Source organism: Moschus berezovskii, chromosome 20 (assembly GCF_049115385.1).
Source record: "Moschus berezovskii isolate FMDL1 chromosome 20, NW_MosBer_1.0, whole genome shotgun sequence".
NCBI lineage: Eukaryota > Metazoa > Chordata > Mammalia > Artiodactyla > Moschidae > Moschus > Moschus berezovskii.
Genome location: NC_142479.1, coordinates 39,311,082 through 39,446,256, shown reverse-complemented (window position 1 = coordinate 39,446,256; position 135,175 = coordinate 39,311,082). Strand labels below are relative to the sequence as shown.

Here is a 135,175-nt window from a genome sequence, read left to right as displayed (position 1 = left end):
CCATGTAACTCAGACTCGGTCTTGAACGTACTGTCCTAATTAAAATGACTCACCTGGTGTCTGGACTTAGTGAGGATCAAGATCTTTGTGTCTCAGTGCAGAAAGAATTTAGTGAGAAATAAAGTGATATATAAGAAATGGATTTATTTAAAAAGAAATACACTCCACAGAGTATAGGCCATCTCAGAGGTGAGAGGCCCCAAAATATGGGGTGGCTACGTTTTATGGCATTGCCTTTGGGATTGGAATGAAAACTGACCTTTTCCAGTCCTGTGGCCACTGCTGAGTTTCCAAATTTGCTGGCATATTGAGTGCAGCACTTTCACAGCATCATTTTTTAGGATTTTAAATAGCTCAGCTGGAATTCCATCACCTCCACTAGCTTTGCTCATAGTGATGCTTCCTAAGGCCCACTTGACTTCGTATTCCAGGATGTCTGGCTCTATATGAGTGATCAAACCATCATGGCTATTTGGGTCATGAATATCCTTGTATAGTTCTTCTGTGTATTCTTGCCAACTGTTAATATCTTCTGCTTCTGTTAAGTTCATACCATTTTTGTCCTTTATTGTGCTCATCTTTGCATGAAATGTTCCCTTGGTACATCTAATTTTCTTGAAGAGATATCTAGTCTTTCCCATTCTATTGTTTTCCTCCATTTCTTTGCACTGATCACTGAGGAAGGCCAGAGGAACCAGAGATCAAATTGCCAACATCTGTTGGATCATTGAAAAAGCAAGAGAGTTCCAGAAAAAAACATCTGCTTCTGCTTTATTGACTACGCAAAAGCCTTTGACTGTGTGGATCACAACAAACTAGAAAATTCTTAAACAGATGGGAATACGAGACCATCTGACCTGCCTCCTGAGAAATCTGTATGCAGGTCAAGAAGCAACAGTTAGAACTGGACATGAAACAACAGACTGGTTCCAAATTGGGAAAGAAGTACGTCAAAACTGTATATTGTCACCCTGCTCATTTAACTTATATGCAGAGTACATCATGAGAAACGCTGGGCTGGATGAAGCACAAGCTGGAATCAAGATTGCCAGGAGAAATATCAGTAACCTCAGATATGCAGATAACATCACCCTTATGGCAGAAAGCGAAGAACTAAAGAGCCTCTTGATGAAAGTGAAAGAGGAAACTCAGCATTCAGAAAACTAAGATCATAGCATCCGGTCCCATCAATTCAGTTCAGTTCAGTCACTCAGTCGTGTCCGACTCTTTGTGACCCCATGGACCACAACATACCAGGCCTCCCAGTCTATCACCAACTCCCAGAGTTTACTCAAACTTGTGTCCATTGAGTCGGTGATGCCATCCAACCATCTTATCCTCTGTCATCCCCTTCTCCTCCTGCCCTCAATCTTTCCCAGCATCAGGGTCTTTTCAAATGAGTCAGCTCTTCATATCAGGTGACCAAAGTATTGGAGTTTCAGCTTCAGCATCAGTCCTTCCAATGGAAACTCAGGACTGATCTCCTTTAGGATGGACTGGTTGGGTCTCCTTGCAGTCCACGGGACTCTCAAGAGTCTTCTCCAACACCACATTCAAAAGCATCAATTCTTCGGTGCTCAGCTTTCTTCACAGTCCAACTCTCACATCCATACATGACTACTGGAAAAACCATAGCCTTGACTAGATGGACCTTTGCTGGCAAAGTAATGTCTCTGTTTTTCATATGCGGTCTAGGTTGGTCATAACTTTCCTTCCAAGGAGTGAGCGTCTTTTAATTTCATGGCTGCACTCATCATCTGCAGTGATTTTAGAGCCCAAAAAAAATAGTTTGCCACTGTTTTCCCATCTTATTTTCCATGAAGTGATGGGACCAGATGCCATGACCTTTGTTTTCTGAATGTTGAATCTTAAGCCAACTTTTTCACTCTCCTCTTTCACTTTCCTCAAGAGGCCTTTTAGTTCCTCTTCACTTTCTGCCATAAGGGTGGTGTCATCTGCATATCTGAGGTTATTGATTATTTCTCCCAGCAATCTTGATTCCAGCTTGTGCTTCATCCAGCCCAGCGTTTCTCATTATGTACTCTATATATAAGTTAAATAAGCAGGGTGACAATATACAGCCTTCACTTACTCCTTTCCCAATTTGGAACCAGTCTGTTTTTCCATGTCCAGTCTAACTGTAGCTTCCTGACTTGCATACAGATTTCTCAAGAGGCAGGTCAGCTGGTCAGGTATTCCCAAATCTTGAAGAATTTTCCACAGTTTATTATGATCCATACAGTCAACAGCTTTGGCATAGTCAATAAAGCAGAAATAGATGTTTTTCTTGAACTCTTTTGCTTTTTCCATGATCCAGCGGATGTTGGCAATTTGATCTCTGGTTCCTCTGCCTCTTCTAAAACCAGCTTGAACATCTGGAAGTTCACGGTTCACGTATTGCTGAAGCCTGGCTTGGAGAATTTTGCACATTACTTTACTAGCATGTGAGATGAGTGCAATTGTGCAGTAGTTTGAGCATTATTTGGCATTGCCTTTCTTTGGGATTGGAATGAAAACTGACCTTTTCCAATCCCGTGGCCCCTGCTGAATTTTCCAAATTTAACGGCATATTGAGTGCAGCACTTTCACAGCATCATCTTTCCGGATTTGAAATAGCTCAACTGGAATTCCATCACCTTCACAAGCCTTGTTCATAGTGATGCTTTCTAAGGCCCACTTGACTTCACATTCCAGGATGTCTGGCTCTAGGTGAGTGATCACACCATCATGATTATCTGGGTCATGAAGATCATTTTTGTACAGTTCTGTGTATTCTTGCCACCTCTTCTTAATATCTTCTGCTTCTGTTAAGTCCATACCATTTCTGTCCTTTATTGAGTCCATCTTTGCATGAAATGTTCCCTTTGTATCTCTAATTTTCTTGAAGAGATCTCTACTTCATGGGAGACAGATGGGGAAACAATGGAAACAGTGAGAGACTTTATTTTCTTGGGCTCCAAAATCACTGCGGATGGTGACTGCAGCCTTGAAATTAAAAGACACTTGCTCCTTGAAAGAAAAGTTATGACCAACATAGACAGCATATTAAAAAGCAGAGACATTACTTTGCCAACAAGGTCTGTCTAGTCAAGGCTATGGTTTTTCCAGTAGTCATGTATGGATGTGAGAGTTGGACTGTGAAGAAAGCTGAGCACCGAAGAATTGATGCTTTTGAATGTGGTGTTGGAGAAGACTCTTGAGAGTCCCTTGGACTGCAAGGAGATCCAACCAGTCCATCCTGAAGGAAATCAGTCCTGAATATGCATTGGAAGGACTGATGCTGAAGCTGAAACTCCAATACTTTGGCCACCTGATATGAAGAAATGACTCATTTGAAAAGACTCTAAGGCTGGGAAAGATTGAAGGCAGGAGAAGGGAATGACAGAGGATGAGGTGGTTGGATTGCATCACTGACTCAATGGACAGGAGTCTGAGTAAACTCCAGGAGTTGGTGATGGACAGGGAAGCCTGGCATGCTGCAGTCATGGGGTCACAAAGCATTGGACACAGCTGAACGACTGAACTGAACTGACTGATGCTTTGTGGGCTGGGCAATTTAGTAGGCTAATGAGTGGGAGGATTATTCTATTTCAGGGGAAGGGGTGGCGGTTTCCAGGAACTGGGCCACTGCCACTTTTTAATCTTTGATGGTTGTCCTCAGAAAGGTCATGGCACTGGTAGGTGTGTCACTTACCTTGCTGATGTGTTACAGTGAGCATATACTGATGCTCTTTGCTGGTAGTTCAACAGTAAAGAATCCTCCTGCAATGCAAGAGACCCAGGTTCGACCCCTGGGTTGGGACGATCCCTTGAGGACGGAAATGGCTACCCACTCCAGTATTCTTGCCTAGTGAATTCCATGGACATTAGAGCCTGGAGGACTACGTCCATGGGATCACAAAGAGTTGGACACGACTGAGACTAACACTTTCATTCTGAGGCTCAAGGTCTAGTGGAAGTCAGCCATCTTGGACTTATTTTGTTATAATTAAGTTACATCATGTCCTTGGACTATGTCATTCTTTTAAACTGTGTGTCCTGCCCGCTTCCCTTCTATTTCAAAGGCCCAGGCTCAGAATTGCCTTGTGCTTGGTCTTGTGCTCTGTGGCCACCATCTTGGATATCTTAATAATTTTACCTTTGAACTTGTACTTTGCCCAGTGGGACAATGGACCATATGTGTGAGTAGAGGAGTTAAGCCTGACATGCCATTTGGGATGTTCCATGAACACAGAGGGCTTCCCTTGTGGCTCAGCTGGTAAAGAATTCGCCTGCAATGCGGGAGACCTGGGTTTGATCCCCGGTTTGGGAAGATTCCCTGGAGAAAAATGGCTACCCACTCTGGTATTCTGTCCTGGAGAATTCCATGGACTTTATAGTCCATGGGGTCGCAAAGAGTCGGCACAGAACTCTGATGGACCCAACATGCATGGGAGTTCAGCGAGACTCAAAGTGAGTACAAGATAAGCATGTCATGTCTACACCTGAATAAGTGTAGGGGCTGACAGCTGAGAGACTAACAGAACTTGCTTTGAATACAGAAAGAAGGCAATGGTCTTCTAGGAGACATGGATGATGGGAGGCGTCCTATCATATCCATTCCCAGTCACATTAATTCACTGCTTTAGCCAACCACTTCTGCTGGCAATGATGACAGAGCGGAAAATTGGGGCAACCCACAATTCTGTTTTCCTTTCAGTCATCAGTAAGCTGAAGGTTAAAAAATGCTGTTTTCTTTATTTAAAATAACATTAAATAAATTAAAAACACCATGAAAAGTCATGAGAAAAACTGTGGAAGAAAGGAACGCATTTTATATTTTAGTACCTTGTGAAAAATGAAAGTGTTAGTGACTCAGTCATGTCTGACTCTTTTAAACCCCATTGACTATAGCCTGCCAAGCTCCTCTGTCTATGGAATTTCCAGTTTACTAAATGGAACACCAGTTTTTTCCAGCCTTTTTTCAAAAATATTTATTTATTTGACTGTGCCGGGTCTCAGTTGTGGCACTTGGGATTCTTATCAGGAGTTCCTTGGAGGCGGCATGTAGAACCTATACTTGTGGCATGTGGGATCTGATTCTCTGACAAGGGATGGAACCCAGGCCCCCTGCACAGTGAGTGTAGTGTCTTAGCCACTGGACCACCAGGGAAGTCCTTTCCCCTTTTTGAATAAGGGATTCCACGTTTTCATTTTGCATTGGGTCCTATAAATTAGGTAGCTGGTCTTACTTCAATCCTTTCTGCAGCAGACTCTGGATTAATTTTCTCAAAAGATAGTTTTAATTAGGCCACCCCTCAGCCCAAAAGGCTTCAAATGGTTTCCTGTGACCTTGCAGGATGCAGTTCTGATTCCTAGTCTAACTTTCAGGGTGCTTCACAATCTAGACACAGTCTGTGTCCCCAGCTTCCTTTGCCTCTAGGCTCCAACTAGCCCTCCGCTGAAGCTGAGCTGCCCATTCCTGGGACAGGCTGTGCTTACTCCTGACATTATACCTTTGTCCATTTTCTTTCCGAGTCCTGGAAGACTGCCCACTCTTCACAGTCCAGCCCAACTCCCATTCATTCATTCAATGCGTATCTAATGAGCATTTGTTTAGAGCCAGGCGCTGTTCTCGTCCCTATGTTCCTGGGGCTCCCATTCTAATAAACAGTAAAAACAAACAAACAAATTAAATGTTGGAGGGAGGAAGGAAAAACTGAGAGATTGGGATTGACATGTACATACTACTATTTATAAGAATAGATAGCTAATAAGGACCTACTTATAAGCACAGGGAACTCTACTCAGTATTCTGTAATGACCTATATGGGAAAAGAATCTAAAAAAGAGTATAACTGATTCACTTTGTTGTACAGCAGAAACTAACGCAACATGGTAAATCAACTATACTCCAGTAAAAATTCATTAAAAAAAATCAGCAGTGGGACAATTCCTAAAAGATGTTCACCCTTTGAGAGTAGGAATAAAATAAGTATTTTCAATAAAAATATTGAAACCAGGGATTCCCTGGTGGTTCAGGGGTAGAGAATCCGCCTGCCACTGCAGGAGACATGGGTTTGATCCCTGGTCTTGGAAGATCCCACATGCCAAGGAGCGACTAAGCCCATGTACCACAACTATTGAGCCTGTGCTCAAGAGCCCGAGAGCCACAATGACTGAGCCTATGAGCCGCAACTACTGAAGCTCATGTGCCCTAGAGCCCATGCTCCACAAGAGAAGCCACCACAATGAGAAGCCTGCATATTGCGACGAAGAGTAACTCCTGCTCACCACAACTAGAGAGAAGCCCACGCAGCAGTGAAGACCCAGCACAGCCAAGAATAAATAAACACATTAATTGAATTAAAATTAAATAATGTTAATATTATGCAGAAAAAGAGTAAGATAGTGTGATGTGCCAGAGAGTGCCTGAGTGTTCAGGGAAGGTCTTACTGAGGAGGTAACTTTTAATGACCCAAAGTAACGCAAAGGAGCCATGGGGACCTGTAGGGGAAGAGCATTCTAGGAGGAGGAAGGGGTGAGTGCAAAGGCTGGACTCCCGTGAGGGAAAAAGGCAAGACTGGGACAGCAAGAAATCTGAGAGGTAGGCAAAGGCCAAATCGTAAAGGTCCTTGTAAGTCAAAGGGAGCAGTTTGGATTTTAATCCAACCATCACAGAAACAATTCTAGGATTTTAAGCAGGGAGTCGACACGGTTAAATGTAATGAAAATCACCATGGCCACTATGTGAGAGCTCACCATGGGAAGAAAGGAGACCAGGGAGCAAGGCTTTGTAGCGGTCCAGGTGGGAAATATAGATGGCCTGGCCCCAGCCAGCAGCTTTACAGGTGGAGACAGAAGTTCAGGATCTGTCATGAGCAATGGAGGTGACAGAGAGAGGGATCATGGCTAGTTGCCTAGGTTTTTGTCTTTAGCAACTATGCTGAAAACTCTTTTATCTTTGCAACCAGGCTGTAAGTTCTTTCAGAACAGGCCTTTGCTTTAGACCTTGTTTTTGGGGTTTTTTAAATATTTATTTGGCTGCGCCGGGTCTGAGTTGCAGCATGCAAGGTCTTTTTAGTTGCCACATCTGGGATCCTGAGTTGGGGCCTGCAAACTCTTAGTTGCAGCATGTTCCAGTTCCCTGAGCAGGGACCAAACCCAGGCCCTCTGCATTGGGAGCATGAAGTGTTAGCTGCTGGATGACCAGGAAAGTCCCTGTTTTACAGTTTGTGTAATATCCCCCATATCCAAGCAACCCACAGAGCTACCCAAGATAAAGCCTGGTTGCTGCCCCACCCTCCAAGGTATTTTCCTGACTCAGCAATTGAACCCGAGTTTGCTGCATTGCAGCAAGATGCTTTACCACTGAGCCACCAGGGAAGCCTCTTGGTTGCTGAACTGGGCTTAAACAAGGAATAGCTCTTTCTATGTAAAACCCTAGTGAAACAACTTGCCTTTTCCTTCATCTGACAGTGCTGAAAGTGTTATTCGCTCAGTCATGTCCGACTCTTTGCGACCCCATGGACAGTAGCCCGCCAGGCTCCTCTGTCCATGGAATTCTCCAGGCAAGAATACTGGAGTAGGTTGCCATTCCCTTCTTGAGGGGATCTTCCTGACCCAGGGATCAAACCTGGGTCTCCAGCATTGCAGGCAGATTCGTTATCTTCTGATCAACAGGGAAGCCCCATTCATCAGATAAGGAGCAGAGTAATGGGCCAGCCTCAATCTAGAGAGAGGAGCCTGGATCTTACCCTCAACACACACAGCTTGGCAAACACAGGCCCAGGGTTGGCTTCAAGACTGTTGGTTCAGTTTCTGCCTTACCTGAACCCCAAGGTCACTTGAAGAAGAAAGAACAAGTGTCTTCTATACGTTTAGATAACGTTGTTCCCTTCCACACCTTCTCGTCAAGGTGAGGGTCAGCATGAGGAGGGCTGGGAGTTGGGTGGGGGGGGAGAACCCTCAACTCCATGCAGCACTAGTGCTCTCAGGGAAACAAGCTGAGGAGGGGTGTGGGGGCAAAGAGTCACTACAACCTCCAACCTCTCCCTGGAATGCAGGCCTCCCTCCAGCATCCCCAGAAAGGAGGAAGGAATTAAGAGCTCCCATCTCCCCCCACCCCTACCCAGAGACTGTCCTGAGGTCTGTGCCCAGTGATTTCCTTCCTAGGGACTCAGTTGTTTGGGTTCCCAACAAGATGGGTCTTTGTAGAGACAAGAACAAGGAAAGAAGGGGGAGGGGAGCAGGGAGTTATTATTTAGTGGGTACAGAGTTTCGATTTTACAAGAAGAGTTCTGGAGCTGGATGATTCCACAACACTGTGAAGTCTACTGTCACTAAACAGGACACTTAGAAATGGTTAAGATGGGGACTTCCCTGGTGGCCCAGTGGTTAAGAGTCTGCCTGCTAACACAGGGGACATGGGTTCGATCCCTACTCCAGGAAGATCCTACATGCTCTGGGGCAACTAAGCCCCTGCACAGAAACTACTGAAGCCCACACAAATAGAGCCCGAACTCTGAAACAAGAGAAGCCAGCACAATGAGAAGCCTGTGCATTGAAACTAAGGAGTAGTTCCTGCTTGCTAGAACTAGAGAAAGCCCTTGCATTACATTGAAGACTCCGCACGACCCAAAGTAAAAAAATAATAAATCTTAAAAAAAGAAATGGTTAGGATGGGAGACTTCCATGGTGGTTCAATGGTTAAGACAGGTTTGATCTCTGATCAGGGAACTAACATTCTACAAGCTATGTGGTGAGGCAAAGAAAACATTTAAGATGGTAAATTTTGTTATGTGTATTTTATCACAATCAAACAAACAAACAGGAAAGAAACACAGAAGTTCCTCTGCTACCCGTATCAAGCTCCAACTCCCCAGGAGGACGTACAAGGCCTCTCACCCCATGGCAAAAGGAGCCTCCCCAGTCCGCCCTCATTCCATCTCAGCCTGCCCCCAGTTCAGTCACATCACACCCTCTTCCTTGTCTTCCATACCCAGAAGGCTGAGACTTCTATTTCCAGAATCACACACAAGGCTAATGACACCAACAAAAGCAACATCTCTGGTACCTGGAGCACTTTCTATATCCCACACATCCAACCTATCTGATTCCATCAAACCCTCCCAGCAGCCCTGAGCAGGGTAACCTGCCCATTTTGCAGATGGGGAAACTGAAATGTAAAGAGGACTAGTCATTTGTTCGAGTTCCTTGTACTTCCTAGGAGACCCCTATGAAAGCATTTTACATGTCTGTTTCTCTCTCCAGACCACTACTCTCCAGGACAGGACCAAGTCTTATTTATTTTTGGAGTCCCTGTAGACTGCCTAACACAGTGTTTGGCATACTGTTGTGTGTGTGTTTGTGTGTAGTCACTAAGTCGTGTCCAGCTTTCTTGTGACACCATGGACTGTAGCCCATCAGGCTCCTCTGTCCATGGGATTTCCCAGGCAAGAATACCGGAGTGGGTATTTCCTTCTCCAGGTAATCTTCCAAACCCAGGAATTGAACCCAAGTCTCTTGCATTGTAGGCAGATTCTTTACTGCTGAGCCACCAGGGAAGCCCCTTGGCATACTGTCAGGGGCCAATAAATGTTAGTTGAAAGAAAGAGAGAGAAGGAAAGAGAGAAGGGGAGAGAGAGGTAACACATATGGTGGAGTGAGAGGATAGCATAGGTTTGGAGGCTAGATCCAGAAAGGTTTTTAGGGGTATGAGAGAGGCAAGGGACACTGGACTGGCACTGTAGGTGCCCTTGGTGGGAGCCTGGCAGAGTCTGTGTCAAAGCAGAATCAGTCTTAATGAAAGAGTGTAGACAGCTCTGGATGGTAATCAGGAATCTTGGAATCTAGGGCAGGCTGAAGAGAGAGAGGTTGGGGGCACAGTGTCCTGGACAGGATGGGATGGAGGGAGGAGAGAAAAGCCAGCCCTCAGGAGATTCCTCAGGGACCTAGGGCCAAGAAGTCGCCACTCAGAACAACCCCTTTGGTGGGAACCCAGGTGTGTTCAGGCCCTTTAGCCTCTTGCCCCCACTGGCTTGCTCATACCTGAGGCACCCCACAGGACTGGTTTCATTATTCAGGTCTCTGCTGAAGTGACACTGCCTCAGAAAGACCTTCCTTGACCACTTGGTTAATGCTGCCTCTCTCCTACCACCTCTAATTGACTACAAGATTTTACTCTTTATTGAGATAATCACTACCTGAAATGACCTTGCTTATTTGTTTCGGTTTATGGGTTGTCTGACCATCCCCTCTCTCTTCTTTTTTTGGGGGTCTCATTTGCAGTATGCAGGATAATCTTCATCAAGGCATGCGGGATCTTCCTCGCGGGGCACAGGATCTTCAGTTGTTGTATGTGGGCTCTAGTTCTTTGACTAGGAATTGAACCCATGCCCTCTGCTTTGGGAGCACAGAGTCTTAACTGGACCACCAGGGAGGACCCCATGTCTATTCATCAAGGCATTCTCAGGGTCTAGAACAGAGCCTGGTACACAATAGGTGCTCTATAAATATCAGTTGAACGGTCTTATCCCAGTGGCCCAGGCTGACCCTGAACATTGCCCAGGGACCAGAGTTGAATCTGGACTCCCTGGCCATGCTGAGTACATTCCTGTAAAACACTCTGACTGGATGGAGACAGTGTAGACCTTGCAAACTTGAGACCGTAAGGGTTCAAGGAAGGACCTAGGATGTGTCTTCCAACCCAGAGACTCTCTGGAAGCTTTCTTACACTGGGGTCACTCAGGTCCTGGCTAATCCTTGTAGAAGAGGAACAGCAGGTCCAATGAGTGACTCACCCTGTTGCCTGGGTTACTGGTAGGCAGATCCTCGTAACCTAGGAAGCTGGGACACTGGGATCCCCATGGGATCTGGAGATGGGGGATGGGAATGAAGTTTCCCAGGGAGCTGGGGACTGAGGCAGGAGAGTACCCCAAGGAGGAGACGGGGCACCAGGAATCCCCAGGGGTCTGGGGGCTGAGGGCTAGGTCTCCATATATTCTTTGAAGGCAGAGATACTCCTGAATCTGTCTGTTCTTTCCAGGTGGGACCAGCACAAGCCAGTTCTTGTTTAATGGAGTAAAGACAAATTCTTCTGGGAACGAAGCTAGTGGGCCGAGACGAGGAGAGATAGAGGCGTCTTTCTCCCTCTGCTCACCCCCCCAACCCCCGCTTTTTCTTTTTCCTTGCTGCCTCCACCCCTTGTCCCAGAAGGGTGACCCACTCTCTGTGACCCACTCACGCCCCCTGCTGCTCCTGTCTGGGACAGCAGCGGCCTGACTAAAGGACAAGAAAAATCCCATGTCTTAGCTTCCCTCCTGATTTCTGGGAACCAGCCTCAGAGCAACAAAGTTCAAGTCCCAAGGCAGCGGCTGCTGGAGAGGGAGGTGGGCTCCTGGCTCCCAGAAGGTGACTGGTATTTGGGTGTGTGTCTGTGGTGCTGTTACTGGGGTCTCAGCCTAGAAAGTCATCACTTCCTCAGGAAGCCCTCCCTGATCCCCAGTGTAGGTCAAGGCCACTGGCCCTTGAGCTTTCTCAGGTCTCTGACTGCTCCTTTATGGTACTTATCAGAGTTTCCAATTATCTACTCACTTGTTAGTCTTTGATGGATGTCTGCCTCCCCCAGGGAACCACAGCACCGAGAGGACAGGAAGCAGGGTTAGTTTTGCTCCTCCATAAGACTCAGTGCTCAGCACAGTGCCTGGCACATTGCAGATACTTCATTTATTCGCTGAATAAATGAAAGAGTGACATTCAAAGGAGGTTCTTAGGTGGGGATTTAATGGGTGGTGTCACTGCCATTGCCTGGGTTCTGGGGACAGCTGTGAGTCCAGATGTTCAGGCTTCTGCTCTGGGCCCGGTCCATGTCCAGACTCTGGCCTTGTGCCCAAAGGCCATCCAAGCAAAAGGAGGCAGAAGCAGCTTCTCCTAGAGGGAGGGAGCATGGAGGGGATATTGGGGGTGGGGGGACCTGGATCCAGAAGCTCCTCCCCACTTTTTCAGTTCTCCAACCTAAATATTTGGAAGCACTTCCTCCCACTACCCCCTTATCCTCTCTCTTTTCCTCTTCCCTCCCAGAGGTTTCTTTCCCCTAAAAATGTGCCCCTTCCCGCTTCTCCCCCTGCCCTTAGCCATTTCCCATGGTGTGCTGAGAATCTTCAACATCACTCGTTCTTACCTGGCAAAGCACCTAGGAAGAGACGCCCCTGCGGCTGGACCCAGAGATCAAGGAGGGAGCCAGGGCCCGTGGGAGGCAGGGCAAGGATCTCCTTCTTTGTCCCCTGGCTCAAAATCACCCCGGACACCGTCAACTTCAGCTGAAGAGGGAGCCCCAAGATGAGGGGCAGATCCAGCCCTGGCCCCGACCCAGAAGACAACACCACTTTCTGCAGAGTGTGTGGGAAGGGACATAAGTGGGGGAGGGGAGAATGAACTGCACCTACTCCTCGTAGCCCCATCCCTGGCTGCCTGGATTCTTCCTCTCAGTCACACTATCTATGTCTATCCAGTCTATCTATCTCTGGCCATTCCCACCACCCCAGTCCTGCCTCAGCTCTCCTGTCTCGGCCTTCTATAAAACCATACCCACTCCCAAGAAAATATATAATCTAAGTAAAGGTCATCTACTTGCTGTGGGCAGCTTTAATATGTGTCTCTGCACTCCCCCCACCTCCCGAAGCCTTCATACTGTTGACATTTTGGAATTCCCTTTTCTCCCATTGTTCCTAGGCTCCACTGAGTACAGGCAACATCCCCTGCCTTACTTGATCTTGAAGGTGGATGCTGAGCCAAGAAGGGTTTTCTGGTGTCCCAAGAGCAAGGAGGCGGCCTGAACCTGCTGCCAGCTGGAGTGCCAGGTCCAAGGAGAAGGCCCAGGGCTCTGCATGAGGCCGGGGAATTTCTGGGGGTAGAAACAATCCTCCTGAGGTCTTAAGGCTAGGGATTCATAGAGAGAAGGGGCTAGTGGTGGAGGGAGATGGACACAGAGCTGGTCATGGAGGGAAAAATAGATTTTACCTTGGAGACCAAATTCTGCGCCAGTCCCTGGAGGGAAGAATATTCCAGGTTGAGACTCTACAGCACAGCTTCTGACACTAGTAGGGACAGACGCCGAGGTCTGGGCCTGTTGGTCCAGCCAGTTATCCTGGCGCAGGCAGGCATCCAGGGCAGGGACCAGCTGGAGCCCATGGCAGGAGGGAAAATGGAGAGGATGTTGGAATCAGGATATCTGAGCCCCAGTCTCAGCCTCCCCACCCTGTTTATTCCCCTCTAAGACCCAAGTATTTGCCCTCCCCCATGCATCTTTCACCCCATCCCCTCTCCTTGAAATGTGTAGATGCAGATCCCTATGGCCACCCAGTCAGCAATGCTTTATCAGCTTTGGTCACGGTTCCTAACCCTGGGATGCAGTTACCGGCAACCGGAGGTCGGACGCAGGGAACAACAGTCCACCCAGTGCAATCCTCATGATGAGCTGGGAATCGTTGGCCAGTTGTCCAAAGACCTGTCTCAGACGCAGCACCTCACCCCCATCCACCCTGAGTAGCAAGGAATCCCCATGGATCTTCACTTCCACCTGCGAGAAGGAAAAGAGAAGAGGAATCAGAGGTCCCTGGAGCCTGCCTCTACCACTTTATTCAGAGGTGATCTAGAATATACCATACTGAATACGGCAGAGTGGAAAGACTCGAGCTCACCTCCTATCACGATAATCCCAAATCACAACTAACTGCTGAACAACCATCAACCAAAACCAAACCAAACCAAACCTGGAACCTAAGAGAGGTAGTCTAGTCTGGCAGAAAGAATATGTACTTGAAGGGTGAGCTGGTACCCCAAGCTCACTCTGGACCTATCACTTACAAACTGACTAAGCCTCAAAATTCCCTTCTGAAAAAAATGCGGACAAGAATAGCAACTTCATAGGACTTCAGTGTGGATTCAATGTGGTGATAGTGGTAGAGGGATGCCTAATAACTTGGTTCCGTTCCCTTCCTCAGACCAGCTTGAGATATCCCTTCTTCAGGACCAAATCTGGCTTACCTGGTGCCACCTCCCATCGTCCAGCCGGGGTCCAGCACTCACTGTAAGCTGAGCCCAGTGATTATGAAGCTGGATCTCAGGCCTGCCATCCCGAAGTCCCAGCATAAACCAGTCATTCTTTGGGTTGGTATCACCATAAAAAATCACTCCCTCTGGATCCCAAGTCCGAAACTCAAAAGAGGAGGAGATTCTGGAAGGACATGAAAGGAAGGACTGCGTGCGCTTTGAGTGCAGACTTGAAGTTGAGGGAGGAGGAGTTCAGGTAGAGAGAAGGACAGAGAGATAGGGAAAAGAGAGGGACTGATGCACTGTTTACAATAGCCAGGACTTGGAAGCAACCTAAAGGTCCATCAACAGAGGAATGGATAAAGAAGACATGGTATATACACATACATCCACATACATACATTATATATATATATATATATACATGGTATACACACACACACACACACAATGGAATATATTCAGCCATAAAAAGAACGAAACAATGCAACGTGGATGGACCTAGAGATTATCATACTAAATGAAGTAAAGTAGACAGAGAAAGACAAACACCATATGCTATCACTTACATGTGGAATTTACAAACTGATACAAACGAAGTTATTTGCAAAACCAAGTCACAGTCACAGAAAACAAATTCACAGCTGCCAAAGGGCGAAAGTTGGGGGGATAAATTGGGAGTGTGGGATCAACAGACACAAGCTATTATATATAAAATAGATAGTCGACAGTCATACTGTATAACACAGGAAACTATATTCAATATCTTATAATAAGCCATAATACAAAATAACCTGAAAAAGAATATATATATACAACATGTTTTATAAATATATATAATTGAATCATTTTGCTGTACCCCAGAAATGCAACACTGTATATCAACTATACTTCAATTAAATAAAGCAAAAAAAAAGAGGAGCTGATGGAGAGAGGGTGATGTCAGGAGACGTGGTCAAAGAATTAGGTCAATCTCATACTTTGTGATCTTGGTGAGGTTAAAGGTCATAATGGTAACAGGTTCTTGTCCAGGGCCATTGCTGAGGTGCAGAGCAGGAGAGGCTTCAGTTGTCTGTTGAAGAGAAAAGTAAGCCGAAATAAGGACATGCCTGAGACAGATGGAGGGAGAGGCATTGCTACCAGGCCAGAGGAGGAAAGCAAAGAAGAGGGCAAAGCCCCAACGTAGCCCACTGAAACACATGCAGGGCAGAGCACCCTGTCCCACTCCTGCACCTGGCTGGGGAGAGTAGGTCTCAGGGCCGGTCCTCCGTGGCTGGGAAGCAGTAGCAACAGCAGCAGCAGTAGCCCATGCCAAATGGCCAATGGACCTCTGCTCACCATAATCAGCTGCAGTCCTCTTTTAGCCTCCAATGACTCTGGGGCAAATGCGTGGGGGAAGGCAGCCTTCCACATGGCTGTTGGAGGGTTAAAGGTTGCCCTGGGGGAAGAAGGGGGGCAGGAGACAGGGCCACTGACCCTCTGAGGACAAACGGAGTGAGAGACAGAGTTTCTCCCCTGCCCTCCCCCACTGCTGGGCAACTTTATGAGCTGGGAGCGGACACCTCACTTGCACACTCCTGCCTGGGTCCTCCAAGCCTACCTGCAGAGGCTGCCTTGATGACACACACGAGATCTAGAAACACTCCTGCCGGGCTCCCCAAGTAGCATCTTCTATAAGGTCTAGAGCTGAGACATGGAATCCCAAACACCAGCTGGATGGCTGTGGACAAGTCACCCTACCAGTGTGCTTTAGTGTCCTGTCTGCAAAATGTGAAAAGTAATACCTACTTCCTGGGGTCAATGTGAAGGAGGATGAATGGAGATAATGCAGATTCAAAGCCTGGTATCTGTTGTGAGCTCCTCCCTCGGTGTTTTCCCAGGCCTCTGGGGCTTGCCTGCTAGGGAGGGATTGTCTCCGAGTGTGATTCAGTGGATACTAGGAGTTCTGCCTCCCACCCCCAGTTATCTTCTCCGTTTACCACAACGCCTAACCATTTACCAATAGAAATTCATCCCTCTTTCCCTAACCCATTTTAAAATATAAATGCCCCCAGAAGAAGTCACACTTTGAGCCAGTAGGAAAGAGCTGGAGGTCTTGGGGCTCACCCCGAGTCTGGAGTCTGGGTGGGCTGGAATGGGTGAGTTTGAGCGAAGGGAAGAGCAGATAATCACTGCACTCTTCAGTTAAAGAAAGAGGTAACTTTGAAGCCGTGGGGTTTCTCCACTGGAGGCTGGAACACCCAGATAACTCGGACGAGAAAGCCGCTGCAGTACAGCCTTGACCCCCGCCCACGGGCGCGGTCACGGGACTAGGCCACGGTGGGGCAGAGTCGGGGGGGGGGCGGGGGTGGGGACAAACCCGTTCTGCAAGCTGATTGGCTGGCAGGTGCGCGCTGGCGGGGGCGAAATTAGGGGCGCCCAGACAGTGAGGACCACTTAGTCCTACTTCTCCCTCCGCAGTAGCCAGAATCGGGCTTCAGCTTCCCAGCCCCCGGAGCCCCCACCGCCTCGCTCCCCACCATTCCCACGGCTTTCGGGGATCCGCTCCCCACCATTCCCACGGCTTTCGGGGATCCGAATTTGTAGGCCCCTTAAAGGGTCCGAGTTGCTCGTCTCCCCTCCCTGCAGAACGGAAGTGGGGATCCTGGACTTCGGTCCCTGACGTTGGGGAACAGGATGGCTTTCGTGATGATCCGAGAAGCCAAAGAGGGAGATTGTGGAAATATCCTGAGGCTGATTCGGGTGAGGACTGCCCGCTGGAAACCAGGGTCCCAAAAGGGAGGGTCAGAGTGGCTGGGGTGGGGGGCGTGGAGGAGGAGGAAGTGGGCGCAGAGGGAGGAGCGCACCCTGAGGTCTTGCTGAGGGAGCAGCGAGGCCCTCCTGCCTTCATCTAGCCTCTATCCCCACGCTGTAGGAACTCGCTGAGTACGAGAAACTCTCAGACCAGGTGAAGATCAGTGAAGAAGGTAGGGACCCAACTCCTGAGTCCTGATGGAGGCTGGGGAGGAAATGAAGGATGGGCTCCCCAGGCAATAACTGCAGGCTGGGCACACACCCAATCCTTCTTTCTCTCTTTATCCCAAACCCGATCTCTGCAGCCCTGAGAGCAGATGGCTTTGGAGAGACTCCTTTCTATCATTGTTTGGTGGCAGAGATTCTTTCTGCACCGGGGGAGCCACAGGGTAAAAATACCCCAACTTTGGAGGTGCCCTCTCCAGTCAGCCTCAAAGGTCTCTCCCCCAGGTGCCCAGAGGCCTGATCCTTCTTTTTCTCTCTGGCAGGGCCCTGTGTGGTGGGCTATGGGCTCTATTACTTCAGCTACAGCACATGGAAGGGAAGAAATATTTATCTAGAAGACATCTATGTGAAGCCAGAATATCGAGGTACTGGGAAGAGGCCAGGATGGGAGAAAAGCAACCCGTGAAGGGACCACCATTCCTTGTCTCTTAATCCTAGCTTATGACCTTTGCTGCTCCTCTTCAACTCAGACAATCCTTCTTTTTTCTCCCCACATCAGGTCAGGGGATTGGTTCCAAAATAATCAAAAAAGTGGCTGAGGTGAGGAGAGGGATGGCACTAGGAGTTGGGCCCTGGCAAAGCTGAGCTGTATGGGAGGCACCTGGGTTGAATGGAGGGTGAGAAAGTCTTTTCCTTTTTGACCCCAGGAAAGTAAGCAGTGTCTTCTCTCACAGGTGGCTTTGGATAAGGGCTGCTCCCAGTTACGCCTGGCAGTCCTGGACTGGAACAAGAGGGCTATGGACTTGTACAAGGCCCTCGGAGCCCAAGATCTGACAGAAGCTGAAGGCTGGCACTGCTTTCGCTTTGAAGGCGAGGCGATGAGGGAGTTGGCAGGAAAGTGATGCCACCCCTGGGGGATCTCTGTTTCAGCTGCTCCATCCCCACAAACTGAACACTCCTTAGAGACTGCCTCCCTGAAGGAAGGGAAGGAGGGTCGGAGGTGAATATTCCCAGATAGAAAGAGCAGAAGTGAGGAAGAGGCAGGCCTTCCCACCTCCTTGTTAAGCATGAAAAATAAATGAGAATTCCTCCTGTATGTTGATGTGGTGTTGGGTAGAAGAAATTGAGGATTCCATAAGCTTCATTCATCTCCCCTGCCTCAGCATTCTGGTCAGTGGATGTTGCTCCTGGGGGTAAAAGTGGGCCTAAGATGACTTCTGGTCTTCCCTGATGGCTCAGTGGTAAAGAACTCGCCTGCCAATACAGGAGAGCATGTTCAATCCCTGGGTGGGGAAGATCCCCTGGAGGAGGAAGTGGCCACCCACTCCAGCATTCTTGCCTGGCAAATCTCATGGACTGAAGAGAATCCATGGATTCACAAAAGAGTCGGACACAACTCAGTGACTAAACAACAAGATGACTTTTACCCTCAATAGACTAGAGTACTGACTCTGGCCTGTGGTACATAGAAAAAGAAGAGAAGGAATCAGCTTGCGCGTCAGGCTTGTTGGTCAGGTTTGGGATCTAGACAAAGGCCTGCCACATCTAGCCTGGGTTTATGGAATTTAAGACTGAGCCAGGCCCACCAACTCAATAAATGGAGCAGGCTGCCACCTGGTGGCCGCATTTCAGGGACACTAGGAAGGACCACTCACCCCAATTTAAAAAAAAATCCACGAAGCTAGGGAGTGCTTTTTCTTTTTCAAAAGTCACAAAGTCTTTATTTTCAGTTTAGTAGAACTAAAATAAACCTTTAGGATCCATGGAGACAAGAAGGGAAACAGACTCATTTCCCACTTTCATACTATTTTATTACAAGTCATGCAGGTTTGTTGTAGAAAAGTTAGAAGGGACAAATAAAAATAGAGAAGCAAAAGGCAAAGGAGAAAAGGAAAGATATACCCATTTGAATGCAGAGTTCCAAAGAATAGCAAGAAGAGATAAGAAAGCCTTCCTCAGTGATCAATGCAAAGCAATAGAGGAAAACAATAGAATGGGAAAGACTAGAGATCTCTTCAAGAAAATTAGAAATACCAAGGGAACTTTTCATGCAAAGATGGGCACAACAAAGGACAGAAATGGTATGGACCTAACAGAAGCAGAAGATATTAAGAAGAGGTGGCAAGAATACACAGAAAAAATATACAAAAAAAGTATACTTTTGTATACTTACTTTTTTGTAAGTAAGTATAATCATGATGGTGTGATCACTCACCTAGAGCCAGACATCCTGGAATGCCAAGTCAAGTGAGCCTTAGGAAGCATCACTACGAACAAAGCCAATGGAGGTGATGGAATTCCAGTGGAGCTATTTCAAATCTTGAAAGATGATGCTGTGAAAGTGCTGCACTCAATATGCCATTAAATTTGGAAAACTCAGCAGGGGCCACAGGACTGGAAAAGGTCAGTTTTCATTCCAATCCCAAAGAAAGGCAATGCCAAAGAAAGTTCAAACTACTGCACAATTGCACTCATCTCACATGCTAGGAAAGGAATGCTCAAAATTCTCCAAGCCACACTTCAACAGTACATGAACCATGAACTTCCAGATGTTCAAGCTGGTTTTAGAAAAGGCAGAGGAACCAGAGATCAAATTGCCAACATCCACTGGATCATTGAAAAAGCAAGACAATTCCAGAAAAGTATCTATTTCTGCTTTATCGACTATGCCAAAGCCTTTGACTGTGTGGATCACAATAAATTGTGGAAAATTCTTAAAGAGATGGAAATACCATCTGACTTGTCTCTTGAGAAACCTGTACGCAGGTCAGGAAGCAACAGTTAGAACTGGACATGGAACAACAGACTGGTTCCAAATAGGAAAAGGAGTATGTCAAGGCTGTATATTGTCACCTTGCTTATTTAACTTATAGGCAGAGTACATCATGAGGAACACTGGGCTGGAAGAAGCAGGAGCTGGAATCAAGATTGCTGGGAGAAATATCAATAACCTCAGATATGCAGATGACACCACCCTTATGGCAGAAAGTGAAGAGGAACTCAAAAGCCTCTTGATGAAAGTGAAAGAGGAGAGTGAAAAGGTTGGCTTGAAGCTCAACATTCAGAAAACAAAGATCATGGCATCTGGTCCCATCACTTCATGGGGAAAAGATGGGGTAACTGTGGAAACAGTGTCAGACTTTATTTTTGGGGGCTCCAAAATCACTGCGGATGCTGATTGCAGCCATGAAATTAAAAGACTCTTACTCCTTGGAAGAAAAGTTATGACCAACCTAGATAGTATATTAAAAAGCAGAGACATTACTTTGCCAACCAAGGTCCGTCTAGTCAAGGCTATGGTTTTTCCAGTGGTCATGTATGGATGTGAGCATTGGACTGTGAAGAAAGCTGATCGCTGAAGAATTGATGCTTTTGAACTGTGGTGCAGGAGAAGACTCTTGAGAGTCCCTTGGACTGCAAGGAGATCCAACCAGTCCATTCTAAAGGAGATCAATCCTGGGTGTTCATTGGAAGGACTGATACTAAAGCTGAAACTCCAATACTTTGGCCACCTCATGCAACGAGCTGACTCACTGGAAAAGAGTCTGATGCTGGGAAGGATTGGGGGCAGGAGGAGAAGGGGATGACAGAGAATGAGATGGCTGGATGGCATTACCGACTTGATGGACATGAGTTTGAGTGAACTCCGGGATTTGGTGATGGACAGGGAGGCCTGGCGTGCTGTGATTCATGGGGTCGCAAAGAGTCAGACATGACTGAGCGACTGAACTGAACTGAACTGAAGTGGTCATGATTTAGACACTGGACAAGGACAAGCAGGTGACATAAATGTGTAAATTGTAAGAAACAGGATGTATGGCATCTAGAGAGTTGAAGTGCTGTGCTGCACTAAATCACTTCAGTTGTGTCCGATTCTTTGCGACCCTATGGACTGTAGCCCACCAGGCTCCTCTGTCCATGGCATTCTCCAAGCAAGAATACTGGAGTGGGTTGCCACTTCCTTCACCAGGGGATCTTCCCAACCAAGGGATCAAACTCAAGTCTCCTTCATTGGCAGGTAGATTCTTCACCACTGAGCCACCAGGGAAACTCCATATGTAACACGCAGTAGTGTTAATTATATTTATCATTACCGTATATTACATGCCTCCTATTGAATTTTTATTTTTGCTTTTATGTTTTTAATTTCTAAGAGCTCTCTTTTGTTCTCTGCATTTTAAGAATGTTCTGTTCTTGTTTCATGGATAAATGTTCTTTTCTTGTCTGAGAATATTCATAGATTTTTAAAATAGTGTTTTCCTTCTCTCATAGTCTTTATTTCCTCTATGCTTTTTTTTTCCCTTTCTCTATTTGTTTAGACTTTGTCTTTCATTTAAAGACTGTCCTCAAATGTCTGGTAATCCTCAGCTGTCTGCTCATATTTAAGATCTGTACACTGAGGTACTGATCGGCAACTGTGATTGTGTCTGTATAGGAGGTAGAGAGGCATGTGGACTGCGAACTTTTACTATAGAGTGATTCATGAGGCCGTTTCCTTGAGGAACCCCTGATGTCAGAACCCTTAGGTCTTTTTCCTTGTTTGATCAGATTTCCCAGAAGAGATGCTTCCAAACTACTGCCTGGAGGGTATAAATCTGGTTGTACACAGAGCTGGGTGAAGAGGGAGTCTGGGGCAAGTCTCAACATTCAATCTGTAAACTTTCATTTAATCCCCATTTTTCATATCTCTCTAGCTATCTATCAGTCTATACATCTTTCTATCTTCCTCCCAAACTCTCTAAGTATTTAGAAGTCCTAAGGCAGGACTTCCCTGGCAGTCCAGTGGTTAAGACTCCATGCTTCCACTTCAGGGGCAGCGGGTTCAATCCCTGGCTAGGAACTAAGATCCTACATACTACATGGTGTAGCAAAAAAAAAAAAAAATCCTAAGGCACGCTGTGGCATTCTGGTGACATGTCTTGCACATCTTGTACAGTCCAGCTAAAATAATATCACCTAAAGGCAAATCTGCTGAAAATCCAGTCACAGTTCCCACTGCTCTCAGCACAAAGTCCAAACCTCTTGCCAGTCCCTCCAGGCTCTGGCCCAAACCTCCATCATCTGAAACATTATTCCAGCCTTGTGTCCTCTTCAAGTCAGTTCTGTCCATATTAGACTCCTTCCAGTCCCTCACATGCACTGTACTCTCCCCTCTGGGCCTTCTGCAATGCCATTCCCCCTTCTGAAATGCTGTCCCCTGTTTTCCCACTCTCATCCTTGGCCATTCTGAACAATGACAGGAGCAGATGAAAAAGAGTACAGGTCAAATCTGAGAGGACTGATGCTGCCAGATGCTTGGAAGTTATGATGGTGCCATTTCCAAAACAAAATTCTGCCACTCCTGTGGCTTCAGGATCCAAAACCAAACTTTTTAGTCTGACAGCCAGCCCTCCTGATAATCTGTCCCACTTAATTTCTCTGATTCTTCCTCTCTACTCCTTATCAGAATCACTGTGCTATGTGCTAGGTCACTCAGCCATGTCCGACTTTGCGACCTGGGAACCATAACCGACCAGGCTCTTCTGTCCATTGGGATTCTCCTGGCAAGAATACTGGAGTAGGTTGCCATTTCCTCCTCCAGGGGATCTTCCCAACCCAGGGATGGAACCTGTGTCTGTAAAGTCTCCTACATTAGCAGGCAGGCTCTTTACCACTAGTGCCACCTGGGAAGCCCCATCAGAATCACTGCTGATAGTCTAATCACTTTAGCATTTCTGCCACCTTAGTTACTGATGTTTTGTCTCAGGCACTCTTGAATGCACCTTTTCTTTTGCCAGCCCTTCATTTACTTTTTTATTTTATAATTTTTGGCTGCACTGAGTGGCACATAGCATCTTAATTCCCCGACCAGGGATTTAACTGGTGCCCCCTTAGGACTTCCCTGGTTGTCCAATGGTTAAGATACTGCACTTACAGAAATGCAGGGAACACAAGTTTGACCCTTGGTCTGCTGTGTGGTGCAGCCCCCAAAATAAGTAACTGGTGCCCCCTGCAGTGGAAGTGCAGAGTCCTAACCACTGTACCACCAGGGAATTCCCTACCAGTTCTTTAAATACTGTTGTAGTTGAGAGTTCTAGCATGGACCCAATTCATTTCTAAGTCACTTTTCTCTAGATATCTAATTTTATCTCATAGTTTTCACTATATCTAATGTGCTGGTGGAATGCCCTTGTAGTTCAGTCGGTTAAGAATCTGCCTGCAATGCAGGAGACCCAGGTTCAATTCCTGGGTGGGAAAGATCCCCTGAAGAAGGAAATGGCAACCCACTCCAGTATTCTTGCCTGGAGAATCCCATGGACTGAGGAGCCTGGTGGGCTACAGTCCATGGGATCGCAAGAGTCAGACACAACTACTAAACCATCAATATGATGATAATTCTCACATTTACCTCTCTAGCTCAGACCTGTTTTGGGCTATGTCCGTTGACCTACAGAACATTGGTTCCTTTGGTTATTACTTGCTATGCCAGGAACTGTGCTAAGTATACAATAACTGTGCTAACTGGGTATACAATACTGGGGACAAACAGACATGTGGAACCCAGTCTCTGATCTCACAGGGTTTACTTATAGTGTGACGGCAGAAGACAAACACTGGAGAAATGATGAAAATTACAACTATGATGAGTACCATAAAAGAGTATACGATGTTTTAGCAGCATGAGGTAGAAGACCTAACCTAATGTGAGCATAATGGAAGGCTAAAGAAATCATTTTTAATTGTCATACTGAGTGAAGTAAGTCAGACAAAGAAGGAGAAATATTGTATGACATCCCTTATATGTGGAATCTAAAAAAATGATACAAATGAAGTTACAAAAGAGAGACTCAGAGAACGAACTTACGGTTGCAGGGGTAAGGATGTGGGGAAGGGATAGTTAGGGAGTTGGGGGTGGACATGGATGACATGTGCTTTATGCTCAGTTGTGTCTGACTCTCTGTGACCCTATGGACTGTAGCCCACCAGGCTCCTCTGTCCATGGGATTCTCCAGGCAAGAATACTGGAGTGGGCTGTCATTCCCATCTCCAGGGGATCTTCCCGATCCAGGGATTGAACCGGAGTCTTTTGCGGCTCCTGCATTGCAGGCAGACCCTTTACCGCTGAATCACTGCACTTACACTACTGCTTAAAATCGTTCAGTGACTCTCGAGTATTAATAAAGTGAAGGCCATTATCCTTAACCTGATTTATAAGTGCTTCACAGTTTAGCTTCCCTGCTGCTGCTGCTAAGTCGCTTCAGTCGTGTCCGACTCTGTGCGACGCCAGAGACAGCAGCCTACCAGGCTTCCCCATCCCTGGGATTCTCCAGGCAAGAACACTGGAGTGGGTTGCCATTTCCTTCTCCAGTGTATGAAAGTGAAAAGTCAAAGTGAAGTCACTTCAGTCGTGTCCGACTCTTAGCAACTCCGTGGACTGCAGCCCACCAGGCTCCTCCATCCATGGGATTTTCCAGGCAAGAGTACTGGAGTGGGGTGCCATTCCTTCTCCGTTAGCTTCCCTACTTCAAGCCAAATGCTATTTGAACTAGTTGTGGTTCCCCAAAGGACATGTTTTGTTTTGTTTTTTCTGTTCCTCTGCACTGTTTATTCCTTGTTCTCTCAAAAATAGTTTTACTGCATTTTTTCTCTAGCAAACGCCTACTTATCCCTCAAATCTTCAGTATGCATCACTTCCCCTGCAGGGGTCTTTCCCTTTCATGCTGAAGGGCAACTGACCATTGTTTGTGTCTTTGGGATTCCCTCTATCCTAGTCCTCATCTTCAATACATCTTCAGATGAACTCTAATCAGTTTATTTACTTAAATGTGATGGCGCCGTTTCCAATATATTATAAAATCCTTGTTTTGGGTAATTGGAACACAGTGAGGGCTAAATAAATATTTACTAAATGATTAGCTGCACACACATTATCCTAATTTCTTGTCTATTTTATTCACTTCTACTTAAATTTCTTAATTAGTTTATGAATCCTAAGTTTCCCCTCTACTATCCTTTCTCAGTAACAATTTTTCCCATTTTGAAATCGCTCAGCATTTAGATATCAATCTTGTGCCAAATTCCATTTGCCTTTTGGTAGTGTCTTGAAATTTTTCTTTAACCTTTCATCATATGCAGGATCAGAATCTTCTCAAGGCAAGAAGGTGACTCCTAATTTAAATCTCAACGCGCAGAAACAGAAACACTCAAGAGTCCATACCGGCTTGTGGACTGTAAGGCCCAGCGCACTCGCGCTAGGCCCATTTTGCTTTTCGACTCCTCCTTTTTTTTTTTCCGGAGCGTGCGCACCAAAAAAGACAAAGGTGGAGAAAGTGACCAAGCAATCATTCAGGCGCATGCCCGTCCCTAACTTCTCCAAGCCTGGTGGAGCGCAGAGCGGTGAAGTGGGTGTGGTCTGACTAAGGAGCATCAGAAGCCCAATCCGATTGAGTGAGCTTGGCCCCTCCCTCCCCATGATTGGTTAGCTCTCTGTGTTGTGGGGCGGGGAAAGGAAGAGAGGGGGCGGTGGAACGGTGGGGTGGCGAAGAAAGAGAATCAGTTTGGTTCTGCGCAAGCGTAAATCAGCGACCAGGAGGGGGCGTGAGAGAGGCAAGAGGAGTGTGGAAGCCCTGATGCGCTGGCCAGCGAGAGCTGGGTCGCCAGCCTTGACGCGTGCGCCGTGGCCCTCAGGGCCAGCGCGCAGCGGGCGGGTGCCCGGTGCGCCTGCGCAGTAGGTGGCGGCGGCGGCGGCGGCAGAGGGAGGAGGAGGCCGTGGAGCGGCAGCGGCAGCAGTGGGTCCCGGGACTGAGGCTGCAGCGGGGGCGGCGGCGGGCGGAAGCTGAGGTGACGAAGGCAGCGGCGGCGGCGGCCGTTTTCCTCACGGTGGCGGAGACCAAGGCGGCGGCGGCGGACGGGGAGCGGCCCGGCCCTGGCCCCCTGCTCGTTGGCTGTGGCAGGGCCGCCGTGGGGCCGGCCCGGCTCCCGCCCCCCGCGGCTCCCCCTCCGGCTCCTCCTCCGGGGAGACGCCGGGGACCTGGCCCGGCCCGTAGTCAGAGCGCTACTGCAGCCGCCGCCGGGGGAGTCGGAGGCGGTGGCGGCGCCATGGGCGGCCTGGCTTCGGGGGGGGATGTGGAGCCGGGACTGCCCGTCGAGGTGCGCGGCTCCAACGGGGCCTTCTACAAGGTGAGGCGGCGCGCCGGCCAGGGACGCGGTCTTCAGCCCCCTCCCTCCAGCCAGAGCGGGGAAGAGTGGGGCGGGATCGAGGTTCTGGAGCTAGCCCTGACCCTTAGAACCTTGGACCTACGATCCCACCCGCGGCCCTCCTTGGGGGAGACCTCTGGAAGTTAACCCCTTCTTATTTTTGGCCCCTCTGTTACACCTGCTTTTACCCGCATCTCTGGGAAAGAACATCAGGGCATTATTGTGCTTGGATCGGCGCCCCCGCAGCCCCCAGGAGAGACCCCATTTACCCCAGCGTCTCATTGACTTTTCCTGTCTCTTAATAGAAGGCATACCTTGGATCTTAATCACCTCTTCCCCACAGTCAAGCACGTGGAGAATTCTCTTTATTCTCCCCTATTACCCCCTTGGGAAGGCCGTCCCATATTAGATCTTTCCTCTTCCTCGGAGAGGCCTCTGCCTACTGGCTCTGGAAGACTCACTCCACTTTCATCTTATATTTCTGTTCCCACCCCAAGGAGAAACGGTCAGAAGCTGTTTATGACATTTAGTATCTTTGACCTCAGGAACTCTGGGCTGTATCAGTCTAGTTGTCTCCTAGCCATAAGGAGTCTCTCACAAGTCTCTTTCACAAGTCTCTCTCACCCCACCCCTTTATTTCCAAGTCTAGTTGGTCTGCTCTTCTGCCGGAGGAAGGTTTTGTATCTGTCATCTCACTTTGACCTCATCCATTTAGATCATTCATATAGTTTCTTCATTTTGAGGAGTGTAAGCTTCATACTCCTACTCTATCTAAAACGAGATCTCCTGAGGATTCCTTCTGTTTATCTTTTTCTTAAGGATTTCCACTTCTAGAAGACTTTTGGTCAACTTGCCCAATTCGGAAACCCAATAGTCTATTTATTCTTTTTTTTTTTTAAGAAGAAGAGGACTGTCTTTACATTTTTAATATTTATTTATTTGGCTGTGCAGCATTCAGGATTTTAGTTCCTCAACCAGGGATCAAACACATGCCCCCTGCATTGGGAATGCAGAGTCTTACCCACTGAACTGCCAGGGAATTCCCCTGAATCTATTTTTTAGGACACTTTTTTCCCCCTTCATTTATATTAAGCTAGAGGGAGACCCCTCTTGCCTCTCAGGAAGTTTTCTTTATGCCACTGTTGTTATGTTATTTTGAACCTCTCTGTGCCTTATGCCTGGGATTGTCTCAGAGACTTTCCTGCTTCCTGTCTTGTTCTCTCATTTTGCCCTGAAGAGCAGGAACAGTTACCTTCTCATCCGTTATTTGTGAGGACAAGAGCCCCCTTACCTCCACTTACCCTCAAGCCTTTCCTCCGTAGTAGACCTCTCCACCTTCGTACCCTTGGAAATGACTTTTTCCAACTCCTTCCCTGTGAAGTCATATCTTGCTATAACTGGAAAGGGTCTCATATTAGCCTTTGGAGTAGGTTTCTGCCCCAGCTTCAATTGATAAGTTCAGTGTAGTCATTTTTGACCTACTATAAATGCCTATTCATTCCTGCCTGACTTCCCTTCACCAGATTTCTTTATGTTCTTCAGTGCCTGTGGGTACCCACATCTGTCTTAATTTCTCAATGTAAGTCTGTGACTTTTTATTCTAGTATTTCTGCATAATCCCCCAAAACTACCTATTCCACGACCCAGCTAACATGGAAGAAGGAAGCTCCCAACTTATCCCTTCTTTCATTCTTTTTCTACATACTTTCCTAACTCATGGGACTTTTTTCTCTAGCGTGCCTCCATAGCATTTGTTTTCTTTGGCAAAGTCTCTTTAATTCCTTTCTGATTCTGATAGAGTACAGTTGTCTCTTATATCCTTTCCCCTCAAGCTTGCATTACCTTTGTTGAAATACCCTTTCTCATAAGATTTTAACCTCATTTCCCACAGTATCCTGTCCTTCATCAGGGTCCTTCCTAGCCCCAAGAAAGTGCTTCTTAAGTTGAGTCTGAGATCAAGATATAATGTTTGCTTTTGTTCCAGGAAGCATGGAAAAGATCGGTATCCAGTTCAAATTAACTGTGAGACTGCTGGGAAGGGGCATGTTTCCCTTTCCACATATAAGTGTCCAGTAGAAAGTCTGTCTCTGAATCTTTCTCTTTTCTCCTGTGGCAGTGATAGACTTGATTCAGTGAATTAAAGATAGAATCAGAGAATAGAATTTGGAGTTCAACTAAAAGCCAGGTAATATGGAGTTTGTATTTTGGCCACTTTAGCATTTTCTGCTCCTTGTCTCATTTGAACAACAAAAACATCCTTAAATTCAGTAATCTTTCTTCAACTTTCAGTGCCATATACTTACCGAATCTGACCTTGCTGCTGATTTAATATTCATGACTCAGCAGACTTCATTGTGGTTCAAGGAGTATTTACATTGCTTCTAGAACTCTAAATCTGGGGAGGTTCCTTTCATCCCTCTCAGAATTGGGTCCTGTTGTTTTTCTTCTTACAGGCTAGAACTGAAAATATCAGAAGTTATCTTGTAGCTATCCCATCAACTCTTCCTTTTCTGTCAGAACTTAATGTACATTACTCCTTAAGGTGTACTCTCCCAAGTGAAATATCTGTTCATCTTCCAGGGCACAGCCATCCAACTTTCCAGACCTTACTTGGATATCCTAATACCTACTCCTTTATAGGTGGATATAGCGTCCACCTATAAGCCAAAGCCCATTTGCCATGACTGTTGAATTGAATTGAGTCATCCTTTGGATCTAGGTAGCCTTCTAGAGATTCACTCAACTGCTCTTGCCCTCCCTTGCTTATCTTCTCAGTGAGCGTGGACTGAGCAGAATGAGGAACTCACTTTCTACTACTGGTATCTATGAAGGAAAAAACTGGGATAATATGAGTGGAATTAAGGAGCAGAGAGTGAATTGGAATATGAAATTGAGGAGAAAGCTTGTTTTGGAGAATCTTTGACAAAAAAAGACCTTAGAAGTATAAGAACGAGTGATATTTTGTTGAATTGCTGAGTAATGTGAGGGAAAAGTGCATTTTTTGTGAGTGATTATATCTAGGAGTGGGGAATCTCTTCACAAAAAAGGCAGGCAAGTGATTCTCTTCTATCTTTTCCACAGTGTTTTATCTCATCCCAGAAATGTTTTGAAAATAGCTAACTCTCTCTTTATTAACTGTTTCTAAAGCTTAGAGATAAACATTTTGGATAAAATCAGCTGCAGAGGCTAGATGAAATTTTTAGAGAAATCCAGACAGACCCTTATAAAGGAAGAAAAGAGAGGAAACAGATACAATAGTCATTGTGGGAGGAGGGGAGGAGGACACTTAAAAAAGGAGCTAAGGAAAAAAGAAACGGGGGGTTGAGGGGAAAGGAGTTAAAGGGAAGAACCCAAAAGAGGAGAAGAACTTGGGCAAACAGTGAAAAGTAAAAGTGCCTCAGTTGTGAGTGGAGAAGAGGAGGAGTGAACATTGATGAAGCTGAATTAAGAGTGGGAAAAACATTTCCGAGGAAGGGAATGGCAGAGAAAGCTAAAGCATCGGTATGTAAGGCTAGGCAGGACCAGGAGTCCTGGGCAGTAGTAAGACTCCATAGTGAGATCCTTTCTCAAAAGAAGAGGAAGATGGCTCATATCAAGAGGGAAATTTTAGGTTTAGATTTAAGGAAAGAACAGTGAATTAAGTGTTTATGATTGACCAGTTCTCCCTGAGGTGGGAGTGACACAAGTGTGCATTTTTGGTGTTTTCTTTCCTAAGCTCATATTTTGTTTCTATCTGCAAAGCTTAGGAATAGTTCTTACATATATATGCTTTTTGAAACCCCTAATTTTTTTTAATGCTTTAATGAGGCATAATTGACATACAATGAAGCGTATATATTTAAAGCATAGAATTTGTTTTGACATGTATATAAAATGAACCATCACCACAATTTCTATCATTCCCAAAAGTCTTCCACCAATGTGGTTTCTGTCATTATACATTAGTTTGAATTTTCTGATTTTTGACAGACATGAAAAGGCAGTTACTGGGAAAAGTACAGTCTTTCAACAAATGGTGCTTAAAGAACTGCACATCCATAGGTTAAAAATGAACTTTAATCGTATCTGGCACCATATTAAAAATTTTAACTCAAAATGGATCATAGACCTAAATGTAAAATAAAAACTGTAAAACTTCTAGACAAGGACATAGGAGGAAACTTCTATGGTCTTGGATTAGGTGAAGATTTCATAGATATGAAACCAAAAGAGCAAATTGATAAATTGGACTTTATCAAAATTAGCAAGCCCTAATTTTGAGTATTTGAAAAATAGAAAAGGTAGGAAAACTGGGAACACAGGATTGAACTCATAGCTTTGCCTTCCTCTGTGAAGACAGAGAAAATAGAAGTAGGGAATTCCTTGGCAGTCCAGCGGTTTAGACTTAGTGCTTTCACTGCCTTAGCCAAAAAAAAAGAGAGAAAATAGGTAGACCAGCTATTCAGTCATTCCTGTTGCTGTTCGTTGTCCAGATCTCAAGTATGGGGTCTTCTACATATTTTATTACCCTTTTCAAATTCTTAGCAGTGTCATAGTCTAGCATTAAAAAATCTTACATGTTTGTTTATTTGGCCATACCATGTGACTTGTAGGATTGTAGTTCCCTACCAGGGATTGAACCCTGGTCCACAGCTGTGAAAGTCCTAACCACTGGACCGCCAGGGAATTCCCTCACATCTTTTAAATCCTAATTTTTCTTTCTGTAGGTTGTTTTTGGATTTTGAACTTCTCCAGTGTTCTGACTATTTTCGTATGGCCCAGGCATCAAAGCAGCAAGTTTGCTCAGGTCTCTTGCTGCGTTAGGAGCTAGACCCTTTCTTGGCAGATCCTGATGTCCTCTAGGTGTTCCAGGACAGCCTCACACTGTCTCATGGGATATTCTTAGCTTTGCTGAATGTTGTTGGTATTTTAATTGAACTCTGGCAAGCTGCTCAGTACAGGAGGAGGCAGACAGATAGGGAGGGCCCTGTGGGAGCCATAGGAGACCACTAGTTTCCAGGCTGTTCTGATACAGGTGATGTTTTTCTCTTCTACTTAATTTCTGTCTCATCTTATTTCTGGATTTTGTAACATCTCTGCCCATGCCAGTATTATTTCTTTTCTTGCTGCCTCACCATTTGTATTCTTTCCCCAGTGCAGCTTTCCCTAGCCCGGTTTTTAGATTGCTTGTGTTCCCATCTAAAACTAGTTTTACAAAAAGAAAATAAAAAGGGGAGTGGTTTCTTTGTGGCTCAGTGGTTAGGATTTGGGCTTTCACTGCCATGGCCTTGGGTTCAATCCTTGATTGGGGAACTGTTTCACCAGCCGTGTGATGTGGCCAGAAAAAGAGACCCCAGTTTTGTTGTTTAGTTGCTGACTTGGGTCTGACTGTTTGCAACCCCATGGAGTGTATGTAGCCCCCAGGCTCTGTCCATGGCATTTCCCAAGCAAGAATATTGGAGTGGGTTGCTATTTCCTCCTCATAGGGATCTTCCCCACCCAGGGATTGAACCCACATCTCCTGCTTGGCACGCAGATTCTCTACCACTGAGCCACCAGGGACGCCCAACCACTAGTATAAGATGCTGCAAAGGTGTCTGTCCCTCTAATGGCTGAGGTGGTGGTTAATTGTCTTTTTTTTTTTCTTTTCACTTGGTTCTAAAATCCATTCTAGGGCTTTGTGAAGGATGTCCATGAAGACTCTGTCACCATCTTCTTTGAAAACAAGTAAGACCTTGGGAATAGAAAATCCAGCATACTGGGTCCTAGGAGAGTGGAGAAGGGGCGACTGAGTCCCATGAGGCATGTAATAGGTGGGCAAGAGCCAGGGGTTTGGGTGGATGACTTGTATGGATCCTGGGAGAGGAAATGGTGCTGGTGGGGGTATCTGACTCAGTATTTAGGTTCTAGCAAGAGATGGAAGCCACTGGTATGGAGCAGAGCCTGGAATTTAGCTTCTAATCACAGGGAAGGTGGAAAATGTCCAGTGGAGGAAGTTACCTTTTTCTGAAGAAACAGGCAACCACAGTAGCCTGAATAGCTATCGTATCACATTTTCCCTTGCAGCTGGCAGAGTGAGAGACAGATTCCTTTTGGGGATGTCCGGCTACCACCTCCAGCTGACTATAACAAGGAGATCACAGAAGGGGATGAAGTGGAGGTAAGAGCCTGAAGTCCACTTTTTCTAAACATCACTTTTCCCAGGATTCTGCATCTCCCTTACCCTGATACAGGTATCATAGGCTTCTTACTGCTTGTTTCACTCTCCTTCCTCCATCCAGCTAGGCAGTCTGTGGAGGAGTGAAGTGCAGCAGTTTTCTGTCCATCACCATTGTGATCAATCAAGCCTTTAGGGAGCTTCCCAGTTTCAGGGGATCCACTTTTCTTCCATTTACGATAACAGCATCTGAACTCCAGTGTCTTCTGATTTTAACTAGCAGCTTCTTCCTCTAGTTTCCTTCATCTTGGCCTAGGATGCCTCCCAAGTGTCTTAATGCGCATTCTATTCTTGATGTTTTTAGATGGGCTTCAAGATCTCTTTATTTTCAACTTCTCTTCAGGTTTATTCTCGAGCCAATGAGCAAGAGCCTTGTGGCTGGTGGCTGGCCCGGGTGCGGATGATGAAGGGAGATGTGAGTGACTGATTGTCAAGGTCTTTGGGGAACTGCTGAAACATTTTTGTCAGAGAAAGGTGGGAGATAGAAGCTCATGTTATCCACATCTTATTCTTTCTTTCCTTCTGCCAGTTCTATGTTATTGAATATGCTGCCTGCGATGCCACTTACAATGAGATTGTCACCCTGGAACGGCTTCGGCCAGTTAATCCCAATCCCCTTGCAACCAAAGGCAGCTTCTTCAAGGTTACCATGGCTGTGCCTGAGGATCTGAGAGAGGCGTGAGTGTTTGGGATGTTGGGTGTGGGGGACCCCCTTTATGGTCCTCATCTCTGCACATGTTTGTCCCAGGCCCTGCTCCCAGTGTGATTTGTGTTCCCTTGGCCCTCTAGAGTCCTCTCTACTCCCAGTTCTGTTTCCTCATCTCTGTTCTTTAACTGCAGTCCTTATTTTTCTCAGTTCCTCTCTCTCCCCTGAATGTTCAGCTATACTCTACACTCTGCCCTCTGAGCACTGTTCTTTTTTCTCTGCAGCTGCTCCAATGAAAACGTCCATAAAGAGTTTAAGAAAGCATTGGGAGCAAACTGCATCTTTCTCAACATCACAAATAGTGAGCTCTTCATCCTGGTGAGTTTATTTTGCCTGAACTTCACCTAAGCCCTTCTCCCCTTTTAACTCTTTTGCAAGAAGGGAAGAGCTAAAGTGTGCTTATATTTATTTGTCAGAGAGGACTTTATTGCTCCTGACTCCTGTGGACCCAGGTTAGCCCTACCATTCCTTAGTCTTTCTCATGTATGACCTTAATTTTTTTTCAACCTGAACATCATATTGCAGTTTGGGTCAAGCACCCTTCTTGCATATTTGGACTCTCAGAAACAGTATGATTCTCACTTGTGCTTGCCATGTAAAATCAGTTCCCGTAGGCACCCAGATAGTAGGCCCTTGTGAGACCGATAATGATTTTCTCTTCCTCAACTTTGTTTCTTAAAATCCTGCCCTTTTCCAGAGACTCAGGTGTCCTGATTCCCAGATCCTGACTCTCCTCTAAAACATAGGCAGTTTTTGGTGACTTTTCTGTTGGTTTCTTTTCAGTCAACCATGGAAGCCCCTGTGAAGCGAGCATCCCTGCTGGGTGATATGCATTTTCGAAGCCTGCGCACCAAACTGCTGCTCATGTCGCGCAATGAAGAAGCTACCAAGCACCTCGAGGTAAGTTTGGGCTCCACTTTTTACTGCTAGATGGTATTGTTCTCTTCCCTCCCACCTCATCCTCCACTCATACTCTGTTTACAGAACAGAGGTTAAGGTCTTTCTGGGCCATTAAACCTGGGTCTGCTATTTTATCTCAGACTCCTCTGGATGGCAGAGTTCCATCATGTTTTTAGTGTGAAGGTTTTTTTTTTAAAGCTCTGAGATCCTGTGACCAAGTGAAATTTTACTTGAAAGCACAATGCATAAGACAGATGAATCAGAACAAGTCTGTCTAAAAGTGGAAGAGGGTGTGGGTCTTACCTCCACTGAGTGCCCCCAAATTACTTCTGAGAACCAGACCACTTTGTGAGAGCCATTTGTACACTGGAAAAGATCCCTGGTCTTAGAATCAATCCTGTCTTGCTTTGTCAAATAATTGACCTTTGGCAAATAATTTGATTCCAGTGAGTTTTCTCTTCCTTATCTGTGACAATGAGGTAGTTGAAGGAGAGTGTTTATACAAGGTCTTTTTGAATCCTGACATCTTATGATGGTCAGATTCCCTTAGGAATTATACTGTCCTAAATGAGGTGCACATGTGTATGTATTATTTAACATCCATTTCCTTTTAATCAAGTGAACTGATCTTTATGGGAGCCTGTGCAAATTCTGGCCCATGGTAATATGTACTTCTCCAGGGATGCTCCTCAGGGTGCTACCAGAGCCTTTCCCTTTGCCTGCCCTTGCTCAGGCCTCCCTCTGAGGACTGGTTGAGAAACGAAGTGGTAGCATGGTGTGTCATAGCCTCTTTTTATGCTTTTCTTAAACTCTTGCTTTCTTCTCAACTTTTTGGGTTTTATTTTGGGAGTTTGTATTGGTTTGGTTAAGGTAAATATTCCTTACACTTGCATTTACCATGTGAAAAGTCCTTTTTTTTTTTTAGTATTTATATACAATGCAACATTGTTTATTTATTTATTTTTTGCTATGGGGGCAGCTTTTTTTTTTTTTACTGGAGGCTAATTATTTTACAATATTATATTGGTTGGTTTTGCCATACATTGACATGAATCTGCCCCGGGGAAAAGTCCTTTCTTAAACACCAGTCTTATTTAATCCTCTTGTTAGTCTGGGAATGGGGCAGGTCAGGTGTAATCATTTAGTGGATAACAACAGAGGCACAGAGAGTATGTTTTGTTTGGGATCATACAACCGGATAGTGTTAGAGCCAAATCCAGAACTTTGATGGCTCCTAGCCCAAACCCTGCCATCATTACCTTCCCTGCCCACCAAGTCATTGGTACTAAGAAGGTAGGAATGGAATGAAGCATTCTTAAATTCTCCACACAGGTCCTGGTGGTCAGTGGACTTCCAGATAGTTCTGGCTTTCTTTCACAGTCTTTTCTTATTGAAGTTATGCAAAGTGTCAGATTCCTGGGACAGGTATCTGAAATTTCACCATGATTCCTATAGGTCAGTGTCTTTTTTTCTTTCAGACAAGTAAGCAGCTGGCGGCAGCTTTCCAAGAGGAGTTCACAGTGCGAGAGGACCTGATGGGACTAGCAATTGGGACTCATGGTGCCAACATCCAGCAGGCCCGAAAAGTACCTGGGGTGACTGCCATTGAATTGGGTGAAGAGACCTGCACTTTCCGCATCTATGGGGAGGTCAGCAAAAGATACCTGTCATCTAAGTCCCTTCGGGGATAGAGAGAAGAGTGTGTGAAATATAAAGGAAGTCTGTTATGTTCACCTCCCTCCCCCTTTTTATTTTTTTAATGTGTGTACCTTTTTTTTTTTTTTAAACTGGAGTATAGTTGCTTCCTCCCTCCCAGACTTTGGTGGCAGCACATTTTCCCAAAGACAGAGAGTGGCAGGAAGATCACTGTTTGAGATCCAGGTCCTCTGTTTTATTAATAACTCCCCATTCTCTTAGACTCCTGAAGCATGCCGACAGGCCCGGAGCTATCTTGAGTTTTCTGAGGACTCCGTGCAAGTGCCCAGGAACCTGGTTGGTGAGTTGAGGTTGTGTATGTATATAAGAGAACATGTTGGGAGCCAGATGTGAGATGCTCTAAAGTGATTCTGCCTTCGTACCTCCTGATGAACTTCATTTCACGAGGACAGACCAAACAGTCTGTAGTTGGAGTGACAAAAATGGGAGAACTAATTTCTAGGGATTGTGGTATTTTGTCCTGTGAAAACACACTAGAAGCCTAGAAGCAGGAGATTCATTAAACAAAATTCTTTCATAGAAGCTGGAAAACTGTTTTTGCTCTTTTTTCTTTCCTTAAAAAAAAAAAAAAAGCCTAACTCCTCCTTTACCTATTCAGGCAAAGTGATTGGAAAGAACGGGAAAGTGATCCAGGAGATTGTGGATAAATCTGGTGTGGTGAGGGTTCGAGTTGAAGGTGATAATGACAAGAAGAACCCCAGGGAAGAGGTATGTGACAACTACACCTAGAGATTGGTTTCAGAGTAGATGTGATTGTTCTCCAAGCCATTCTCTTGAGGGCTGGGATATCTAGGGGATGGGGCATGGGAACTTTGGTTTTTCCTAGTAAATGGAGAGCCCAGAAAGATTCCTTTTGGGTAGGCTTCTCTAGAAGACAAGGTGGACTTAATATTTGATTTGAGTCTGTTTTTAATCCATGTGTCCTTTGCTCTCCAGGGCATGGTTCCTTTCATATTTGTTGGCACCCGAGAAAACATCAGTAATGCTCAGGCTCTGCTGGAGTACCACCTCTCCTACCTACAGGTACCCGAGCCAGGAGCCTGGGAGAGGAAAGACCCATGTGTACAGGGGACTGAGGAGCATGCTGGATGGAGTTAAAAGTGGTGGTTTCCAGTTTGTTCTCTGAGTAGAATAGAAACTGTTAGGTGGAAAATTGGGGCTGTGGAGTTGGAACCCATCATTTTCCCTGTTTTAAGCCTTGTTGTGTTCCTGAGAGTTCAGGTCCCTAGGGACAGTTGGGGCAGAGAAGCGTGAAGAGAGACTATTGATCTTACACTCACTTCTCCTTCCTTGTTTTTCTCCATCTTCTACCCAACCAGGAGGTGGAGCAGCTCCGCTTGGAGAGGCTGCAGATTGATGAGCAGCTTCGGCAGATTGGGCTGGGCTTTCGGCCTCCTGGAAGTGGGCGGGGCAGTGGCAGCAGTGACAAGGCTGGATATACCACTGATGAGAGCTCCTCCTCTTCCCTTCATACCACACGAACCTATGGGGGCAGCTATGGGGGCCGGGGCCGGGGCCGGAGGACAGGCGGTCCTGCCTATGGTGAGACAGCTATGGGAGTAGAGGGTGAGCAGTGGTGGGATGTGGGAGGCAGAGGTCTGGGTGGAAGCTTGAGGAAAGGGTGATTGAGAAGATGAAGTGATTGGCTGAGGGACTAAGGAGTGAGAGGGAGAATTTTCCAGCTTGGGGGTGGGGATGGATCCTGGGATAGGGTGAGAGATCCTGTTTGAACACCACTATGTTCTTCAGGCCCCAACTCAGACCTATCCACAGCTTCTGAGACGGAGTCAGAGAAGAGGGAGGAGCCCACCCGAGCTGGGCCTGGAGACCGGGATCCCCCGACCCGGGGGGAAGAAAGCCGGAGGCGTCCGATAGGAGGCCGGGGTAGGGGACCCCCACCTGCCCCCCGGCCCACCTCAAGATACAACTCTTCGTCGATTAGCTCAGGTACCAGAAGCAGACAGCTGGGCTCATGAATATGGGCCAAAAAGAAAGATGGTGGACACCTGACTCCCAACTCCTTCTTCCTCCAACCAGTGCTGAAGGACCCAGACAGTAATCCCTACAGCCTACTGGACACATCCGAACCAGAGCCCCCAGTTGATTCAGAGCCTGGGGAACCACCCCCAGCAAGTGCCAGACGCCGCCGCTCCCGCCGCCGCCGCACCGATGAAGATAGGACTGTCATGGATGGAGGCCTAGAATCTGACGGGCCCAGCATGACAGAGAATGGCCTGGGTAAGGGGTGTATGAGGGTTTGAAAACTTACAACTGGGCAAGAATTGAGGGGGTGGGAGATTGATACACAGTTCTCATTTTCCCCTGCCCCACAGAAGATGAGTCAAGACCCCAGCGTCGTAATCGAAGCCGCCGCCGCCGTAACCGTGGTAACCGGACTGATGGATCTATCAGTGGAGATCGTCAGCCAGGTGAGCTAACACTGGATTCCAGCAGACTGCCTCAGAGAACAGGATGCCTCCTATTCTGTGGAAACTAGGGGTTTGGGTTCAGTGGGTGTCTAGGGGCTGGATACCTGGGTTCCTTCTGAAACTTGATCCTCTGTCTTCCCCAGTGACTGTGGCTGACTATATCTCCCGAGCAAAGTCTCAGAGCCGCCAGCGGCCACCCCTGGAACGCACTAAACCTTCAGAGGATTCTCTTTCAGGGCAGAAGGTAGGCAAGGAAGAAATAGTTTACCCCACTCACTTTTGTGTTGTTCTGGAGTAGGGGACACATGAAAATTCACTAAGAAATCTCTTGTGAAATTGCAGGGAAGGCAGCTGGAGTTTAGGCTGCATGTAGAGTAGTTTGTATAGAAGAGAAAGGGCTGTTTGGTTCATATTTTCTGGATCCCAGTAAAAGTGACTACTGGCAACCAATCCCTGGGTTCCACCGATGCCTGGAGCTCTTAGGTGGTAGAGAATGGCATTACCTGAATTTCTACTGACCTCCTTTCCTTCCTCTCCATTTTGTTTCCCACTCTCCCTTCAGGGTGACTCTGTCAGCAAGCTTCCTAAGGGCCCCTCAGAGAATGGGGAGCTCTCCGCCCCCCTGGAGTTGGGTAGTTTGGTGAATGGGGTTTCATAAACCCTCCAGCCCGCATCCCTCCCTTCTCCATCTCGCTTGCTGCCCAACACCAATGGCCCTCACAGGCCCGACTGACCTGCGCTGGAGCTGCTCTTATCTAGGGGGGAGGGGGGTGGCACAGCAGCTTGGGTCCCCCCCAGCCTCCAGGAGCTAGTGGAGGGGTGTGTAACAGGGTCCTACCCCCTCCCTCTTGTCCACCCTACCCCCCGGATGAGGGGAGCCTCTCTCCTTCCCCATCAGACTGGATGTGCCTTTATCCTCTAATGCCCCAATCTCTCTCTGAACACCCCCATTCTCCGCCTGTTGGTGCGGGGTGCTCCTTGACCCACCCAGATTTGACAGTTCAGGGGGGCTCCCCTGCTATCCCTCCTCCCATCCTGTACCCCCCATTTCTGGGGCCTCATCACTGTGGAAGACGGGGATAGTAAGGGTATAAGTGGGTGGGAGGCATGGGGAAGGTTTTGGAGTAGAACCAGGGGTGTGTATGAAGGGGGGTGACAAGGTCCCCCAGGGGAGGGGGGGACCAACCTTGTCTGGTGGATGAGAAGGCGTATTTATTTTTCACTGTACAGTATTTAAAAAGAGAATAAAAAAATCCAAATGGCTCTCTGGTTCCTGTACCTTCCTTGTGCCCAGTTTGGTCCATCTGTTTCTATAGGAGTGACCTGCCCTGGCCCTTGTTTCCTGTATCACCACACCTGGCTTCTCTAGCATTCCAGAGATGGTCTACGTCTGGGAATTTCTGACATTCCTGAATTCCCCAGGCCCAGGTACCCTCCTGGTCTAGAGAAAAGCAGCTGGTACCTTACTGCTTCTCCCCTCCCCCAGGTTTGCTGGTAGAGGGAGTTAGGCCACTCCTATACCCTGAGTCACAGCGGGCTAGGTAGGGCTGCTCAGAGCTGGAGCTGTTCCTGCTAAAAGCTGAGAGCCAAGGCAGGCTGCTTAATCCGATTACTTGAGGCCTGGGGCTTGGGCTGGGCCTTGGGGAGCAGGGTTCCCTCAAGACAGCCCCTGGAACCTAGGTGTCGAGCCCTCATTCCTGCTGGTACTCTGCTCTGGATCCAGGCTTCCTCTCCAGCATCCATATCACTGATCTCTCAGCCTTGGTTCTTCCTGGGCTTCCTTGCTCCCTGCCTCCCAACTCTGAAGTTGAGAGAGAAAACATGTGGAGAAATCTAGGTTTGGGGGCGATAGTGGTGAGTGTTTAAATTTCTCACCTGGCAAGGGGTTGTATCACCACCCAAGCACCTGCTGGGATGACTCAGGAAACAAAAATTGCCTGCCTGCCTCCTGAGTGCCTGACTTTTCTGCCCCCGGGCTGGTCAGGGGTTCGAGTTGTAGGCACCAGAAAAAGGTTTGGGTTAGTGGGTTGGGTGTTCCCACCTTCTTCCCAGCACAACTCTGACCCTGAGGGCTCTTGATCCCATTGTGCAAAGATATTGACTTTAAATCGCTGTGCTTAAGAAGGGAGGGGTAGAAGTTCAGGCTATTGGGGCTGGAAGGTCTGACTTCTGGGTCTTGGGTGGAGAGGGGGTGTGGTCCCCTGGGGGGAGTGTTGGGGGCTGGGAAGTACGGGACACCTGGGTTGGCCTAAGGGAGGGGGATGTTGGCGCCCTTAAGGAGGCGCGGTCGGCTGGGAGGGAGTGGGGAGGAGCCAGTCATTAAAAGCTGTTCCCCAGCCTGGCCCACCCGCCAGCCACAGACGCTGAGACCAGGTGAGAGAGGGCCGTGGCACCTGGGCTACGCCGCCTGACCGCTGCGAGACCCCCGATCGCAGAGGTTTACCGCCTTCACTGAAGCCGGGCCCTTGGCGGGCAGCGGGCAAGGGGAGCCAGACTGGGTCGCCGGGAACCTCGCAGCCACAAGGAAAGAGCACAGCCTGTACAGGAGCGGGTACCAGGCAGCGGTTTTTGCGCAGGACTCCCCAGAAGTGCCGGATTGGTTGGAAGTACGGGCTCCATTATAAGGACTCTGAACTTGGGGACGGTTTATACCTTTAAAGCACACGAGTTTCTCTGTAACGACTCCGGATTAGAAAGACACTTAGGATACCGGGTTTGGGGATCAACGTTTCACTTTGGAGGGGAGGGCGTTTCTACACGCCCTCTGAAGGCTTCCCTTCGCCCCCCCCCCCAATGGCGGTACCGGGCTCCTCACACGACCAGGCCTGGAACCTGAACCCTCCCATTCCCACGGCCCATACCTCCTCGTCCTTGGGTCCCCAGGAGCGGGAGGGCGCCGGGAGCCCAGTTGTCTCCAGGGGGCTTCCCTTGGAGAAGGTCAAACGGCCCATGAACGCGTTCATGGTGTGGAGCTCCGCCCAGCGCCGCCAGATGGCGCAGCAGAACCCGAAGATGCACAACTCGGAGATCTCCAAGCGCCTGGGCGCGCAGTGGAAGCTGCTGGGCGAGGATGAGAAGCGGCCCTTCGTGGAGGAAGCTAAGCGGCTCCGAGCCCGGCACCTGCGCGACTACCCAGACTACAAGTACAGGCCCCGGCGCAAGACCAAGAGCGCGGGCGCCGGGTCGCCCCACTTCAGCCAGGGAAGCGGCGGCGTGGCTGGCGGCGGGCCAGTCTGGGGGCCTGGATATGCAGCCAACCAGGGGAGCAGAGGCTTTGGGTACCAGCCCCCCAACTATTCGACAGCCTACCTTCCTGGCAGTTATGGGTGAGTACCCGGGGAACAGGATGACAGAAACGTGTGCCCCTGTCCTAGAGCCTGGGTTGGGGCAGATATCAGAGAGCCTGGCTGGCAGGGGTCCTAAGCCCACCCAAGTGGGGACACTCATGGAGGAGTTTCGAGGGTGCCCGATGAAGGGTGGGAGACTTAGGGGGAGCCAGGGTCTTTATCCCATCAGAGTCTGTTGGTGGTGACACCACAGGAGCAGCAACCTGGATGTGACTCTGTTCTAGTTACCTGAACTTCCCGTCCTTCCCCACCCCCACCCCGCCCGGGCCCCCGCTTCTGGCCCTCGTGTGACCCAGCTTCCTCTCCCAGCCCCGGGGCAAGGACAGGCCAAGCCCAACTCTACCCCTTCCTGGCCCGCCGCCCCAAAAGAGGAAAACAGGCGCGCAGCACGCAAGCTCGCACTTGAGCGTGCCCCAACATGGTTGCGGCGGTGGTGCAGCTCTAAGCCATCCTGGGGTTCCCTTCCCTACCATTGGTACTCTGGGGGGTCCGGATAGCCAAGGATGGATGGGCGGGTGATTAGTTTTGTCTGTGCAGAACTGGTCAGAACTACCCCCACATGCAAGTCGGGGACCCTACTCAGCACCTCCAACCCAGGGAGCAAATGCCTTCTAACCACAGTGTTTTTCTTTGCAGCTCTTCCCACTGTAAACCGGAGGGCCCCTTGCCGTGCTCTCTCCCTCAGAGTAACCCAAGGCTCCAGGGGGAGCTACTCCCTGCTTACAGCCCCTACCCACCCCCAGGCTCTCCCCCTCTGTACAACCCACCCCTCTCAGGGACCCCCTTGCCCCTAACCCACCTCTAACCCTCACAGACGTGGACCACCCAGAAAGGTTTCCAGTCTCCTTTTCTACGTTTCTACCCAGAACGCCACCACCCCTACTCCCAGGCTGCAAATCCTTTAGAATTGTGTTGGACCACAGTTCAGAGATAAGCAGTACTCCTCAAACCCCAGAAAGCTAGGGGGAACAACACCTACAGATTTTTTTTGTAGGCTGAATAGAGTTTTGTACAATTAAACTATGTCTCTGAGTCTTTATTGTTCCATCTCTGTTCCCCTTTACTGCAGCACGAACCAGCAGTCTCCACTCCCTTCCGCCTGGACCTGCCAGAGCAGGAACCTCCTCACCCCACCCTGGGGCCCTGCCTGAGTCATTCTTCTGTCCCCCTCCCCCCCCACCAAGCACTGGGGTCCAGGAGACAGTCTGAGCCAGGCTGGGGGAGGAAGGAAACCATTAGCACCTGGTCCCTTCCACTGTCCCTTCAGGGTCAGAAGGGAAGTGGGGAAATGGGGAGGAGAGGGTAAGACTTTTGCCCAGAATAGATTAACTAGCTAGAAACTTCTGCTCAAGGAAGAATTTCAGCCAAATGTTGACATGAATCCAGAGCATATACACAGGACAGCACACAATGTTAAAATGTCAGCCTGAAAAATCTACCCCATCCTTTCTAAGGATCTGGGCCAATCAAAGTTGCAACTGCAGAAGAATGGGGCATGGTTAAAAGTCACACCAGCAAACTGATCCAGATGGGAAGGACCCACGGTGGGGTGGATGAATGGAAACATGGAATGGACTCAGAGAGTTGACTCAACTCTACTGCTTTTTCTTCTTGTGGGGAGCCTTGGCATTCCAGTAGAACAGGACCTGGGCAGCGATGAGGCCATTGCAGAGAGAAGAGACTACAAAGGTTCCAGCCATGAGGGGGTCTCCAGTTTCCTGGGTGAGAGACACAGGGTCACTTAAGCATAGTGAGAAAGCGTTCCAAAAGAGGCAGCTTGAAGTCCTCGGGCAGGTAGAGGTAAGGTGAAGTTATGGTGCCCTCTAGAGGGGAGGAGGTGCACTCACCTGAATGGAGGTGAAAATTCTGGCCAGGGACCCTCCAAAGAGCAGAAACACTGTGATGGCTGAGAGCTGGCCTGTGTGCCCATTGCGGTAGTTGGTGGCTGCCTGGAGCAGCTAAGGGAAGAGTTGAGACATCCTTTGTCCTGTTATCTAACTCATTCCATGTTTCCATGTCATTTCTCTATTCTCAGTCCCACCCACTGCAAACTGTGGGTTTCTCCTCCACTCTTTACCCTGCCCCCTTCCCAACATCCTCTCCCTTGTTCCCAGCACCCACCCTTCCCACCACCACAGAAGGCATATTGGAGGCCTGGAGCAGGATGACTACAGCCTGGGGCGTCAGTGGTGAAAGCAGCACCAGCAGGACCAGGGCGTAGCAAGCTAGGAGAGCAACACCTGGGAGACAGGGAAATAAGGAATCCTTGTCAACTTCTGAGTTCCCTGGCTTCCCCAAGCCTGCCTTCCCAGCAAGGCTCCTGAGAGCTGGCAGCCAGCTTGTGGGTCAATCCTCATCACCTTTCACAGTCTGTCCTCTGTAGTGCAGGACCAAGAAGGCGATGGTGATTGTCTGGAGCATCAGGAACAGGGCTTCACCCCAAGAGCTGCAGAGTCAAGAGTTGGGAGGAAGAAAGGCGGGCCTGGAAGAGGCAGGGAAAGCCTCCAGAGCCCATCCATCTTGGGGACACAATTCTCTGATTATTCTCTATCCGCCACAGCCCTACTGGTCCCTTACCTCCTGCCTCCCAGCAGCCCCCATGCAGTTGATTCAGGACTGGAAACTGGGTGTTCTTGGGTTGCTCACCTCCTCTCATCATCACCATAGATGATAACCAGAGTTCCAGACAAATTTAAGCCTTCCTGCCCTTTTACCTCCCTCCCTCTAACCCCACTAGAGTTGTGAGCATTTACCCTTGGAGATAAACAGCAGGGCCCCTCACCTGAAGGGAAAGTTATTGGTGATGCTGTAGACCATGGTCCCAGTCAATGCCACTAGCTCTAGCATTACCGACTGAAGACTCAATCCTTCGGCACTCTTGGCTCCCAGTATTTTAAACACTTGGGGTAGTTTTACTGGGAAAAGAGGATGAGAAGGGCAGGGCTGAGGAGCTGACATCCCTTGGGTGCACAGCACAACAGCTACAGAACAGACCTGGAGGCATGTTAACCCCACTTCTAGTTAAGGGACCCATTCAGTTTATGTTATCTCAGCACTCTACCCGCCTCCCAGCAGCAGGAATTGAAGATGATAAGAAACATACCCAGAAGTGAGCCAGCCACAATGCCCAGCCCCAGGCCTTTGCTGAGGAGAATCTTGAGGCAGGGAACTAAGAAGAGAAATTAAGTAGAGATGAGACCTCTGGAACCCAGGCCAGGACTTGCAGGCCTAAAAGCTTTAAGTGCTTTAAGATCTTGACATACCCATAAAAGGAAATCTTGGGTGGTCTGAAAGCAGGTGGAAAAGGCCTAGTTCTTCCTACTCCAAATCATATCACGTTCAGACAAGGTGACTCTCCAAAACACCTTTTACCTTTTCTTTCCTCTAACCGACTCTTCTGTTCCCTGCCCATCCCACCTAAACTCCATCTGACTTCCAAGGCTCTCCACTGCTTCCTTGTGTAGAGCTAAGCAAGGCCCAAGAGTCCTTTGATCCTTTATTCCCCGCCTGTGAGCAAGTAGGCAATCCACACGTCGTTTCTCTCCAAGGATAGGTTTCCTTTATATCGCTCATTCTCGAACACTGTCCCTGGCCCCTACTCAGGAACTTCCACGGTCTGCTTTTATGTCCTAGCTACCAACATCTTCTCTAGCCTGCAAGTCCACCCCCAACGTGTTTGCCAAAGTGGTAGTCTGACTATCATGGGTCATGAACGCAGCTAAAACATTGTCCCGGAAGAACAGAGGGGTACCAAAAAACTGACGGGGGTGGACTGTGAAGGCTTTCCTAAAGGTCTGATGTCAGAGGCGGGTTTTGGCTGTGGAGTTGCCTAGCAGATAGAAAAAGGTAGCCAGACAAATTAATTCCAAAATTACACCGTGAGCAAAAGTGGAGGCTGGGAGTGAAGCCATCCATTAGGATGGCAGGAGCCTTGGGGGTGCCACAGAATGCCTTGATTCATAAGAGGCTTTGAATCATTTGTAACATTGCTCCTGAAGGTGTACAGATCTATTAGATGTTAGAACGATCTAATCAGATCTTAAACTGTGTTTTGTAAAATTTGAGTCTTTCCGTCTTTCACTGGTCGCTAAAGCAAAGCATTCCCACCTGGGGACTCCCCCTCTCGCCCAAATATGGAGTCCTCATTCTACGGAGCCCGAGACACTTCCGCCCCTCTCAGACACGACTTCCGCCCGGAATGCCGAGGCAATAGTCACGGCCGTCACTTAGTCCGCACTCACGGCCCCTTTACGGCCGGAGAGCGCTGGAGCAATACTCTGACCCGATGCCAAATAAAACTTACCATGAAGCAAGTCCCACTGGACGAAAATCTGGTCGTAGCATTTCTCAGGTAAAAGAAGCGGCACCAGCACCCGTTTAAGTGGCCCGTCTACCTCGGCCGCCATATTGCAAAGCTAACTTCCGCCAGCTCCTCAAACCGCCATTGACCGACGGTGCGCACGCGCGCTCCGAGCGCTCCGCCTCCCGCCTTCCCGCCACTAAGGAGGACCGCGCCCCGCCTCCCGCCCCAGCTCTTCCTTACGCCGTCACACCTTCGTTAACGTAAAATAGCTCTCGCCTGGAAACCACGTTTTTGGACGCTCCCTCCCTGCTGCTCGAATTTTTTAAAGCGTGCCAAAGCTGTACGCCTGCGCAGTTCCATTTTTCGAGCCTTTGTTTACGCAGTAAGATTTATCCTCCTTCCTTTCTCCGCTCCTCCTGCTCGGCGCCATCTTGTCTTCTTCCAGCTTACTACATTGTTCGAAGTTGAGAGAGAAGGGGCGTGAGTCTCCAAAATGGCGTTGGGTGTGGGCGGTGTAGCTTTCCACCTCCTGTATTCTCGGTATCTTCAGAGGACATGGCGCCGATGGGAACGAGACCGCCTGAGCCAGGCCGCTCACCTTAGGCGCAAGGCCCATGCTTCTCCCTCCTCAGGTTCGCCTGCTGCTGCTAAGTCACTTCAGTCGTGTCCGACTCTGTGCGACCCCATAGACGGCAGCCCACCAGGCTCCCCCTTCCCTGGGCTTCTCCAGGCAAGAACACTGGAGTGAGTTGCCATTTCCTAGGCCTTGGCAAATGGGTGCGCTGGGCCAGGACAATGAAGCAGAGGAAGGGGTGGTGGGGAAGGAGAGCCTGGTTTCGGGAGGTGGCAGCGTCCCTAGCTCCATAGCGGCCCAGTCCTGGCCGCTTCTGTGAAACGAAGGCCCTGGGGTTCCCTTTCACCCCACTGGCCCGAGGGCGCCACCTCTGGGCCAAGGCCCCCTCCGGCCTCCTGTGACCACGTACTGAGCCAGAATTTGGGCCAGACGGAGGCGCCCTAGCATCTTGCCTTGGGGCATCTCAAGACTATCCAGCAGTAGCGAGGCCTTCTGCCACCCAGTGCCAGGACACCAAGTCTTGGTGGAGATGGCACTGGTCATCGCGCTCTGGTGGCAGGGCACTGCTGGGAGTACACCTTTCAGTGACCCCTGCGCCACAGTCTGCAGGGTCTTACGAGGTGTCGCAAGGCGGTCGTGTTTGCTGGGTCTCAACCACGTGCTCCCCTCAAAAGGGGTGGGTCGGCCGATCTCGGTGGCTGCTTTCTGTAGCCTTACAAGACTCCTACAGTTGCAAGGGCCCCGGTGCTCACAGGGCGATGAACTGTAAAGGGGAAGTTAGCACTCCCTGGTCTGGTCGTTCAGGCTAGGGCCGTCGGAAAGATCCTTTTTAGAATCCACACTGGAGCTGTCCTAGGGGTGCCACCCACCACCACTAGGGGGCACCACCACCAGGGACTGTGGGTTGCCCAGGAGCATAGAGGATATTTTATGGAAGTCAGAGTATGCATTGCTCCTGTGGTTGATGAAAATCCTTTGCAGGTGATAGGAGCATCCCAAATACAGCCAGAGTTTAATCTGGGCTGTTCGCTAGCCCGGACACAGTGGGTAGGGCAGGGCATTTGACAGGCTGCTGGGATGGGTGGCTCCCTTGGTTTGGAGGAGAGGTAACTGGAGCAGCCAGAGACCCCGGGAAAAGAGGAGCAAGGGAGGCAAGGCCAGTTTGACAACAGCTGTGCTAGACTTTGAAGGAGGAATCCATGAGGGCATTGCACCACACAGTGATATTTTCATCGCTCCTGGTGAGCTGTTTCTAGGACCCTTAGACTCAACCATGGAAGGTACCAAAAGGTATGTGACAAGAAACTTATCGGCTTTTAATCCTGGCAGGAAGGACAGGGGAAAGCAAGGATAAAGATTTGAGCAAGTTTTATTATTTTTCCCATGGGAGATGGGGAATCAGTCATATTTAATAAACATCTTTCCCCTCATCCCTCCCAATTGCATTATCTCTTTGTTCATCAAGACAGCGAAGGATGATAACTTTTATCTCTGAGTCAGCTGAGTGATGAGAAATGAGAGCACCTCCTGGTGCCCTGGGTATTAAGACAAATGCTCAGAGGGGTTGGTAAGTGGGTGGGCGTCTTCGGACGATGCAGAAGGCAACAAGCACCAGGGTGAGGAGGCCGAGTAAGATCAGGCCGATGATGAGAGGCAGCAAGATGGACTTATCACTGGGACAAGAGAAACCTGGTGGAAAGACAGCTCAAGTGGGTGTCACGGTGGTGGTTGGGATCAAGGTGGGAGGAAGGAATGTTGGGGATGTTGGGAAGTAGAGATTGGTGAGGCACTCGCCTAGATGTCTCGGAGCAGAAAACAAAGGGGAGCCTGGGGAGAGCCTTATAGAGGAGGAAGGACAGTTACCCTAGCTGTGACAAGCTTGAGAGGAGGAAGAGATTTGGGGGTGCAAGGAGGAAGATTATAAGCGTGGTTGGGGGCTTTCAGTGCAATGGGAAAATTATAGGAGGGAAGAAATAGGCCTTACTTGGTCCAAAGGCCCCTGAGGGGGACAGTTGAGCAGCTTGTAGCTTCAGGGAGAGCAGATCAAGCTGTAAAGCTGGTGAAACAATGATGCTTGCATTTGTGCAACTGAAGCTCTGACCCAGGGGGGTTTGGAGATCTTGAAGGGATGAGTTCTGAACTGAGAATGTCCACTCTAAAAGAATGAGGATGCGTTAGCTCCATATCCACATCTCCACCCACTAGCCTGGGTCCCTTCAGGAACCCAAATATCTTAGTGCAAGTGGTGAGAAAGGGAAGGTTACTCACGCACTGCCTGGGGGAAGGACACGTTGTACTGCACAGCCATATAGTTCAGGTAGACCGCGCTCTGCAGTGGATCCTGGGGAGGTGACCGGGAAGACTCAGTGCAGCAGGGGAGAGTGGCATCCAGGCATAGAGCATTGAGTAATGAGTATGGCAAGAGGTTGGTAGGGGTAGGGTGAGAGGGAGGGATGAGGATTAGTACCTGCTTGAATCCGAAGCTGAGCTGTCCAGAGGGGAATGAGAGGAGCAAGTGGGAATGGGTACCTTCACAGCCCCCCTGGGCCTTGGTTCTGTTGGGGTTCAGTACAGAGATGCCCCAGGCCTGTAGAAGTTAAAGATGAGAGGTCACAAGACTACACAGCTCTGCCAGTCCATGTTCCCTCTGTCTTCAATCTGTATTTGTCTTCTCTGCTCTTCCTCCCCTTCTGAATCGTATCAGCCTCAGCCCCTTTATGTCCCCCACTGTCTTTTAGCTTTACCTCTCCTCCACCCTGGGTTGGGTACAGAACTCGCATCTGAATCCGGGCTTGGAGCCGGACGCAGGGCTGGGAACCGTTACTCCAAGTGTAGTCTCCTATTGCCTCCTTGGAGCCTGGGCTAGGACTTGGAGAGGGTGGTGGTTCTGGGTGGGGGGATCTGGTGGAGGGTCCTGGACTCGTGGCAGTCCTGTTGCTTGTTGGGTGAACTGTAGTTTGATGACTGGTGGTGGAAGCAGGCCTGTGAGTGGCTGTTGGGGATTCGCGGCTGGTGGTTCCTGTGGTGGTAGTTGTGTGCGTGGTGGTGGTGGTGGTTCTGTGGCTCTTGGTAGTTCTTTGGCTGGTTGTTCCAGGGCTTGATGTGCTTTCTGTAGCTGTAGGTGTCACCGTGAAGGATGGCAGCAGAGTGGCGGATTTTTTATGAGGACAGTCATTCCCTGTCCCCTGGGCTTTGAGGGAAAGACTGGTTAGCAACCCAGGGCAGGCTTCTCCCCAGGGGCCCCCTCCCCCTGTCCCCTTCCCTCCTTACCTGCTAGTAGCCCCAGCAAGGCCCCAAAGAACACAGCCAACCTCATGACAGAACAGCCTTCACCCGGAGTCCAGAAGTGTTAGTACCAGCTGCCTGCTCAACCAACCCTGTACCCTCTGCCTTCTGTTTGGAAAAAAAGAGGAAATCTCTGACTTCCTGTTAACCGAGGTGATCCCACCCCCAGCCTGACTCAGGCACCTCAGCCCCAGGCACCGTGATCTCTTAGTCATTAAATGATTGGCCCTGGTGTCACCAAAGGAGCTAGCAGCCATCATGTGGGTAGTGACATGGGGAGTTTTGGGGAAGTTGATCCTTATGGATTTGTCTTCCTCAGCAAAACATGCTTGGCAGTTGCAACAAGGGATTACAGAGGCAGCAGCCCCTCTATGGGAGAGCTCATTAGGATGTCAATTCAGAACACTTCCCTCCACTTCCTCTTTGCTTAGACATGTGAGGTGCTTATGTCGGTCCTTGCTCAACCCCTATGAAAAGGTCATACCCCCTAGTTAACATGACCACTTTCCAGTCAACAAGAAAGCACAACAGAAAGTAACTATTAGTAGGGGAGGGGAGTAGAGCTGTACCCAACAGCAGGTGGGAGGAAAGAGGAGGGAAGAAATGAGAAGCCAAGGCAGGCAGTTTCCAAGTCATTTTATTCAGAATTTTGTGTTTGTTTCCTGAATCAATAAATACTATACAAAACAATGTAAAAATGGCTACCATTTTCTCTCCCCTGCTCCCCCCCCCAACTGGGGACAATCCCCTGGGCTACCTAGCTCAGGGGTTCGTCCTCCAGATTTGGCCCAGCAGATGAGGTGGAGCAAAATTGTAGCCCCTACTGAATGTGTTTTCAGAGGAATTCAGCTGGGGTGGGAGAGCCTCTGGGGTTTGGAGGTTGACTAGGTTAGGGAAATGGATTAGTGTTTTGGGGAGAAGACGGCGCCTACCCCAAAGAAAAGGGTGTCTAAAATGTTCACGGTTCCTTCTTTTGCCTCAAAAAGTGACATTTATTCAAAGAGTCAAAGAAAAAAAAGAAAAAAAATGACAAGATGTCCATCCCTTGGCTCCCTTCCCTCCCCCCTCCTGCTGCTCCTCAGACCCCTCCACGGTTTCATCCCTGGCTGGTGCTAGGTAGCACAACAGCCCCCCTCAGATGAGGTCAGCAACATTGAGGGGCATTTCCTCAATGGAGGTGTTGTAGAATGTCTCGATGTCTCGAAGAGTTCTCTTGTCTTCTTCTGTCACCATGTTAATAGCCACACCCTTACGGCCGAAACGTCCACCACGACCGATTCTGGAACAAGTGAGGATAAGGAAAATAGAAAAATCAGAAGCTTCTCTGTAGGGAAGGTTGGACAAGAAGAGGGGGACTGGGTTGGTTAACAAGACCAGATTTTCATTTACCTGTGGATATAGTTTTCCCTATTGGTGGGGAGGTCATAGTTGATGACTAAGGAAACTTGCTGTACATCAATGCCTCTGGCCTATGTAAAGAAAGGCAGTTTCAGGGTGTGAATGAGAAAGCACAAGTCTATCCAGAACTAAGCATACATATAGGCAGCCAAAGGAAGGCAAAGGAAATAAATACCCCTTTCCTCAGAAACCTGAGGCGTGCCAGATTTTATTCCAAGTTGCTACTTTCCTGAAGAGGGGCATTAGTAGGCCCCTTGGAAGAGGGAATCACCTTGGATTCTCTCGTCTTCCTTCCAGTCTTGTCCAAATGTCCCTCTACTCACCAGTAGGTCAGTGGTAATCAATACTCTGCTAGAGCCAGAGCGGAACTCCCTCATGATAACGTCTCGTTCTTTTTGGTCCATGTCTCCATGCTAAAACAGGAAATGAAATGGTTTAAAGGGTAGGTCTGTTGCTTCTGAGAGAACTGGCTGTAAATAATACTGATATGTTTTACTCTGCTGGTAAATGATGGGAGAGAAACCTCACCATGGCAGAGACGGTGAAGTCTCGGGCATGCATCTTCTCGGTGAGCCAATCCACCTTCCTTCGGGTGTTGATGAAGATGACTGCTTGGGTAATGGTCAGGGTTTCATACAAGTCACACAGTGTGTCCAGCTTCCACTCCTGGGGGGTGGGGGTGGGGAGGAGATCAGTCAGGGGCTATACCCAACAACTCACCACCAGGTCCGCCTCCTGCACTGGGCCCCACCTCTCGTTCCACATTGATGTAGAATTGACGGATACCCTCCAGCGTCAACTCTTCCTTCTTGACAAGAATTCTAATTGGGTCCCTCATGAACTTCTTGGTCACCTCAAGCACATCAGAAGGCATTGTAGCTGAGAGCAAAACCACCTAACGAAAAATAAAAGCTTCAGGGTAGGGAATACTCGAGAATTCCGTGGTTTCCCTGGCAGTTGATAAATGCTCTTCTATCATCACCCCCAAGCATACCACAACCTATATATGCAAAGCTATCAGCCATACAAGCACGACGACCCCAATGTCCTGTCCTCACCTGGGTGTTGCTGTTCAGCTTCTGGAATATGTCATAGATCTGGTCCTTGAATCCACGGCTTAACATTTCATCAGCTTCATCCAGTACAAACATCTTGATGTATTTGGGAGCTGCAAGAAAAAGAAAACACCAACAGGTAGTTATTAAAAAATCTGAAATATACCTAACTATAAAGAACAGAGAATAGGCAGTCTGCTCTCAGACTACAAAGGTTGATCCTTTGCCTGGAGATCCCCTTTTTCCAGGCCAGACAACAGCCTTGGGAAGTAGAACACTACCTGGGCTGAGATGACAGGGAAGCCAGGCTCAGATGACACGCATGGGGTTCATCACAGAGCAGCTCTTTCAGAGGATATCATTGGGAATGAAATTATAAGCAAATTAAGAAACTGGAAAAAAAGCATGCCACAGGGAAGTGACCCAGAGGACTAGAGAACTGATGCACTCACACAAGTATCTCCGGTTAAGCATGTCGAACACACGGCCTGGGGTACCCACGATGATATGGGGGGCTTCCATCTGCAGCTTCTGCACCTCGGCACGTACATTGGTACCCCCAATGCAGGCATGGCACGAGGCACCCATGTAATCTCCTAAGGCCATAACTACCTTCTGTATCTGAATCAGAATAAGAACAGTGCCTGCGTATTAGCTCCAACTGCCAGGCCCCATTTTAAACACTCATTCTTTCCAACTCTTGAGACCTAACACTATTAAGCTAACCCCTCAAGCAAGAAACAGGTAAACATACCACGTCAGATTAAGATCTCTGCTGATAAAAGGCAGACTGAGAATTTGAACTCAGGATGGCTCCTGAATGTACACACGGATTCACAAAAATAGCCCTGAAATAATTTCTGTATGGTCATCTGTATCCTCTTGTACTTCTGCCATAGAACCTATGTTAGATCTTCGCTTTCGAATCATATTCTAGACCCTAAGACCCCAGAGGAGAGCTTTACGGTAACCTCTTGCTTACGTTATCTTTGTTCAGAAGTTAGTCACAGAATAACCATGACACCTCCACAGAACATTACAAGAATACATTCCCTTAAACCCAATTAACAATCAACTTATCAGACAGGGATTTCTGATCTTTTCAAGACTAAGGAAAACAGCTCTACACTTTATGTGCCCCAGGCATGAAATAGCTCTGGCCACCAATCCAGGCATCAAGCTAGGATGAACAAAGGACTAGACATCTGCTTTGCCCCTGACTGATATAAGAGCAACACCACCAATCAGGTGCCTCTTTGCCCATTGCCAGGGAGTTCTGTTCATAAAATGGCCAAACTTGCCCAGCCAGCCAGGCTCCACCCAGCAGCCTTTTCATCTGACTCAGGAAATGGGTGGAGTACGGGATGCTTATAGTGTTTGGTTAGAAAAAAAAAAGCTTATAATTAACCTAATAAGTCTTGAGACCTGGAAGTCATCAACCGACTTCACATCACCTGTTTCCCCTTACTTCGGTTCTAAAAACAGTGCTAGTTAGGGTACATACTTCTGGTTTCTGCTGATCATTTTTAAATGAGTCCTTCAGGGGAAGGAAGGTAAACTCACCTGCTGGGCCAACTCTCTAGTGGGTGCCAGGACCAAGGCCTGGGTGGCCTTTAGATCTAATTCAATCTGTTGCAGAATTGATATGGCAAAAGTGGCCGTTTTCCCAGTCCCAGATTGGGCTTGAGCAATCACATCATAACCTAAACACAAATTGGGAGAGAAATTTGACGTGATAGAAAGCATTCTTTGGAATCATGGGACATTCAAAAGCCCTGCTGAATGATCAATAAGCAACCACCAGAGATGTTATGTGCTCAGCAATAAATGCTTCAGACTTTTTGACAACGAAGTACCCAAACAGGAACAGAACTGAAAACTAGGCCAAGTTTCAGTCATTTAGTACTGCAACAAAATTAGTCTAGAAATATAGCTGTAAAAAGCCAACATGATATGGCCAAAACACTACCTCAGAGATTAAACCAGCAGTCAATCCATGTGTCCAGGGCATGAACCAGGCATGGGCACAGAGCAAAAGCCAAGCTGGGATAAACAAGGAGTTGTTTTGTCCCTCACTGATATGAGACAGGCACCACCAACCAAGCACCACTCTACCCAGGTCAGGGACAGTTCAGAACTTGTTCCAGGGCACAGGGATCTTACCCTTGATACAAGGAAGAATGGCTCGCTGCTGGATGGCAGAGGGCTTCTCAAAACCATAGGCATATATGCCACGAAGGAGTGACTCTGACAGGTTCATGTCATCAAAGCTGTCGACAATCTCATTCCAGTTACTCTGCAGGAAGCCAAAGAATCAAGAGAAATGGGGCTGTGCTCCTGTAGAAGATCAAACAGGCCCCGTACCTGCACCAAAACTTCAGAACCCACAATCTCTTTTCAACCCACAGAAGCCAGCTGGTTGGTTCTACTCAGCCTGGGAAACCACCCTAGGGGATCAGCCCACCTGTAAACAGTGAAGCTGGCTGTTAATACAAGGGAAAACAGAATTTGGATACACGTTTCAAACATTCAGTATTATGTATTACCATAAAGAAATTAAAATTTCCTACCTAACTATCTGGGGTAGCATAGTTGAATCCTGGGTTCTGGTTTTAGTCATTAAACCCCCTGTGCAAAATCGAAATAATGCTACTAGCACTGCCTTTCCCAGAGTTGAACGATAATGGTGGGAGGGATCCAACCTCACCTCGATGACGCCTTCGGGTTCCATCCCATCGGGGCCATTGTCTCTGGATCTGTTGGGTTAAAAACAGGAGTATGTAGAAATCCTGACAGACAATCTCCTCTTACCAGCAACTGGCTTTGCATGATGCCATCAGCCTTCACTCCCTATTCCAACCCCCACGAGTTCCCGTAAGACGCAAGTCATTTTACAACTGAGTCAAGCTTTTGCCCCATCCCGGGAGCGGCTCAGGCCAAGCCACCCCCGATACGATGGAGTAACGCTCCGTGAAGACCCAAAGGCTGGAAGCAACTGCGCTGCGCTTAAGGGGCGCGGAGGTGGTGCTCGACTCCCGGCCCACGTGTCCCGGGCCCGGCGCTCCAAGCCCAAGCGCGTGCACCTCCCACCGTGGCCCCTGCCTGCCGGAAATCCCGCCCTCCACCTCCCAGACGCCGGGGTAGGACATCCCCTTCCCCCCACGTCACACCGCCCGCACCTCCCCCACTCCCTCCAGCCCATCTCCCCCCCGCCCAGTGCCCGGATGTGGGAGGCCGCGGGCGGTGGCGGCCTCACGCACAATGAGCCCCAGCCGAGCTAGCAAAGGGGGAGATTGCACAACACTTAGCAGCGAAGCGGACGGGGGGAGGGGAACGCCTCGAGCAGCCATGTGCTTGCTCCCTCGACCACCCGGCGACGGACCCCCCCCTACACTGCAGGGAACAATCCACATCCCGCCCGCCCCCGTCGCGAAATGGCGTCGCCCTCCCATACCTCAGGCCGCTCACCCCTGAAGGAAAGTGGACCTGCCCATCCGCAGTTTGCCAATTGCCCGACTTGTGCGGCAAAATGGACCCGCCCGCCCGGCGCCGGGTGGGCTCCCGGTGCCTCACGCGGCCGCTCCTCGGGATTAGGCTCGGTCCTGGCCGTCAAGAAAACCAGCACACTGAACGGCCGGCTTTTTCTCCCCCGACCCATAGCTCCACGCGACTAAGCGACTGGGTTTATAGACCCAGAGACCCCCGCCTTCGGCGAGTGGTACCGTCAGAATCCTCCGGAACCCCAAGCGCGCGAGCCCTCCCTCCGGCAGTGAGGCAATCGGACCGGCGGCTTCGGGCCACGCACGCCCGCCTCTACCTTTCCCCACTAAAAGTCGTGCCCTCGCCGCCCGACTCACTGACGGGGCTTCGCGCACCGCGTCGGTGGAGGGTCCCTCACTAACCTCGCGCGCTAGGTCCCGAAAGCCGAGCTGTCCTCGGCCTCTCCCAGGGCCTGGCGGCAACGTCGGCCGTGGACCCGCCCCTCATCCCCCCCACCCCGCCTCCAACTCTACGCGACGGATCCTCCCGTCTTGAGTCTCCCCTCAACCCTGGGGGCCCTAGGGCTGGGGGGGTAGTCAGCTCCCCCCACTGGAGTCTTCGGAAAGGGTAGCAAGGTAAGAAGTCACAACCTCTTGCAAATATCTTTCTTACCGGGAATCCTGACTCGCAGACATGATCCTTAGAAACTAGGGCGGAGTGCCCGCCTATCGACAACTTATAGAGCGCCCGACCCCGCCCCAGCCATCGCATTGGCTTGACCGCCTCGGCCCCGCCTGCCGCCTCTCAGCAACCCGGCGTGACGTCAATTCGTAGGCGACCTGGCACGCAGCTACCACTGGATAACTTGAGCGCCTATCAAGAGGAAGACCCGCCCCGCAGCCTCATTGGCTAAAGGACCTGCCTTTCTTGCCGGTACGGAAGTGACATACGGGAGTCAGGCCTCGAGGCCTGGCAGCCATCTTGGGGCCCTGCTCCCCTACACGTGCGGAGGCGAGAATGCCCTGGTCATGTGGCCTAGCGCGCCCTATCAGGCAAGGGGGGCGAGGTTTCAACCTCCAGGGACTTCCGGGCTCCCGGGACTACCACTTTCGTCGATCTCTACTCCAGGTCTCCACTGGATCTACGTTTAATTTTGTTCTCTCCTGCACCAACGATAAGTCGGACACCAACCCCGAATGTGCAGTGATAATGGAATCAAGAACCATACCCCAGCGGCTAGGAGGGTTCCTGGGCTGGAAGAAGGGATGGAGTAAACTGATACATGAGTTTACTAGCATCTGGGGTTGCTGTCATAAATACTGCAGGCCCCCTTAAGTGTGCTGCTTCCCCAACTTCAACACCTCTCAAGCTCCCTATTTTTGAGGCTTACCAATCCTCTGTCCTTCCAGCCTGGCGTCCCCCACTGGGGGATTCTTTTTGTGGACAGCATGGTGGGTTGCTGTCTGAGCCACGGATGGAAAGCTCACCCCAGGAGTCTTAAATCCCATAAAGGAAAGCTAACAGCACTGGCTGGAGGAAAGCCTGAGAGCATATCCTCTAGATTGAGGCCCCTTAAGGAAGACCACCACTATATATCTCCAAAGGATCCTTTATTGACAGAGCAGGACCGTGGCATTTATATATATATATAAAAAATGTTTGATTTGGCAGGCAGTAATCCCATTGCCCGCCCACCACCCCTAGATTTTTCTGCCTCCCACCCCCGCCCTGCACATGGAAGGGAGATGACTGCCCCACCCAGGCCACAAGGCCATACTCCCTTGCAGACAGCGGGAAATAGGGGATTTTCCATGGCCACCCCTTAAACATCAGAAATCAACAAGTATTCTCTCAAAGGAAAAGAAAAATACAGAAATCAAAACATTTAAATATGAAAAACCAAAGGGAACTGGGTGGAAAGAGGCTAAAGACAAAAGGAACTTGAGTTTCTTGGGAAGGGTCTCCCATGTTCCCCTGCCCATTAACGAATGGGCTTGAGGCCTGGGATACGAGGCTCACACGGTGAGTTTGCAGTGACACAGCTCCTTGTAGATCTGCCGACGAAGTTTGGGCATGTCCTGCTGAGTGAAGCTGAATGGCTGAGACAGGGCCAGGTGCTTGCAATACTGGGGTTAACAAAGCAGGCCATGAGAACCACCTACTGAGCACGACCCCCCACCCAGCCCCCAATCAGGACCTGTGCTACGTATTTCTTGTGATACACCTCTCACTGGATCTTTCCAAGAATATTCCCATTTCACAAACGAAACCAAGGTCCCATAGGCTGGGGTTCAAAAAAAGTCTGACTGTAAAGCCAAGGTTCCTATTTGGTACATAAAATATCAAGTGTTAACAGGAAACACTTTGCACTGGGGATCAGAGGCAGCTATATCAGGGCCAGAGTCCAAGGATCCAGTCCCAACACAGTATGGAGAAGCCAAGAGAGGACCAATGAAATCAGGGTTTCTGCATTCTAACACGTAGGGTTACTCCTGCTACGTAAGTGGTTGTAAGTCAAAAGAGGGAGGCCAAACAGCTTCCCCCTCCCTCCCAACTCTTTAACCCACCTAGTATCTGCTTACCTGCAACACAAAGGCGCCACAGTCACTGTCATTATTCTGCCTGGCCACATTCTGGAGAATAAAAAGAAGGTGAGCCCTTCTCCTGGAGACCCTACGGGTATAGATAGCTTCAACTTCTACCTCCTACCACACCCCCCACCACCCCAACCCTGCTTAAACCTCCTCGAGAAACTTACCATTTTGAAGTAACCTTTCCAGCCCTGGTGGAAATCCAGCCGGTCTTTCTTCACTGCCTCTGCCTGCAGATACTTGGCAATATGCTATGCAAGACGGAGGAGAAGAGGAAGTGAGCCTCTGCATTTCCCAACTGAACCCAAGCTGTGCTGGTCACAGGCACCAAGCCCAGGTTGCTCATCAGAGACCCAAAACCCAACCTTCTGCCTGAAATACCTTGCCACTGGATCTCCTCCCCACATTCTGCCCATCTTTCCCTTCCCTCTCAAACCTTAGGGCAGCGGCGGTTCAGGGTGCGCTGTGAGTCAAAATAGGTGATGGTGCGCTGCCTCACGTCAACAGAGATGAGGGACCAATGCACCTCCAGGTGGATGGGGATTAGCAGGAGCTCTTTATTGAAAATGTCCACCTAAGGAGGCAGGGCTGGAAGTCAGGTAAAACAGCATAGGAATCCTGCTAATTGCTACGAGGGTTCTAAAGGAGGAGCAGGCAAGGAGATAAGTGGAAGAAATTAACACCCAGCCCCTGGACTGTGAGGCAAGACCCAGCATCCGGATGTCTGAATTCTTGGGCTTAAAAGGAGGAAAGCAGGACAGAGGAGGTGGTACAGAACAAACACTGGAGGGCCCAGGATAGGCCAGGTACTTTTTACACATTAAAGGTACACGTGTTTAGTAGGTTCAAGATTCTGGAGCCAGACTCTCAGGGTTCAAACTCAGCTCCTCCATGTACTAGCTTATGACCCAAGCAAGTTACTCAGTAACTCTGTACCTCAATTCCTTTTTCTGTAAGACTGAAAATAACAGTATTCACCCTCACCTGTTTGTTACACAGATTAAACTAGTTAATATCCATAATACACTAAGAACAATGATATCCATAATACACTTAAGAACAATGCACGGCACCTAACAGATGCTCCATCAGTTAACACAACAATCCTGAAACAAAGTTCTCATGAGGAAACTGGCTCGGAAAAGTAAAGCAACTTGCTCAAGGTGAGAGAAGTAAGAGATGACAGAGGTGGAATTTAATCACAGGCATATAGAAAGCCAAGTTCTTTCCGATGTATGTCACCCCACCTCTACAGGGAGACAGGAATTAAATGCTGGAGGCAATGGCCCTTCCTCACAGTAGAAATTTTCCTGGCCTTTGAATCAGAGGACAGGTAATGAATCGGAATGGAGAAAAGAACTCTTTCCCACCCCACCAAACCTGCTCCCCTCCGCCTTAATTTTTTTCCCCAGTAACTTAGGCCAAAAACCTAGCCATCATCCTTGATTGCTATCTTTTCCTCATCTCGCATGTCCAATCCATCAGAAAGTCCTATTGGTTCTACCTGCAAGAGCTACCCTAAATAAAACACTACTTCTATCAATATTTCCACATTGACCACTCTGGACCATGTTTTTCATCAGGACTTCTCAGCTACTCTGTTCAGTCTGCCTGCTTCCACTCTTGCCCCCTTTCCCTCCATCACCAAAACAGGAGTTTAAAACATGAGTCACTTCCCAGATTGCTTGACACTCTTCAATGACTTCTTAGAACACAAAGAATAAAATCTACCCTAGTTGACCTGCCCTCCACGCCTCACATGATCTACTCTCTGACCAAATTGTCTATGGTTTTTCCTTTGCTCACTCTGCTCCAACCACACAGGCAGCCACACGGGCCCTCTGATCCTTAAATGTTCCTTCTCGCTTTGTGTCCCATGTTCCTGGTGTTCCCTTTGCTTAGTATACCCTTGTTCAAATGTGCACAGGGTTGGCTCCTCCTCACTCAAGTATCAGCTAAGAGAAGCCTTCCCAAACTACCCTTTCTAAAGTACCCAGCCCCATGCTACCATGTTACTGGTTTGTTTACAGCAAATTATCACTGCCGTACTTTAACTGGCTTATTGATTCTCACCACCAAAAGGCAATAAGTTTTCCTCATTTAATACTGTATCCTTAATGCCCAGAACAGTCCCTGGCACACAAAAGACATTTAATAAATACTTGAAAGTCTGAATAAGCAGGGTTGGGGAAAGGATTCATAGGAAACAGAACTCTTCTTTAGAGGCAAGGTGTTACGTAAGGTGTGAATTCATAACTCACGTTTTTGGTCCACCTTTTCACCCCATCATAACCTTTGGTACGGAGTTTATCATAGAAGAAACTGTTGAAGAAATGCACCTGTGCCAATGACACAAAAGAGCCAGGTGGAATCAACAGACCGCAGGCCCTCCCGCCACGTGTCCTCTGCCCTGCCCACTCCATTTCATCACGGCTCTAAGGGCTGGTTTCCACAAACTCCAACCTACTAAGGGTGAAAAGCACAAACTGTTTTCAACCTCATCTTATAACTTCCCACCCTGATTTGTGGGGTTAGCCATTGGGGAAAAACACTACAGACTAGGGGAAAGGACTAGAATTGAAAAGTTCAGGACCAAGATTACAAATTTGAATTTAACAAATTACATTCTACTGCCTCTCCCTAGAAAGAAAGACCCTCTTTATATAAAATGGAAGACATGAAAGGGACTGAAAAAGCTGCTTAACACTGCAAAAGTTTTTCCAGGGACTGAAGTATCTGGTTAGGCCTACCTTTTCAGGGACTGTGTCCATGACCAGGTCTCCGTACATGTTCATCACCTGAGGAGACGATGGGAGGCCACTTGCCATGGCGGCCGTGGTGTGGGCACAGGGCTTCCCCACAGAGGGCTCCGAACACACTGTTCCCCAAACCCCCTTTTGGGCCTGTTTTTTCACGCCTCCTTACCTGGTCATTGAGCCAGTTCTGTCCATACAAAGTCCCCAGGTCATCCATGGTCAGCACATGCCGCTTATAGGTGACTCGGAAGCCCCTCACCATGGCATTGCCTGGCATCCGCTGGTATGACTGGATCAACTGCAGCACCAGGCCCTTCCTGGATAGGCCAAGGGTGGAGTCATGCAAGAGATTAGGGTGGGGGCAGTGGCATGGGCACACAGAAGTACCTTCTACTGCCTAGAATAAGAATCTAAAACTTTTTCCTTGGGTCATGGGTCCCTTTGAGGACTTGCTAAAGGCACACTCCCCTGTAAGAAGCACAGGAATACTTAGGTCCACGTGGTATTTCAGGGTCCCAGGTAAAGACCCTCCCGGGTGGCTCACAGGGACTTGGCACCTTGTCTGCAGATTCCTCCCCTTCAGTTCTAGCTTCCTCCTCCTCCCCGACTATATCCCTATGGGAGAAAAGGCAGCGGCATTCTCTCCCCATCTCTCAGGTCCCAGCCCTCTTCCAAAGGGCATCTCTTTCATGCCTCACCTGGAAGGTGCAGAGAACTCCTGCTGGAAAATGTCCTCTAGTTTCTCCACTACCTCATCAGTGCTGAGGGGGATGAGGCTGCCATAAGTCTGAAGGAATTCATCTAAGATGCCTGAGTGGAGGGAGGAGAGAAAAGTGAGACTCCAGACTCTGATCTCACAGTCAGCTGAGGGGAAAGACGAGATCCTGGAGGGCTCCTTACTCTGCACACAGGTGACATGCTCCTCCCGCAGAGGGCTGTGCTGGCCAGCTTTCTCCCCAGGCCGCTCGGCCTCTTCTGCAGTGCCCACATCTGAGCCCTGAAAAAGCTCCTGGGCCACGTGGTCCCCGATGCTGCACACGTTGCTGATGAGGATGCTGGCATCAGGGGGTGCCAGACTTCGCTCTCCTTCTGGCCCAAGTGGTCCCCCAAAGCCATTGGGCAGAGTACAAGAGAGGAGACCTGCAACACAGGGGAAATAGCATGAAGGCAAGAAACTCGCTCAGATCAAAGACCAATGGGAAGATTAAATGAAGCACGCAAATTATAAGACCACGAGAAGGAGGAACTGAAACAAAATCTACCAGTAAAAACACTAAAGAATGAAAACCCTAAAGCATGAGATAATTATGTTCAAGAGGTGATAAGGGACAGAAAGGAAGAGTTATTACAGGCATACCTCAGAAATATTGTGGGTTTGCTTCCAGACCACTACAATAAAGCAAATATTGTAATAAACTGAGTCACACAAATTTTGGGGTTTCCTGGCGCATATAAACCTTACCTTTACTATATTATAATTTATTAAATGTGCAACATTATATCTAAAAAGCTAACTTAAGAATACTTTATTACACATGAAAAGATGCTCAACATCACTAATCATCAGAGAAATGCACATCAAATCTACAATGAGGTATCACCTCACACTGGTCAGAATGGCCACCATCAAAAAGTCTACAAAAGAGGACTTCCCTGGTAGTACAGTGGATAAGAATCCACCTGCCTGTGTGATCCCTGGTCAGAGAAGAGTCCACATGACATAGAGCAAGTAAGCCCGGGTGTCTAGACCTTGTGCTCCGCTACAAGAGAAGTCACCACAATGAAGAAGAGCCCCCCACTCTTGACAACTAGAGAAAGCCCATGCACAGCAACAAAGACCCAGCACAGTAAAAAATAAATAAACCGCCTGTCTTCTTAAAAAGAAAAGTCTGGATACAACGTTGAGAGGGTGTGGAGAAAAGGGACCCCTCCTACACTGTTGGTGGGAATGTAAGGTGGTAAAATCACTACGGAGAACAGTATGGAGGTTCCTTAACTAAAAATAGGAATTACCGGATGACCCAGCAATCCCACTCCTGGACATACATCTGGAGAAAACCCTAGTCTGAAGACACCTGCACCCTGATGTTCACTGCAGCACTATTTTACAACAGCCAAGACATGGAAACAACCTAAACAATCATCAACGGATGAATGAATAAAGAAGACGTGGCCCATATAAACATGGCATATTACTCAGCCATAAAATAAAGAATGAAAAAACTGCCATTTGCAGCAAAATGGATGGACCTAGAGATTATCATACTAAGTGAAGTCAGAGAGAAACAAACTGCTATCACTCATATGTGGAACCTGATTTTTAAAAAAAGATAAAATGAACTTATTTACAAATCAGAAACCAACTTATAGAAATATTGAAAACAAACTTATAGTTACCAAAGGAGAAATATGGAGGGGAAGGATAAATCAGGAGCTTGGGATGAACATATACACACTACTATATATAATATAGGACTTAGTATATACAGCACAGGATACTCTACTCGATATTCTGTGATAACCTGCATAAGAACCTAAAAAAGAATGAATACATGTATAACTAAATCACTTTGCTGTACACCTGAAATACAACACTGTAAATCAACTATATTCCAATAAAATAAAAATATTTTTAAAAATTTCATTGCTAAAAATGCTATCATCTGAGCCTTCAGTGAACAGTAATCTTTTCAGGGGTGGAGGCAGTGAACTATTTCAAGAATTACCAAAACGTGACACAGACATGCTACTGAGCAAATACTGTTGGAAAAATGGCACTGATAAGACTTGCTCTACTCAGCGTTGCCACAGACCTTCAATTTGTAAAAAATGCAATGTCTCTGGAGTACAATAAACTGAAGCGCAATGAAATGAGGTATGCCTGTACTCAAAAACAGGAGGAAAGCGAGAAAACACTGGGATTCAGAGATGTAAATTTCAAAGATATTTCCCATAATGCCTAGCATACTAGCATAGTACCTGGCATACTGCAAAGACTCAATAAATACTCAAATAATTAATAAAGACAGAGCCTGATGTTTAGTTGGAGTTCTCCAAAAGAGAAACATTCTGAGTATGTCACACACAACTGTCCAGGTGATGTACTCCTCTACCCTGACAGATCCATCCCACCACTCTAAGAATGAGATGTACATGCATGGGGCACTTACCCTCAGAGGTGAAATGGAGAGAGAGTTCAAGCAGACATGATTGACTTTTCTAAACCATGATTCCCTCTCTCATCTAAGCACAGGGCACCTACTTAGGAATGCTGTTTCCCAGTCTTGACTCTCTTCCCAGACCTAGTTCCTGCTCAGAGTGAGGCTTAAAACATTGCACAACTGTTCTACAACCTCTCTCTCTTCCCTCCTACTTTCCTTAGACCCAACTCTTATCACAGCAAGACTCCTGGACTCCCAGGATCTTAGCCCTCTCCACCCTCTCCTCTGCCCCATTCCCACCTTACCGGAGTCAGGGCCCAAAGGAGACTTTGGAGTCCACCTTAATCCATCTTCCTCCATGGGGGCCCCAGAGGGCACTGGTGGAGACCCTCTCACCCCATCCTCAGCCATGAGAGCACCTAACAGACCCAGCCGGGGTGGAGGTGGTCCCCGAGGGGAGTCAAAACGACAGCAGGGGGATGGCACCTGTGGTGTCACAGCCCCTTCCCGGGGTGAAAGATGGTTCTTGGGGTGTGCGAGGTTCCGCCGCCGGCCCCGGTGTCGCCCCCAAAGCTTCCAGTGGAATGTCAGCGAGGTGCTTTTTGAGTAGAGCAGCATCTGGAAGGCTCTCATTGCTCTGCGACGGCGCTGTGAACAGGTTTTCCGATGAGTAGCGCGGGGAGGGCGAGGCCTCTGGGAAGCTCCCAGCTGACCCCATCTGGGGGGCAGCCTCCAAGCTGCCACTTCCTCCTCCTCATCTTCATCTTCATCGTCCTCTTCTTCCTCCTCTTCTTCACTAGCTGAGGCATCAAAAGAGGGCCGAGGGACAGGGAGGCGTCTGGTTGGCACTGTGGTCCCTGACCCAGGGTCTGGCCCAAACCCTCCACCTGATTTGAGTCGGGGTTTGGGTGGTGGGGGCCAACGAAGACGCTCCCGCCTGGGACTTGAAAAAGCTGGGGCTATGCCGGGTCCAGGAGGCTCAGGCCCCCAAGACCCGGTCCCTTGTATAGTCTCTTTCATCTTCCAATAGCCTGGAAAACAAAAGTTGGAGTGTCAGAATCCAAATATCCTACACAAACTACGGAAAAGAGATTTCAAGCAGACATGACTGGCATCTCTAAACCAGGACTCCCCTTCCTTAGACCCAGCTTTTAACAGAGCAAGAGACTCCTGCTCTTCCAGGATCTTAGTCCTCCCCACCCCCTCCTCTGCCCATTCCTAACCTCAGATCTTTATAGTTAACACGGTCCACAAGCTGCCCTTTAGAGTCTGTCCCACCATCTCTCTCCTGCCCAGCTACAGGCAAGGAAAAATGGCTAAGCAGCAGACCTCAGGGCTCTTATTTCTCAGATCCCCATATCAAGCTTAGTATTTCAGGCTCCACTTCTCTACTTGAATACCACTAGGGGCTTCCCTGGTAGCTCAGACGGTAAAGAATCCGCCTACAATGCAGGAGACCTAGGTTCTATACCTGAGTCAGGAAACCTGGAGAAGGAAACGGCAACCCACTCCAGTATTCTTTAGCCTGGAGAATTCCATGGACAGAGGAGCCTGGGGGCTACAGTCCATGGGGTAGCAAAGAGTCGGACACGACTGAGCACTAACACAAGTCTATTGGCACAAGGGATATCCTAATTGAGAGCTAATAAGGGAAATGGCTCAGTACGGGAATACTGACATGGTACAGAAACGTGAGAACACAACTTCCGCCGGGAATCCATAAACGAGAGTGAGAAGAGAGTTCTCCATCACCGTGGAATGAATGGGGTGTGTGGGCATGCTCGGGTTGTCTCAGGAGGGAATGCGGATACGAGGGCTACGGTTCAGGTCATAGAATCTAATGAGAAGGGAAGGATTTTAGAGGAAACTGAAAGAGAACCGGATGGCGCTTAAGGAGCCGAGTCAAGGCGCGCTGAGACGGAACTCAGCCGACCCAGGTTGGCCCAGCCCCCTTCCTGCTCCGTCCTGGGCACCAGAATGCGTCCCAGCACCGGTGTGGTCCTACAGGCTCGGGAGACTCCGCGTGCAAGGGCCTTATAAAGCCCCTTCGAGGGCCTCCTGGGCCCCCGTTAGGTGGGAATGGGGTCCAGAAATGGGAGAGGCCGTGGCAGAGCTGGGGGGAGGGGAGGGGGCGTCCTCACCCAGAGCGGGGAAGCCGGGCGGACAGGCCCGAGGGCGGGCGTCTCCGGCCTCAGGCTTCCCGGCTCATCTCTCTGGCGGCGGCGGCGGCGGCCCCACCACTTCTGCTGTCTTCAGGTGCAGTCGTCTCAATTCAGGATTCCAACGCTTCTGGGCCGCGCGCCGCGCCGCCCCGCCGCGGCCGCCTCTCGCTCTGCTTCAGCCTCCACCTCCACAACCTCCCCCTCCTCCTTCCCCTCCCTCGAGCCCCAGGCCCACCGGCGGCGGTGGCGCACAATTAGTGCGTCACACCCGGCGAACAGCGCCGGCGGGGCCATCACGCGCCTAGCCCCGCCTACCCGAGAGCGTAGACGCCACGGGACCGTCCCGCCCACGAGCCCCACGCTGGGATGCGCCTGCGCATACCCGCTGAACCCGAGCTGCGCCGGGCAGCCTCTCCATTAGTCCTTTTGCGCCTGCGCGTCCCGTGCCGCTCTTCCGCCCTTCGCCCGTTCGCCGTGTAGCCTGCAGTTCCACGCACCCCCGGGCCTGAACTGGGGGCCCTGACACGTGGGTCCAGTGAAGCGCGTCGGAAGAGGGCCGGGACGGCTGGGAGGTCCCGGTGCGTGAACGGGGCTGAGGCGCAGCAGTGGGGGAAATGGATCCAAGGTCTTAGTTATTCTTTATTTTTAAATTTTAGGCAGGGCTTTCGCAGAAAGGAGAGATCAGAGGAGTGAGACAGGATCAGGACTGGGGCGTACGATTTAGCCAAGGGGACCCGGCCTGCCGGGCCACGATAATGGACAGAGTGAAGGCAAAACTTGGGACCTGAAGACTAATGGTGTGGCTGCAAGGGGGCCGTCGTCATCGGGCACCCTCTGCAGACGGGCGCCTGACAGTTACACCTTTGGAGATAGTGATGGAAACTGGAGCCCAGTAGATGGAGAGAGCGAAGTGAGGATGGGGCTTCTTGTGGGGTGGAGAGGCAGAGGGTACCTAAAGAGAGGTGTGGTGTAAAGAACCAGGAGTTTGTCTGAGCGGAGGAAGACCTCGTGGACATTTGCCAACCGACAGGGTGGTTATCTCAAACCGCCGCTAGATGGTGGTGCTGTTCTGGAAGCATTCCAGTGGGACCCAGAGCAAGTCTAGACAAAGCCTGGCATTTCCCACCCACACCCCTACCCGACTCCCTCAAGAATTTGGGGCTGGATGGAGAATAAGAACAAGCTACTCTACCTCTTTAATATCCGTGAATTCAAAGTCCTGGGGGTGAGGGTGGGAAGAAGGGAGAGTCATGAACTGTCAAACCTGGGGGCAGAGGCAAGCCTCTGTTCCTGACTGTTCCCTGTCCTTTGTCTAATTAGCTCTTGGCCATCTCCAAAGTGTACCCACCCTGGTCTTCCAAGCTCAGAACTACCTTTTACAACACAGTCACAGTTTCACAAGCCCCAGGAAGGTTCCATGTGGAGAGAGGCTAAGTTTGGCCCTTGCCCGAGGGATTACAACACTCAAGATATCTCCCTGGTGTAAATGGAAGACACCTGAGAAAGGGGAGAAAACAGATGCTCAGTGAAGCACAGCCATGCAGATAATCTGATGTTTCCCCTCCCTTATCCAGCTCACCCTTAGGTTTGCCTCGTATAACGACTAAGGCATTCTGTCCTTCATTCTTCACCTCTGCCTCTACACCCTGACTTCCAAGCCCCTGCCGTAGCTCCCCCACTGTTGCCCCAGGTCAGGGATCTGCTCCCCTCACATCCACCCTCCACCGCCCACCCACCTCTCACCTGCACTGTAGCAGCTGTTGTAGGCCCAGTCAGGGTTGGAGGGCATGCTTTGTATGCATCGGAATAGAGTCTCCTGCCTTCCTTGTCCCTCCCTAGATACCATCTGACCCATGGTGAAAGTCTCATCATGAAACAGGACCTGACAGGGAAGGGAGGGGATGCTGAAGAAAGTGGGCTGGCATGGCTCGGGTCTAGGCCTTCTCAGGAGCCCTGGCAAAGGAGCTGAGGAATGAAGAAGGGCCCTCTAAGTGGGGTTTGAATAGGGGTTGAGAAATCTCAGTGCTGGGGTACAAGGCTTTGGGAAAACAGACCTCCAGGCCCTCAGGTGAGGCTCAGGGGATATTTGGGGTTACCTGACTGTACAGCAGATAAACTCCAGCATCCCAGACTCGAACAACATATCCTTGGGCCTCCAAGCCTTGCCCACGCTGGAGAGCTGGTTGCCACATCACCTCTGTCACATCAGAGTCCTCTGGAGGCAAAGAATGTGGCAGTGAGGATTTCTGTGCACACTCAAGACACTTATTCTCTAAGGTTCTCTTTGGCCGGTGTGCCAGTCCCACACTTCCTAGATCTTGCCCCCCACCCCAAAGCTGTGATTGAAAATAGTGCTCACCCTTGGAGGTGATGTTAATGGGAACGAGATGCAGAACTGAGCGCTTCTCTGGGGAGAGAGGGAGGAGATCTCAGCAGTTGCGCGGCTGTCAGCCCTCCGCCCTCGCCCTGGTTCAGGGTTGCAGTCTCCAGATGCCCCTGCTGTGGATCACCTCCCACCCCTGCTGCACCCCGGAGGCCTCACTCTTCTGTTTACGGGTGAGCACTGCTCTCCTTCTCCGGGATCTCTCCCCATTCTCCCGGCCTTCTGTGCCATCAGGGCTCTGCTCATGGAAAGAGGGTCAGGGTTAGGCTAAGATGCAAGGGTCCCAGAAAGCCTTTCCCTAGCCCCCTGCCCTCCCACCCGCCCCAGGAATGCCTCACATCTCTCCTGCACCTTTCCCCAGCAGCCTGAGTCTGGGTACTGGCTCTTCTCCAGAATCTGTTAGGTATGAGAAGCATTAATCTTTAACAATTTCCTTTCCTGGAATGGTTGCTCCCTTGACCTCCAAACCCTGGGACCCTCTCTTGCACCCATTCCAAACTTTGCCGACCAAGCAGCTAGAACCGAGAGACCCAGAGACCGCCCTGCCATGCATCCTTTTCTGCCAGACATGCTTCTCCCCTCACTCACCTGCTCCTGGAGATTCAGCCACGGATTCCCTTCCCCCTTCTCGGAGGGCCCTCCGTTCCTCTGCAACCGGGTCACCTCTCTCCTTAAGGTCTGCAGCTCGGTTTGTTGAGTCAGCAGAACCATGGCACAAGCCATAGCCCCTAGAGCCGCCCCCCAACTCAACCAGAGGGCAACTGAGAGCGCCGGCTCTCGGACGGGGCCCCCCATGTCTCCCTGGGGCCCTTTGGGGCTTAGCAAGGAAGGAGATGAGGCCGGCATGAGCTGGGGACCCTGCCAACAGCTGTGGTCTCAGGAATGGGATGGCAAGGAGGTGACGGGGAGGGTGGGGGTGCAAGCAGTGGTGCAGAAGGGAAGAAGGGTGTTACGCAAGGGAGGAATAAAAAGGAACTTGAGAATAAAAAGAAGGGAGGCGGGAAGCAAGCTGGGGCACTGCTGGTGCTCTTGGCACCCTGCTGCGGGTCCAGCACTGTCCCGAGACCCCTCACCTCCTCCAGCCTCAGAAGAATTTGGTGTTAGTCTCTCTAGGAAGGAGAGGGCTGCCAGTGACACCCAGGAGGAGCGGCCAAAGCGCAGGAACCCCGGGGCGGCCCCAGAAGTGGGGGAGGGAAGGTTGGCTGGCTCTGGGGCATGGTGCCAGGAGCCGGGATGGAGAGACGTGCTGGGCAGCACCAAGGGTCAAGGGCTGAGAATGGAAGACCCTCGCGCCCAGGCACAGGTGAGATCTCCGGGGAGTTGCTGACTGTGACTGAAGGTGGGAGAGGAGGGGAGGCGAGGGGGTCAGTGGGGAGGAGAACCAGGGTCGGGGAAGCAAGGAACTGGCTGAGTTCCGGGGTTAAGGCCAGGCCGGGTGTGTTGGAAGAAGGCCTGCACTACTCTCTCTGCTGAACTTGGCAAGCGGGACTTCCTGTTTCCCCAGAAACGCTCTTACATAAGGCTCTGGACAAATGAGAAAGTGACAGCCAGAGCGCCCCACCACTGTAGGACTCCTGCCTGGACCCTGGGGCGCAGCTTCCCGTGTTCCTGGGCCCTACTGTCCCACTTCCTGACCCTGAGCCCCCACATCGCGCCTGCTTCCCTGCCCACCCCCCCCCCGGTTCCCCCCTCCCTGCACCAAGTCCCAGCCCAGGCTGGTGCCAGCACCTGCTGCAGGTGCCCAGGCTGCCAAGAGGAAGGGCCGCTACTCCTCCCAGCCCAGGGATTCCCCACAGGAGGAAGCCCGCCTCCTAGGTAAATGAGGCCACTTCTGCTGGACCTTGGGCAGAGAATTGATTTTTTTTTTTCCCTGGCAGTTTGTCTTTTGATTCTCTTCTCCTGCCTGGGGCTTCAAGGCATGTAGGTGTCCGTGCCCAAGCCTGGATGTCGTCCTGGAATTCCAGGTGACCGTCTCCCCCAACCCCCCACCTCCCAGACCCCCGCTTTCATTGGCCCTCAGCTACCCTGAGGATAATCCCCTAAGCCCCAATAAAGAGAGCAACCATGACTTATTCTCTTTAATATCCACTTATCAACATTTAGTCCCAATAATAATAAAAATAATATCTGTTTTAAAAATCCACAGGGAATTGCAGGGGAGGAGCCTGTCCTGGTCTCTGACCCCTCACATTCGGGAACTCCTGGCCTAGGCCCAGTGTCTCTGGCATCCGGCCCCTCTTAGTGCCTGAAGAGGGGGTATGGAGGACCCATCATCACCCAGAGTACAGTAAACACAGTGTCCTGGGGGGCTGCAGCCAGGGTTGGGGAGCTAGTGAGGGGGAGAGCTGGAGGTGGGGAGAGCGGTTAGAGAGGCTGGGAATATTTGTGTGGCATGGACATCACGTGAGCCCTGGCAGCCTTCGGGGGGAGAGGCTGGTCTGGGGGAGGAGCAGCTCAGGGTGGGGCAGAGGGGACAGGGGTGCTCAGAGAGCGGCCATGGGGACAAGCCACCGGGAGATCAGGGCCCTTCAGTGAACTTGGAAGAGTCCAAAGTAGGTGAGGAAGGGGGCAGCCTTGAGTTGGGTTTGGGGGAGGGTGCGGATCCGCAGGGAGGACCCTCGCCGCAGGCGCAAGAGCCCTGACACCTGGCAGAGACGGAGCTGGGGCCCGGGGGAACTGGCCGCAGTGGCCGAGAATTCCTCCAGGCAGCGCAGGGCCAGCGTGTCATCCACCAGCAAGTCCAGCTTCAGGTAGACAGCCTTCCCCTCATCAAAGTGCACCTGGGGGGGCAGGGGAGGGCGGAGTCCAGGCCTGCTGGCCCTCAGCTTCATCTCAGGTGTCCTTAGGGCCCAAGGCTCCTCTCAGCCCAACTCCACGCTCTCCCCCACCTTTAACTTGCCCCCAGCCCTGAAGCCCAGCCCTTCTTCAGTCCTGGCTTTACCCGTGGAGCCAGGTGGGGCTTACCTGACAGTACAGGTAGTACAGCCCAGCCCGGGTGACCGTGAATTGCCCGGTCTGGCAGTCATAGCGCAGGGGGTTGGAGCTGTTGATTTTGGCCTCCTCCCAGCCACTCACTGTCCCGTCCACACCTGAATGTGGGTGTTCAGAGAGGGGGAAATCCCTCTATAGAACTCTCTCACACTGGCCAGTGAGTCCCTGCGTTTATAAAGCTTTGGGCCCACTTTACCCAGAAGGTATCTGGGAGGCCCGGGGCAAGGGAGGAGACTCGGCCTAGGGAGCTGGGAGTGTGATAGGAAGTTTGGTGAAGAAACCTGACACAGAGGACTAGAACAATAGCAAGTTCTCACCAGCTGCTTCTGGGGAGAGGAGTAGGACTCAAGAAGCATGGGGGCTTTTATAGGTGGTGTCTGCACCATTTGCTCTTTTACTTGGAGAAGGTATGGATGCGTTACTTGAATCATGTATTACTTGGGTTATTAAAAATAATCAAAAGGGAAAAAGATAAAAGCAAAAAATTAAAAATAGTAAAATGGTACCCAAATCTCCATCCATTAATGAATGGATAAGGAAAATGGTGTTAAGTCTATACAATGAGATATTATTCAGCCATAAAAAGAAATGGAGTACTAATGCTTGCTACAATGTGGAGGAAACTTGAAAACGCTATGCTCAGTGAAAGAAGCTAGTCACAAAGGATCACATATTCTATGAATGTCCACGTGGCGCAATGGTAAAGAATCTGCATGCCCGTGAAGGAGACGCAAGAGATGGGGTTCGATCCCTGGGTCTGGAAGATCCCCTGGAGTTGGAAATGGCAACCCACTCCAGTATTCTTGCCTGGAGAATCTCATGGACAGAGGAGCCTGGAAGGCTGCAGTCCATGGGGTCGCAGAGTCAGACATGACTAAGCCACTGAACACGCATGCACATGAAATTTCCAAATAAACAAATACATAGAGACAAAAAGTAGATTAGTGGATGCTTAGGGCTGGAGGGGATCAGGGAAATAGTGTGGTGGGTGAAGCGTACAGGGTTTCTTTTTGAGGTAATGAAAACTCTCTAAAATTACTGTAGTGATGGTCATACGATTCTGTGACTATACTAAAGCTTAACTGTACATTTTAAAAAAGTGAATTGTATAGTATGTGAATTATATCTCAATAAAGCCGTTAACAACAACAAAACTAGACTAAAGGTAATTACAAATTGTAAAGAAGACAAATAACCCAATGACACAGCAGGGTCTCAAGTGACTTCCCAGTCCTCCATGAGCTGCCTGTTTACCTCTCAGATCTAATCTCACACATTCCTCCAAGTCACAAGACTCCAGGCCCTCAGGCCCACTTTCTGTTCCTACCAGGCACTAAGCTCACTGTTTCCACAGGGTTTTTACTGCTCTCCCCCACCCCAGGATTCCTCCCTCCCTTCAGTCAGTCTGGTCGCTCTGAGTGACCTCCCCAGGCCTCCCAGTCTGAAATATTAATAGCTAGTCTCCATTAAACTCTCCTCCACTCACTGCATCTCTCTCACAGCAGTCACCAAGGACAGAAATCATCTTTATTTCCGTCTGTGATAGTTTGGGGTCTGCCTCCCCCAAGGAGCAGGGGAGTTGGTCTGATTACTGCACCCCAGGCCCTGCAGCTGGGCCTGCTCTGAGCAGACACCAAGCACATGCTGGTGGGAAGAAAACAGAGGGGAGGAAGAGGCTGTAGAGACAGCTGTCTCTTGTTTGGGTCCACACGCTGCTCTCCGGGGCTTCCTGCACCTCATCTCAGTAGCCTGGGAAGCTTCCTTCCTGGCACCCCCATCCTCTGCCTATCCTGGGGCGCTGTCCTGGTTCCTTTCTCAAGAACATAATGCTCACAGGGCATTTTCATCCCAACCGATGGGTTGCCTTGGCTTTTATTTCGCAAGACTCCAATCTGAGTCTCCAGCTTTGCCCGAGCCTGCCTCTCCTGACACTGCTACCTGCCTACCATTAGAGTAACCTCCCCATGCTCCTCACTTAAAACTCACCTAGACCAAAACTGAGCTTGCCCCCCGACCCCAAATTTGCTTGACTATCTGCATTCCACAGTGGGCTCCTGGTTCTGCCTCTTATCAAGCACCCAAGCCTCTCACTCCAGCTTTATCCACTGATCACCGGTTCCTAGCAAGCCTGCCACATAAGTACTGTCTCCCTCCCCTGTGTGTGTGGACTCGGCCATTTCTCACTGGGACTCTTTTCAGGCTCCTTCCTCTTTAGGCTCCCTGTTTCCACCTGGAGTAAACTGCCTGCTCCAGTTTACTCACCACACTACACAGAGGCACAGAGTGATGTTTCTCAAGTGCAGACGTGAGACTCTCTTCCTGCTTTGACTTCAGAATGACCTCCAGACTCCAACTGTGACCTGGCTCCGTATGCTTCTCCAGCCTCACTCCATCCTGCTCTTGTGGATCTGTCTCCTCAACCACATTGAGCCGCTTGCTCCATGTCCTCCAGCCTCATCAGACTCTTGGCAAATTCTGGGCTTTTGTACAAGTGGCCCTGCCCCTCTGTCCATCTTATACTCACACTTGGGGAAGAGCCCATGCCTCCTTGGGGAGGAGTCCCTGACTCCATTGTAAAGTGTCTAACTCTGTAGTGGCCATGTGTCTCTTGCTGCTGCTGCTGCTGCTGCTAAGTCACTTCAGTCGTGTTCGACTCTGTGCGACCCCACAGACGGCAGCCCACGATGCTCCCCTGTCCCTGGGATTCTCCAGGCAAGAACACTGGAGTGGGTTGCCATTTCCTTCTCCAATGTGTGAAAGTGAAAAGTGAAAATGAAGTCGCTCAGCCATGTCTGACTCGTGGCGACCCCATGGACTGCAGCCTACCAGGCTCCTCTTGCTACTTTCATTATTATTCTTGTCATGTCACATTGTAATTTGCAAATTTATCTGCTTGCCTCCTCTCCTTGACAGCAGTTCCTTGCAAATAGGTCTGGATATTACTCAGTGTGGGTGCCTAGCTGGGTCCATACAAACAGTAGCATCTCAGCTCATGTGTGCTGAGTCACCGAATGAGTAAACGTCCGGGTAACTGCTGAAATAATGGTCCAGACAGAGGGGAGGAAGGCTGGCCTGACGCGTGGAGAGTAGGGGGAGAAGGGGAAAGGGCATTCCTGGCTGGGGAAGTAGTTGGAGCTCGTTGCGGCTAAGGGCATGGTGTGCCTGAGACCATGGTATCACTAAATTTCATTCTTTACTGCCTGGCCATCATCCTTTTTTCCCTACTAGGCTTGCTTTTTGCTGTCCCTGCTGCCCATCTCCCTCGATCTCCAGAGGAGCCCGAAGTCATCAGGTAAGGGCTACCTGATGTCCTCCCACCCAAACCACAGACCGGCTTGTTCTCATGGTCACCACTGACCCTCTTAGGGAGATGAGGTGACACATCCCGTCCCTTTCTTCCTTCTGGAGTCCACCCCCTCCCTCCTTCTCGGATGCTGCCTGCAGGTTCCCCCACCCCTGCACTGGCAATCCCCTCTCACGCAATGTCTGGCACACAAGCACAGCTAGCTGGATTCAAATCCTGGTCCCACCTCTTAGCATCATCCTGACCTGGACAGGTTATCATCTCTATCTGTAAAAAGGAGATGACTGGATTCTCTTCCTTTTAGGCCTCTTTCAAGGATTAGGTGAGATTAAACACTGAATAGGTATTAGCTATGATTCAGGCAGTATTGCTTAAGGACTGAACTTTTCCTGGATTCACATCCTTGTCTACCTCCTGGCCCATTTCTCTGCTGCTGTCACAGAGAAACTTCTGGAGAGGGTCGTCACTGTCTCTGATTCCTATTTCTGATTTTCTCTTAACCCAGTCCACACTGGCTTCCAACCTAACCACACTAGACACCGCCCTTGTCAAGGTCACCAGTTGACTTTGAATGTTACTAAATGCAGCAGTCATTTCTCTGTTCTCATCTCATGTGACCACTCAGCTGCATTCAACATAGACAGCCACATCCTCCTTCTTGAAACTATGTCTTCTCTGAGACTCCAGGACACTGCCCTCCCTGGGTTTCTTCCCCCTCTCTGGCTGCTTCTCAGTCTCTGCTGGATTCTCCTACTCTGCTCCAAGAGCCTCAGGGCTTTCCTTGTGGGGCCCCCTTCCCTCGTGGGTGTCTCATCCAGTCCTGTAGCTTTAAATACCATCCATCTGGTGATGACTCCTGACTCTACACACCCTGCCCAGACCTGAGCCACTCACCAAGTCCAGCTAACTATTTGTGAAACTCACTTGTTTATTATTATTTATCCACTTATTATTAGTTCTCAAATTTAATTATTAATTTACATGCCCTCCCAACCTATTCCCTTCCTGGTTAACATCACTTTAATGAAAGACATCATTATTCTCAAAGATGCCCAAGTTAAAAATCTAGAAGTCATTCCTTTCCTCGCCTCCCTTATCCTGCTCCAGCAAGACCTTCTCGTCAAACTACACACTGAATCCATTTACTTCTCTCCATCTCAGTGCCAACCCTAGACTAAGTCACTCTCATGTCTTGCTTCCTGGCTTGTCACATGGAAGGGAATTCCAGGTGAAGGAACAGTATGTCCAAAATCCAGAAGAAGCCCATTGGTGGGGAGGGGGTGTCAGCCAACAAGTGTGGAGAGGGCATAAGGATGTGCCAGGAAAAGAGGTTGAGACCAGAGCATGGAGAGGCTGGAAGCCAAGCAGAAAAGCAATAGGAGAATGAGAGACAGGCTTAAGGAGGCTGAACTTGGCCACACAGGTGGGACACAGTAGGGGTGGGGAAAGTCTAGAATGGGGAAGGAGCTGGAGACCGAGTTTGAGGTTCTGAGGTCATGGTGCTGAGGTGGGGGTGGGGTGGGGATGGAAAAGAAGATCAGAGACTGGAAATATTCAGAGAAAAATGATCAGAGCACGAAAACTCTTGGAATATGAGGGGGAAAGAAGAGGGGAAAAAAATCAAAGATGCTTCTTGGAGATGAGCAAGGGCTGAAGGAGAAGTCTGGCTGGTGGTTGGGTGGGGGGATCTGCCTGGTCTCTGAAAGGGGAAGGGGTCTCCCTGGGGTCCCATGTCTGAGTCACGGAGAAAGTCCAGTTTTGGGAGCCAAGAGAAGCGAGCCCGACGCATTTTCTTGAACTGGATTTTGGAGTTTCTGATGTTGAAGGTGGGGATGCGGGTGGGAAGTCAAGGTTTTGGAGGGGGTCCCTTGTCCAGAAGGCCAGGGCTGTGAGGGTAAGAGAAGAGCTCAGAGGTGGGGTGGGGTCTCACCTGCCTGTGCTCCGTCTTGTCCTGGTCGTGGGTGAACTGTAAGACACAGGAAAGGGGTGGTGAGCCCTGCCCTGCGCCTCAGCCACCCCTTCTCCCTGGGCATGGCTCCCCATCACCCACCTTCATAGTGGGCTGCAACTGCTCTGCGCGCCCGTGGTTTCTGGCCTTTAGATGCTGAGGATCAAGGAAAGACAGATGGGCAAAGCATTCCCCATGTCTGGGGGGTGGGTGGCCAGGAGCTACTCTCTCAGCCCCGTTCCCCCCAGTACCCTGGCATCCTTATCTATTCAGTCTCCTGGTCTCAGAACCTCAGGCCTTATCTTCCTCCACAGGTACAGCCACTGATAATTTATCATCCAAAGTGGGATGCTTCTGAGCGCAAGAGGGGATTATTAATCATCACATTGAGCCCACAGCTGTAAGCCTGAAAGCCTGGATACATGGTCACAGGGTCACCGCAGTCATAAGTCTTTGCTTTTGGGGGTTCGGGCCTCTGATTCCCCTACCTTGACTTCATCAGGACCTCAGGAGCTCTCCTAACCCCTGGCCACCCGCCTTCATATTCAGGGTGGGGTCTGAGTGAGAAGAAGGTCTATGCAATGGAAGGAGCTTCAGAGGGAGGGTCAGAATTCTAGGTTTGAGCCTGTGACTCCGAACCCCCCCTTTTCCTCTCTGTGCCTCAGTTTCTCTACCCATAAGCAAGGATAATGGGTTTTGCTCTGCCTGCTTCGCAGGGCTCTTACGATGAACAAAACCAATAGTGAGTCCAGAAGTCACCATGATATTATGATTCCTAAGGGTGGGATAAAGGGCTGCTCACCATTTCTGCGAGGCCGAACCAGTTTCAGGAAAGGAACAGCATCCTGGCTTTCCTCGGGCTGAGGGTTCAGGTCCTAAGGCGTTAAGGGCAGAGCTAAACCAGGATCTCACCAGGGACTCCAGGAGACACAAACTAAGACTGACAGGGGGCCTGTCACAAGAGGCCCAGTCAGGAAGGGGACCGAGTGCCTCAGCCAAGAGCAGCCGAGGCCACCGGGAGGCAAGTTTTTGGCCTCACCCTTCTCCCCAAAACTAGCCACATCCCCCTAGTCTGCTCCCCTCAACCAGGAATTGGTACATCACATACACACACACATAGACACACACGCCCACACCCAGTCAGTGTGCACAATGAGTACACACCCTGCACACACAGCCAGCATCCCTCTTCCATAGCAGGCTCCTGCATCTCACACTCCCACGTCCCCCACGGCCAATAAACACTTCGTACTTGGGTGACACCAAGGGGGCACAAACCCCTTACACACAGTTGTCACTCTCTCATGTAACCCAGGCATGAGAGGGCTGATGCACACACACCCCACACACATGGCTAGCACAAGCGAGGCACACACTTCCCATGCCCAGCAACCATGTAGCCAGCACCCACCCCCCACTCACCAGCGGGTCCGGGTCTTCCTCTGCCACCAGGTCCCTCTGGGAAGGCTCCTGCTGGGAAGGAGGCAGCGTTACCTTGTCCTTCTCCACCTGACATCTCACCCTCCACCCACATTCGTGGCCCCTTTTTCCCCCTTCCCTCCGGCCTCATCAGATGTTCGGCACAGTCCCAGGGAGGGGTGTGCAGCCGGGCGTCACCTGGGCAAACAGCGATGCCCGGCTCCCCAGACTGACCACGGCCAGCAGGAGGCCGAGGCAGGCCAGCACCAGGCCCAGGCCCAGCACGAGCGGGGCCAGCAGGGCGGTGCCCGGCTCCCCCCGGCGCTCCCTCCGCCTCTGGATCCGACGGGTGGCCATGGGGCGGGGGCTGTGCCTGCCTCACCGGCCCCCCATCCCTGGACCCAAGGGATCGGGGGAGGGGGAGCCGGCGGGCGGATCTGCCCGGGGAGAGGGAGGGGCCAGGGAAACGGGGCGGGAGCTGGAAGGGGGGCGATGAGGACAGGAAACCGGACACTGTTTGTGATTAAACTCCGAGCTGGGCCGAGCGCAGTGCACGGAGCGGGGCGCGCGCCGCTCGTCTTGCAGAGCCCAGAGCGGGTCCCGGCCGGGGGGCACGCACCTCCCGAGCGCGGAAAAGCGGGGCGATGTGTGTGTGAGTGTGCAGCGGGCGAGCTGGGGTGTGCGGCTGAGCTCTCTCCACGCGGGCGGCAGGCCGGCGGGAGAGAGGGAGCGAGGGTTGAAACAGCAGAAACTCCACGAGGCCTGGGTGCCGATGGCGGGGCTGGAACACCGCAGCAACTGCGGCAGGTCTAGTCCTGCCCGAGCGAGATTGCTAAATTAGGCCTCCAGGCCAAGGTGACAAGGCATGTGGCTGGTCTTATTATTCCCGCAGTCAACACAGTTAGAGGCCAAGGCACATTCGGATTTTAGCAGCCGCACCTAAAGAGAACCTCCTCCTGCAAGTAAGGAAAAGAGCTGAGGTCTGGCATTAATGCAGGCTGCGTTTCCACTTCTTTTAGCAAATCAGTTGGTAGTTGATTTAAGCCCCAGGATCCTGCACCTGAGGACAGCAAGCTTCTAGAACTGTGCGCTGGGAACAGCGCCCCCCACCCCACCCCAGCCCACCCCATCCCACCCCCACCCCCACCCCAAGTGTGTTCCCCAAATGCACTTCTCTGGAAACACACAAGCCACTTATGCAAATGATAGGAGTTACCTGAGCTCAGCCAGGAGCTACAAGGAACTCACGGAGGAGGTCGCTTTGAATCGACCCCAGATGGAGTCCCTTGTGCGGAGCCACCTTTAGCAAAACCAAAATACAGCACCTAAGCTAATTGAAGTTTCAGCCTCTCCTAGGAGCAGAGATTTCAACCAATTAGTCTGGAATTTCCCTTATCCACCCTAGTGAGGAGGTAGTCTGCTGGATAAGACCCCTGCCCTTCCTCGCCCCAAAGGGAAGGTGACCAAGTGACCTTGCCTGAAACAATTCTTTCTTTTCTTTTGCTGATAAACACCTTGTCGCTATAAAAGATGCATGTTTCCTTGGAGAGCCTGTCTGCTTGTTAAATGGGATGTTTTCGGATCCCTGATTTGTGAATGTTGAATAAAGTCAATTAGATCTTCAAATTTACTTGGTGGAATTGTTTTTTTCCCCACGCCTTGCCATGCAGCCTGGAGGATCTTAGCTCCCAGACCTGGGATGGAACCCATGCGCCTTCCATTGGGAGTGTGGAGTCTTGACCACTGGACCTCCAGTTTGTTAAGGCTTAACCCTGGACCACCCAAAGCCAAGTTTATTACTTATCCCTTGACAGCCTGACAACACTTCACAGGGAGATAAGTAAGGCCACAACATTTCTTAAGACTTTGAAATCTGGTTTAAAGCAGGTCTTTGCATGCTAAGGTCGGAACAGGGGTTGGTTAGGGTTGGGAAGCGTTGTGATATAATAATTTAGAATGAACACCAGAAAAATGAGGGTTTTCAGGTGAGGGATTCAAATTCTAGGATGCAACTTGTCAGTGTTGTAGCCACGCGTCTGGGAAACAAACTCACTCAGAAGGACAGTGCAGATAGTGGAGTGCAGTTTATTACACCAGCAGGCCCAAGGCAGAGTCTCCTTTTAGCCGAGGACCCAGACCAGTTTTTGTGAAAACCTTATATACCCTAAGTGTACTTGCTCAAACCCACCTCCCCAAATTCCTTGAAACTAGTCTGTACGAGGTAAAAGAGAGATATGATCAAAGTTATACCTTGATTCATGTGTCACAAGACTAGATAAACTGTGGATATTTATCAATAGGCCTGTGGTCATATCCCGATAAACATAATGGAATTTACTACTTTGTTCTCTTACAGAGATAATTAGCATATTCTTTTAGGCAACAGAGAGTCCAAGTACAAGTCCTGAGGCTCTTTTTTCCTGGGGTCTGGTTTTCCACTGGTATGCCATTTCTATAGACACCGGGCAAAAAGTTCAGAGTCCTTTGGGAGGGTGACCATGCATGTAGCCTAATGTTCACAGCCTGGCCTAAGATGGAGTCCAACTCTGCCTGTTTCTGTTTCCTCCTTCATTCCCTCCTCTTGATGCTCTTGACTCATATTATGAGCATCATTTCATAGGATATATTGAATATATTGTAAAATTCAGGGTCCACAAAGCAGAACTATCAAGGCAACTACAACAATGGTAAATATAGTTTTCCATCAATCGCCCTTCACCCAAGATAGTACCGAAGTCCAGAAAGAAATATTTTCATTCGACATTGCTTTTACCTGGTTTTTCATGTCATGTTGATACACTGCCAGATAAGTCAGGAATGCATACACAACATTCAACCTTAGTTATAGCACAGGTCCCTCCTTGAGCAGCTGTGAGTATGGCCAAAGCCATTCTATTTTGAATTACTGCTTTTCTCATTTGGATTTGCTCTTCATTTAAGGCTTGGATAGCTTTTGTTCTATCTAGGAGGGCCTGTTCTGTGAAATTAGTCAAGGCCTCTACTTTAATCATAATATCTGTTGTCCCTATAGAAGGTATGAATAAGGCAGCAATATACTCATACCATTGAAACACAGATCTTGTCCACCTAGCATGTAAATAAGGTAGATTTACCAGGGCTTGTTGTAGGTTAGGCTTTTGTTACACTAGCATTTATATCAAATGTAACCCTATGACCGGAGAAGGCAATGGCAAGCCACTCCAGTACTATTGCCTAGAAAATCCCATGGATGGAGGAGCCTGGTAGCTGTAGTCCGTGGGGTCGCTAAGGGTCGGACACGACTGAGCGACTTCACTTTCACTTTTCACTTTCACACATTGGAGAAGGAAATGGCAACCCACTCCAGTGTTCTTGCCTGGAGAATCCCAGGGACAGGGGAGTCTGGTGGGCTTCCGTCTATGGGGTCACACAGAGTCGGACACGACTGAGGTGACTTAGCAGCAGCAGCAGCAACCCTATGACCCGAGTCTATTGACTGTAGGTCTGGCTTACACCCAGAGAGTAGGGAGAGATTATGATTGTGTCCCAGAAAAGAGCAGAGTGGTTTAAAATCTCCTTGGCGGAGCGGTGACAGCCACCAGGGAAGTCCATCCATCACAGACAGAGGCATAGCCCCACATACCCAACAGTTGGAGGTATTGCGGAAGTTGGCATAGGAATGTGCAGGTTGAGGAGACCAAGCAGCAGGAGTTGATCATGCGGCTTCATCCTCAAGGGGCTCGTCTGGGATCTTCTTTTTCTTCTTCTTAAGGATGGTCTTAGTCTCTTGAGGGTCAGTGAGGTCCCTCTGTGCAGTCCACTCAGCGTTTTCTGGGTCTCCGTGGTATGCTCTCTTTACCCTTGTATGATGGATCCAGGGGCAACACCTGCAACTTGAACTGCAGTAGGGGTAGTTAGAATAACAGTATAAGGGCCCTTCCACCAAGGGGCTAGTAAATCAAGTTTCCAATCTTTAACCCATATGTGGTCACCAAGCGTAAACTCATTAATCTGTTCCCCAAGGGGGAATTGCACCCTTTCTTGTACAAACTTAGTTACCTGATTTATTACCTTATCCAGTTCCATCTGCTGCAAAATACTATTCCCCCTTACCTGAGGCAAATTGTTGACACCTGTTTTATTATGGGAGGGGGGCCTCCCATACACATTTTCGTATGGAGAATAGCCTTGGGACTGTGGGGTCATCCTGAGTCTGAGCAGAGCCATCGGAAGCAAGTCCACCCAGGAGCAGTCAGTCTCTATGATCCACTTGGAGAGTCTCTTTAATGTCAGGTTGGTTCATTCCACCATCTCAGAACTCTGGGCCTATATGCAGTGTGCAGTTTCCATTTGATGTTTAAAGTTTTGATTACTTGTTGGACTAAATCAGCTACAAAAGCTGGGCCATTGTCTGATCCAATGCTGGTAGGAAGTCCAAATCTGGGAACTATTTCCCTAAGCAGGCACCGGGCTACTTCTGATGCTCTTTCAGTCCAGGTAGGAAAAGCTTCTACCCATCCTGAGAACGTACATACCATGACCAGCAAGTAACGGTAGTGTCGGTGAGGTTTCATTTCAGTGAAGTCCACTCCCAGGTGTTCAGAGGGCAGCGTGCCTTTCAGTTGAATACCCAGAGGTTTTTGTCTGTGCCAAGAGGCAGACCTGTGTGCAGGCAGCATGGCCTAGGTGGGTTGCTTGGTGTGTTTGGCTTACCAGAGTGTGTGCCAGCTCCTCCAGTACCAATAATTTGCCACTTGGCAATTCCCACCATCCCTTTTTAGTCTTGATGGCCCCTTCTGCTTTGGCTAACCTGAAAAGCATTGTCCTTGTTTTATCAGGCTAGTGCCATTAGTATATAGGACCCAGTTAGAATCTGGAACCTTGTGCCCTTTTTTAAAACAAACCCCAGATACCTTACCTCCTCTTTGTAGATCTGTGTCTTCTTTTTAGACACCCAGTAACCTGCTTCCATCAACATCTGGAGCAGTGCTTTTGTCCCTTCCCAACATTCTTACTTGGTCTCGGCAGCCAGCAGCAGGTCATCCACGTATTGTAGGAGTCAACATCCATGCTCTTTCAGATGGAATGAGTTCAGGTCAGAAGACAAGGCTTCCCCAAAGATGGTTGGGGAATTCTTAAACCCTTGTGGGGGTGTCCAGGTGAGCTGTTGTTTGGTACCCCTGACTGGATCTTCCCATTCAAAGGCAAAGATGGGCTGTGACGCTGGGGCGAGGTGTATACAGAAGAAGGCATCCTTTAGATCTAGGCAGGTGTAAACTTTAGTCCTCGGCGGGAGGAGCTAAGTAAGGTATAGGGGTTTGGAACAGTGGGGTGTAAAGTCACAGGAGCCTAGTTGACTACCCTGAGATCTTGTATAGGTCTATAGTCCTGTCCTTCTTCCTTTTTGACTGGCAAGATCGGCATATTCCAACTCAACTGGCACTCTACTAGAATGCCCGCTTGTTTTAATCTACTTATGTGGGGCAGTATGCTGGTCCAAGCCTCTATCAGTAGCAGCTACTGGCGCTTTCTAACCAGGATGGTGCCTGGTTTGAGTTCTGTTATCACTGGGGTTTGATGTTTAGCCAGCCTCTGGGGAGGGAGGGTTGTCTTCCGCCCAGACCTCAGGGAATAATTGAGTTAGCTTCTCTCATGCTCTTCCGGCCCACCTGGTTCTTCCTTTGGAGGCTCATGCAAACTCCACTCATCTTGGGGGGATACTGAGAGAGAAAGCAAATAAGTCAGAGTGCCCATCCAGAAGGTGGGCCTCTCCTCAGGGGGAGAAAGTCACTTGTGCTCCTAGTTTGGAGAGCAAGTCTCTTCCCAACAGGGGTACTGGGCACTCAGGAATGTAGAGGAATTCATGAATCACTTGGTGCCCCCCATCTGACATTTTCTGGGCTGATAAAACAATTTAATCATCTCTTCTCCCGATACCCCTGTTACACTGATAGTCCCTTTGGACAGTGGTGCCACAGGTTTTGTTACTACTGACAGTTCTGCTCCTGTATCCACCGTGAAGTCAATGTTTTGGTCCCTCACTTTTACGGTTCCCATGGTGGGGACCTGATATCTGTGAGCCCCGGCAGCCCTATTTAATTTCCAAGACAGCAAGCCCCGCAACGGCGGGAGCTTCCTCTTCCTTTCTTGCCTTAGGGCATTTATTCTTCCTGTGGCCATAACCTTGGCACCGGGCCCTCTGGTTTGGCTGTAACGGAACCCAGGGCCTCCGTTGGGACCCGTTGAAGGACTGTCCTGTCCCTGGGACAGAGGAGGTTTCCTGAAGGGCCTGAGATAGACTTTCCCAGAGCAGCAGCTAGCATTGCAAATCTCTTCTCTGTGCTCTTTCGTTCCCTCCGGCTCTCTGGCAGAGCACAGTCTCTGCTTAGTTCCAGCGTCTCCCTCCCCTTCCTGTCAGTACTCACCAGGAGAGGCGGGTATAGCTTGGGCAGTTCCACTGGAGCCGGATCCTGGAAGTGTTGGCCAGAGGCTTCTGCCACCTGGATTGGAGCCCGCCGAGGTGGCGGCTCTACGACCTCCCGGAGAGCTGGCGGAGGAGCAGCGGCTGCTGCAGGAACTTCACCTGACCCTGGATCGGGCATTAAGGCGGCCTCCGGTCCTGGTGGAGCACTGGGCCGGTGGGCGCATCATCATACAGCATGGGGAAGGGGCAGGTCATCCTTTTCCAAATGCTGCCAGATCCCAGAAGGAGAAGGGGGATCGGCTTGTCTTCACCTGCCAGTCAGCAAGGCCAAACCAGAACACCACGTGGTCCAAGACTGTTTCTCTCTTAAAGTCTGTTCTGCCTTGGTGGGCTTGATCAGGTATGGGTTAAATATCCCATGTCCCAGGTTGTCTCCGGAAAAGCCAATTCATACTCTCTTATGTATCCCCCTCCTTCTAGCCTGACAATTCCGAGGCGGTCAAGAATTTCACAGCAGATGGGACACCTCCTGGGGGATGGCAGAATATGAGCATACAAGGACCGGTTTCCTATCCTAAAACCCCCCTGGCGATCACTTGCAATAATTTTCCCTGAGATGGCGTGGACACACCTCCTAAATGACCTTGGCAAATTCCCTTCCTAAGCCCTCGCACGCTCATTGACTTGTGTACCAAGCAATCTCCACCTGCCTATTCCAGGCTCCTGTGTGTCCCAGCTCCTTCTAGTCCCTCCCAGGTGGGTGATCAGGCCCCCTCTTGCACCCTGCCAGTTGGGTTCCTCCTCACCTGAATGCTCAGTTTCCCTGCTGTGGTCCACTACCTGCTACCGTGAAAGGTCCGGGCGTTGAGACGCAGAATCCTTCCAGAAGGGCAAGGCATCTTCTCCCCTCTAGAAGATGCAAGCTGCAAGGCTTCGGAGTAGTCCCAAATGGGACTTGTCTCCTCAAAGTGAGGAGTTTCCTGGCCAATGCACCAAATGTTGTAGCCACGCGTTCCGGGAAACAACTCACTCAGAAGGACAGTGCAGATAGTGGAGTGCAGTTTATTACACCAGCAGGCCCAAGGCAGAGTCTCCTCTTACCCAAGGACCCAGACCAGTTTTTGTGAAAACCTTATATACCCTAAGTGTACGTGCTCAAACCCACCTCCCCAAATTCCTTGAAACTAGTCTGTACGAGGTAAAAGAGAGATATGATCAAAGTTAACCCATGATCCATGTGTCACAAGACTAGATAAACCGTGGATATTTATCAATAGGCCTGTGGTCATATCCTGATAAACATAATGGAATTTACCACTTTGTTCTGTTACAGAGATAATTAGCATATTCTTTTAGGCAACGGAGAGTCCAAGTACAAGTCCTGAGGCTCTTTTTTCCTGGGGTCTGGTTTTCCACTGGTATGCCATTTCTATAGACACCAGGCACAAAGTTCAGAGTCCTTTTGGGAGGGTGACCATGCATGTAGCCTAATGTTCACAGCCTGGCCTAAGATGGAGTCCAGCTCTGCCTGTTTCCTCCTTCATCAGTTGATGCTTTCTATTGAAGAGCTAATGGGTCTTACCGGAAGTTCCTGGAATAAGCAGTAAAGTTAATTTGGAACATTCATCCTCCTGGGCAAAAGTCTCTTGGAAAAATAAACTGAAAGCTGACCATCAACTCTCCCTATCCCAATTGAAGTGTTTCATTTGATATATCCTATCTTGATTCACAAAGAATTTCTAGGCCAAATTTCCACCAGGGAGAAATGTAGAGAAGAAATAATATAATTGATGATACCTCAGTTCAGTTGCTCAGTTGTGTTCCGCTCTTTGCGCCCCCATGGACTGCAGCATGCCAGGCTTTCCTGTCCATCACCAACTTCCGGAACTTGCTCAAACTCACGTCCGTTAACTCGGTGATGCCATCACTGAGGATACCTAGGTGGTTCTTTATCACATATTACCAATGATCACCATGCATATAAGGAGAATCTGCATACAAAGAAAGACCAAAATAAGCCAAAAAAAAAAAAAAAAGGTAACACAAGAAAACAGAGATAATCCAGAATACAAAGAGAAAGATCTAATATACTAGAGATTCAAGAAGAAAAAACACCCATAAAACAAGAGCAGGATGCTATGTGAAAGAGAAAGAGAGAACAAGAATTATTTTGCAGGGACTAAAAATGTGGTTGCAAAAGTAAAATGTTCAGTAGAAGGATTAAAACATAGAGTTGTGTGTGGGGATTTTTCTAAAAATAATAGAGCAAGGTGGTCCAGTGGTCCACAGGGGACACAGGTTCTCCCTGGTCCGGGAAGATTCCACATGCTGGGGGGCCACTAATCCCATGCGCTACAACTACTAAAGCCTATGAGCCCTAGAACCTACGAGCCACAACAAGTGAAGCCACCACAAGGAGAAGCCTGAACACTGCAACTAGAGTAGCCCCTGCTCACTGCAACTAGAGAAAGCCTGCACTCAGCAATGAAATCCCAGGACAGCCAAAAATAAATTAATAAAACTTGAAAAAATATAGAGAGCAAAAGAGTGACAAATGGAAATCAGAGAGAAAAGACAGCAAACACAGAAGACAAATCCAGAAGGATCATACAACTATTCAGTTCTGTTCAGTTCAGTCGCTCAGTCGTGTCCGACTCTTTGCGACCCCATGAATCACAGCACGCCAGGCCTTCCTGTCCATCACCAACTCCCGGAGTTCCCTCAAACTCATGTCCATCAAGTCAGTAATGTCATCCAGCCATCTCATTCTCTGTCATCCCCTTCTCCTCCCACCCCCAATCCTTCCCAGCATCAGAGTCTTTGCCAGTGAGTCAACTCTTCGCATGAGGTGGCCAAAGTATTGCAGTTTCAGCTTCAGCATCAGTCCTTCCAATGAACACCCAGGATTGATCTCCTTCAGAATCGACTGGTTGGATCTCCCTGCAGTCCAATGGACTCTCAAGAGTCTTCCCCAACACCGCAGTTCAAAAGCATCAATTCTTCGGCGATCAGCTTTCTTCACAGTCCAACTCTCACATCCATACGTGACCACGGGAAAAACCATAGCCTTGACTAGACGGACCTTTGTTGGCAAAGTAATGTCTCTGCTTTTTAATATGCTATCTAGGTTGGTCATAACTTTCCTTCCAAGGAGTAAGCATCTTTTAATTTCATGGTTTCAATTAGCACCCACAGTGATTTTGGAGCCCAAAAAAATAAAGTCTGACACTGTTTCCACTGTTTCCCCATCTATTTCCCATGAAGTGATGGGACCAGATGCCATGATCTTAGTTTTCTGAATGTTGACCTTCAAGTCAACCTTTTCACTCTCCTCTTTCAATTTCATCAAGAGGCTTTTTAGATCCTCTTCACTTTCTGCCATAAGGGTGGTGTCATCTGCATATCTGAGGTTATGATATTTCTCCCAGCAATCTTGATTCCAGCTTGTGCTTCTTCCAGCCCATTAGGAACCCCAGAAAATAATAATGAGTAAGTTGAAGGGAAGGAAAATATCTTAGAAAAGAATAAGAGATAACTTCAAGACTAAAACTAATGTCTCCATTATGAAAGGGTTTATTGTGTGCTCAAGATAATGATTGAAAAATCATCTGTATCTAGATACTTCCTCATGAAATTTCAGAATATCAGGAATAAAGGGAAGAAGATAAACATTTCTAAAGAGAAAAACTATTCATCTCTAAAGGAACAAGATTCGAACTGGCTACAAACTTTGCATCAATAACACTGAATTCTAGAAGATTAAATGGAGTAATGCCTGCACAATTTTGAGAGAAATGAATTTCTATCTAGAATTGTATATCCAGTCAAACAGATAAAGGCTTGTTTTGACATGCAGAGTTGGCTTCTACACTCCTAGAAAGTTGAGGGTGTATACCAAGAAATGTGGTACCGAACCAAGAAAGAAGACAAAATAAGACACAGGAAACAGTGTATCGAAGCCCAAAGATCAGTGAATGAAGATGCCAGGATGATGGCTGTGGAGCAAACTTAAGGAGTAATGGGTTCTAATTGGAGGAAGAGGCAAATGGAACTTGAACTGAATAAATGGTATGAACAATCACCTGGGGGAAAAAAAAAGATATGGTATATGTAAGGAGTACAAGAAGAAAGAAAAGTCATCAGAATCTCTGGGAAAAGTCCAAAACTGAAAAAGAAATTCTTGATTTAAACAATAGACAAGATATAATATGACATGATTGTGTCTAACTGACATAGTATTAATTTAATTTAATTGACCGTATGCTTGAAGCATTCTCCTGGGTTGTAGAATTGAAGGCAAGGAGAAGAAATATAATCCTATCCATTGTTTGGCCTGAGTGTGACCAGTATTCACAAGTACTGTTCATTAGACCTCAACCTTTAGAATCAATGTAGAAAAATCTGGAAGACTTTGTTTTGGTGGCTGGAATGACAGTAAATACTCAAAATCTTGACTGTGTAAATGAAAGGCTGAGAAAAAGTTTGCATGTGGAAGTATGGAGAGAAAGAGGAGTTATAAACTGGCCTCTCACTAGAGACACCGAGGAAAAGAGATGGAACCAAAATATGATAACTTATTTGAAAGCAACAATAGGGAAATCCCTAGTGGTCCAATAGTTAGGGGGCTCCTTCCCGCATGGCTCAGATGGTAAAGAATCTGCCTGCAACACAGGAAGTGAAGATGAAGGTGAGGGTGAAAGTCGCTCAGTCATGTCTGAGACTCTTTGTGACCCCATGGCCTTAGTCCGTGGAATTCTCCAGGCCAGAATACTGGAGTGGGAGCCTTTCCCTTCTCCAGGTGATCTTCCCAACCCAGGGATCAAACCCAAGTCTCCCACATTGCAGGTGGATTCTTTACCAGCTAAGCCCAAGAATACTGGAGTGAGTAGCCTATCCCTTCACCAACGGATCTTCCTGACCCAGGAATCAAACCAGGGTCTCCTGCATTGCAGGCAGATTCTTTACCAATTGAGCTATGAGGGAAGCCCAAGACAGGAGACCTGGGTTCAATCCCTGGGTCTGGAAGATCCCCTGGAGAGGGGAATGGCTACCTACTCCAGTATTCTTGCCTGGAGAATTGCACGGACAGAGGAACCTGGCAGGCTGCAGTCCATGGCTTGCAAACAGTCAGGGACTAACATTTTCACTTTCCGGTGATTAGGACCCTGTGTTTTTATTGCCAAGGGCCAGGGGTTCAATCGCTGGTCAGGGAATTAAGATCCCACAAGCCATGAGGCCTGGCCAAAAAATTAAATTAAAAATAAAAACAAAATAATAATATAGATAGTCATCATTGGGAAGAAGAGAGGAAGAGGGAATGTAAATGAGGTAAATGCCTCATGTTTTATATTGGAACGTCCACAGTCACTGAAATCAGAATATAAAGAAATAAAGTATGGGCATTTGAGCTAGCATTTTTGGAAATAACTTCCAGAAGAAACAAAATTAGAAACTGTTAAAAAGGGTTGCCTCCAGGTCGAGGGAGTGGGGTGGGGTGGAACAGGATGGGCAGGGGTGAGGCACTGTTGTTTTTCATGGTAGTGGCCTCTGTTCTGCTTGATTCGTTATCAAGTGAATGCAACATTTTAATTTGGAAAAAGAGAAAAACTGCAAATCTGGAAGCCTTGCTGAGGAGAGAAAGTCATTTCCCACCTGGGCCAGGTCTGGGATCACACCTGCTAGTGGAAAACAACAGGTTTGGACCCTTGGAGACAGCAGATCACCCTCAGAGCCTTTAACCTGAGCTTGAAAAATTAACTCAATGCACTTAAACTTTTTGTTCTTGGTTTGCGGCCAAAATTAAAATTAACTTGCACTTTTTTGGACACTGATCGGAAGTGACTTGGGAAATGTGTAGGAAAAATACTGAGAGGAAATCTGTCAGTATAATTTTTTTTTCCTCTGCCTTTTTATGGTTTTCTTCTCAAATTTTCTACCATTATGATGAGGGGAAATGAGATTTTCTTTTTTAAAGAGGCCCAGTTTATTAATGCGGAGAAGGCAATGGCAAGCCACTCCAGTACTCTTGCCTAGAAAATCCCATGGACGGAGGAGTCTGGTAGGCTGCAGTCCATGGGGTCGCTACGAGTCAGACATGACTGAGCGACTTCACTTTCACTTTTCACTTTCACACATTGGAGAAGGAAATGGCAACCCACTCCAGTGTTCTTGCCTGGAGAATCCCAGGGACGGGTGAGCCTGGTGGGCTGCCGTCTGTGGGGTCACATAGAGTCAGACACGACTGAAGTGACTTAGCAGCAGTAGCAGCAGCAGTTTATTAATACCACTTCAGTGCAAAGAAGGAGTTTCACATGGTCTGTGAGGGTGGTGACTGTCTGCTTTGCTGGCCACCATATTTTCAGCACCAACAAAAGCTTGTTGAATGAATAAATACAATCTAACCTCCCGGGCTGGCAGTGACCAGTGAATATTTATTGGTGGGAGCAGCCTGGGAGTGGAGAGTAACGATCCTGACTGAGAAGGTTCCTAGGAGGGGGAACTTTTGATGCTATACCTGCAACAATCCAAGGCAACAGGAATGAATTGGTACCAAGTCTAGGAGAGGACTAGCTGTTCATAACCACCCTCCCAAGCCACCACTCCACACACTTCTGGTCAAAATTTGTAAGCTCAAAACCTAATCAATTAAGAAAACAACTGAAATCTCCACTCCTGTTCTCCATCCTCAGCCTTCCCCAGACATTCAAAACCATCCCTTCGCGGATGACTCCTGGCCCTCCCTCCTACGCCTCCCCGCACCCACCAGCTAGCTGAACTGAGCTCCACCAAAGACCTCTCCTCCTTTTTTTAAAAAAAAATATTTATTTTTAATTGGAGGATAATGGCTTTACAATGTTATGTTGGTTTATGCCATACATCAACATGAGTCAGCCATAGGTATACACATGTCCCACCCCTCTAGGTTGTCAGAGAGCACCCGGATTTGAGCTCCCTGTGTCATAGAGCAAATTCCCACTGCTTGCCTATTTTACATATGGTCTTATATATATATTTCAATGCTGCTTTCTCAATTCATCCCACCCTCTCTTTCCCTTACTGTGTGCACAAGTCTGTTCTATCTTCATTTCCATTATTGGCCTGCAACTAGTTCATCAGTAGCATCTTTCTAGATTCCACATATATACATTAATAGCCAGTAGTTGTTTTTCTCTTTGTGACTTACTTCACTTTATATAATAGCCTCTAGGTTCATCCAACTCATTAGAATGGACTCAAATGTGTTCCTTTTTATGGCTGAGAAATATTCCATTGTATATATGTAGCACACCTTCTTTATCTATACATCTGTGGATGGACATCTAGGTTGCTTCCATGTCCCAGCTATTGTAAATAGTGTTGCAATGAACGCTGGGGTACACTTGTCCTTTTCAGTTATGGTTTCCTCAGGGTGTACCCCCAGTCATGACATTGCTGGAAGACCACTCCCTTTTACTCACCTCAGCAGATATAACTTAGCCCACATTTGCTTCTTTGTAGCATCTTTTTTTCACTCTCATTTTGAAACCCTCTTTCCTTGGCCTCGACCTCTTTGGCTTCTCATTTCCTTCATTAGTCATTTTAAGGAAGATAAATGCACTATCTTTAAGTTGGTTCATTCATTTTTTTTACCAAACTTGGTATCAAAAATTGAGCTGATACAGAAATTTCACACTTGATCACTGAATTCACTCCAAAGTATTTTAAATTGGAACTGGTTTTAGCTTTTGATTCATTTTTAGTATTTATTTATTTTTGGTTGCCCTGAGTCTTCGTTGCAGCTCGAGGGCTTAGTTGCCCTGCAGTGTGTGGGATCTTAGTTCCCCGACCAGAGATTGAACCCATGTCCCCTGCATTGGAAGGTGGATTCTTCACCACTGGACCACCAGAGAAGTCCAGCTTGTTATTCTGAAACTTTATTTTGGACAATTTTAAACCTACAGAAAAGTTGTAAGTATAGTACAATGAGAGCTTCCCTCATAGCTCGGTGGTAAAGAATCCGCCTGCCAATGCAGGAGACGTGGGTTCGATCCCATTCAGACAGAGCCCCAGAAGAAGGAAACGGCAACTCACTCCAATATTCTTGCCTGGAAAATCCCACTGATAGAGGAGGCTGGCAGGCTATAGTCCATGGGGTATAAAAGAGTCAGGCACGATATAGCAACTAAACAACAATAGTATAATGAACACCCTTAGACCTTCCCCCTGTATTCACCAATGGCCAACTTTTCCCCACATTTCCTTTACCTTTTCATATATATACATTAATATACTTTCATCTTCTTATTCTTATTAATACATGGAAGAGTAAGTAGCAGGTATCGTAGCCTTTTACCCTACATAGTTCCGCTTGGCTCTCCTAAGAACAAAGATTTTATTTACATAAATTCTTTTATTTTTTATTTATTTATTTTTGGGGCCATGCCATGCAGCTTGCAAGATCTTAGTTCCCAGATGACTATGCTTTGAACTCCGGGCCATGGCAGTGAAAACACCGAGTCCTAACCACTGGATGGCTAGGAAACTCCCAAAGATCTTCTCTTCCTTAACTACAATATAACTATCAAATCTGGATACTTACTATCTGGACAACACCACTGGGGCTTCCCACGTGGCACAGTGGTAAAGAATCCGCCTGCTCATGCAGGAGATGCCACAGACTCAAGAGACTTGGGTTCGATCCCTGGGTCGGGAAGATCCCCTGGAGTAGGAAATGGCAACCTGTTCCAGTATTCTTGCCTGGAAAATTCTCTGGACAGGGGAACCTGCCAGGCTACATCCATGGGGTCGCAAAGAATCGGACACGACTGAGTGACTGAGCGCGCACACGCGCGAGTGCACACACACCCACACAGTATCATTATCTAGTATGAAATCTACATTCAAGTTTCCCTGATTGTCCCAATAATGTGTGTTATAGCAACTGCTTCTTCTGATCCGGGATCACAGGTCACAGTGTTCCGCCGTTTTAGGCTCCTTTCATGGAGACTGGTTTCTTGGCCTGTTTTGTCTCTCACGACATTGCTGTTTTTGTGTCCAGGTTGGTTGCTCTGCAGATGGTGGGAAGGAAACGCTCATTTCCTGTTGTGTGTCTCCTCTACTCTCAAGACTCCTGCTACTCCACTTCACTTCTGATGCCAGGTGTATGCTTTTTCCACACATCAGGCATTTCTGTGACACCACCTGAATGTCCTACAATTGAATTCCAATTCCAGCACCATCTACCTAGAGATGGCATAGATCCCGCAGGTTAAGGGCTCAGTCCTGTAAGACTATCCCCTCCCCATATGCTTGAGACGCTAAGGGAAAGTCTAGGTTGATACCATGCTTCTGACCAACCGACTATGAAGCAGTGGTTAATTAGTCACTGATTAACTTGCTTAATAGGTTCACAGAGCTCAAGAGAACCATTTACTTACTAGATTATCAGTTTCTTACAAAAGGATACAACTCAGGAACAGCCGATGGAAGAGATGCACAGAGCAAGGTGTGTAGGAAGGGGCATGCACCCTCCCAGCCCCTCCACATGTCCGTTGAACCCAGAAGCTCTATAAACCTGGTCCTTTTGCAGTTTTATGGAGACTTTTTGACGTATACATGATTGATTAAATCATCAGCCACTGGGGCTTGATCTCCATCTCTAGCCTTTCCCTGGAAGTTTGGGACTGAAAGTCCAACCTTCTCCTCATATGATTGGTTTCCCTAAAACCCGCCCCCAGCCTCAGAGGCTTTCCAAAAGTCACTCTATTAGCATAAATTCAGGTGTGGTAGAAAGGGGTTTGTTATGACACTTGTTATGACACATTCTTTTCACCTTTATGGCCCTGGCATTTTTTCAGAAACCAAGGACAAAAGACCAAATGCTAAAAGAAAAGATATTCCCATTGCTCTTATGGATTGGGAAATTCCAAGGGCTTTAGGTGCTCTGGGCCAGAAATGGAGACAAAGATGAAAGACATATTTCTTATGATAAATCAAAATATCACAGAACATTCCTCATTTTTTTCTTTATCTTAATGAATAAATATGATTACACATTTTTGGCCGTGAAGACCTAGAAATGCTGTAGTGTCCTTCTTGGTGCCTCGTACCAGGAGGCATAGGTCATAATGCATCCCATTAGTGGTGATGTTAACTCTGATCCCTTGGTTAAGGTCGTGTGTGCCAGGCTCCTTCACTCTAGAGTTACATTTGTCATTTTCCAAATGAATGAATAGTCTGTAGAGGGAATTCCCTGGTGGTCTAATGGTTAGGACTCTGTGCTTCCACTGCAGGGGTCATGGGCTTGATCCCTGCTGGGGGAACTAAGATCCCACAGGCCATCTGGAAAAAAAAAGTCCGTGGAAAGACATTTGAGACCCTATAAATATCCTGCCCTCCAACAAACTTGTCTGAAGATTTTAACATCCCCTAATGATTCTTGCCTGAATCAATTATTACTAGGTTGGTTGAAAGACGTGGACTTCGTAATTGTCCCTCTGTATTTATAAACTATGATATACTATAATTTCTCTTCTTCCCCAACTTATTTGTCTTTAGTTTTAGGATAACCATGTGTCCATGAGTTATGTATGGTTTCATGTATTATAACCTATTAAGTCATCCTCCATTTCAATATTTATATTGTCCAGATTCATCCAGGGGGAGATTTATCCATTTGATCCCTGCACCCTCTTTAGTTTTTGAGCTTTTCCTTCTTGTTGTCCTTATTCTCTTCCTCTTTGTCTTCTCCTCCCCTTTCTCTTTCTTCTCCCTCACGCCTGCACCTCTCTCTTCCAGGTACCCTTTGCACTTCCTCTATACCAGCCCTGGGAGTTCTTCAAAGAACTCTGTTTCCTATCACAAAGAGGTCTATGAGAAACCAAGATCTAAGCACAAAGTAAAGTCAGTAGTTTGGGAAATACCACTGTTTCTAGACCCTTTATCAGACATAGATAGGATACATACCATATAATAAATTCCTATGACGCTTTTCATTGCCACCTAACACCACAAGGTTCTTCCTCATCCTCCCTCCAACAGTTGTATCCCCTTCATATCCCCAGCATTATTCTTGATCACAATGCTGTGTTTCTGTCGTTGCACTTGACCCAATTGATTTATTTATTGGTCGTCCCATGTGACATGTGGGAATATTAGTTCCCCAATCAGGGATCGAACCCAGGACCCCTGAGTTGGAAGTGTGGAGTCTTAACCACTGGACCACCAGGGAAGTCCAGGCAAAATTCATATGCTTTGGGCATCCCCTCACTGGAGTGTGAAGTTCTTTGTGCTGTGGACCATTGTATCTCCAGTGCCTTACTTCTTGCCAGGCACACAGTAACGCACTTCATGTATTTGTTGAACAAATGACTACTTTTCCGTTGTTGGTCCCAGCGAATTCTCCAAAGGATTCTGCCTGGACCTTTTGGGTCCCTGCATCCTTTGATGGTTAGGGCCTCTCTCTGCACTCCAGCTGCCTGTGCTTACCTTATCACATCACTATCCCTCCACATTGTCACCTATTGACTCATCCGACTCCCTATTGTCAGCTTCATGGGTACAGGGGCTGTGATCAATTTATCTTTGTTTCCCTAACCGAGCTAATGCCTCACGCATAGTAGATGCTCCATAGATACTCTATGAATGAGTGAGTGAATTTGCCAGGAAGTGAAGGTACCAGAATTCAAACTTGGGACTCCAAAGTGACCCCTTGTCCTATGTGTCCCATCAGTTCCCAGAGGAGGGGAAAGAAGTACTGGCCTTGAAGACTGGGTAGGATTTGATGAGTAGAGAAGAAGGATCGCATTCCTAGGTTAGGTGAGCAATGATTAGCCTGACTGTCATCTGCGTCTTTGTACCTTCTCTATTTCAGAGTTTTGGTCATAACGTCATGGTTGTTGTTTTAAATTGTTTTTATTTGGCTGCATCAGGTCTTAATTGGGGCACACGGGATCTGCCTTGCCTCATGCCAGAACTTTGGCGGTGGTGCTCAGGTCCTGGAGCATGCAGGCTTGGTTGCGCCAAGGCATGTGGGAAATTAGTTCCCTAACCATGGATCAAACCTGCGTCACCTGCATTGCAAGGCTGATTCTTAACCACTGGGCCGCCAGGGAAGTCCCCACAAGGTTTTTACTCTGATCCTCAGCTCTCCGTACATTTCATAGCTGCCTCAGAGTAAGACTCAGCCCAGATGGTACTGAGTGTCAGGAGGGAGCCAGGCTCCTGGGTGTGTGTGCCCTGCACACCACTATCTGGCCTAGCTCAGTGGCCTGAGGCTCAGACTTGGCTATGTCAGCAACGTGGAGACTGACCTGATAACTAATATGATCAATCTAGTTTGGCCCCTGGCCCTTGGCACCTACCTCAGCATGACCCTGAGCTGCAGCTTGACTCAGTTCTAGCTTGGCTGCAATGGGTCAGACCATCTGGCCTCCCCCCAAGCGGGAGAAAATGGTAGAAGCAAACACAAGTCCTGATACTTCAATGGCAGCCACCTCAGACCCTTTTGGGGAAGGCAAATGTAAACACACAAATCAGTCAATCAAAAACAAAAAAATACACCTGTGGTGTCTGCCAACAGACATTGACCCTCTGGCTGGAGGTGGGCTGGCAAATGGGAAACCTGGATTCTGGTCTCCACTGGCTTCAGGCCTTTGGTAAGACCTTAGATGAACAATCCAGCTTTTGGCGTCTCAAATAGTAAAACGTGCTGAAAGAAATCAGGGCTGAAGCCAGGTGGGTGGCGGGGGGAATCCTGCTAGAGGGGAGAGCTGGGATCACATCATGGCATTCTTTCCTTGAACTTATTTATTTATTTGACTACACCACATCTGGGGTCTTGTCAGTCTTCACTGTGGGATACCAGATCTTTAGTTGAAACATGCAAACTCTTATTTGCAGCATGTGGGATCTAGTTCCCTGACCAGGGATCAAACCTCAGCCCTCTCATTGGGAGTGCAGAGTATTAGCCACTGGACCACCAAGGCAGTCCCTTGGCATACTTTCAAGCAGTGTATTTTGTTGTCGAATAATTGCTTGCAAACTCGATGGACATGAGCTTGAACAAGCTCTGGAAGTTGGTGATGGACAGGGAAGCCTGACATGCTGCAGTCCATGGGGTCACAAAGAGTCGGACACAACTGAGCAACTGAACTGAATTGCTTGAGGTCAAAATATCGTGGACAAAACCTAATTTACATATGCAGCTGTTTAAGGAACAAGCTCTATATCATATGTAAACACACATGTACACACACACACACACATGTAACTTGCATAAGCACAGCCTATATTTCTAGAAGGAGACACATGAGATTGGTACCAGGATTTCCCCTGCAGCAGCAGAACTGGGAATCTGAGGGTCTGCAGTGAGAGAATTTTTGCCGTATATTCCTATACCCATGTGTGTGTGTCTTCTGGTCTAAACAAATGAATACAGTAAGGAAGGAATTGGCACCACAGGTTTTAAAAAGTGTGTTTTCAAAACTTTCTTCAGTTTACATCTAACTCAAGTCTATGTAATTATATACACACACACATATTTGACACTCATGTGTAGAGAAACAAAGGTTTATATGTTATCTCAGGTGGCTCAGTGGGTAAAGAGTCTGCCTGCAATGAGGAGATGATGCGGGTTTGATTCCTAGGTCAGGAAGATCTCCTGGAGGAGGCCACGACAACCCTCTCCAGTCTTTTTGCCTGGAGAATCCCATGGACAGAGGAGCCTGGCGGGGTCACAGAGAGTCAGACATGACTGAAGCGACTGAGCACACACAAGCACATATGTAAGAATATATGTAAATATACATGTGTGTATATATAAATGTGTTGAGCTCCTCTGGTGGCTCAGACAGTAAAGAATCTGCCTGCAATGCAGATACTTGGGTTTGATCCCTGGGTAGGGAAGATCCCCTGGAGAAGGGAATGGCAACCCACTCCAGTATTCTTGCCTGGATAGTTCCATGGACAGAGGAGCCTGGTGGACTATTTTCCGTGCGGTCCCAAAGAATTTGGGCAAAACTAAGATGGCTGGATGGCATCACCGACTCTGTGGACATGAGTTTGAGTGAACTCCGGGAGTTGGTGATGGACAGGGAGGCCTGGCATGCTATGATTCATGGGGTCGCGGAGAGTCGGACACGACTGAGCGACTGAACTGAACTGAACTGAACTGAACTGAACTGAAGTGACTGACACACACACACACACACACATATACATAACTCTACATAAATGTTTTACTGTAGAAATATGAGCAGCAGTCTACTCTGACCTGAAGGAGTTGAAAGTTAAATGATGACCAATTTCAAGGGCAGAGACTATTATCTGCCAGTTCACTGCTGGATCCTCTGTGCCTAATGTAGCCTCCACCCACAGTGGGAGCCCAGGCCTCATGAGAAACCCGTAAGTAAGCCCTTCCTCGCCTTGTATTGGGGTCTTGCTGTCTAGGTGGAATATTTTTGGTTGATTTTTTAAATTTTTATTTATTGATTTGGCTGCAACAGGTTTTAGTTGTGGCACACAGGACCTCCAATTTTTGTTGTGGCATTCAAAATCTTTAGCTGTGGCATGTGGGATCAAGTTCCCTGATCAGGGATCAAACCCTGCAGTGCGAGTATGTAATCTTAGACACTGGACCATCAGGGAAGTCCCCTAGGGAGAATATTTTTGAACTTTATTTCATTTTGTGTTTTCATAGTTTCATGTTTCAGTTTGGACAAACCATTGCTTTCATATTTTATCTTCCTTGATTCTCCAAACAAGCCTAGGAGGTGAGGGTTGTTATCTGCATGTTACAGAGAGAAAAAGAGGCTGAGACACTAGGGGCTGAGCCCAAATTCGCAGAGATGTCTACTAAGAGAACTAACTGCAACCAGTCTGAACAGTGACGGCTGTCTTTTCCTGGGCCTCTCCTGGACCTCTCCTGGGGGCCCATTATCAGGCTTGGTACTGTATGTATACAGTGTTGTTTAATTTGATCCTCACAAAAAGCCTCTATGGTGATGTCACAAACCCCATTTTATAGATGAAAGAAATTTAGACTCAGAAAAGGCAAATGAGTACAAAGTCAACTAGTCAAGAGCTAGAACCAGGTCTCTAGTTTCTATCTGTTGCTTTTTCTGCTGCACATGGCTCCTCCTTGAAGTTCCAGGGTAAGTTTTAGGGTACATCTGAGTCACTTACAGGGCTTCTTAAAGTGTCAATTGCTGGGACTCACCACCAGCACTTTTTTTTTTTAATTTTTGGCTGCACCCTGTGACATGTGGGATCTTAGTTCCCTGACCAGGAATCGAACCCACACCTCCTGCAGTGAAAGGCAGGGTCTTAACCACTGGACTACCAGGAAGCCCCCACCGGCACTTGTGGTTCTGTTGATCCAGGAAGGGGCATTTGCATTTCTGATGATGCCTCCACTGATGGTCGGAGCCCTCACTCTAGGAAGGACTTTCTCAGCCTCTGGCCCCACAGCTTCAGGGTCCTGCTCAGGCTCTGCTGAAGGAGTCCCCTGTCAGAGCCTGAGCCTGGAGTTGATGCGTGGCTCTCAGACAAGCAGGATACGAGGCCTCCATCTCTCCCTTAAGTTCTTGTCTGTGGCGAGCTGTTAGTTTTTAGTAATAGAAACCATCCCTGGTATTTACAAGCCGGAAAGGAGTTTATCAGAAGGCCATAGGGGGACTTCCCTGGCGGTCCAGTAGTGAAGACTCCGAGCTTCCAGTGATGGGGATGCAGATCCGATCCCTGGTTGGTGAACTAAGATCCCACAAGCTGTGCGGTACAGCAAAAATTGATCAGAAAGAAGGCCATAGGCTCCCAGAATCTCCAGGAAGGTTGGGTAGCCAGACTCAGGAAACAAACCTAGTCAAGGGAGTCACAGCATGGACAGGGACCAACGCTCACTGCGGATCTGGCCTGCTGAGGGCATGCCAGGACACAGAGGCACAGCCAGGACTGCCAGCACCACTGGCCCTGGACGCTGGAGGCCGCTGCTGGCCCTCAGATGGATACGCTTCATGTGGCTTTGTTTCTCTAGCCTTCAAACCAAAATCTCAGGGGGGAGTGGTCCACCTGACTCAGCCTGGGTCATGTGTCCCCCCATCAGCTGCAAGGGATGCTGGGAAAGTGAACCTCTGGCCATCGGGTCTCTACTGAGGGTGGAAGGCTTTACCTCCTAGCAACGTACATATGGTAGGAAATTGCCCAGACAGGATGATCAGATCCTTGGCTTCCAAATGACACCTAATGCCCACGCTGGTGGCAGCTTTGTCCTTAGCCGTTTGGTGGTGGTTAAGGCTTGTTTGTTTACATTTTGCTTATACTTAAGTCATGTTCATGCTCATCAGTTAACAATTACTGAGGTACCACTATCTGTTCACTGCTAACAAATAGTTACTGAGCCTTCACTTGAATGCAAGGAGCATTGAAAGCAATTTTCATTATACAAAGAGGAAATTGTAGTTGGATATAAGAAATTTACTCTGTAGTCTGACTAGGCATTATTCTGAAAAAGCATTTCAGGCTTCTCCCTGAAGTGGAGGACCAGGCCCCATTTTTCAGGGAACAGGAAGAATGCCTGATTGAAGCTTTCATTCACCTGACCTGTCAGTTTAGGAGCTGCTGTGTGTCCGGTGGTGAGGTGTGGGGACAGCAGATGACAAGAACAAAGATGTTTTGTGTTCATGGCCAATCTCACCTGCATGACTGGTGCCAGAAACAGGATCACCCCTAGAAGCTAAGCAGCAACTAGTTTGACCTAGAGTAGTCAAAATCATAACGACAGAACAAGCACCTGGTGGATGTGGGTGCCTTGCAGTGAGATGGGGACATCCAGGAAGGAACAAGTCTGAGACAGAGTTCCACTCCCATCCTGCTAGGTCTGAAGTACCTGTGAGATGCCCAAGCAGGGAAGTCTAGTGCTGGGGTATTTCAGGTTGGAGTCAGGCTGATGCTATATATGATATTTTTAAAAAATATTTATTTATTTAAGCCGTGCTTGGTCTTCCTTGCTGCTCGGGCTTTTCTCCAGTTGCAGCAATCCAGGGTTGCTCTCTCGTTGTGCTCGGGCCGCTCACTGCAGTGGCTTCTCTTGTTGGGGGGCACGGGCTCTTGGTGTGTGGGCTTCAGTAGTTGCGGCATATGGGCTCAATCGCTGTGGTTCCTGGGCTCTAGAGCATAGGCTCACTAGTTGTGGTGTATGAGCTTAAATGCTCCGAGGCATGTGCAATCTTCCACGACCAGGGATCAAACCCTTGTCTCCTACATTGGCAGGCAGATTCTCTCCCACTGAGCCACCAGGGAAGTCCCTATAAATGATATTTTAACCGTAAATGCTATTTGAATCTGTGGGAGGAGATCACCCAGAAAGAGAGAAGTAGAGGCTGATTGGGGACTTCCCTGGTGGTCCAGTGGTTAAGACTCCACACTCCCAATGCAGGAGGCCCGGGTTCAATCCCTGTCAGGGACTAAGAGCCCACTGAGGAATTCCAGAAGACCAGAAGAGGAGACCCAGTGGCCCAGGAGGGGAGGACCGGGTGTCAGGGAGCAAGAAGGTTGTCAACTGTGTTGTTGATTTAACAACACAGAGGTTAGAACAGTTTGGGTGCAGTGGGGGAGGCAGAAACCAGACTGCAGTGGGTGAAGATGAGGTTTGATGCAAAGGGATAGGGAGGAGAGGAGGGGGAATGGTAGCTGAAGAGAGGCTCCAGGGCCAGTCCCGGGTTGTTTTTGTTAAATATTTTTAATTCTTTGCTTCTGTTTTATCTGGAAAAGGAATGCCTGCTCATAAAGAATTCATACAGTAAAGTAGAGGGAACCCCTAGGATCTTTCATAACAAAGAGATTCAATTTACGAAAGGCTGGCACTTGATGATGTGACCCCCTTCCCGACTCTCCTGTGTTGAAGGACAGCTCTGCCTCTGGGGCTGGTTGGGCAGTGTGTCTCTCATAGGAAAGACAAGGGAGTGCGCCTGCGCACTGAAGGGATGGCTGGAGGGGAATCCTGGGCCCTTGCCTGGGGCTTGGCCTGTGCCCTGTGCCGGGAAAGGACGGGACAGGGGCGGGGAGGGGGTGGGGGGGCACATCTCACAGCTGCTGCTTTTGCTCTGAGGCAGCTGGGAGTGAGGGAGGGGGCAGAGGATGGGGAGGAAAGAGGGGAAAGTCCAAACCGGCTCTCAGGTCACTGGCTTTCGGTCCCACAGTCTGTTCCCAGCACAGCAGCCTGATGGAGACTCTTAAAATGTTCAGTGAGATGACATCAACCCTCCACTTCAAACTCTGCAGTGACGACTCATGGCAGTCATCACTTGCTTCCCTGCCCTATGTCAGCTGGCATTCCTGCCTCTCACCTTGGCTCCTGTCTCCTCCCTCCAGCCATATGAGTTCCCAGCAGTTCTATGGATGCCAGGCATGCTTCTGCCACAGATGCTTTGCGCCGGCTCTTTCTGCTACCAGACCAGCTTCTTCACCTTGGCACCATTGGCCCTCTGGCTAATTCTTTGTTGTGGGAGTTGTCCTGTGTATATTGTGGGATGTTTACAGCCTCTCCCTTGTAGATGCCAGCAGCACCCAAACATACACACAGTTGTGACAACAAAAATGTGTCCAGACATTGGCAAACAGTCCCCTGAGTTACGAGGGAGGCATCACCACATCCTGAGAACCACTGACCTAGAATGGGCTTTCCTAGATACCCACTTGGCTTCCTTCCTCCCCGGTCAAGTCTTTGCTCAAAGCTCACCTACCCAGACCACCTCATTTAATCCTGCATCAGGCCCCCGGCCCCAAATTCCTGATCCCTGATCCTGTTCTTTTCCTTTTTGCCATAGCAAGGGTTACTTTCGCACAGTCTACACGATTTAATGGTTTCTCACATTTACTGTATATTTTCTCCCATGACAGTACAAGCTCCCCAAGGGCAGGGGACCTCACTGTTTTAATTACTGATGTGTCTAGAACTGTGCCTGGGGACTTCCCGGGTTCAGAGGTTAAGACGCCACCCTCCCAATGCAGGGGCTGCCGGTTCAATCCCTGGTCAGGGAATGAAGATCCCACATGCCACATGGCCAAAAAAAAAAGAAAAATTATAGAACTGTGCTTTGCATGCTGCAAAATTAAATAAATATTTGTGAATGGCTTAATAAACTCGAGGACCTTAGACTGTTGCCGAGCTTGGTGCGCATAAATGCACAGTAATTCTCCTCTGCTGAGGTCACACACAGTCTTGTATTGTGGGGTGACTTCTCCATGTGTGGGTGACAAGCCCCTTACTTCCCAGAGGGCCAAAACCATCTCGGCCTTGTTTATGTGTCTCCCTCACCCAGCACAGTGGCAGGCACTGGTTTGCAGGATGAAATGTGAAGACTAAGTTTGGGGCTGTGTCGAAGGATGGGGAGTATCCATGATGGAGTCACCCACGAGGAGGTGTCCGGAGAAGCAGCCCCAGGCTGGGCAACACCACATGGAAGAGGCTTCCAGACACACAGAGGGGAGGAGGGCCTGACAGGGAACCTGGGTGTGGTCAGAAGGCCTCAGATGGTGGGATCTGAGCTTCTTCAGGATTCTAGGCTCTGTCATCCTCCCAGGTGGGAGGTAAGCTCTGTGCAACATTGAGCCAGAGCTGGGACATCTTCCTCATTACACTACCTCATTATTCATGCTTTCTCATTGCCAGAGAAGAAAGATTTAAGATATTCAAAAGACTACGTGGGTACTTCCCTGGCGGTCCAGTGATTAGGACTCTATACTTTCACTGCAAGGGGCTTGGAATTGGTCCCTGGTCAGGGAACTAAGATCCCACATGCCTTGTGGCACAACCAAAAAGGAAAAAAAAATATCATGCTACTACAACCAGGGGGGTGCGGGAGAATACATGAAAAATAGTAAGAGAACATATCAAAAGCAGGGAAAGGATAGTTTCAGCGTGAGAAGTTGACTGTAAAGAAATATGAGTGACTTCCTGGGTGATAGAATGTTCCTTTTCTTGATTTGGGTGTTGGCACATGGATGTCAACATTTGAGCTGTCGAAACTCATCCAGTTGTGTGCGTCAGACGTGTGCATTTTCACTGGGTGCAATTTTACCTCAAAAAGCAAAGAAGGGGAAAGAGGAATGAAATAACAAGGTGGGGCCATCACACACCAGGAACAAGGACAAAATGGAGGCCACGATGTCCTAAATGCTTTGCATTGGGGGAGTGGAACACAAGTGTGCTCCAGACATCCCAAGCAGCTGAAGAAGGAAGGATGACTCCGTCAGTAACATGGTTCTAAGAGTCTCTGAGGTTAATAACCAACCAACTGCTCAGGAAACATCTGCTCTTGGTCTTAGGATCAATCCATGGAGACATTTCTCCTGAGATCTTCCTAGCAGGTTGGGTAAAGAACTGACCTCCTGGTCGGACTCCCAAGGCAATAGGAATGAAAGCAAAGATAAACAAATGGATCCTAATTAAACTTACAAGCTTTTGCACAGTAAGGGAAACCATATACAAAACAAAAGACAGCCTACAGAACTGGGAAAAATATTTGCGTGATGAGATTGACAAAGGCTTAATTTCCAAAGTAAATAAATAGCTCATACAAGTCAACAACAAAAAAACAAACAACTCTATTCACAAATGGGTAGAAGATCTTAAAAGACAGTTCTTCAAGAAGACGGATGGTTACAGGCACATGAAAAGAAGCTCAACATTCCTGATTTTTAAAGAAATATGATTGAAACTAAAATGAGGTACAACCTCACACCAATCAGAATGGCCATCATTAAAAAGTCTATAAATAACAAAAATGTTGGAGAGGATGTGGAGAAAGGGAACCTTCCTACGCTGTTGGTGGAAATGTAGTAGGTGCAGCCACTGTGGAAAACAGTATGGAGGGTCCTCAGAAAACTAGTACTAGAAGAATCATATGATCCCACAAGCCCGCTCCTGGGCACATGTCTCGACAAAGCTATAATTAAAAAAGGTACATGTACCCCTACATTCCTAGCAGTAGTATTCACAATAGCTAAGACAAGGAAACAACCTAAATGTCTATTGACAGATGAATGGATAAAGAAGATACAGTACATATATACAATGGAATACTAACTCAGCCCTGAAAAGGAATGAAAGAATGCCATCTGCTGCAAATGGATGCAACCAGAGATTCTCATTCTAAGTAAAATAAGTCATAAAGAGACAGACAAAACCCATATGATATCACTTATATGTGGAATCTAAACTGTGACACAATATGACACAAACGAGCCTATCTATGAAACAGAAACAGAATCACAGACATGGAGAACAGGCTGGTGGTTGCCACAGCAGATGGGGCTTGGGCATGGATGGAGTGGGAGGTGAGGGTTTGCAAATGGGAACTATTATATATAGAACAGATAAACAACAAAGTCCTACTGTATAGCACTGCTGCTGCTAAGTCACTTCAGTCGTGTCCGACTCTGTGTGACACCATAGACGGAAGCCCACCAAGCTCCCCCATCCCTGGGATTCTCCAGGCAAGAACACTGGAGTGGGTTGCCATTTCCTTCTCCAATGTGTGAAAGTGAAGTGTGAAAGTGAAAAGTGAAAGTGAAGTCGCTCAGTCGTGTCTGACCCCTAGCGACCCCATGGACTGCAGCCCACCAGGCTCCTCCATCCATAGGATTTTCCAGGCAAGAGTACTGGAGTGGCTTGCCATTGCCTTCTCCGACTGTATAGCACAGGGAACTATATTCAGTATCCTATGATAAATCATAATGGAAAAGAATATATTCAGTTCAGTTCAGTCGCTCAGTCGTGTCCAACTCTTTGCAACCCCAGGAATTGCAGCATGCCAGGCCTCCCTGTTCATCACCAAACTCACATACATCGAGTCGGTGATGCCATCCAGCCATCTAATCCTCTGCCATCCCCTTCACATCCTGCCCCCAATCACTCCCAGCATCAGAGTCTTTTCCAATAAGTCAACTCTTCACATCAGGTGGCCAAAGTATTGGAGTTTCAGCTCTAGCATCAGTCCTTCCAATGAACACCCAGGACTGATGTCCTTTAGAATGGACTGGTTGGATCTCCTTGCAGTCCAAGGGACTCTCAAGAGTCTTCACCAACACCACAGTTCAAAGGAATCAATTCTTCGGTGCTCAGCTTTCTTCACAGTCCAACTCTCACATCCATATATTACTACTGGAAAAACCATAGCCTCGACTAGACAGACCTTTGTTGGCAAAGTAATGTCTCTGCTTTTTAATACGCTATCTAGGTTGGTCATCACTTTCCTTCCAAGGAGTAAGAGTCTTTTAATTTCATGGATGCAAGCAGCATCCAGAGTGATTTTGGAGCCCAAAAAATAAAGTCTGACACTGTTTCCACTGTTTCCCATCTATTTCCCATGAAGTGATGGGACCAGATGCCATGATCTTAGTTTTCTGAATGTTGAGCGTCAAGCCAACTTTTTCACTCTCCTCTTTCACTTTCATCAAGAGGCTTTTTAGTTCCTCTTCACTTTCTGCCATAAGGGTGGTGTCATCTGCATATCTGAGATTATTGATATTTCTCCCGGCAATCTTGATTCCAGCTTGTGCTTCTTCCAGCCCAGCATTTCTCATGATGTACTCTGCACATAAGTTAAAAAAGCAGGGTGGCAATATATAGCCTTGACATACTTTTTTTCCTATTTGGAACCAGTCTGTTGTTCCATGTCCAGTTCTAACTGTTGCTTCCTGACCTGCATACAGGTTTCTTAAGAGGCAGGTCAGGTGGTCTGGTATTCCCATCTCTTTCAGAGTTTCACAGTTTATTGTGATCCACACAATCAAAGGCTTTGGCATAGTCAATGAAGCAGAAATAGATGTTTTTCTGGAACTGTTTTGCTTTTTCCATGATCCAGTGGATGTTGGCAATTTGGTCTCTGGTTCCTCTGCCTTTTCTAAAACCAGCTTGAACATCTGGAAGTTCACGGTTCACATATTGCTGAAGCTTGGCTTGGAGAGTTTTGAGCATGACTTTACCAGCGTGTGAGATGAGTGCGATTGTGCAGTAGTTTGAGCATTCTTTGGCATTGGCATTGCCTTTCTTTGGGATTGGGATGAAGACTGACCTTTTCCAGTCCTGTGGCCACTGCTGAGTTTCCCAAATTTGCTGGCATATTCATTGCAGCACTTTCACACTATCATCTTTCAGGATTTGAAATAGCTCAACTGGAATTCCATCACCTCCACTAGCTTTGTTCATAGTGATGCTTTCTAAGGCCCACTTGACTTCACATTCCAGCATGTCTGGCTCTAGGTGAGTGATCACACCATCGTGATTATCTTGGTCATGAAGATCTTTTTTGTACAGTTCTTCTGTGTATTCTTGCCACCTCTTCTGAATATCTTCTGCTTCTGTTAGATCTATACCATTTCTGTCCTATATCGAGCCCACCTTTGCATGAAATGTTCCCTTGCTATCTCTAATTTTCTTGAAGAGATCTCTAGTCTTTCCTATTCTGTTGTTTCCCTCTATTTTTTTGCATTGATCACTGAGGAAGGCTTTCTCATCTCTCCTTGCTATTCTTTGGAACTCTGCCCTCAGATGCTTATATCTTTCCTTTTCTCCTTTCCTTTTCGCTTCCCTTCTTTTCACAACTATTTGTAAGGCCTCCCAGACAGCCATTTTGCTTTTTTGCATTTCTTTTCCATGGGGATGGTCTTGATCCCTATCTCCTGTACAATGTCACGAACCTCCGTCCATAGTTCATCAGGCACTCTATCAGATCTAGTCCCTTAAATCTATTTCTCACTTCCACTGTATAATCATAAGGGATTTGATTTAGGTCATACCTGAATGGTCTAGTGGTTTTCCCTACTTTCTTCAATTTAAGTCTGAATTTGGCAATAAGGAGTTCATGATCTGAGCCACAGTCAGCTCCCAATCTTGTTTTTGCTAACTGTATAGAGCTTCTCCATCTTCAGCTGCAAAGAATATGATCAATCTGATTTCGGTGTTGACCATCTGGTGATGTCCATGTCTAGAGTCTTCTCTTGTGCTGTTGGAAGAGGGTATTTGCTATGACCACCAAAGAATATATACATATATTTATATGACTGACTCACTTCGCTGTACAGCAGTAATTAACACAACATTGTAAATCAACAATACTTCAATTTACATTTTAAAAAAATTTTAAAGTAGAAATAAAAAAAGGAATTGACCTCCTCATGAAGCTTTGAGAGCCAGAATCTTGGGTAGTTCTTAAAAAGCCCCTCCATGTGGGCTGCAGCACAGTCTGGTAGAGGCACCCGGGGGGTCAGTGATGAGTCCTGACCTCTCGCTGACTCTCTGCCGCTGGGTTTGGCCCGGGCTGTCTTGGAGAACAAGAGAGGGGCTGAATGAGGAATTCTGCCTCCCGGATTCTGTTTCTTGCAGACCTTGGAGCCTGACAAGTGGCAGTGAGGTGGCGACAGGGTCACCAGGAAACCCCCGTGGTCAGTGGAGCACAGACTCTGCTTTCTACAGACACGAAGGAGGAGTCAGGTTCACAGACTCCGGGGAGAGCTGAGGAGCATGACAAGGTCTCAGGCCTGGGCGCAAGTGCCTCCACCCAGGACCCAAACCTGTCCCGGAGCACTATCGGTCAGGTGACCAGCCATCCACGTTGCCTGGGACTGAGGTGTTTCCTGGGACCCTGGACTTCCAGTGCCAGGGAAAGAGAGACGATCTGGTCACCCTAGAAAGGCAAAACCAACACCACAAAGAAAACCTTCCTTCCAAAGGGCAGCAGCTGGGAATTCCCTGGCGGTCCAGTGGTTAGGACTCCAAGTTTTCACTGCCACGGGTACAGGTTCCACCCCGGTTGGGGAACCGAGATCCTGCACCAAAAATAGAAAAAAAAAAGCTGAGGATATCCTACAGGGACCCAGGTACAGGGCACTCAAATGCTACAGTGACTTCAGAGAGTTTGAATCTACAGAGTCAGACATGGAGCAGGAGGTAGGTAAATAATTACATACAGAGGGTTGGAAACTGAGATTGGTGATGACATTACAAAAGCCTTAACTAACTGGGTGCAGAGGGAGGCGGGATGGTCGGGAAGGCACCACTAGGAAGATGTTTGATTTGACTTGTTAAAAATGAGTCAGGCAGCTACTCTGGTGGCTCGTGGTAAAGAATCTGTCTGCCAATGCAGGAGACACAGTCTCGATCCCTGCTCTGAGAAGATCCCACGTGCTGCAGAGCAACTGAGCTGTGCGCCATAACTATTGAGCCAGTGCTCTAGAGCCTGCGAAATGCAACTATTGAGCCCAACTACTGAAGCCCACTCGTTCTATAGCCCACGCTCCACAGCAAGAGAAACTATTGCAATGAGAGGCCCTCGCACCACAACTAGAGAGTAGCCCTCGCTCTCTGCAAGTGGAGAAAGCCCAAGCAGCAGCGAAGCCCCAGCACAGCCAAAAGTAAAGATAAATAAAATCATTTTAACAACAGCACAACAAAAAAACGAGTAAGAATTAGCAAGATTTATGCCCAAACATTTTGTAGCAAGGATGCCAAGTCAAATGTGTTTTCAACAACTACTGCTAAGACAGCCAGAGTGTCACATGTAAAAGAATGAAGTTGGTGACCTAAATGGGAAGAAAACCCACCAAAGAGGATTATATGTACATGTATAGCTGATTCACTTTGCTGCACAGCAGAAACTAACACAACATGGTAAAGCAACTGTACTCCAACTTGAAAAAAAAATGAGGTTAGATCCCCACTTCACACTATACGCGAAAGTTGATCCCAAATAGATCATAGATCTAAATGTAAGAGCTAAAACTATAAAACTCTTAGAAGAAAAACAGGCCTATGTCTTTGTGACCTTGAATTAGGCAACAATTTCTGAGATAAGAAACCAAAAGTAAAAAAGTTAAAAAAAATCTAATTAGATAAATTGGACTTCATCAAAATTAAACAATTTTTTGCTTGAAAGAATACCATGAAAAAAGTGAAAAGACAACCCATTATTTGCAAATCATGTCTCTGAGACTGTATCCAAAAGAAAGAACTCTTACAATCCAATCATAAAAAGAGAAACAACTGAATTTAAAGATGGGCAAAGGATTAAAACAGACATTTATTTCTCTAAAGAAGATGTACAAATGACCAGTAAGTATTGTTCCTCAAAATGTTTAAACACAAATGTTTCACTGCTGCTGCTGCTAAGTCACTTCAGTCGTGTCCAACTCTGTGCAACCCCATAGACAGCAGCCCACCAGGCTCCGCCATCCCTGGGATTCTCCAGGCAAGAACACTGGAGTGGGTTGCCATTTCCTCCTCCAATTCATGAAAGGGAAAAGTGAAAGTGAAGTCTCTCAGTCGTGTGGACTCTTAGCGACCCCATGGACTGCAGGCTCCTCCATCCATGAGATTTTCCAGGCAAGAGTACTGGAGTGGGTTGCCATTGCCTTCTCCGCAAATGTTTCACATAACCTCACAATTCCACTCTCAGATATATATCCCAGAAAATCAAAAACATGTTCACACAAAAATCTGTACACGAATGTTCATAGCAGCATTATTCATAATAGCCCCCAAGTGAAAACAACTAAAATGTCCATAAACTGATGACCTGATACATAAAATGTGGTACAGTTATACAATGGAATATTAATCTACCATAAAAAGAAATGAAGTACTGATACGTGTTACAATATGGATGAGCCTTGAAAACATTATGCTACATAAAAGAAGCTAACCACCACATAGTATATGATTCAATTTATATGAAATATCAAGAATAGGCAAATCTATAGAGACTCAAAGCAGTGGTTGGGTAAGGTGAGGTGGAGGAGGGAATGGGAGTGTTGATAATGGGGTTTCTTTATGAAGGATGAAATGTTTTGAAATTAGATAGTGGTGAGGGCTTCCCGGGTGGCTCAGTGGTAAAGAATCTGCCTATCAATGCAGGAGATGTAAGAGACAGGAGTCGGATTCCTGAGTCAGGAAGATCCCCTGGAGCAGGAAATGGCAACCCATTCCAGTATTCTTGCCTGGAGAATCCCCATGGACAGAGAAGCCTGGCAGGCTACAGTCCATGGGGTCGCAAACAGCTGGACACAACTGAGCACAACACAACATACAGAGGATTGCACAACTTTGTGAATATCCTAAAACCTCTGAACTTTACACTCTAAAAGGTGAGTTTTGTTAAATATGAATTATATCTCAATAAAGCTGTCATTTAAAAAGACAGACTTCCAGTTTCCTGTCTGGCATGTAAGGAGCTTGGAAGTTGTCACTCCATCCTAAAGAGTAGAAAGCTGAACAAAATGAATCAACACCTTTTTTTTAGATCCATTAGAGAATTGGGGTCAGAGCATAAACCTCTGCCTGCCCACCCTCCCATTTGGAGAGACAGACAGGAACATACAAAGAATTACAACTTAACCAGAGCAGAAACATGTGAACAGAATCCTCTACTAGAACCCCATTAGGGTAGGAATATCAAAACAATGGTGGTCCAGAATTTAAGATTCCACGCTTCCACTGCAGGGGGCATGAGTTCAATCCTTGTATGGATACTAAGAGTCTGCATGGGGAACAGTGCAGCCAAAATTAAAAAATAAAGACAAACAAAACACCCCCAGCCACTAAACTACTGGAGGCTCAGTGTGGACAAACCTAAGGGTTTAAAACTCCAGGGGGCGCAGTCTTAGATGGAGTGGCCCTTTCTTTGTGAGTTTTACCTCTAGGAACTCCACCAGATTCTCAAAGAGAAGATCAGAGAAAAATCTTCTGCTTCTGTCAGGAGGAGAGGAAAAGCAGCCATTTTGGGGCACCCTCAGAGCATTCTGTTCTTCTTAATGAGATCTGCCCTCAAGAGAAGCTATTTTACCAGATCTCCCACCTGGGAGAAAGGAAATACCCAATCCTAGCGCGCTCTAACAATCCCATCCCCCAAACTGGAGAAACACCTGTGAAGTTTGTAGCCCAGGGCATTGACTCACTAAAATAGTGAGACCTACTCATAGGCTGTAGAATGCTTCCCTTCCCCTACCCACAGACCTCAAGGCAACATCACTGAAGGCCTGTTTATAGCAATTCCTTTTACCCACTGCATGTTGTCTGGCTTTCAGCAACAATTTACAAGGCATACTAAAAGTTAAAACAATTTGAAGAGACACAGCAAGCATGGAAACTAGAGTCAGATAAGTTTAAAACTCTGGTGGGGAACTTCCCTGGTGATCTAGTGGTAAAGCATCTGCCTGCCAATGCGGGGAACATGGGTTCATTCACTGGTCCAGGAACTAAGATCCTACATGCCCTGGGGAAACTAAGCCCATGCACCAAAATTACTGTTGCCGCTCTGCAATAAGAGAAGCCACTACAATGAGAAGCCCACACATCGCAACTAGAGAGTAGCCCTTCATTCACCACAACTAGAGAAAAGCCCTCATGCAGCAACAAAGAACCAGCACAGGCAAAAATAAATAATACAATTAAGAAAAGAAAAAGAAGAACTCACTTCACAGTTCCAGCACTGGGGCAAGGTTCTCCAGGAGGTTGTGTGTGCTCTGAATCAGCATTAGATATATGGTGCTGATTCTCTGATAGCCAGGATTCATGGGTCCAGGAATCAAGGGAGTGGCACACTATTTCTCCTAATGACTCATCAGCAAGATTTTTGCTTCCTGTTCCTGTGACTTTATGCTCTGCTGACCTCGAGGTCTTCTTCCAGAGGGAAGGATGCTTCCACCAGGAGACACAATAAAGATTTCATTGAACTTGAAGTTAAGACTGCCACCCAGCCACTTTGGGCATCTCATGACTCAACAGGCAAAGAAGGGAGTTATGATGTTGGCTGGCTAGGGTGATAGATCCTGACTGCCAAGCAGAAATCGGACTACTATCGACAATGGAGGTAAGGAAGAGTGTGTGTGGGCATCTCTTAGTATTACCATGTCCTGCAATTAAAGTCAATGGAAAATGACAACAATCCAACGGAGGAAGGATTAGTAATGGTCTGAAACCCTTCAAGAATGAGGGTTTGGGGACTTCTCTGGTGGTCCAGTGGTTAAGACTCAGAGCTTTCACTGCCCAGATTCAATGCCTATTCAGGAAACTAAGACCTCATAAGCTGTGTGGTGTGGTAAATATTTATAAATAAATATTATAGAGAAATAAAAATATTCAAAAATGAAGGTTTGGGTCATCCCACCAAGTAAAGAATCACAACCACCTGAGGTGCTTGCTGAGGGTAAAGACATTACAGAATGGTTAGCAGAAGGTAGTTATAACTGCCAGCTATGAACACTGAACGACTTCACATGAACACATGGCTAGTTATAGCTCTAACTGTCATGAATATTTTATTTTCTGATGAATATGTGGTTTTATGTGTATCTCTGTTTTCTTTCCTCTCTTATTGCCTTATCATGTAACTGAAGACTATTGACTTTACATCATAGATTTTAAGTGAAAAGTGAAGTTGTGTCCAACTCTTTGCATCCCCGTGGACTATACAGTCCATGGAATTCTCCAGGCCAGAATACTGGAGTGGGTAGCCTTTCCCTTCTCCAGGGGATCGTCCCAACCCAGGGATCGAACCCAGGTCTCCCACATTGCAGGTGGATTCTTTACCAGATGAGCCACAAGAGAAGCCCAAGAATACTGGAGAGAGTAGCCTATCCCTTCTCCAGCAGATCTTCCCAACCCAGAAATTGAACTGGGGTCTCCTACATTGCAGGCAGATTCTTTACCAACTGAGCTATCAGGGAAGCTCTCATAGCTTTTAAGTACTGTTAATTTTACATCGTAGTATTTAAGTTAGGGCATATCAAGAAGAAGAGTAAATACCACTCAAGGGTTTTACCTCTTTTGCTGGGGAAGGGGTTAGTGTGTTTTCAGCTGTACACGTGACAGTTGTATCATGGAATTATGATTTTGTTATTGTCTTTATTTGGACATTAAATATGGTTTAAAGAGATGCATTGGGGTACAAATTGAAAAGGGGTGGACTGGTCATGGTTATTTTATGTGTCAACTTGACTGACCACGAAGTGCCCAGGTTCAATATTATTTCTGAGTATGTCTGTAAAGGTGTTCTTGATGAGATTAACATTTGAACTGGTAGACCCAGTAAAGCAGATGGCACTCCCCAGTGTGGGTGGGCATCATTCAATCCATCAAAGGCCTGAATAGAAGAAAAGATGGAGGAAGGAGAAATTCACCCCTTTTCTTTCCAGCCTCACTTGGTTGAGCTGGGACATCTCATCTAATCATCTCAGGCCTTCAAACTTGGGCTGAATTACACCCCTGGTTTTCTTGGGTATCCAACTTGCAAATGGATGATCATGAAAATCATCAGTTTTCAGCCTCTGAAATATATACATATACACATACATATTCATGCTACTGAGTCTCTGGAGAACTCTGACCAATAGAAAAATCAAGCAACGTCCACAAAAGTATGAGAGAAAGAAATATCCAGCCAAGATATGCTTTCAGTTTTGAAGGCTACAGAAGAGTTTCAAAAATAAAAGAATCAGGGACTATAATGAAGAAATTATGAACCCTTTCTGAAAAACATCCTAGAGAGATGAATAAAAAAGATGATAGGGGGACTTTTATGCAGTTTTGAAGGCTACAGAAGAGTTTCAAAAATAAAAGAATCAGGGACAATAATGAAGAAATTATGAACCCTTTCTGAAAAACATCCTAGAGAGATGAATAAAAAAGATGATAGGGGGACTTTTATGCAGTTTTGAAGGCTACAGAAGAGTTTCAAAAATAAAAGAATCAGGGACAATAATGAAGAAATTATGAGCCCTTTCTGAAAAACATCCTAGAGAGATGAATAAAGATGATAGGGGGACTTCCCCCACAGCGCTGTGGTTAAGCCTCTATGTTTCCACTACAGAGGGCCCAGGTTCAATCCCTGGCCAGGGAACCAAAGTCCCACATACTGCTGGATGCAGCCAAAAAAAAAAGATGATAGGAAAGGAGCAGTGATAAGATTAAAGATGAGCCATTTAAATACATCGATAAAAGGGCATAACTGCAGGGATTATATTTGCAGAACAGAAAGTAAATATTATAAAACCTGACCAAAAAAGGATAAAAGCCATAATTGCGAGGTAGAAAGGTCATCAGCTGACTAGATAGCCTACATAGCTCTCCTAATTGAAAAGACTAAATTGTGGATTAAATATTTTGTAAAAAAAAAAGAAAGAAAGAAAAACAAAATAAACACTACTGAGCTGGAATAAATAGAAATATTTCTACAGAGGCCGAAAATGCAGTAAAATCGGGAAGCCTGGGAGGTGAGTGCCTAAGTCAGCTTTTCTCCCCAAGGGTTTTTGTGAAACACAGGAGATCTTGAGTTTTGCCCAGACTGTTTTCTGGGCTGCAGGGGACAGGAGATAAAGCCCAAGGCTCCACCAAGATAGTAGGAGATTTCGGCACATAATCAGGGCCTCCTACAAGCTCAGTATAAAGACACATGAAAACCAAAATCAAAACCCATTTTGGGAAGGAAGGAGCAAGGGAACTTGCCTGGCTCAATGTTGAACGGAAGGAAAAACTAATCTTTCTTGAAAACCTGAAACTACAACCCAGCCCTTCCATAGTTTGTGCTGCAATTCACCCACTTGAGGAGCTTAAGAAAACCTTCACAAAATGCAAAGGCTTCCCAGGTTGCTAGTGCAGGCTCGGGCTGGGAGAAAGCAAATATACATTCTCTCTATAGGTAGGCCACTTCCATCAAAGATTCAAAGTTCTCCCAAAGATTAAGTTCCAAGGAAAGAGAGCAGCTCACAATCTAAAGCAATAAAACACACAAGCCTTAAATGAGGCATCACGAGTCATCGGAAGAGACAAGAGACCACAGAATGACACCTGCGAAGACCAGCGCTGTGCCCAGTCACACTGGGGCCAGCGGCAAACATGGGGTCATGGTGGGGGATTCATATAGATCCTTTCAAAATTTTAAATATTACTATTTGGGGACCTCCCTGGCAATTTTAGGGGTATCCCTGTGGCTCAGATGGTAAAGAATCCGCCTTCAATGCAGGCGACGTGGGTTCAATCCCTGGGTTGGAAAGATCCCTTGGAGAAGGGAATGGCTACCCATTCCAGTATTCTGGCCTGGAGAATTCCATGGACAGAGGAGTCTGGCAGGCTATATAGTTCATGGGGTCGCAAAGAGTAGGACACAACTGAGCGACTTTCACTTCTGGCAATTCAGTGGTTAAGACTTCACCTTCCCATGTAGTGGGTGCAGGTTTGATCCCTGATCAGGGAGCTAAGATCCCCTTGGGGCCAAAAAACAAAAACAATACTATATCAAATTCAATAAAGATTTTGAAAATAGTCCACATTCAAAAAAAATTTTTTTTAATGTTACTCTTTTCTCCATCATGGATTTTTACATTAATTTTAATTTTTAAAATACCGCTTTAAAGTATTATTTATGAGATTTTTTGTTGCCCCTTAAATTTGGCCCCTGTGGAGAGCGCCCTGTTTGCCTCCCCTGAGGTTGGTCTGGCAAAGAGTTCACTTATCTAATTGCCATTTGTAATTGGATGGATTTTGAGGGTATTATGCTAAGTAAAGTAAATCAAACAGAAATATTATGTAGGGATTTTCCTAGAGGTTGGGGTACAGATTCGATTCCTAGATGGGGAACTAGAATCCGGCATGCCACATGCACAGCCCAAAAAAGTCATAATGATAAATACTACATAATCTTATTTACATGCCAAATCTAAACCAAACAGAACAAAACCTAAACTCATAGAAAAGGAAATCCGATTTGTGATTACCAGGTGAGGACGAGGGATGGAGGAATTACATGAAAGTGGTCAAAAGGTACAAAGTTCCAGTTATAAGATAAGTAAAGTACTGGGAACGTTGAGTACGTATACATGAGTATACAACATGACAACAACTATACGGTATCCTGGAAAGTTGTTAAGAGTAAGTCCTGGGCTTCCCTGCTGGTCTAGTGGTTGGGAATCCGCCTGCCAATGCAGGGGACATGGGTTTGAACCCTGGTCTGGGACGATCCCACACGCTGCAGGGTAGCTGAGCCCATGTGCCACAACTACTGAGCCAGAGCTCCAGAGCCTGCCAACTTCAACTACCAAGCTCACATGAAGCAACAACTGAAGCCTGGGCGCCTTGAGCCCGTGCTCCGCAACGAGAGGCCACAGCAATGAGAAACCCACTCACTGCAACTAGAGAAGCCTGTACATCATCAAAGATCCAGGGCAACCAAAGTAAATAAAATAAATCTTAAAAAAAAAAAGTAAATCCTGAGTTACCACCAAGAAAAGAGTCATTTCTATTTAAAATTCTATCCTTCTATATGATGAAAGACCTGTCTGGGATTATGTTCACCAACTGCCAACCGTAATTCAGAGGATTCGGGAGATGTTCTGCCATGCTTGGATCTTCTATAATAAACATTTCCTTTTATAAAAACAAGTCATTACATAGATAGCCAACAGGAATTTGCTGTATGGCTCAGGAAACTCAAACAGGTGCTCTGTATCAACCTAGACGGGTGGGATGGGGAGGAAGATGGGAGGGAGGTTCAAAAGGGAGGGGATACATGTATACCTATGGCTGATTCATGTTGAGGTTTGACAGAAAGCAACAAAATTCTGTAGAGCAATTATCATTCAATAAAAAATAAATTTTAAAGTCATTAAAAAAAGTCATCTATCAAAATAATTTAAGATCTAGATTAAATATTGCAAAATGGTATCTACCATCTATAATCTTACTAAATAGATCTTGGCCATGTTACTTTCCAAACTATTTGAAACACTTCAGAGGGTTCCCAGATGGCTTAGTGGTTAGGATTCTGGGCTTTCACTGCCAGGGACCTGGGGTTCAATCCCTGGTTAGGGAACTGAGATCCCACAAGCTGTGTGGCCAAAGTAAGAATTTAAAAAAGAACTCATGAAACAAAATACGACATCCAACTGAAAATAGAAAATTATCAGCAAGTCCTTTAACTTCAGCTTTAAAAAATACCCCAGTATTCATAATCTCATTTTTGGTTTGATGACAAAACAAAGACTGATCAGAAGTGACTTGAGAACCGTCTAAGAAAAATACCCAAAGAAAATATGCCTCCTTGTAAGACCAGAAACTATAAAACTCCTAGAGGAGAACATAGGCAAAACACTCTCTGACATAAATCACAGCAGGATCCTCCAAGACCCACCTCCCAGAATATTGGAAATAAAAGCAAAAATAAACGAATGGGACCTAATTAAAATCAAAAGCTTCTGCACAGCAAAGGAAACTATAAGTAAGGTGAAAAGACAGCCTTCAGAATGGGAGAAAATAACAGCAAATGAAGCAACTGATAAAGGATTAATCTCCAAAATATATAAGCAGCTCCTGCAGCTCAATTCCAGAAAAATAAATGACCCAATCAAAAAATGGGCCAAAGAACTAAACAGACATTTCTCCAAAGAAGACATAAAGATGGCTAACAAACACATGAAAAAATGCTCAACATCCCTCATAATCAGAGAAATGCAAATCAAAACCACAATGAGATACCATTTCACAGCAGTCAGAATGGCTGCTATCCAAAAGTCTACATGCAACAAATGCTGGAGAGGGTGTGGAGAGAAGGGAACCCTCTTACACTGTCGGTAGGAATGCAAACTAGTACAGCCACTATGGAGAACAGTGTGGAGATTCCTCAAAAAACTGGAAATAGAACTGCCATATGATCCAGCAATCACACTCCTGGGCAAACACACCGAGGAAACCAGAATTGAAAGAGACACATGTACTCCAATGTTCATCGCAGCACTGTTTATAATAGCCAGGACATGGAAGCAACCTAGATGTCCATCTGCAGACGAATGGATAAGAAAGCTTTGGTACATATACACAGTGGAGTATTACTCAACCATTAAAAAGAATGCATTTGAATCAGTTCTAATGAGGTGGATGAAACTGGAGCCTATTATACAGAGTGAAGTAAGACAGAAAGAAACGCACCAATACAGTATACTAACACATATATATGGAATTTAGAAAGATGGAAGTATAACCCTGTATACGAGACAGCAAAAGAGACACAGTTGTATCGAACAGTCTTTGGGACTTTGTGGGAGAGGGTGAGGGTGGGATGATTTGAGAGAGTGACATTGAAACATGTATGTTGTTATATGTGAAACGAATCAGCAGTTCAGGGTCAATGCATGTTACAGGATGCTCAGGGCTGGTGTGCGGGGATGACCCAGAGGGAGGATAAAGGGAGGAGGGGGGTGAGAGGGGGGTTCGGGAGGGGGAACTCATGTACACCTGGGGCGAATTCATGTCAATGTATGGCAAAACCAACCAATATAATACTGTAAAATAAAAAATAAATAAATCAAAAAAAAAAGAAAATATGCCTCCTGGTGGTGATGGTAAGGGTAATAACTTTTCTGCTTCTGTACTACACCTCTCTGTCCTTATCTAAAATTATGTATTATGTTCTTTAATTGCTAAGTCGTGCCCAACTCACGATAGGCCACCCCATGGCCTATCACTCGCCAGGGTCCTCTGTCCAGGGAACTTCCCAGGCAAGAATACTGGAGTAGGTTGCCATATCCTTCGGGGTATCTTCCTGACCCAGGGATTGAACGCTTGTCTCCTGCATTGGCAGGCAGATTCTTTACCACTGAGCCACCAGGGAAGCCCATATAATATGACAGTCAGTAGAACTGCTGAAAAAGATGTTATGTCAATATGGTTTTAAAGCAGGACGAGGCCTCTTTGTTCGACCCCAAAGCCGAGACAGAGCAATGCCTGGCACACAGTTTGTTCGATGAAAGAATGTACTGTCTGTGCTTGCTTTCCTGCCCCTGCCCATTAGCAGGGATCAGCCTCACCACTGGAAATGGAACAGCAGCCCACGCAGGGAGTCGAGCCTGGGTGTTCTTGCCTCCTACTAAACCACTCAACAGACACACTTTTGGTCAAAATTAGTAAACTTTATTTAAAGTTCAAAAAATAAAATAACAGACAAAAGGCAGCTTTCGCTTTGTTCTTCCCGAGGATCAGATGTGACGACCCAGAGCTGGACCTACTCCTAAGAAGTTAAAATACCCTTTATCCCCAATCAAGCCACAGCGAGAAGGATGTTTGATTTGGGGACAGGCCTGGGGTAGTGGGGCAGGAAGGAGACCACCGCAGAGGGTGAGTGGGTTCTGAGATAGAGCAAGTAGAGAACAAAAGCCCCAGCAGAAATGGGTCTGGAACCTCAACAGGGGACTGTCACAAGCAGCTATGTACAAGGGAGCCAGACTGGGGCTGTACCCCACAGGGGAGCAGAGGAGCAGGGTACCTCAAGGCCACCCTCCAGCTAGCCAGGTGCCGCTGCGCACAGCTCACCCTCAGTTCTCCTCATCACTGTCGTCCGGACTGATGGCTGGACTAGTGAGACTATAGGTGGGGCTGGTGGGCGAGTAGCCGGGGGAGGTGGGCGAGTAAGTAGAGCCTTTGGGGGAGGTGGGGGAGTAGGTGGGGCTGGTGGGCGAGTACTTGGGAGAGGTGGGGGAGTAGGTGGGGCTGGTGGGTGAATATTTGGGGGGGTTGGGGTGTAGACACGAGAGGTTGGTGAGTAAGTAGGTGACGTGGGTGAGTATTTTGGGGTGGTGGGTGAGTAGGTAGGGCTGGTAGGTGAGTACTTGGGGGAGGTGGGTGAATATTTTGGGCTGGTAGGTGAGTACTTGGGAGAGGTGGGGGTGTACTCTGGTGAGCTGGGGCTATAGGAAGGACTGGTTGGGGTGTACTTTGGTGAAGTCGGGCTGTAGCTGGGCAAGCTGGGGCTGTAGCTGGGCGAGCTGGGGGTGTAGGTGGGAGACTGTGGTGTGTATCGTGGGCTTGAAGGAGAGTAGCTTGGTGAGGTTGGGGAGTAGCTGGGTGAAGTCGGAGAGTAGCTTGGAGAGGTTGGGCTGTAGTTGGGGCTTGTTGGTGTGTAGTTGGGACTAGTAGGTGAGTAGCTTGGTGACGTTGGGCTATAGCTGGGTGACGTCGGGGTGTAATTGGGACTGGTTGGAGAATAGTTAGGACTGGTGGGTGAGTAACTTGGAGAAGTTGGAGAGTAGCTCGGCGATGTTGGTGAGTAGCTTGGAGATGTCGGTGAGTAGCTGGGCGAAGTGGGCGAGTAGCTGGGAGAGGTGGGTGAGTAGCTGGGAGAGGTGGGTGAGTAGCTGGGAGAGGTCGGGGAGTAGCTGGGAGAAGTGGGAGAGTAGCTGGGTGATGTAGGCGAGTAGCTAGGTGATGTGGGAGAGTAGCTTGGGGAAGTGGGCGAGTAGCTGGGTGAGGTGGGTGAATAGCTGGGAGAAGTGGGTGAGTAGCTGGGAGAGGTCGGGGAGTAGCTGGGTGACGTGGGGCTGTAGTTGGGGCTGGTTGGAGAGTAGGATGGAGAAGTAGGGGAGTAGGAGGGGGAAGTGGGGGAGTAAGAGGGACTCTGGGGTGTGTAGCCTCCAGGGGAGCGGGGCTCATAGGCAGGCGATGTCGGGGAGTAGCTGGGAGACATGGCACCCCCTGTGGGAGAGAAGCAGAGATGTGTTAAGTGATGAGAGATTCATCCAGAAGCCAAGACCAAGGAGAAAATGAACTTGGCCTTGACAGACAAGGACCACTCACCTGGTGAGGGGATATACGGGCTTGAGGGGCCTGGGGAGCCCAGGGAGCCCGGTGTGGGTGACCAGGCCGGGGAGTAGCCAGGGCTGAACCCACTGGTGTCTGAGGCAGCACTGGGAGAGAAGCCTGCTGCTCCTGGGGTCATCCCGCTCCCTGCAAAGAGAGAGGCGTTTGTTAAAACCAGAGCTGGAGCCCCACACCTTCCCAGAGCTCCAGGGCCCCCAGCATCCCCACATGGGAACCCCTCATGAGCCCAGCCCACCCACCCTCTCAACCACCCAGAGGGCTGTCTTCCCAGGCAGCCACTCACCAACACTGGGGCACCAGGCGCCATACGCTGGGGTTGCCCCCTGGTTCCAGGGTGTCATGGCTGGAGAAATTCCTCCCATGGGACTGGGGGCCGAGCCGAAGAACATGCCGGTGGCTGCAGAGAGGCACGTGGTGACTCGTGAAGAAGAACACCCGGGGCCTGGCTGCCCTCCCACCCAAGGTCTCCCTGCTCCCACCTCCACCTCACAGACCCTCATACTCACATCTGGTAGTCCCCAGGCTGGGGATATTGGTGGGGATCTCCATGCCATACTTGCACTTCTCTGCATCGAGCAGGAAGTCAAAACAGCCGGTGCCAGCCGGAGCCAGCTGGCCCAGCATGATGTTCTCGGTCACCCCCTTCATGGGGTCACTCTCTCCGTGAGCAGCTGCTTCCATGAGCACGTCCACCTAAACCTCGGAAGAGAGGGCACGCTGTCACACACCACCCACGTCCCACCCAACAGAGTAAAAACCGCACCAAGGCCCATCACTCAGCCAAGAAGGCCCTCCTCCCACAGCCAGCCCTCCTCCCCACCGACTCAGAACGTCTCTCGCACCGTTTTCTCAAAGGAGCACTTCATGAGAGGTCCAATGTCCTGGCGGTTGACTCCGTGTCGAGTGATGGCCATTAAGTGGCCACGACAGGTCATGGTGTCACACAGGAGGGCCAAGTGCCGGTAATTGACGTAGGAGCCATCGAAGAAGATGACGTGGTACAGCTCCCGCTCCAGGGCCTTCCGGACGGCCTCAATGCCCAGAACCTGGCGTGTGGATCAGGGGAAGGGTCAAGACCCTGTAACACTGCTCTCCTCCCACTGCTACCACAGTCAGGAGTCCATGAAGCCCAAATCAAAAGTGGATTCAGGCATGAAACACCCAGATCAGAGAAACGCCCTAAAGGGAGAGCATGGACCGCAACCACTGCCCGAGACACAGGGCTGGGCGGGTGGCGGTAGGAGGAGGGAAGCAGGGGTGGTCGGGCAGTGGGAGTGGCCGGCTGACCTTGCTGATCTGCTCTATGCCCTGCAGGGTCATGTCCGTCAGCATGTTGGACTCGATGCAGCGCAGGAAGACGTCGTCATCCATCTTGTCCACCACCTCTTCCTCCTGCAGCGGAAGCGAGTCAGACCTCTCAGAATCCTCCGGCTCCCCCTGGCCTCACCCCAGACCACAGCCTGAGCTAGAGCCGGGCCTGGCCCAGACCTACCTTCTTCCTTCCAATAAGCTTACTTTCTAACATGGTTTTACGATGGTATTTAAAGAACCTCAGAGAAGACAGCCACACCCCACCAGCCTAACACCATGCCCACTCTCTGTGCACTCCAAGGACGGGAACCAAGCACATGGCGCCTCCACTCTCATCCTGGTCCTTGTCGCACGCCCACCACCCACCCACTAAAGCCTTGACGTGTGACCCCATTTAACAGATGTGTATTGTCCTCGCTCAAGGTGCATCCAGATGTTATCCACTCTCTGCCAGTTCATATGAAGCTAAGCTTTTATTATTAAAAGGGCCAGGCATCCACATCCACCGAACAATTTTTAGGAGCCGTGCCCAGGAGTGAAGTCACCGGTCAAGCATTTTCCTGGGTCTCGTCATGGGCGCCTTCCCAGGATGCAGCCGTTCCTACTGTCCGACCTGCCCTCGGGGAGGAGAGAACCAGGTGACCGGGCTACGGGGCCACCCCCACAGCAACACCATCTGTTTATCCATGTGGCACTATTTCACATTTGATAGATTTCTTGCTGCTCAAACTTTTGAAAATCATTGTTAGCCACCCTCCATCTCCACTTCAGATGGTGTGACTGGCACTCAGTGCTGCCTTCATCTTAATTTCCACAGTCAGGAACCAGATTTAATGGCTTTCTGTGTCTGACACAAAATTTCTGCCTGGGTCCCCTTTACCTCTTGCATCTTGTTTTCATCACTGTTCATGATGCGAATCCGGAGCACCAGCTTCTCTGCGTTATCATCATTAAAGATGCAATTCAAGTCGTCACCAAAACCTGAGGAGAAATGAATGAGGAAGATGGCAGGGGCAGTGCTACTTCCACTTGCGGTGTGTCCAGTTCTCCCCAGTGGGCTCTCTTCTGGCTTCCCCCTCCTCACAGAACCCTTCCAGAAAGAGGGTGGGGGAAGAATGAGAAGGAAAAGGCAGTGCAGAAGGGACCTGGAAAAGAGGTGCCCTGGGGAAGTAGAACCAGTGCTTGGAAGTTGGTGGCTATGGGCGGTATCACAGGGACAGGATGGGCAGCGAGGGGAGCCCGGGCAGGACTTGCTGGCCTCACCAGCATTGATCTTTTCGGCAATCTGCTCCATGGTCAGCTTCCAGTCAGTCATGTGCTTCCGGTCCAGCTCCACCCGCAAAAGCCAGGGGGAGATTCGGGCCACGTCAAAGTCAGGCATCTCATAGTAGACATTCATCCACTCCTGATCCTCGGCCACCACTGTGCTCTGGGGGTTGGGGTCATAGTAGATGGCCGTGTTGGCGGTCACCTTCCTCAATGTTATGTGTCCCAAGCAGCACAGAATATCCTGGAGGAAAGAGGGATTCTTGACATTCAGGTGGCTCCAAAGGCCTCTTCAAAGCCCTCTGCAGAGGGAATTCCAAACCCTCACTGAAAGGAAGAGGTCCCCTCCTCCTCCCACCCAGAAACCCATTACCCAAGTCCCACCTTGGCTCTCTCCGCATCTCGAGCAGACTGGCCCAGTAGGAAAACGGTAAGTGAGGGCGTCTTTGGCTTCTTGGAAATAAATGTTAATGAGCTCCTTAAGTCAGGGCACACCCAGAGTCACGTTCTTGGGGGATACACCAGCATAGTGGAAGGTGTTCAAGGTCATCTGGGTGGCAGGTTCTCCGAGGGACTGTGCAGCCAGAGCTCCCACCATTTCCCCCGGATGGGCCTGGGGATGATGGGGAGTAAGAAGAGCTGCTCTCAGAAGAGCAAATCTGCCTGCCTACCCCCACCCCACCACCCCCAGTGAACAAGAGTGAGGTGACGTCAGGGCTGGACAGAAACATTTGGAAAAGGGAGAGACTTAAAGATCAGAGTCTATTTGATCATCCCTTTCCTCAGACAGCATTTCAAGTTACACATGCCATTCAGTGCCCAATGGGCTGCACACTCAGGAAAAGGGACTATGCCATCTAAAACCTTCATTTCCATAAGCACTGCACGCTAATTATGAGGTAAATATTCACTTGATAAGAGTCTTTTAATCACATACCATAAATGATAATCTTTTAATTGGAATCATATAGTATGCAGCCTTTTCAAATAGGCTTTTTTGCTTAGTAATACTGTTATTTAAGGTTGATCACGGTCTTTTACATCTTTTTACAGCTTGACAGCTCATTACTTTATCACAAAATGATATTCCCTTATCTTGTTTATCCTTCATCAATGGATGGACATTTAGGTTGTTTCCACTGCTTGGCTATTATGAATAAACTGCTGTGAACACCTGCAGCAGGTTTCTGTGTGGACACATGCTTCTTGGGTATGCTCCTAGGAATGAAATTGCTGGGTCAGATGGTAACTCTATGTTTAAACTCTAGAGAAACTGCCAGACTGTTTTCCAATGCAGTTGCAACATCCCCTCCAGCAGTGTACGAGAGGTTCAATTTCTCCACCACCCTCTCCAACACTTGTTTACTTCTTCTTTTAGTCATCCTGAGGACATGAAGTGGAATCTCACTGGGGTTCTGAGTTGCCTTTCCCTGGTGACTGATCATGTTGAGCATCTTTTATGCATTTACCTCTTCAAGGCTCAGCAGCTATCTCTGCAACATGGAATTAACACTAACAACCCTTCCTCTATGAGGGTCATCTTAAGACTCCTGAGGAATCAGGAATATAGCCCCCAACACAGGACCTGCTTCACAGCATTGTCTCAATGAAGGAGAACTCTTATCAGGCGGCTGTGGGCAGAGGTGGGAGTTTCTCAGAGCCCAGAGAAGTCAACAGGTCAAAAGAGAGAATCGAGGCTGGGGTGAGGAGTATAGGACTCACAATGGCTTGGTTGAACTTGGACTCGATCTCTCCAAGCAGCCAGTCAAAAGCCTCTCCACTGAGCCGGAACTCCTCGGCCATGCGGCGGGAACACAGCGTGGACCGCAGGTGGATGTTAAAGAGCAAGGTGGCATTCTCCTGGGCCTGCCGGCTCAGGGGGTCGTCCCTATTCACAATCACCAGCTTCTTGCTCAACTCCTTCACTCCTGGGGGACAAGCAAGAGATAAAGAGCTTGTAGACTGGGACTAGCCAGCAGAACCTGGCCTGGATGCTCCGCGGCAGCTACTTACCCTCTACCACCTTGATGGGGTGCAGGTCAGAGGGAAGGCGTGGGTTGATGTGGAAGATCTTCTGAGCATTCCAGATCATGCGCAGAAGGTTGCAGGGGAGGACAACCTAGAGTGGGAGGGCAGGGAGGCAGGACCCCGAGTCAGGGCCAGCTGTGCAGGGCCAGCCCCTCTCCAGCGCAGCCTTTTGTGCCCACACGCACCTTGCTGTCGCCAGTTGGGAAGATGACTCTGAGCACCTCCCGGTCCTCACGCATCCACTCGAATTCTCGTTCTAGCTCATTCTCAATGTGTGCGTTGCTCAGCACATCCTTCACCAGGTCCTCCTACAGGGTGCGCCGCAGGGCCCTCTCATAGGTGTAATCAAAGCGGAACCTGCAGGTGGATCAAGATGCAGATCCCAGACAGAGCAGGGGTGACTCCTCCTATGGGCCGGGCTGTGAAGAATCTTGGGAGGGAAACAAGATCCAGAGCCAAGGCCGTCTAGCAGCCCTGAGCTCATGCCCACCCTCTGGTTTGCTCTGTACAAACACCAGGCCCCAAAGTCTCAGCTCTCTGTCCACCATCTCCCATCACGTGGCTGCTGCCACAGAGGTGGGGAAGGAGCGTGATAAGGCTAAGGTTCACTGCAAGATGCAGTCCAGGTGATCTCACCGTGGGAGGGGGTGGGGGGAGATGCGGACTCCTACAACCCTGGCCCTGAGCCCCAGGGGCAAGAACCACCCGCCAGCCGCCTCCTCACTTCTTCTCAAAAGCCTTGTTGGAAGGCTTGAGGGTGGCCAGATTCTGGAACTTGACACTCTCGCCCACCAGGCCATCCTCGCCGAAGCGTAGCTGCACCACCTGATTGATGGAGTTGCGCACAGTGGCGTTGTACTTCACCATCACCGACTCCATGGACTTTATCAGCCGCCGCTGGATGTATCCTGGGAGCAGAGAATCAACTGAGGGGCCCGGAGCAAGAACAGGAGCCTCTCTACCTTAGGAAGAGTGCTGCTGGCCACTCTGGTCCTCAGAGGAGCCAGCTGGTGGCCCCTCAGCCCCAAGGCCTCCCAGGGAAAAGCCATGCCCACCACCACCAGATGGAACCAGGGCCCAGCAGAGACCCCGAAGAACCATCCCCACGTGACTGGTCAGGAGCAGAGAGCCTCAGGCTCCATCCCCATGACATGGAATGCCACAGCACAGCCAGAACAAGGCTGTCTGCCTAACTCTTGACCTGCAGTCTCTGCTCTTTCCAGAGAGGCCAAAATAACTTCCCTGGAGACTGAAGACTTCAGCCTGAGAACCCCACTCAAACCCCCAAGGCTCTCTCTGCCTGGGCTCCTCCCTGGGACTGGCTGGTGGCTGGGGCCTCACCAGTCTCAGCAGTCTTGACAGCTGTGTCGATCAGCCCCTCACGGCCCCCCATGGCATGGAAGAAGAACTCGGTGGGCATGAGGCCGGCCAGGTAGGAGTTCTCCACAAAGCCTCGGCTCTCAGGCCCATAGTCATCTTTGATGAAGTGAGGCAGGGTCCGGTGCTTGAATCCAAATGGGATCCACTTGCCCTCCACGTTCTGCTGCCCGACGACAGCAATGACCTGGGGAACATAAAAGTTGGGCTGCGTCCCTTCCCTCGAGTTTCTCGGTGCGGCCCCCTAGCAGCACACCCCTCCATTCCTCCTCCCACTTCCAAGGGACCCTCTGCTGGAAAAAAAAGGCTCCCCACCTGGGAGATGTTGATCTTGGAAACTTTGGCCCCAGACACGACTATAGACTTAAAGTTGTTGTATTCAGACAGTGATTTCTGGGCGGAGGAGCCGGTCTTGTCTCGGGCATCGTTGAGAATGCGGTTCACCTGGTTCTCAAACGTCTGCGGTAGAGTGTTCCCTGGCATGGGCTCCAGCTCGTTGTTATGTGCCTTCTCAATGACCTGGTGCAAAGTAGGAGGTGGAACTTTCAGGGCGACATCGACCTCTGCTGGTCCCTGTCCCTCCAGCCCCATGTCCCCTTCACTCCTCCTCAGTTCAAAGCCACTGGGAGCCCCTGGTTCAGTCTCTGCCCAGCCTCCACTCTTACCTCTATTACATCCTGCTTGGCCTTCTTAATCTTGTTCTGAATATCTTGGTAAGTCTTCGAATCAGTGAAGTCCCCAATTGGAGTCCCCAGTGCCAATGGTATGACCTGGAAATGAGGAGAAGCATCAGCAACACCTTCTTTGGCCTCCCAAGAAACATGAGACGGACTCACAGCCAAGAGCATAGATGGAGGGAACCAAACCCAAGGAGGGAAGAGAAGGGAAGGGGAGAAGAGCAGTCAGCCGTGAGAGGGACAGGAGTTGTCGACAGAACTTGGTGGAGCCCTAACCTTACCCTCAATGAGGAGCCAGTTGTTGATGACAGTCTGAATGTTGGAGTAGAAGAGGCGAGTGATGTCGTGACCCATCTCAAGATAAGAGATGTGGACCAGGGAGCCGGCTGACGTGCCCAAAGACTTCTTACACAGGATGCCCATGATCAGCTCGCCATTCTCCACCACCACCTGTAGAGGGAGCACCGTTCACGGCCCCTGCTGGTGCTCCCAGGTCTGAAGCCCTGCCTCAGGAAGCCAGGCCCCACCTTAGTGTCCCCGGGAGAGATGTGCTTGTAAGGGCCGCTGTCCTCATCATCAGGGTGGGTGCTATGGGTGCGGATACAGTTGATGTGGCCGGGTATGATGAGGGAGAAGATCTGCTTCCCTGTCCACAGGGGCCGAGGCTTCAGGATGGCTGGCTGTGGGACCTTCCCGTCCCACGTGGACAGGAACATCAGGAGGTTCATCACTTCCCCCTGGGAGGAAAAGAGTAAGACAGACAGGAAGTCAGAACTGCAGGCGTCCCCGCTTGTGAATGTCAGGGGAGGCCTCCCTGCCCAAGGGGGAAAGCCACATTTTGGAGGCAAAAATATGGCAAAGGAAGTATCTGCCAAACTTTCACTGAAAAAATTCACTGTGTCAGTTCAAAATTTCAGAGTCATTTTTTCTTTAAACGGTAACTACAAACTACTTTGAATAATTAGAAAATAAAGACAAAGGAAAAAATAATAGAATTTTAACAAAGTCTTATTTCTCTGTCTTTATTTTCCAGGACATATCTGAAATTACATGACATTTTAAGGAATTAAACATGGAGCTAAGGCCATGCACTGTTTTTGGCCTTGATCTTTTCGAAGCCCGTTCCATTCCATTGTCTCACATACAGCTTCAGTTCAGTTCAGTTCAGTCGCTCAGTCATGTCCCATGAATCACAGCACGCCAGGCCTCCCTGTCCATCACCAACTCCCGGAGTTCACTCAAACTCATGTCCACAGAGTCGGTGATGCCATCCAGCCATCTATCTCATTCTCCGTCGTCCCCTTCTCCTCCTGCCCCCAACCTTTCACAGCATCAGAGTCTTTTCCAGTGAGTCAACTCGTCGCATGAGTTGGCCAAAGTATCGGAGTTTCAGCTTCAACATCAGTCCTTCCAATGAACACCCAGGATTGATCTCCTTTAGAATGGACTGGTTGGATCTCCTTGCAGTCCAAGGGACTCTCAAGAGTCTTCTCCAGCACCACAGTTCAAAAGCATCAATTCTTCGGTGATCAGCTTTCTTCACAGTCCAACTCTCACATCCATACATGACCACGGGAAAAACCATAGCCTTGACTAGACGGACCTTGGTTGGCAAAGTAATGTCTCTGCTTTTTAATATACTATCAAGGTTGGTCATAACTTTCCTTCCAAGGAGTAAGCGTCTTTTAGTTTCATGGCTGCAATCAGCATCTGCAGTGATTTTGGAGCCCCAAAAAAGAAAGTCTGACACTGTTTCCACTGTTTTTCCATCTATTTCCCGTGAAGTGATGGGACCAGATGCCATGATCTTTGTTTTCTGAATGTTGAGCATCAAGCCAACCTTTTCACTCTCCTCTTTCACTTTCATCAAGAGCCTTCTTAGTTCCTCTTCACTTTCTGCCATAAGGGTAGTGTTATCTGCATATCTGAGGTTATTGATATTTCTCCCGGCAATCTTGATTCCAGTTTGTGCTTCTTCCAGCCCAGCGTTCCTCATGATGTACTCTGCATATAAGTTAAATAAGCAAGGTGACAATATACAGCCTTGATGTACTCCTTTTCCTATTTGGAACCAGTCTGTTGTTCCATGTCCAGTTCTGACTGTTGCTTCCTGACCTGCATACAGGTTTCTCAAGAGGCAGGTCAGGTGGTCTGGTATTCCCATCTCTTTCAGAATTTTCCACAGTTTATTGTGATCCACACAATCAAAGGCTTTGGCATAGTCAATATTAGAGTAATCCAGGCCTATGCCGCTACCAGTAACGCTGAAGAAGCCGAAGTTGAACGGTTCTATGAAGACCTACAAGACCTTTTAGAACTAACACCCAAAAAAGATGTCCTTTTCATTATAGGGGACTGGAATGCAAAAGTAGGAAGTCAAGAAACACCTGGAGTAACAGGCAAATTTGGCCTTGGAGCACAGAATGAAGCAGGGCAAAGGCTAATAGAGTTTTGTCAAGAAAACGCACTGGTCATAGCAAACACCCTCTTCCAACAACACAAGAGAAGACTCTACACATGGACATCACCAGATGGTCAACACCAAAATCAGGTTGATTATATTCTTTGCAGCCAAAGATGGAGAAGCTGTATATAGTTAGCAAAAACACATACAGCTTAGTGCACCGGAAATCAGCACAAGTCACTGCCCCTCCCCCGGCACTGCTGTGCTGGGCCCTGCACACCCAGGTCAGGGTCTCCCCACCTCCACCTGTCCCAGATCACACACCCGCTCCAGGAAGACATCCCTCCTGGTGAATTTGCGCATGGCAGTCAATGTGTCCTGCACAATGCCCATGACCGGACGGTTGCTCTGGGGGGTGACAATCATGCGTGGCACCATGGCCAGCTCCTGGATCTCAGCCCGCGTCTCCAGGGACTGTGGCAGGTGCAAGTTCATCTCATCCCCATCGAAGTCGGCATTGTATGGAGTTGTCACACTACAGTGAAAGAAGAGGGTGAGTCGGGGAGATGCTCCAGTGAAACCCAGGGAGCAGCCCAGCCCCACCACCTCACTCGGCAGGCAGACGGACCTAAGATTCAGGCGAAAAGTGGACCAGGGCAGGATGCGAACCCGATGACCCATCATGGACATTTTGTGCAAAGTTGGCAGCTGGTTGCAGATAACAATGTCCCCATCACACATGTGCTGTTCCACCTGGGGAGGTGAGAGGCAGGAGTCCAAGTCCACAAGCAACTTGGGGCAGAAGAAGCAGACACAGCGCAAAACTTTCATTGTCTTGACCAGGAAGCCAACATGGAACACAGGCTTGGCCAGCTCAATGTGACCAAAGTGGCCAGGACACTCTGTCATGTTTCCTGTGGGAAAACACACGCGACATGTTCCTTCCAGCACTCACCTCAGAGACCAGGTCTCTGGGCTTCCACCCTCAGTCCCAGTTCTCTGTGAAGTCAAGCCTCTCCCTCCCTCCAGGGTCCATGCCAGTCCCCCACCCCCCAGCACTCACCTGCACAGGTTTGACAGCGGCCCGTCCTCTCAATCACCCCCTGCCTCGGATCCATCAGGCCCCCGAGCTTGGGGCGGCCTCCCTCGGTCGTCTCCGGGTATTTGATGCCGCCCTCTGTCACAGACATTCGCTTCTGTGGAAAAGAAAGGCCAGTATTAAACTGAATCCCTAGTTTTCAGACTTCATGGCTGGGGAGCTCTATACTGAGGCCTCAAAGGACCCTAAACTACTTACAAAAGAACTAAGCAGGTTTAGCTTGGAGAGGAGTGGGAGGTCAGTGCCCATGATATTTGATTCTGAAAACGCCAAAGTCAAATACCACAAGTGAGAAGCTCATTCCAGTCACCTTCTGAGTGAGACAGGGCATGCAGACTAGTGTGTAGGCAGCTCTGGGCTCCACACACACTATTCATTCCTCTGGGTTGAATTCTAGGCCACTGTCATCCATAGAATTCAACCGCAAAAGAAATAACGCTGTTTCAAGGGGGGAAAGAAAAGGAACAAAATCAATGCTTTGTTTCTTTCCCAAAGCTGAAATCAAGGCCAGAACTGGGGTCCCTGCAGGAACCTTCCTATATGGCCACCCACACCGTGACAGCACAGATGTGCTGCCCCAAGACATGTCTAACCTCACCTTCTAAAGTCGGGCACTCTTTGCCTATATCCTTGTCACCTCCTCTTTCTCAAGGGCTCGGGCCAGCCTGAATTCCTTCTTTGTTCAGACATTTTAGGATAAGACAGAAGAAGGGGGCGCTACAGCAAAGGGCTGGTGAAAATTATCTGGAGCACAAAAAATTTTCAGGGTGAACCCTGGAGCCTCAAGAGATGGCTTGAGAGTTTTGGCTCCTGGTGAGAATCCTGGGGAAGGTACAGCCAGGACTCAATGGGACCAACTCAGTGAAGGAAAGGGAGAGAAGGCAGAGCTCAGAAATAGGTACAACTTGGAGAAGAGACTTCTGCTCTGAGCTGTTCAAGGAAACCCATGGCAATGTTTCACACACTGAAAACCAGAAACTTTAAAATTAGTTAAGCTTTGGTCCACTAAACTTCCACAGAGAAGAACTCAGAAGAAGTTAATAGAAGCTTCTATTTTGAGTGTCAACTTCATGCCAGGCACTAAACATACCTAATGTACCTTGTTTCTCTAACCCTAACCACTAACCTGCTGTAAGTGAATGTCTATCTCTTTGACATGAGAAACCTGAGGTTATATAAAGTGACTGCCCAAGACCTCAGTTTCAAGGAGCCAGCAGAAGTCAAATCCACCTCTCTCTGATTCTAAACATATGCTCATCATCCTACGGTACTACAGCGGAAACAATCAGTTAAACGCAAGGACACCCAGAGCACAATTCACCACAGCCAAGACAACCTAAATGCTCATCAACAGATGAATGGCTAAAGATGACGTGATACATATATATATATAATGGAAAATTACTAAGTTATGAAAAATGAAATAATGCCATTTACAGTAAATGAATGGACCTAAAGATAATCATATCAAATGAAGTCAGTCAAACACAGAAAGACAAATATCGTATGATATCACTTATTTGTGGAAACTAAAATATGATACAGGGACTTCCCTGGTAGTCCACTGGTTAAGAATTCACCTTCCAATGCAGGAATCACGGGTTCGAGCCCTGGTTGGGGAACTAAGATCCCACATGCTGCCGGGCAACTAAGCCCGTGCACTGCAACAAAGACCAAAAAGTAAGAATTACAAAAATAAAAGACTCAGCTCAAGCACTACTTCCACAAAGCCTTTACACAGCCTCCCCAGGCAGTCTGGTGCCTCTCCCATGCTTCCACACCCCTCCATCACTGCACATCTCATAACACAATGAAGTTATCTATTGGGGTTTGTCTTCCTCATAGATTCTAAGCATCTCTTGGGCAGGTAGCATTCCTCTATTATCCTGGATCATGTGAAACTGAACTAAACTGCTTAGGACCCTCCACTGCAGGGAAGTGCCCTCAAAGAACTTGAAAAGAGAACGGTTGTTCCCTTAGAGTCAAACCAATGATCCTCTCATAATGAAATCTGATCAGCCACTGCTGGGTAGTGGTCTACAGATACAGGGCTAAGAGGTTCTGAACATCCACAACGCTCATGCAGATGACCTGACAAAACCTCAAGGAGACAGGTCCTGTGGTGACTAAATTCACGAAGCCAGACCCCATCAGCTGCATCGTGTCTCGTGAGAAACTCAACAGAAGAGTTTGCTTACCTTGAATGAAACACAACGAAGCAGGAGCAGGCCTGAATCTGGCTTCCAGAAGTCACTAGAGACAGGCCTAAAGGAAATCACACTCAAGGCTTTTCACGTCCCTCTGCTCCAAGTCCACGCTCATCAAACCAGCCACCTTCTAAAGACTCCCTCTGCTTCCAGGCACTGTGAGTTGGCCAGGGGCTGTCCTGGAATGTTCTGGACTAACCCCTCTACCCAAGTTATATTTTGGATTACACACAAAATACTTCAGCCCCCAAACCTTCATCTATTGGTTCGCACTGCCCATATGGTAAAGGTTTGACTTCCAAGGGCGCAACATTTCTGCTCCAACTACAATAGATTTCTCAAAATTCCTTCTCTTCATGTGCTCTCCTTTCCGGCAAACTTATTTTCAAGGCCCAGTTCAAATGTCACCTCTTTACAGAGCATTCTCAACTCTTCCTAGCCTTATCTACACCCCAGCAAAGTTCTCAGCCCAACGTTAATTACTTGTTTACACATCTGTCTCTCCCACTGGACTGTAATCC

At 48.4% G+C, this 135,175-nt stretch overlaps 11 protein-coding genes and 4 non-coding genes across 34 annotated transcripts; 3 read left to right on the top strand and 12 right to left on the bottom strand.

The window, feature by feature from the left end:
- Nucleotides 1-11,735: 11,735 nt before the first annotated feature.
- SHBG (sex hormone binding globulin) lies at nucleotides 11,736-16,330 on the bottom strand. Of its 3 annotated transcripts, none has more exons than XM_055396451.2 (10): nucleotides 16,138-16,330; nucleotides 15,632-15,929; nucleotides 15,265-15,469; nucleotides 15,012-15,103; nucleotides 14,026-14,215; nucleotides 13,397-13,558; nucleotides 13,000-13,159; nucleotides 12,747-12,883; nucleotides 12,161-12,368; nucleotides 11,736-11,910 (listed from the first exon to the last, which is right to left on the bottom strand). In XM_055396451.2, exons 2-10 carry the CDS (start codon nucleotides 15,697-15,699, stop codon nucleotides 11,762-11,764), a joined length of 1,371 nt encoding a protein of 456 aa, XP_055252426.1. In that variant the 5' UTR covers nucleotides 15,700-15,929; nucleotides 16,138-16,330; the 3' UTR covers nucleotides 11,736-11,761. The 3 variants fall into 3 exon arrangements, with proteins under 3 accessions (XP_055252426.1, XP_055252436.1, XP_055252443.1); XM_055396461.2 differs by having other exon boundaries at nucleotides 12,161-12,299; XM_055396468.2 differs by lacking the exon at nucleotides 15,632-15,929.
- Nucleotides 16,331-16,410: 80 nt separating this feature from the next.
- Nucleotides 16,411-18,097, top strand: SAT2 (spermidine/spermine N1-acetyltransferase family member 2). 2 transcript variants are annotated; one of them, XM_055396434.2, is made up of 6 exons: nucleotides 16,411-16,773; nucleotides 16,946-16,997; nucleotides 17,130-17,213; nucleotides 17,313-17,414; nucleotides 17,549-17,589; nucleotides 17,724-18,097. In XM_055396434.2, exons 1-6 carry the CDS (start codon nucleotides 16,708-16,710, stop codon nucleotides 17,889-17,891), a joined length of 513 nt encoding a protein of 170 aa, XP_055252409.1. In that variant the 5' UTR covers nucleotides 16,411-16,707; the 3' UTR covers nucleotides 17,892-18,097. The 2 variants fall into 2 exon arrangements, with proteins under 2 accessions (XP_055252409.1, XP_055252413.1); XM_055396438.2 differs by lacking the exon at nucleotides 17,130-17,213.
- A 7,586-nt stretch (nucleotides 18,098-25,683) lies between these two features.
- Nucleotides 25,684-40,060, top strand: FXR2 (FMR1 autosomal homolog 2). Of its 4 annotated transcripts, none has more exons than XM_055405809.2 (17): nucleotides 25,684-26,148; nucleotides 31,820-31,872; nucleotides 32,212-32,305; nucleotides 32,706-32,777; nucleotides 32,892-33,040; nucleotides 33,293-33,386; nucleotides 33,852-33,968; nucleotides 35,447-35,617; nucleotides 35,886-35,964; nucleotides 36,283-36,392; nucleotides 36,621-36,707; nucleotides 37,004-37,226; nucleotides 37,458-37,631; nucleotides 37,722-37,922; nucleotides 38,018-38,113; nucleotides 38,257-38,357; nucleotides 38,676-39,376. In XM_055405809.2, the coding sequence occupies exons 1-17, from the start codon at nucleotides 26,068-26,070 to the stop codon at nucleotides 38,769-38,771; spliced, it is 1,998 nt and encodes a 665-aa protein (XP_055261784.2). In that variant the 5' UTR covers nucleotides 25,684-26,067; the 3' UTR covers nucleotides 38,772-39,376. The 4 variants fall into 4 exon arrangements, with proteins under 4 accessions (XP_055261784.2, XP_055261779.2, XP_055261793.2 ...); XM_055405804.2 differs by having other exon boundaries at nucleotides 37,004-37,250; XM_055405818.2 differs by lacking the exon at nucleotides 38,676-39,376 and adding an exon at nucleotides 39,430-40,060 and having other exon boundaries at nucleotides 25,685-26,148; nucleotides 37,434-37,631.
- Nucleotides 40,061-40,898: 838 nt separating this feature from the next.
- SOX15 (SRY-box transcription factor 15) lies at nucleotides 40,899-42,480 on the top strand. Its single transcript, XM_055406010.2, has 2 exons — nucleotides 40,899-41,439; nucleotides 42,097-42,480. Exons 1-2 carry the CDS (start codon nucleotides 40,907-40,909, stop codon nucleotides 42,263-42,265), a joined length of 702 nt encoding a protein of 233 aa, XP_055261985.1. The 5' UTR covers nucleotides 40,899-40,906; the 3' UTR covers nucleotides 42,266-42,480.
- Nucleotide 42,481: 1 nt separating this feature from the next.
- MPDU1 (mannose-P-dolichol utilization defect 1) lies at nucleotides 42,482-45,917 on the bottom strand. The gene is made up of 7 exons (XM_055405997.2): nucleotides 45,764-45,917; nucleotides 44,564-44,629; nucleotides 44,243-44,375; nucleotides 43,821-43,906; nucleotides 43,582-43,700; nucleotides 43,308-43,418; nucleotides 42,482-43,178 (listed from the first exon to the last, which is right to left on the bottom strand). Exons 1-7 carry the CDS (start codon nucleotides 45,864-45,866, stop codon nucleotides 43,056-43,058), a joined length of 741 nt encoding a protein of 246 aa, XP_055261972.1. The 5' UTR covers nucleotides 45,867-45,917; the 3' UTR covers nucleotides 42,482-43,055.
- Nucleotides 45,918-47,688: 1,771 nt separating this feature from the next.
- CD68 (CD68 molecule) lies at nucleotides 47,689-50,093 on the bottom strand. The gene is made up of 6 exons (XM_055405851.2): nucleotides 49,608-50,093; nucleotides 49,082-49,527; nucleotides 48,805-48,924; nucleotides 48,606-48,678; nucleotides 48,322-48,492; nucleotides 47,689-48,026 (listed from the first exon to the last, which is right to left on the bottom strand). The coding sequence occupies exons 1-6, from the start codon at nucleotides 49,651-49,653 to the stop codon at nucleotides 47,893-47,895; spliced, it is 990 nt and encodes a 329-aa protein (XP_055261826.1). The 5' UTR covers nucleotides 49,654-50,093; the 3' UTR covers nucleotides 47,689-47,892.
- A 148-nt stretch (nucleotides 50,094-50,241) lies between these two features.
- Nucleotides 50,242-56,331, bottom strand: EIF4A1 (eukaryotic translation initiation factor 4A1). Its single transcript, XM_055405839.2, has 11 exons — nucleotides 56,228-56,331; nucleotides 54,783-54,831; nucleotides 54,239-54,371; nucleotides 53,639-53,778; nucleotides 52,528-52,696; nucleotides 52,079-52,188; nucleotides 51,772-51,915; nucleotides 51,549-51,686; nucleotides 51,344-51,433; nucleotides 51,012-51,091; nucleotides 50,242-50,901 (listed from the first exon to the last, which is right to left on the bottom strand). Exons 1-11 carry the CDS (start codon nucleotides 56,248-56,250, stop codon nucleotides 50,757-50,759), a joined length of 1,221 nt encoding a protein of 406 aa, XP_055261814.1. The 5' UTR covers nucleotides 56,251-56,331; the 3' UTR covers nucleotides 50,242-50,756.
- Nucleotides 51,157-51,298, bottom strand: LOC129544827 (small nucleolar RNA SNORA67). The gene has a single exon (XR_008683571.1). It is a non-coding gene; the product is annotated as a small nucleolar RNA SNORA67 (small nucleolar RNA).
- LOC129544861 (small nucleolar RNA SNORD10) lies at nucleotides 52,273-52,416 on the bottom strand. The gene has a single exon (XR_008683603.1). It is a non-coding gene; the product is annotated as a small nucleolar RNA SNORD10 (small nucleolar RNA).
- Nucleotides 53,206-53,350, bottom strand: LOC129544843 (small nucleolar RNA SNORA48). Its single transcript, XR_008683587.1, has one exon. It is a non-coding gene; the product is annotated as a small nucleolar RNA SNORA48 (small nucleolar RNA).
- Nucleotides 54,070-54,204, bottom strand: LOC129544842 (small nucleolar RNA SNORA48). Its single transcript, XR_008683586.1, has one exon. It is a non-coding gene; the product is annotated as a small nucleolar RNA SNORA48 (small nucleolar RNA).
- An 834-nt stretch (nucleotides 56,332-57,165) lies between the features above and the next one.
- SENP3 (SUMO specific peptidase 3) lies at nucleotides 57,166-66,512 on the bottom strand. Of its 3 annotated transcripts, none has more exons than XM_055405827.2 (12): nucleotides 66,205-66,510; nucleotides 65,742-65,900; nucleotides 64,369-65,094; nucleotides 61,803-62,042; nucleotides 61,601-61,712; nucleotides 61,072-61,219; nucleotides 60,897-60,944; nucleotides 60,408-60,485; nucleotides 58,583-58,720; nucleotides 58,314-58,397; nucleotides 58,138-58,188; nucleotides 57,166-57,681 (listed from the first exon to the last, which is right to left on the bottom strand). In XM_055405827.2, exons 2-12 carry the CDS (start codon nucleotides 65,782-65,784, stop codon nucleotides 57,571-57,573), a joined length of 1,779 nt encoding a protein of 592 aa, XP_055261802.2. In that variant the 5' UTR covers nucleotides 65,785-65,900; nucleotides 66,205-66,510; the 3' UTR covers nucleotides 57,166-57,570. The 3 variants fall into 3 exon arrangements, with proteins under 3 accessions (XP_055261802.2, XP_088684999.1, XP_088685000.1); XM_088828874.1 differs by having other exon boundaries at nucleotides 57,548-57,681; nucleotides 58,138-58,228; nucleotides 66,205-66,512; XM_088828873.1 differs by lacking the exon at nucleotides 65,742-65,900 and having other exon boundaries at nucleotides 57,167-57,681; nucleotides 66,205-66,508.
- A 334-nt stretch (nucleotides 66,513-66,846) lies between these two features.
- Nucleotides 66,847-70,124, bottom strand: TNFSF13 (TNF superfamily member 13). Of its 9 annotated transcripts, XM_055405905.2 has the most exons (9): nucleotides 69,197-70,124; nucleotides 68,960-69,004; nucleotides 68,768-68,846; nucleotides 68,585-68,632; nucleotides 68,322-68,440; nucleotides 67,969-68,107; nucleotides 67,599-67,722; nucleotides 67,418-67,444; nucleotides 67,054-67,177 (listed from the first exon to the last, which is right to left on the bottom strand). In XM_055405905.2, exons 1-7 carry the CDS (start codon nucleotides 69,452-69,454, stop codon nucleotides 67,613-67,615), a joined length of 798 nt encoding a protein of 265 aa, XP_055261880.1. In that variant the 5' UTR covers nucleotides 69,455-70,124; the 3' UTR covers nucleotides 67,054-67,177; nucleotides 67,418-67,444; nucleotides 67,599-67,612. The 9 variants fall into 9 exon arrangements, with proteins under 9 accessions (XP_055261836.1, XP_055261844.1, XP_055261863.1 ...); XM_055405888.2 differs by having other exon boundaries at nucleotides 67,036-67,444; XM_055405897.2 differs by lacking the exon at nucleotides 67,418-67,444 and having other exon boundaries at nucleotides 67,040-67,177.
- A 548-nt stretch (nucleotides 70,125-70,672) lies between these two features.
- On the bottom strand, nucleotides 70,673-78,749 carry LOC129543098 (tumor necrosis factor ligand superfamily member 12-like). Of its 4 annotated transcripts, none has more exons than XM_055405952.2 (7): nucleotides 78,469-78,747; nucleotides 78,274-78,324; nucleotides 77,654-77,726; nucleotides 76,954-77,007; nucleotides 76,834-76,869; nucleotides 71,573-71,697; nucleotides 70,673-71,388 (listed from the first exon to the last, which is right to left on the bottom strand). In XM_055405952.2, the coding sequence occupies exons 1-7, from the start codon at nucleotides 78,625-78,627 to the stop codon at nucleotides 71,137-71,139; spliced, it is 750 nt and encodes a 249-aa protein (XP_055261927.2). In that variant the 5' UTR covers nucleotides 78,628-78,747; the 3' UTR covers nucleotides 70,673-71,136. The 4 variants fall into 4 exon arrangements, with proteins under 4 accessions (XP_055261927.2, XP_055261933.2, XP_055261953.2 ...); XM_055405958.2 differs by having other exon boundaries at nucleotides 78,274-78,321; nucleotides 78,469-78,745; XM_055405978.2 differs by lacking the exon at nucleotides 76,954-77,007 and having other exon boundaries at nucleotides 78,469-78,749.
- Nucleotides 78,750-121,003: 42,254 nt separating this feature from the next.
- On the bottom strand, nucleotides 121,004-132,538 carry LOC129538329 (DNA-directed RNA polymerase II subunit RPB1-like). Its single transcript, XM_088829432.1, is given in 24 exon segments — nucleotides 121,004-121,178; nucleotides 121,340-122,159; nucleotides 122,262-122,411; nucleotides 122,569-122,682; nucleotides 122,792-122,978; nucleotides 123,128-123,331; nucleotides 123,573-123,677; nucleotides 124,477-124,577; nucleotides 124,860-125,106; nucleotides 125,247-125,327; nucleotides 125,329-125,475; nucleotides 126,585-126,790; nucleotides 126,876-126,981; nucleotides 127,076-127,198; nucleotides 127,248-127,320; nucleotides 127,615-127,798; nucleotides 128,232-128,454; nucleotides 128,583-128,786; nucleotides 128,933-129,037; nucleotides 129,221-129,394; nucleotides 129,472-129,681; nucleotides 131,649-131,883; nucleotides 131,977-132,262; nucleotides 132,412-132,538. Coding segments are annotated over 24 exon segments (4,587 nt in total).
- Nucleotides 132,539-135,175: the final 2,637 nt, after the last annotated feature.

Coding starts and splice junctions, on each gene's coding strand:
- LOC129543098 (XM_055405952.2), bottom strand. CDS start 78,627: ATGGCCACCCGTCGGATCCAGAGGCGGAGGGAGCGCCGGGGGGAGCCG. Junction 77,727..78,273: donor AGGAAGACCCGGACCCGCTG/GTGAGTGGGGGG, acceptor TTAACGCCTTAG/GACCTGAACCCTCAGCCCGA. Junction 77,008..77,653: donor GGTTCGGCCTCGCAGAAATG/GTGAGCAGCCCT, acceptor CTTGATCCTCAG/CATCTAAAGGCCAGAAACCA.
- SAT2 (XM_055396434.2), top strand. CDS start 16,708: ATGGCTTTCGTGATGATCCGAGAAGCCAAAGAGGGAGATTGTGGAAAT. Junction 17,415..17,548: donor TGTGAAGCCAGAATATCGAG/GTACTGGGAAGA, acceptor TCCCCACATCAG/GTCAGGGGATTGGTTCCAAA. Junction 17,590..17,723: donor TAATCAAAAAAGTGGCTGAG/GTGAGGAGAGGG, acceptor CTTCTCTCACAG/GTGGCTTTGGATAAGGGCTG.
- TNFSF13 (XM_055405861.2), bottom strand. CDS start 69,454: ATGCCGGCCTCATCTCCTTCCTTGCTAAGCCCCAAAGGGCCCCAGGGA. Junction 68,441..68,584: donor CATTAACATCACCTCCAAGG/GTGAGCACTATT, acceptor CTTTGCCTCCAG/AGGACTCTGATGTGACAGAG. Junction 67,178..67,968: donor CAACAGCTGCTACAGTGCAG/GTGAGAGGTGGG, acceptor ACCTCTCTTTAG/GTACCCTCTGCCTCTCCACC.
- SOX15 (XM_055406010.2), top strand. CDS start 40,907: ATGGCGGTACCGGGCTCCTCACACGACCAGGCCTGGAACCTGAACCCT. Junction 41,440..42,096: donor TACCTTCCTGGCAGTTATGG/GTGAGTACCCGG, acceptor TTTTCTTTGCAG/CTCTTCCCACTGTAAACCGG.
- EIF4A1 (XM_055405839.2), bottom strand. CDS start 56,250: ATGTCTGCGAGTCAGGATTCCCG. Junction 54,832..56,227: donor TCTGCGAGTCAGGATTCCCG/GTAAGAAAGATA, acceptor TTAACCCAACAG/ATCCAGAGACAATGGCCCCG. Junction 51,092..51,343: donor TGATTACCACTGACCTACTG/GTGAGTAGAGGG, acceptor TTCTTTACATAG/GCCAGAGGCATTGATGTACA.
- FXR2 (XM_055405804.2), top strand. CDS start 26,068: ATGGGCGGCCTGGCTTCGGGGGGGGATGTGGAGCCGGGACTGCCCGTC. Junction 31,873..32,211: donor ACCATCTTCTTTGAAAACAA/GTAAGACCTTGG, acceptor TTTCCCTTGCAG/CTGGCAGAGTGAGAGACAGA. Junction 37,632..37,721: donor CTCTTCGTCGATTAGCTCAG/GTACCAGAAGCA, acceptor TCCTCCAACCAG/TGCTGAAGGACCCAGACAGT.
- SHBG (XM_055396451.2), bottom strand. CDS start 15,699: ATGCTACTTGGGGAGCCCGGCAGGAGTGTTTCTAGATCTCGTGTGTGT. Junction 13,160..13,396: donor CGTCCGACCTCCGGTTGCCG/GTAACTGCATCC, acceptor CATGGGCTCCAG/CTGGTCCCTGCCCTGGATGC. Junction 12,884..12,999: donor CGCAGAATTTGGTCTCCAAG/GTAAAATCTATT, acceptor TTCTACCCCCAG/AAATTCCCCGGCCTCATGCA.
- CD68 (XM_055405851.2), bottom strand. CDS start 49,653: ATGAGGTTGGCTGTGTTCTTTGGGGCCTTGCTGGGGCTACTAGCAG. Junction 49,528..49,607: donor CTTGCTGGGGCTACTAGCAG/GTAAGGAGGGAA, acceptor TTTCCCTCAAAG/CCCAGGGGACAGGGAATGAC. Junction 48,493..48,605: donor GTCCTTCCCCCAGGCAGTGC/GTGAGTAACCTT, acceptor TCATTCTTTTAG/AGTGGACATTCTCAGTTCAG.
- MPDU1 (XM_055405997.2), bottom strand. CDS start 45,866: ATGGCGGCCGAGGTAGACGGGCCACTTAAACGGGTGCTGGTGCCGCTT. Junction 44,630..45,763: donor CCAGTGGGACTTGCTTCATG/GTAAGTTTTATT, acceptor TTCTCTTCTTAG/TTCCCTGCCTCAAGATTCTC. Junction 43,179..43,307: donor GAATTTTCACCTCCATTCAG/GTGAGTGCACCT, acceptor TCTCTCACCCAG/GAAACTGGAGACCCCCTCAT.
- SENP3 (XM_055405827.2), bottom strand. CDS start 65,784: ATGGATTCCCGGCGGAAGTTGTGTTCTCACGTTTCTGTACCAT. Junction 58,398..58,582: donor TGAACCGCCGCTGCCCTAAG/GTTTGAGAGGGA, acceptor CGTCTTGCATAG/CATATTGCCAAGTATCTGCA. Junction 57,682..58,137: donor GTGGCGCCTTTGTGTTGCAG/GTAAGCAGATAC, acceptor TGTTAACCCCAG/TATTGCAAGCACCTGGCCCT.